The 144,179-nt window shown below is 39.2% G+C and overlaps 5 protein-coding genes and 1 long non-coding RNA gene across 24 annotated transcripts in view; 3 read left to right on the plus strand and 3 right to left on the minus strand.

The window, feature by feature from the left end:
- Positions 1 to 9,614, minus strand: part of LOC131353483 (uncharacterized) — a 25,773-nt gene extending 16,159 nt beyond the window's left edge. The window contains exons 1-3 of the long non-coding RNA XR_009204628.1: positions 9,474 to 9,614; positions 7,322 to 7,473; positions 506 to 669 (exon numbers count right to left, since the gene is read on the minus strand). This is a non-coding gene — a long non-coding RNA (uncharacterized LOC131353483). The remainder of the gene's footprint in view (positions 1 to 505; positions 670 to 7,321; positions 7,474 to 9,473) is intronic.
- On the plus strand, positions 3,073 to 14,037 carry LOC131353435 (myosin-7). Of its 3 annotated transcripts, none has more exons than XM_058390490.1 (38): positions 3,073 to 3,093; positions 3,303 to 3,343; positions 3,459 to 3,669; positions 4,013 to 4,156; positions 4,254 to 4,410; positions 4,562 to 4,589; positions 4,665 to 4,956; positions 5,060 to 5,123; positions 5,221 to 5,319; positions 5,422 to 5,525; positions 5,639 to 5,777; positions 5,898 to 6,016; positions 6,090 to 6,239; positions 6,350 to 6,520; positions 6,613 to 6,922; positions 7,035 to 7,108; positions 7,280 to 7,485; positions 7,706 to 7,829; positions 7,928 to 8,064; positions 8,148 to 8,403; positions 8,500 to 8,742; positions 8,826 to 9,002; positions 9,092 to 9,237; positions 9,326 to 9,416; positions 9,494 to 9,883; positions 10,013 to 10,139; positions 10,212 to 10,330; positions 10,413 to 10,609; positions 10,714 to 10,897; positions 11,328 to 11,493; positions 11,574 to 11,698; positions 11,841 to 12,149; positions 12,280 to 12,483; positions 12,592 to 12,888; positions 12,998 to 13,102; positions 13,342 to 13,437; positions 13,541 to 13,675; positions 13,922 to 14,037. In XM_058390490.1, exons 3-38 carry the CDS (start codon positions 3,469 to 3,471, stop codon positions 13,940 to 13,942), a joined length of 5,907 nt encoding a protein of 1,968 aa, XP_058246473.1. In that variant the 5' UTR covers positions 3,073 to 3,093; positions 3,303 to 3,343; positions 3,459 to 3,468; the 3' UTR covers positions 13,943 to 14,037. The 3 variants fall into 3 exon arrangements, with proteins under 3 accessions (XP_058246473.1, XP_058246464.1, XP_058246482.1); XM_058390499.1 differs by lacking the exon at positions 3,073 to 3,093 and having other exon boundaries at positions 3,165 to 3,343; positions 4,665 to 4,770; positions 4,864 to 4,956; XM_058390481.1 differs by lacking the exon at positions 3,073 to 3,093 and having other exon boundaries at positions 3,163 to 3,343.
- A 6,761-nt stretch (positions 14,038 to 20,798) lies between these two features.
- On the plus strand, positions 20,799 to 30,659 carry LOC131353461 (myosin-7-like). The gene is made up of 36 exons (XM_058390520.1): positions 20,799 to 21,056; positions 21,157 to 21,300; positions 21,386 to 21,542; positions 21,648 to 21,675; positions 21,765 to 21,870; positions 21,955 to 22,047; positions 22,133 to 22,196; positions 22,286 to 22,384; positions 22,587 to 22,690; positions 22,786 to 22,924; positions 23,026 to 23,144; positions 23,231 to 23,380; positions 23,482 to 23,652; positions 23,731 to 24,040; positions 24,343 to 24,419; positions 24,505 to 24,710; positions 24,861 to 24,984; positions 25,073 to 25,209; positions 25,298 to 25,553; positions 25,693 to 25,935; positions 26,049 to 26,225; positions 26,327 to 26,472; positions 26,554 to 26,644; positions 26,726 to 27,115; positions 27,203 to 27,329; positions 27,422 to 27,540; positions 27,624 to 27,820; positions 27,974 to 28,157; positions 28,352 to 28,517; positions 28,589 to 28,713; positions 28,820 to 29,128; positions 29,232 to 29,435; positions 29,544 to 29,840; positions 29,937 to 30,041; positions 30,135 to 30,230; positions 30,316 to 30,659. The coding sequence occupies exons 1-36, from the start codon at positions 20,856 to 20,858 to the stop codon at positions 30,469 to 30,471; spliced, it is 5,817 nt and encodes a 1,938-aa protein (XP_058246503.1). The 5' UTR covers positions 20,799 to 20,855; the 3' UTR covers positions 30,472 to 30,659.
- Positions 30,660 to 33,377: 2,718 nt separating this feature from the next.
- Positions 33,378 to 43,713, plus strand: LOC131353468 (myosin-7-like). The gene is made up of 38 exons (XM_058390534.1): positions 33,378 to 33,487; positions 33,637 to 33,676; positions 33,890 to 34,102; positions 34,189 to 34,332; positions 34,418 to 34,574; positions 34,677 to 34,704; positions 34,794 to 34,899; positions 34,997 to 35,089; positions 35,175 to 35,238; positions 35,348 to 35,446; positions 35,542 to 35,645; positions 35,726 to 35,864; positions 35,971 to 36,089; positions 36,176 to 36,325; positions 36,435 to 36,605; positions 36,684 to 36,993; positions 37,438 to 37,514; positions 37,717 to 37,922; positions 38,021 to 38,144; positions 38,237 to 38,373; positions 38,455 to 38,710; positions 38,850 to 39,092; positions 39,206 to 39,382; positions 39,471 to 39,616; positions 39,698 to 39,788; positions 39,869 to 40,258; positions 40,346 to 40,472; positions 40,565 to 40,683; positions 40,765 to 40,961; positions 41,065 to 41,248; positions 41,451 to 41,616; positions 41,699 to 41,823; positions 41,922 to 42,230; positions 42,346 to 42,549; positions 42,772 to 43,068; positions 43,187 to 43,291; positions 43,377 to 43,472; positions 43,555 to 43,713. Exons 3-38 carry the CDS (start codon positions 33,902 to 33,904, stop codon positions 43,696 to 43,698), a joined length of 5,805 nt encoding a protein of 1,934 aa, XP_058246517.1. The 5' UTR covers positions 33,378 to 33,487; positions 33,637 to 33,676; positions 33,890 to 33,901; the 3' UTR covers positions 43,699 to 43,713.
- Positions 43,714 to 48,321: 4,608 nt separating this feature from the next.
- On the minus strand, positions 48,322 to 114,085 carry LOC131363056 (microtubule-associated protein 4). 14 transcript variants are annotated; one of them, XM_058410351.1, is made up of 18 exons: positions 113,967 to 114,085; positions 94,914 to 95,095; positions 92,675 to 92,734; positions 80,652 to 80,771; positions 80,090 to 80,182; positions 75,503 to 75,658; positions 72,879 to 74,231; positions 62,872 to 63,905; positions 61,911 to 62,153; positions 61,219 to 61,351; positions 60,975 to 61,034; positions 59,534 to 59,832; positions 58,771 to 58,842; positions 56,241 to 56,333; positions 55,482 to 55,563; positions 55,282 to 55,394; positions 52,429 to 52,582; positions 51,342 to 51,481 (listed from the first exon to the last, which is right to left on the minus strand). In XM_058410351.1, the coding sequence occupies exons 2-18, from the start codon at positions 95,086 to 95,088 to the stop codon at positions 51,477 to 51,479; spliced, it is 4,245 nt and encodes a 1,414-aa protein (XP_058266334.1). In that variant the 5' UTR covers positions 95,089 to 95,095; positions 113,967 to 114,085; the 3' UTR covers positions 51,342 to 51,476. The 14 variants fall into 14 exon arrangements, with proteins under 14 accessions (XP_058263325.1, XP_058261731.1, XP_058262565.1 ...); XM_058409496.1 differs by lacking the exon at positions 51,342 to 51,481 and adding an exon at positions 51,488 to 51,632; XM_058407342.1 differs by lacking the exon at positions 52,429 to 52,582 and having other exon boundaries at positions 48,322 to 51,481; positions 92,675 to 92,731.
- Positions 114,086 to 123,896: 9,811 nt separating this feature from the next.
- The window catches only part of kcnh2b (potassium voltage-gated channel, subfamily H (eag-related), member 2b), a 197,450-nt gene continuing 177,167 nt past the window's right edge, over positions 123,897 to 144,179 (minus strand). For 3 of the 4 annotated variants that reach the window (XM_058397116.1, XM_058397098.1, XM_058397108.1), the window contains exons 8-17: positions 139,080 to 139,493; positions 135,116 to 135,506; positions 133,560 to 133,759; positions 131,048 to 131,300; positions 130,456 to 130,649; positions 129,653 to 129,755; positions 129,277 to 129,567; positions 128,569 to 128,758; positions 128,206 to 128,407; positions 123,897 to 127,528 (exon numbers count right to left, since the gene is read on the minus strand). In XM_058397116.1, the coding sequence (XP_058253099.1) occupies positions 127,295 to 127,528; positions 128,206 to 128,407; positions 128,569 to 128,758; positions 129,277 to 129,567; positions 129,653 to 129,755; positions 130,456 to 130,649; positions 131,048 to 131,300; positions 133,560 to 133,759; positions 135,116 to 135,506; positions 139,080 to 139,493 (2,472 nt within the window). In that variant the 3' untranslated portion in view covers positions 123,897 to 127,294. The remainder of the gene's footprint in view (positions 127,529 to 128,205; positions 128,408 to 128,568; positions 128,759 to 129,276; positions 129,568 to 129,652; positions 129,756 to 130,455; positions 130,650 to 131,047; positions 131,301 to 133,559; positions 133,760 to 135,115; positions 135,507 to 139,079; positions 139,494 to 144,179) is intronic. The other variant, XM_058397125.1, reaches the window with a different exon arrangement.

A 144,179-nucleotide genomic window follows, 5' to 3' on the forward strand; every position in this document is an offset into this window, starting at 1 on the left:
AATAGTATTTATTTATTTGTATAAGTATTCTGCTTCAACAGACTAAAGAGAGTGTTGAGGTTAACACAGCTTTATGAATTCCATATAAAACATACTTTTACTTAATGTAGCTTACATAATGTATCTAATTACTGTAGCCTAATTAGAATAGGAAAGGCTGTGTCAAAAATTAGAAAATTTGATCAAATATATAACATCATATATCAAATAATATGGATGGCTTCCTGATTTCATAATGTTTTAAAATTAAACAGCAATTAATAATAAAATAGTGATGAAGATTTCTTGTATATTGTGCACTTCTAATAAAAAGAAAAAAAAGAAGAAAAAGAGAGATGTCTGAAATGCATGTTTAAAGCCACAGAGTAATTAATAAGAAGCGAGCATAACATTCTACTGAGATGTAGAACATGCAGAAATGATTAAACAATACATTAATAGAGTTAAACATACCTTGATTGATTGAAATGTACCTGTGTGATAAACAGAAAGAAGAAGGACCTACCTCCCCAAACATCCAGCCTCTGTGTGTATGCTCTGTTGATGGGTATGCGCCATAAAAGGCATTAGGACATTTTACAGGTGGTCATGGACATGAAGCCATTTTCATCATTAGCTTGTTCTCTGTTCAGAGGTTGCAGTATCCAGATAGATCCCAATCAGTATATACTAGGAAAAAGAATCATGTTTTACTTATGGGAAAACAGCATGCACTTTTTTTTTTTGAAAGTTGTCTCACCTTAAAAAACATAAATTCCCTTCTTTTCTAGCCTGGAAATGGACACGTTTATAAAGTACATGAATTTATATCAGGAGAAACAAGGAGTTGCTGGATCCTCTGCAAGATACAGTATATCTGAGTTGCCTTGGGGTTGCTCAAGGTGATAAGGAAGCCAATAGGATGGTGTTTATTAGAGGAGGAGTCTGCAATGAGCAGCTGAGAATTTGAGGATGGGGTGGCGTACCTTAACATTATTTTCCATGTTGTTTAGGGGAAAAAAAATATTTAGAGAAAGTCATTTAAAATAATGGCCAATAGCCCTATCTGGAATTATTATATTGATATGGATATATTATATTATATGGAATCCATATAATGGGACTAAGCTTCTAAACTTTTGTTAGGGACTGTATTGTTTTCCCTGAATTGGCCATGTAACATAAATAGTCTATAGTCTATAAAGCACAAGGCTGCCAAAATCTATAAGTAGATACTTTTATTTATGTGCTTGGAGACCTTTACAAGTAGAGCATCTGCTCCAGGCATATAGGGCATGCGCTGTCCTTCTCAATCAGCAAAAGGCACTCAGTAGGAATTTCACAGGGTTATCTTTGTACTCAAGGACAATGTGGAAAAAAACAATCCATGTCTACACAATACTGGCCTGTCCTTTGGTCATCTGAAAGATAATAGCTATTCAGTCTTTAAGATATTTTCGCTTAGTAATTAAATTATATATAATGAAGTGAAAATGTAGTTTTGATCACATGAAATCATACAGATTATTAGGTTGTATAAACATACTGTATTGTTTTAGTCATTTTTACCTTGTATGAATCAAAATGTCTGTTTACGAAGACCTAAATGCCCTTCAGCAAAGTGAGTCTGCTGAATGCACTTTATTTCAAAAACTGTTACACAGTCCAAACTGTTAGTTCCAGTGTCTTTATCTAATAAGGGGAAAGGGAATGTGGAAACATAATTCACACTTATTGCTGTTGACTTGCACCTTGTACTAAGCTTCTTCACTTACTCACCCTTTACCCCTCAACTGTCAATGCATAGCATGCTTTGCTGTTAATCTTGAACCCGTTTATCACCTTGTAGTGTTAACGTATGTGACATACTCAAGGGTGTAATTGCACCTCAGATACTGAAAGACATGCGGCATGGTCAAAGATGAGATTCCATAGTAACTTGATTAACAACAAATACCCATGAAAATTGAAGTGTACTTACAAATACCTTTTGCCAATAATCACTCTAACTCAAAAGTGGCTGTTAAGACTTTACAGTTCCAGCAACTCTGCAATTAACAATTAATGCTATCGTAGCTGTCCTTTATTTGAATAATCAGTGTAACTCTAAAGACCTTACAAGACCTTATAATTAACTTAAAACTTCATAGTTAACTGTTCTTTAAACTTCAACAGAATGTTAACTGGATAATGTTTGCAGCACTTTTTTTTGCCGTTATGATCCTCTTTAGTAAAGGGTCACGCAGTCAAAAAAGATAACATAAATCGCTGTGGACATACAGACTGCACATGCTGCTCTTCTCAATCACTGTGAAGCACTTGGCAAGAATTTCACAGGGTTATCTTTGTCCTCAAGTGTAAGGGAAAGGAAACAATGCCATTTCAACACCCATGGGGCTGAGTGAAACATTCATGCCAGCTGGAGAATGACCTTGGTGTGCGTTACCACTCAGAGACAGAGCAGTCTCTGATGTCTCTCGACTAAGGCTAACAAAACACCTGTTACGGCTACACGTAAACGTGGCTAAAGAAACATAAGATATGACACAAACGCAAATTATACGCGTGCTTACATTCCACAATAAGACTTTTTTGTAATAAACTGTTCAAGGCTTCAAGATTTTTTTAATTGATGACGGTCCTTACCTGGGTATCATATTTAATGCCACCTCCATAAGAGGTGAAAGACTGATCTGTGTAATTAAGATAAAATATGACTGTATATACTTTAAATATGCTATGTTCTATTTTGTGTATAGTAAAATGTGTAAAATATGTTAAATGTAAAATTATACTTGAATATTAAAAATATTTGCATAAAACTATCCATGTTTAAATCAGCACAACTATTTCAGCTTAGGCTGGGATGCTGTCACCGTCTGCATTGCTTCCCGGTTATGCATTACATACCTGACATCTATTGTTCTTTATTACTTCTGAAGGGACTATGGATGACAAAATAGACCCCCATCCATGCTATCGGGTCCCTCACCATATTGAGACAGTACAATGCATTATATGGTGCCAGCAGCCATATTTAGAGGAGCCTTCCCATTATAAAAGGGAGTGAGGAGCGAGACACTAAAGGTTTGTTTTGAATTGTGTCATCTAACGGTGAGTCGTCTGAGAAGCCCTGGAATCTCTAAGCATCAAGAGCAAGTCATTTTTAAAGAAAGGCTTTATTTAAAAAGAAAATAACAGGCTAAGAAATTAGAGATAATTTTTAAGAGTCCTTTATCCTTTAGACAGATGCTGATCACAGTGTAAGACCTAGCTGATTCAGATATTACATTAATTTATATTTTCTGATTGTGTCATCTCAGGGCAGTATACCATCAATTCTTGGAGAGGGGATACAGCAAAAGTAAGTGACTTAAAGATTGAGCTTTACTTAAACAGCGCTACAAAATAGATCATTTTCCATGGATGCAGCTGCTGAATAGATTTAACAAAAGAATATATGTTCTTGAACTAATCAGAGGGTGAAAGATGACGGATGCACAGATGGCAGAGTTTGGGGCTGCAGCTTCTTATCTGCGAAAGTCAGACAAGGAGCGACTAGAGGCCCAGACCCGGCCCTTCGACATGAAGAAAGAGTGCTTTGTCCCCGAACCAGAGGAGGAGTACATTAAAGCAACAATCATCAGTCGCGATGGTGACAAAGTCACCTGTGACACCTCTAAGGGAACGGTAAGATTGTTAAATTGTTCAAATGAAGGCAATGAAATTTGAGATCACTGATGTACACATTGCACCTGTAAATGTAAAAAGGAAAATACAAAGTCTTTATTCAGTTTTTTTTTATTTTTAACAACAAATGTAATCCAAAATATTATACAGAATAGCACTGTTTATAAAGGACCTTTATTCTGAATCATACATTTAATTCCAACATAAATGTTGACATTCTATCTAAATAATATTCAAATATTGAAGCAAAAATATGTTTACTAGAAATAATTTCAAATGTTATGATTAAAACCATTCTAAAAAAAATATGGTATATTCTGTACAATTTACTTTTCCCGTGCAGACTGTGACTGTCAAAGAAGCAGACATTCACCCTCAGAACCCGCCAAAGTTCGATAAAATTGAGGACATGGCGATGTTCACCTTCCTGCATGAGCCTGCTGTGCTGTTTAACCTCAAAGAGCGTTATGCAGCCTGGATGATCTACGTGAGTTGTGCATGTGACGTTTCACACACATACTGACTATAATTTTTTTATGTTGTATGGCTCTGAAGAAAGTACACATTGGTTTCTTTCTCTACAGACCTATTCAGGACTCTTCTGTGTAACTGTCAACCCCTATAAGTGGCTGCCAGTGTACAACCAAGAAGTTGTTCTAGCCTACAGAGGCAAGAAGAGGAGTGAAGCTCCTCCTCACATCTTCTCCATTTCTGATAACGCCTACCAGTACATGCTGGCAGGTAATCATAATCTACTCAAAATGTAGACTGTGCTTTTGTAATCAGTAGAAAAGATAGGATCACACATGATTATTACTTCTGAAGGGACTCTGATTTTATCACCTTAACCTGTGAATCTTCGTTCATGAAATCAAAACATTCTTTTTTTCAGACAGGGAAAACCAGTCTATCCTCATCACGTAAGTTCTAATACACGATACAACACAATATAATTATATATTGTCATTTTACTAAAAATGAAATTCTTTTGATAGTGGAGAATCTGGTGCTGGAAAGACTGTGAACACCAAGAGAGTCATCCAGTACTTTGCGAGTATTGCTGCTGGTGGTATTGCCAAGAAGGACACCAGTGATAAGAAGGTAAAAAAAAATATACAACTGACATATATACTGTTGTACGCTGCAGGAAAAATGACTTTTTGTAATAATATTTCTTTTATCTTTTGTTTCCAGGGTACTCTGGAGGATCAGATCATCCAGTGTAACCCTGCTCTGGAAGCCTTTGGTAATGCCAAGACCATCAGAAATGATAACTCCTCTCGTTTTGTGAGTGTCTGTTGTTATTAACTATTTTTATAAGCACTTTCTCCCTTTTTCATGAATTTCAGCATTTTCTATAATATATCATTGAAATATAACTTTCTAATAGGGCAAATTCATCCGAATCCACTTTGGTGCTACTGGCAAGCTTGCCTCTGCTGACATTGAGACTTGTAAGGGGTCTAATCCACAATTTGTATTATTCTTCAACATGTGACTAATATCAGTACTATATGGTCACTGTTTGTCTTGTTCTTCTGGGTGATACAGATCTTCTAGAGAAGTCCCGTGTGACTTTCCAGCTCAAAGCTGAGAGAGACTACCATATCTTCTATCAGATCTTGTCTCAGAGGAAACCTGAGCTGCTCGGTCAGCATGAAATATCAATAGTAATAATGCAAATAGTATGTTTCAGTACAAATTTGTACACATAATTGTTATAAACATCTTTTTCTGTTTCCTCTGTTACAGAAATGCTGCTTATAACTGCTAACCCGTACGATTATGCCTTCATCTCCCAAGGAGAGACCCAAGTAGCCTCTATTAATGATGCTGAAGAGCTTATGGCTACTGATGTACGTGAGAAGACTTTCTACAGTACTGTCTATGCTGATGTATTTTTGAAGAACAGGTAGCTGCTGTAATATTCCTCGTATTTAAGAGAGACACTATAAATCTTGTGCTTTAGGAAGCTTTTGATGTGCTGGGATTTACCCAAGAGGAAAAGAACAGCATCTACAAGCTGACTGGTGCCATCATGCACTACGGCAATATGAAGTTCAAGCAGAAGCAAAGAGAGGAGCAGGCTGAGGCTGACGGCACCGAAGGTCGGTGAAAGCACAACTTTTTATATCAAGTGAATACACCTACAAACACAGTTCAATGAATAGCCAAAGTGTTTTCTAATTTCACATTACTACTGGATTGTTTAATTTTGATAAAACTAGATGCTGACAAATCTGCTTACCTCATGGGCCTGAACTCTGCCGATCTCATCAAGGCTCTGTGTCACCCCAGAGTCAAAGTAGGAAATGAGTGGGTCACCAAAGGACAAAATGTCCAGCAGGTAAAAATTGTTGACGAAAAAATATATATTTCAAGTACAAGATACAGAAAATAAAATCACTTTTCTTTTTTAGGTGTATTATGCTGTTGGTGCGCTGTCAAAGGCAGTGTATGAGAAGATGTTCCTTTGGATGGTTGTGAGAATTAACCAGTCTCTGGACACCAAGCAGCCTCGCCAGTACTTCATTGGTGTGCTGGATATCGCTGGCTTTGAGATCTTTGATGTAATTTTTATTTATCGTCCTTCAACATAGCTCAATGGGGCATTTTTAAAATTTATTTATGTACTTTTTTATAATTTACATATCTTAATGCTACCACATTTCTGCTCCAGTTCAACACCTTTGAGCAGCTGTGTATCAACTTTACTAATGAGAAGTTGCAGCAGTTTTTCAACCACCACATGTTTGTGCTGGAGCAAGAAGAATACAAGAAAGAGGGTATTGAGTGGACATTCATTGACTTTGGCATGGACTTGCAGGCTTGTATTGATCTCATTGAAAAAGTAAGCATAACTGTGAACTTAAAGACATACGTTTATTTTATAAACACAATTTGGTTAGAAAAATTCATGCTTGTTCTTTTTTGTTTCTGTAGCCCATGGGTATCATGTCCATCCTTGAAGAGGAGTGCATGTTCCCCAAAGCCAGTGATACCACATTCAAAGCCAAGCTTTATGACAATCACTTGGGCAAATCTGCTAACTTCCAGAAGCCCAGGATTGTGAAGGGTAAACCAGAGGCTCACTTTTCACTGGTTCACTATGCTGGCACTGTTGACTACAACATTAACAACTGGCTGGTGAAGAACAAGGATCCACTCAATGAAACTGTTGTGGGGCTATACCAGAAGTCCACAATGAAATTGCTTGCTATCCTTTTTCAAAACTATGCTAGCGCTGATTCAGGTACGATGACTCAGATAGCTGAGGATTGTCATACAGAAACAAAGATTTAAGCTTAAGGTTTTATTTTGTTTTTAAGACAGAAGTCATATTGTCATGCATTTTGTTCTCATAGCGGAAACAGGTGGAAAAGGAAAGGAAAAGAAGAAAAAGGGGTCTTCTTTCCAGACTGTGTCTGCCCTTCACAGGGTAAGATTATGAATTTGTATTACAAAGGTATAAATGCATAGGTAGGATTACATAGATGTAAATGCCCTTACATTTGTACTATCTATGTGGTCAGCTTTGGACCAGTGACCCATAATCTACAATATCAATAAAAGTTTCATTGAATATAACATGTGCATATTCCATCTTTAGGAGAATTTAAACAAGCTGATGACCAACCTGAGATCAACTCACCCTCATTTTGTGCGCTGCATCATCCCCAATGAGACCAAGACTCCTGGGGCCATGGAGAATCCTCTAGTAATGCACCAGCTGCGCTGTAACGGTGTGCTGGAGGGCATCAGAATCTGCAGAAAGGGCTTCCCCAACAGGATCCTCTATGGGGACTTCAAACAGAGGTAAATTTAGGTTACTTATTAATTTGATGCTTGAAGCAAATAGAATCCTTTTATCATGATAATTTATTAAACCCCTCTTTTCTAAAATAAGACAAACAACAAATTAATAACTCTGAGGATTTGTTGCATATACTAAATCAGACTTACTCTTTCATATAGGTTTTGTGCCTAAAACTTCTACTAGCAGTGCACTCCAAACTGATCAATTTTATTATTTTAGATACCGTATATTAAATCCTGCTGCTATCCCGGAGGGACAGTTTATTGACAGCAGAAAGGGAGCAGAAAAGCTGCTGGGATCCCTGGACATTGACCACAACCAGTACAAGTTTGGCCATACCAAGGTACCATTTTGTAACAAGTAAAGAAAGTTTCACACACAATGAATTTCATCTCTCTTATTTATTTTATCTAAATCTTTCTTATGACTTCAATCACAAAGGTGTTCTTCAAGGCTGGTCTGCTGGGCCTCCTTGAGGAGATGAGAGATGACCGTCTTGCTCTCATCCTCACTCGTATTCAGGCCCGTGCTCGTGGTCTTCTTTCGAGAATTGAATTCCAGAAAATTGTTGAGCGGCGGTAATTTTATATATATTGTCATATTCTCAATAAAGTAACTGGTTAGTCTTAAATAGCCTAAAATTTGCTGTTTGACCCTATAGGGATGCCTTGCTAGTTATCCAGTGGAATGTCCGTGCTTTCATGGGTGTCAAGAATTGGCCCTGGATGAAGCTCTACTTCAAAATCAAACCACTGTTACGGTCAGCTGAGGCTGAAAAGGAGATGGCCAACATGAAGGAAGAATTCTTGAAGCTTAAAGAAGCCTATGCCAAATCTGAAGCCCGCAGAAAGGAGCTTGAGGAGAAAATGGTCTCACTTCTCCAAGAGAAAAATGACCTGCAACTCCAAGTCCAGGCTGTGAGTTTACAGTTATTATTGTGACATTTGACATTATGATAAAAGTACAGATTTCAAACATAAATTTATACTACATTATAATGAATGCATAAACAGGAGCAAGACAATCTTTGTGATGCTGAGGAGCGATGTGAAGGTCTGATTAAGAACAAGATCCAACTTGAAGCTAAATGCAAAGAGTTGACTGAAAGACTGGAAGATGAAGAGGAAATGAATGCTGAGCTGACAGCTAAGAAGAGAAAGCTGGAGGATGAATGCTCTGAACTCAAGAAAGACATTGATGATCTGGAGCTTACTCTGGCCAAAGTGGAGAAGGAGAAGCATGCCACTGAGAATAAGGTTTAAGCTTACTATAATCAAATTTGAAACAATTTAGAACAATGTCTTTTGAAGATATTCAACAAAGGGGTTTCCTTTTATAGGTTAAAAACCTGACTGAGGAAATGGCTGCTCTTGATGAAATCATCGCCAAGCTGACCAAGGAGAAAAAAGCTCTCCAGGAAGCTCATCAGCAAACACTGGATGATCTGCAGAGTGAGGAGGACAAAGTCAACACTCTGACCAAAGCTAAAGCTAAACTGGAGCAGCAAGTTGATGATGTCAGTATTTATTACACAGTTATAGGTATGAAGTATTGCTCACAACAAATGAGATAATTAATAACAAAACTAAATATTATTTGTTTCAGCTTGAGGGCTCACTGGAACAGGAAAAGAAGCTTCGCATGGACCTTGAGAGAATTAAGAGAAAACTTGAAGGCGACTTAAAATTGACTCAGGAGAATATTATGGACCTGGAAAATGATAAGCAACAGCTGGAGGAAAGGCTGAAAAAGTAAGTTGCTAACAATAACCATGAAATAATAATACCCAACACCAACTACTACTAAACATCTATGTATACATGTTTATCAAAATCACAGGAAAGATTTTGAGATCAACCAACTCAACAGCAAAATTGAGGATGAACAAGCAATGGCATCCCAACTTCAAAAGAAACTTAAGGAGTTGCAGGTAATCTGATAACTCACTGGGATTGCTGACTTTTCTAATTTCACCTGGTTTGCTTACCATAAAATCTTCTACTCTAGGCCCGTATAGAAGAGCTTGAAGAAGAGTTGGAGGCTGAGAGAGCTGCTCGTGCCAAGGTTGAGAAGCAAAGGGCAGATTTGGCTCGAGAACTGGAGGAGATCAGCGAGAGGCTGGAGGAGGCCGGTGGAGCCACAGCTGCCCAGATTGAAATGAACAAGAAGAGAGAGGCTGAGTTCCAGAAACTGCGCAGAGACCTTGAAGAGGCCACCCTGCATCATGAGGCCACTGCTGCAACTTTAAGAAAGAAACATGCTGACAGTGTAGCAGATCTGGGAGAGCAGATTGACAACCTTCAGAGAGTCAAGCAGAAGCTTGAGAAGGAGAAGAGTGAACTGAGACTGGAGCTGGACGATGTGGTCTCCAACATGGAGCAGATTGTTAAATCCAAGGTAACAATGAATAAGTATGTACAGTGTATACAGGCATTTTTATCTTTAATAGGAGCACATTAAAATGTGTTGAATATAAAGTTATGTTCCCTATTTTGTTTTTATAATAATGACTGTGTTCTCTTCCAGACAAACCTTGAAAAGATGTGCCGGACTCTTGAGGACCAGATGACTGAGTATAGGAGTAAATTTGAGGAAGGACAACGCAGCATCAATGACCTCAGCATGCAAAAAGCTAAACTGCAAACTGAGAATGGTAAGGAGTAAGCTAAGGGATGAGAATGTGTTATATAAATTCTCATGTAACTAAACACAATTTGTAATCAAGGTGAACTCACAAGACAACTGGAAGAGAAGGATTCCTTGGTCTCTCAGCTGACCAGAAGCAAGCAGTCCTATACCCAACAGATTGAGGATCTTAAGAGACAACTTGAAGAAGAAGTCAAGGTATTTCTAGAACTCGTGCTTTGAAATCTTTCACACTGTATAATATGAAATAAAAACAAACAATTTAAACACTTTAATCCAGGCCAAGAACGCTCTGGCTCATGCAGTGCAGTCGGCTCGTCATGATTCTGACCTGCTCAGAGAGCAGTATGAAGAGGAGCAGGAGGCTAAGGGTGAGCTACAGCGCAGTCTCTCCAAAGCAAACTCTGAGGTAGCTCAGTGGAGAACCAAGTATGAAACTGATGCCATCCAGAGAACAGAAGAGCTGGAGGATGCAAAGTACGAATACAGAAAACATGAAAATCTTCATTTTTGTATGTAGTGATTTTTAATTTTTCATGTTAAGAAATGGTTAATGTTAAAAATGGTTTCCTGATATGTAGGAAGAAACTTGCTCAGCGTCTGCAAGATGCAGAGGAAGCTGTGGAAGCTGTAAATGCCAAATGTTCCTCTCTGGAGAAGACTAAACACAGACTGCAGAATGAGATTGAAGATCTTATGGTTGATGTGGAAAGGTCCAATGCTGCTGCTGCTGCTCTGGACAAGAAGCAAAGGAACTTTGACAAGGTAACAATAAGATAACCTCCATTTTTAATTAGGTTTCATTTATATAAATAGATATAGGTAATTTATTTATAATACAATATTATTATAGCAAATGATATCAGGCTGCATGGTACTGCATGGTAAAATAACCCATCATGAATGGCATTTTTTTCTTTACAAACCTCCCTGTCTTCAGTCCATCCTGACACAAATACATATATAAATAGCAAAATATAGCGCTTCAGTTAAAATATAGAGAGAACTGTTGTGGTTTGACAATTCATACTTAAAGTGCAGCATGCCTCTAGTTACTATATAGACACATCGACATGCTATCATAAGATATATCTTGACAAAAAAATCAAATGAATTCTTTATCCATCTCTGCAAACTATAAGGTACCTCTGGGCTTAACAGTCCATGTACAATTTAACCTTTTGGTATAAAACAGATCCTGGCTGAGTGGAAGCAGAAATATGAAGAATCGCAGTCTGAGCTGGAGAGCTCCCAAAAAGAGGCCAGATCTCTAAGCACTGAACTCTTCAAACTGAAGAACTCTTACGAGGAGTCCCTTGATCATCTGGAGACCATGAAGAGGGAGAACAAAAACCTCCAAGGTTGTTAAGTTAGTGTCACACATTAAAGGTTATTACATATCCTACAAACACATATTGACAAACTCTATTTTGTTAAACAGAGGAAATTTCTGACCTCACTGAACAAATTGGTGAAAGTGGCAAGAGCATCCATGAACTGGAGAAAATCCGTAAACAGCTGGAGCAAGAAAAGACTGAGATTCAGTCTGCACTGGAGGAGGCTGAGGTACACTGACTATATTGTGAATATATAAAGATATATCTGTCCCTAATATATGCAAGAATTCACTTTACATTGTATTCCCTTGAGATAGAATGTCAGTTGTGGTGATGTAGATGAAGCAGCTAATCTGTATTTTATATATCAGGCGTCCCTTGAGCATGAAGAAGGAAAGATCTTGAGGGCCCAACTGGAATTCAGCCAGGTAAAGGCTGAAATTGAGCGTAAACTGGCAGAAAAGGATGAGGAAATGGAGCAGGCCAAGAGGAATCACCAAAGAGTGGTGGACACCCTGCAAAGCTCTCTAGAATCTGAGACTCGCAGTAGAAATGAGGCCCTGAGGCTGAAGAAGAAGATGGAGGGAGACTTAAATGAGATGGAGATCCAGCTTAGCCAGGCTAACAGGCAGGCTGCAGAGGCCCAGAAACAACTCAAGAGTCTCCATGGACATATGAAGGTATTCCAATAACAAAAAGCTTAAAAGTAATAAGTCATGCTGGATAAGACCACCTGCTTAATAAATGATGTAAATCTATTCCTTAATAAATTAGATATTTTATTTTCGCTTCACTGTGGACTTTTTATAGGATACTCAACTGCACCTGGATGATGCTCTCCGTGCTAACGATGATCTCAAAGAGAACATTGCTATTGTGGAGAGACGCAACAATCTGCTGCAGGCTGAACTGGATGAACTGAGATCCCTGGTAGAGCAGACCGAGAGAGGCCGCAAACTGGCTGAGCAGGAACTGCTGGATGTCAGTGAGAGGGTTCAGCTACTGCACTCTCAGGTATTATACTGACCCATCTTTTTCCCCTCTGTAAAAGGAAACAAAATTATGTAATAGAATAAAAATCTCCAAGTAATATAAACCTTTTCAATTTGTTTACAATGGTAGAACACTAGCTTGCTGAACCAGAAGAAGAAACTAGAGGCAGACACTTCTCAGCTTCAGACTGAGGTAGAGGAGGCTTTACAAGAGTGCAGGAATGCTGAGGAAAAAGCCAAAAAAGCCATCACTGATGCTGCCATGATGGCAGAAGAGCTGAAGAAGGAGCAGGACACCAGTGCTCACCTGGAGCGCATGAAGAAGAACATGGAGCAGACCATTAAAGACCTCCAGCACCGTCTGGATGAAGCTGAGCAAATTGCCATGAAAGGTGGCAAGAAGCAGGTCCAGAAGCTGGAAGCTAGAGTAAGTAATAAAAAAGACAAAAAATAATATTTAATCAATAATAATTAATAAATAAAAACTCTAGATTATTATTATTGTTTTATCTTGGACTTATTTATTCCTATTTTAGGTGAGAGAGCTTGAAAATGAGGTGGAGATAGAACAGAGAAAGGCCAGTGATTCTGTGAAAGGTATTCGTAAATATGAGAGACGAATCAAGGAGCTAACTTACCAGGTTGGTCCCAATTATTATTTTTTTTCACACACACACCATAGAAAAGATTATGTTAAAGTAACCAATAAAGTCAGAGTGAACCTCTATCAAAAGAAGTTTTTAAAGCCTCATGACTTTAGGGGTACCAAAAGTGCATGTCTAAAATATTCCATGAACTCAGAAAATGAAATCTCTGCAAACTCTGGTGGACTAAGCAAGTACTGCAACATGTCATGTCATTTTCTTTTACTCTCTAACAGACTGAAGAAGACCGCAAGAATCTGGCACGTCTTCAGGACCTGGTAGACAAACTGCAGTTGAAAGTCAAGTCCTACAAGAGAACTGCAGAGGAAGCTGTAAGTAATAAGTACCAATAAGTACAATATCTATTGCCTTTTTGTCATATGCAATGGTTTCCTCTGATTCTCTCAATTCAAATATGCACCTTGTATTTCACAGGAGGAGCAGGCCAATTCCAATCTGTCCAAGTTCCGGAAGATACAGCATGAGCTGGATGAGGCAGAGGAAAGGGCTGATATTGCTGAATCCCAGGTGAACAAGCTGAGAGCCAAAAGCCGTGACACTGGCTCCAAGGTGAGTGAAAGAGTTGAATGCAGGGATGCAAAAATATTAGGTAGACACTAAAAATACTAAACGTTTTATCAGGTTTAGACATATTTCTAATTATATCTAACATTGCATAAGAGAAAATAAACAAGAGTATAAATTCACGAAACTACAAAACTATTTGTCATATGTCTAAATCATGGTTTACACAAATCAGCCAAAATACATTGCACCTTTAACATGTATACCTTATTTCATTATTCTGTGTTACAGAAAGGGCATGATGAAGAGTGAAGCTCTCGTGTGAACCTTTCTCATAAGCTTGTCTTCTGTGACCCTCCATGAGTTTGCCTGTAGTTGGATAGAATAAAGTCCATGTGCAAATGAACACTGTGTTGTAATTGTGTATTATATTAATTCAACACAACATCTGATCATAGTTAATCTGACTTTGTATTAATTCTTATGGTATTAGTCTAATGGTTAAATAAATAAATAAATTCACAAGTAAGCATTAAGTCAAACTTACTTAATGCTTACTTGTGAATAATAGCACTGTTAGATTTGATTCCATAATCTATCATTTTTAAAATTATACATGCACAGTATGATCCATAAGATCAATACTTCAATACTAGTCATTACAAATTATATTACTGACAGCAACTTAGTGAAGAGTAGAATCTTTGAAAGTTTCACCTGAATTTCAGAGCTTCTTAGTATTTGGGATGGACGCCACTTGTTTGTGCAAAACCTTATGATCCATTTTAGATCAAATCCATCAGAGCACATGCTTCAACAGATGAAATCAGGCATGAGGAAAATCTGACCTTTTGTACAAAGCAGTCAACATGGTCAATAACACAAACGTGCTTACATTTAAATAAGAACCTAGAAATATTGCAGAATCTTGAATATTAAATATTCAAGATATTGAACATTTACTCAGAATTTTGGACCCCACTGTACATAATAGATAAACTATTAAAATTAAAACCCTTTCTCCAAAAGTACTAAACTGAAAAAAATAACATAGGAGAAAAATATGCATGAAATGAATTACAGACCAAACACTCTTCTATTGCATTTTCCATTTTCATGGAATGTTAGTTTTACAAAATTGCATTATATGGTATACAATTATTTAATAATAATAATAATAATAATAATAATAATAATAATAATACCTCAAGGCTACTCACAAATTTTAACAAGGAGACATTTTGCAACATAGAACAAAACAAACTCTAACAGATACGAAGAAAACGAACAAAAGTGATCGCAGTGATGTAAAAAGAAAAGTAAAGTCCCAAATACAAATTTCTCAGAAGGAGACAAAAGATTAGAGTTAGCATTTACAATGATCTGAAAGCAGGAAAGAAATGATTGGAATGTATCAGAGGCATCAAACAATGCACTTTGTAATTTGCAAAACAAGTGCATGTGTCAGTCAGACCTTTTTCTTTAAACAGACCTTTTTCTTTAATCAGACAAAAATCATTAGTACATGATGCTAATTAAAGTAATCAAAATAGCAGCATTCGATAAAGAATGAGTTGATAAATGTTTAGAATGCTATTCCTATCATTTCTACAATAATATACTGTGTTCAAAACCATATGTTACTTTAAAGGTGTTTTATAGTTTGATACTGTAGTTACTCTGGTATACTAGGAAGACGTTTACATCATTATATCAAGGACACATACTTTAAAGCTAAAGTACAGAATGCGGTAAATACACATATTAAAACAGTGAAATAGTTCACGTTGTTTTTCATTTCGTTGAGAAATTTGCTAAAATACGCAGCTTCTGTAATTTAGGTTATACCTCTTATGTATGCACTTGGCAATAAAATATAACTAAGTAAAATTGTAGTGGAGGTTTTTTTTTTTTTTTACAGTAGTATACTATTAATAATATGTAAGCCTGCAGAAATACAGTCATTTCTTTAAACATTACAATAAGTGTAAATATTAATCATTTACACTGATCACCTGGACGAAGAAGCTCCCAGTTTTTTTAAATGTGCTTGTTGCAAATGCATTTTCATTATGACAAGCTGGTAAAGAACACTTAAGGTAGCACATCAAAATCAAAGCATTATACTGATAACAGTTATAATCCTGCTAAAATAGAAAGTGTAAAATTATAAATTAACACAAGCCTAAAATCTGGTTATTAACAAAACATTTATGGTATACTAATAGCTTTAATAGCTTGATGTGGCCTATTAAAGAAGAAAATTCCTCCATACCCCTTAGAGCAGCGATGTCCTATGAGTAAAATAGAGGAGGGTAAGGCATACTTCAAGTGACCACTGTGACGTGAAAGAAAGCAAAGATCAGCTTTGTGGGTGTGTGTGTGTGAGGGTGGAAATGTTCACTTCAAAGAAGTGGCCTGTTCGAGTCGCCCTTCACCTGCTAGGGTTATATTAAGACCTTCTATACAATGGGAACATACCGTCTCCTCTAGGTCCCCAGGAACTGACTTGATGTATAGGTCTTTGAAGATATTTCAGTCATAAAATCCCACAATTACTGAGACATACAGTTTGACAGCACATTGTTACTAAACCAATGTTATATTGTTTTTTATTTACATCTTGCGTCCTAGAACTCAAAATGCTATTGCGTACATTACCTCCATAACCTTTGTAACTAAAGTAGGCTGTAGGTTTCAAAAAAAGGACGCACAGTTCGTAAGTGACAAGACGCTATGATTAATGTGGCACCTTCAGGGACACACCATCTGCTGACACTCGGATCACACCAGCATAGCTGCCCTTCACAATAAGAGAGAGGCATTCAGGAGGAATTTCACAGGTTTATCTTCGTCCTCAAGGACAAAAGGAAGGAAACAATACGAAGAAAACAAATCACTTTGCCACCAGCTAAACAGACGACAACATATGGAACCAAGATAGTCCTGCATGCCAGTCTTCTTTATATAGGCTCTCAAGTGAGCAGCAGTAAATTTGTTTCATCTTCTTATTTTTAAATATCTCATGAATCAGATTGTCACTTTTTTATTTTCTGTACACTGCCGTTGCACAAGGAATTTGACTTATCAGAGGTTTTCGATCAGTTTAAACAAATGAATTCTTTTATCATCACAAGTCTGATAGAAAATTACTCAGGACACTGTTGGCTGAGATGTTTTTCCAAAGTTTAGATAGTATGAATAAGCACTTGGGGCATCTAAGAGAGCAGAAATGGGGCTGATATCACCATTTACTTTGAAGATATAAACATTTGTGTGGAAAAAAATATTTGAACTTTTCTATGAATATACTGCCCCTAGTAGGCTGAGTAAAAACAGAATAAGATAAATATTGACATAATATCATATGCTGAATGTGAATTAACAAAATACTGCTTTAATAGACCAAGTTTTTGATATACGTAAGAAATTAATCTGGAACAAATTGAGACATCGTGGTATAATTAACATTGTTGACATACGGAAACAAAGTTAATACACAGGCCTAACATCATCACCTAATGAAGAAAAACAATAAAAAAAAACAAAACATTTAAAGCAAAGTTTAAGTAAAGGAATACATTATCGTGCATGTATAAAATCTTAATGGACTGACAGTTTTGAAACTGTATACATTTTAAACACACCGCATTGTCACTTCATAAGCCATTAAACTTTCAGCTTGATATTCATTTTGCAATCTTAAGGAATATGAACTGATAAATGTTATAATACTCCTGCCTGGGGTTTAAGGCGAACCTTTTATTTCTTTCCATGTCTAAAGAATATTTTTTGAATTACTTGCTGCATTTCCTTGATAAATTTCATTTGTACAGTGCTATCACTTCAAATTGCAAAAACTGGAGGCATTTCATGCTAAAAACATGTTCTGCAAATAAACAATAGAACCTAACTGTTAATATCCAAATACCTTGAAATTAGAATATGACAACTGAAATTAGATTATGGCAATAACTAATGGTGTTATATTACTGATTGAAAAGGTGTGAGTTTGAATCCCAGGTCCACCAAGCTGCCACTGCTGGGCCCCTGAGCAAGGCCCTTAACCCTCAATTGCTCACTTGTATAAAATGAGATAAAAATGTGAGTCACTGTGGATAAGGGAGTCTACCAAATGCCTGAAATGTAAATGTTACTAACTGTATACAGATATTGTGTAACAATTCAATTCAATTTTGTGTGTATAATGCTTTTAATAAGGACATTGTCTCAAAGCAGCTTTACAGAAATACAAAAAAAATAAAATAAAATAAAATAAACTATAAATAAAAATAAAATAATAATAATAGAAATAATAAAAAATGTTAAATTTACAAGATTTTTTCATTTCATTTCATTGTCTATACCACTTATCCAATCTATACTCGGGTCACAGGGAGCCTGTGCCTATCTCAGGCATCATTGGGCATCAAGGCAGGATACACCCTGGATGGTGTGCAAACCCATTAAATTAACAGAATTTAAAATTAAATTAATTTGTATCCCTAATGAGCAAGACAGAGACGATATGAGGAAGAAACCCTGACCGGAACCAGACCCAACCTCATTTAGGTGACACAGTATAATGTGATTATTAATAATGTCCCTTCTACAACTGTATATAGTTGAGTGAGTGTGTTGTGTAACCAGGTGAGTGAGTTGTGTAACCAGGTGAGTGAGTTGTGTAACCAGGTGAGTGAGTTGTGTAACCAGGTGAGTGTGTTGTGTAACCAGGTGAATGTGTTGTGTAATCCAGGAGCTTTTAAGCAACTTATAAATCAGCAAAATATTTTAGACAGAAAATTAGAAGAAACCTCAGAACACTTCGGCAGCTACACAACTGCTCCACTTCTTTCTAGTGCTGACGCATGTCACATGTCACTAATGGTATAAAAAGGATTCCTATATAGTTTATGGTTGCCATACCATGTGTTCATGCAAATCAAGTGACATGATGACCTACTGTACAACCAACAATAGCCCACCCATTGTTCAAGAAGTACAAATGGTTGTGTTGGTGGCCTTGCACAGTGGGGGTGCTGACTACTTGAGGGACCCGCACAGCTGAGAATGGATCTCTTGCGTGATACTACCATGTTCAAAATGGAATGTTCCAGGATGTCAGGGGCTGGGGTTAATAGTGTGAGGGTGTTAGTCCTCAACATCTTCAAGAAGTCACAGGTCCTTACAATAGTATGTTAGCACCTGCTAGGGGTTCTCAAAATGTACACTATATCAAACAGCTTTCTTGACCTCTGACATTGAGAAGCATGACTGGATTTGCTAACATACCAGCACACTATTTTCTGCTTCAAAGAAAGCGACATTTTCTCTGTAATAAGTATTTAGCAATTGTAGCTGGGTTTATTCTTTTGTTTATTTCACCCACTATCAACAATGACTTAGTTGTTGCAAAGGAAAGATACACAGTTAATTTAGGAATACAGGTATCTAAATCAACAATGAGATATTTTAACAATAGGATGAGTGATGCCCATAGGTTAATGGCTTGATTGACCATGATTGTAAGCAGGCTCTCCATAATTTTCATGCCTGCAGCTGAATAAATTCAAATTAATGTGCAAATGAATTCTCTGCATTTGAGTCACTTTAGTTGCCTTAGTTACAGTCAGTCCATTACACGGACACGATGGGTCATCAGTCACTGGATTCATTAATCCAAACTTAGAAAAAACAACAAAAAAGCCAACTTACAAGCAAAATACTTCATGGTTACGGTAAATATAATTTCTCATAGCGTAATTCCGATAAAGCCACTGAATAGAAACAGTGTTTGAATATGTTTTTTGCAAGCTTGGGCATTTTAATGACACACTACTCATATAACAATTCACATGCATATCCCATACATAAACTTCTATATGAGTAAATAATTAATATGAATTTTCTCATAACATAAGGTTGTGTCTAAAGGGTAACTAAAAGGCGACCCATCCTATATTTTACTTTCGACTTTCAACTACACCCTGTGCTCTAATAAGTAATAATTCACAATATGTTACAGTTACTATACTGTAAATACCCTGATATGGCTTATTTCATGCCTAAACCAAATCCCTGCAGCAATCACTTCTAAGCTCACTGTACAATAACTTTATTATAGTAATGAATCGCTCCACATATTCCCTATAAAATATTCCAAAATTACTCATAATAGTAAAATGTCAGGTTGTATTAGAAGTATCATGTTGATTAGAAGTCCAAAGTGATGTACTTATGATGGCCTAATATCATACAGGCTGCTGTCTTCTATTATACCATGATGTCCATTGTCACTTTGAGGCAGAAGATGAACTGATCTAAAATAAAATGCTAACAGTATACACACTATGGATATCTTATGAGTTTTAACATCATTAAATTATTAATTACAGAATTGAAACTTGAACAGTTATACAACAGTTCTCTTTAGAGAAAACCTACAAAGAAACAAAGTACTAAGGACAAAATACAAGCAATTTGATGGTGATGATGCTAAAACTGCTACTATTTAAATTATGAGACATAAAAAATAATTAAACAAATAGATATAAAACAGCAAACATTTGAAATAATTGGAATTGAGAAAAATAGCCTACACTGAGAAGACTGGTCAAACTGGACCTCATCCATTAGTGTTGTTCTTGTTAACCTGTTATAACATCGTAAAAGGAGTTCCTTGTGAGCACTGTGTTAATGATGTTTCTATAGAAATCTGAGTTATTTCCTCCTTGAAACCTGTTGTTAACAAACACCATATATGTCAACCTCTTGGAAACCTCCTCCAATCAGTTAGGGGAAGAAGGGGAAGGGGTTCATTTTCAAATTAGCTGGACCATTGTTGGTCATCCATCTATGACCATTTTAGGATGATTGATTCCCTTTAAAAAGGGGGCATGGAGTCTTAGAGGGACACTCCACTCCACTGCCTGAAGGTAAGCGGAGAAGACAAGGTTCTAGCAAGCTTAGCAAGGAGTTAGCTTCTTGTGTGGCATTACAATACCCAAATACTTCTGGTTATTTTATTTAAAGAACATTGGGATATAGAAGATTTACTATGATCTTGTTTATTGGAATGTGATTGTAATTTAATTTCATCATAATCTTGTTAAAGAAGCAAGAACCTAATCAAAGCTGATAAATTCTTTCTTTCACTGTTACATGACAGAGACCAAGGGAGAACTTGAAGGATTGAAAGCAGGTAGGACAGTCTCTAGATTTCAGGATGAGTGACGCTTTAATGGAGGAGTTTGGTGCCGCTGCACCTTTTCTGCGCAAGTCAGAGAAGGAGCGTCTGGAGGCCCAGACTCGTCCATTTGACATAAAACGAGAATGCTTTGTGCCGGATCCTGAAGTCGAGTATGTCAAAGGCACTGTATCCAGCCGAGACGGAGACAAAGTCACTGTTGAGACTGAATTCGGCAAGGTAGAAATCTTGGTTAAAGTGAAACTAAAATTTCAACTGAACTATTGATTAACATTAAGAAAACATCAAAGGTCTAAGCCTCTGTTTCTCTATTTCACAGACTGTGACTGTGAAGGAGTGTGATGTTCACCCTCAGAACCCGCCGAAGTTCGATAAAATTGAGGACATGGCGATGTTCACCTTCCTGCATGAACCTGCTGTGCTGTTTAACCTCAAAGAGCGTTATGCAGCCTGGATGATCTACGTGAGTAAAAAGGATATGACTCCTGTAGTACACAATAATAATACAGATGTCACATGTTAATTTCATCCTAACATTTCTCTTTCAGACCTACTCAGGACTCTTCTGTGTAACTGTCAACCCCTATAAGTGGCTGCCAGTGTACAACCAGGAAGTTGTGGTTGCCTACAGAGGCAAGAAGAGGACTGAAGCTCCTCCTCACATCTTCTCCATTTCTGATAACGCCTACCAGTACATGTTGGCAGGTACATGTCATGTACTGTAATACTGTTCTGATTACAGGTATGTAAAATTGTGTCCATTATCATGCCTAACTTTTTTTTTTTTTTATTTACATTTCTAACATGCAGACAGAGAGAACCAGTCAGTCCTGATCACGTAAGTAGAAAACATCCCTGATCTTTAAAGACACATACAATGCAGTGTATATTTATGATGAATATGTTGTTATCTGTTGTCATCACTAGTGGAGAATCTGGTGCAGGAAAGACTGTCAACACCAAGAGAGTCATCCAGTACTTTGCTAGCATTGCAGCAACATCTGGAAAGAAAGATCCATCTTTGGAGAAAAAGGTAACTGAGTAATGTTATTAAGAAGATGACGTAGGCACAATTGTTCTAAATATAAGACACTGAATGCATACAATACATTTTTAGGGCACCCTGGAGGATCAAATCATCCAGTGTAACCCTGCCCTGGAGGCCTTCGGTAATGCCAAGACCATCAGAAATGACAACTCATCTCGTTTTGTGAGTTTATTTTATATATGTTTATATTTATCTAGTAAGAAAAAATGAAATGTGTTAAAACTTACATAGTCTTATTTACATGCAGGGTAAATTCATTCGTATCCACTTTGGTGTCAGTGGAAAATTGGCCTCTGCTGACATTGAGACTTGTAAGTACAAATGTAATTCATATAAATCTTCAAAATGTCCTAAAAAACGCTTATAAAGTAAACATTTTAATGTACACATTTCTATCTAGATCTTCTGGAAAAGTCTCGTGTGACCTATCAGCTCAAGGCTGAGAGAGACTACCACATCTTCTACCAGATCCTGTCTCAAAAGAAACCAGAATTGCTGGGTGGGTGCAGGATTCTGCCTACACTATAGAGTGCTATATTGGATAAAATGTGGTTAAGGCTCTGGGTTGTTGATCGGAAGATCAGGGTTCAAGCCCCATCACTGCCATGCCGCCACCGTTGGGCCCCTGAGCAAGGACCAGTCTTAATGACTTGCTGACATATGATACCTGGACATGAATTTGATTTCTGTTTATCTTACAGAAATGTTGCTCATCACCAACAACCCTTATGACTACGCTTACATCTCCCAAGGAGAGACACAAGTGGCCTCTATTAATGATGCTGATGAGCTTATAGCTACTGATGTATGTATTCAACTTAAAAACTTCTTTAATGCTAAGCCTTTAATAATATAAATATATGTACATATGTAATACAATACAATGTATTTGGTCAACAGGAAGCTTTTGATGTGCTGGGCTTTACCCAAGAAGAAAAGAATGGTATCTATAAACTGACTGGTGCCATCATGCACTTTGGTAACATGAAGTTCAAGCAAAAGCAGAGAGAGGAGCAGGCTGAGGCTGACGGCACTGAGGGTCAGTGTTATAGCTTGGAAACTTTTACTGGTGTGGGCGTAGCACTAAATATTAAATAATTTGCAGTTCATCAATTCACAGTAACTTCATTATCTAAACAGATGCTGACAAAGTCGCGTATCTGATGGGCCTGAACTCTGCCGATCTGCTTAAGGGTTTGTGTCACCCAAGAGTCAAAGTTGGAAATGAGTGGGTCACCAAGGGGCAGAATGTCCAACAGGTAATAAAACTGAGTTTTTTCTTTTACATAATTTACCTCCCCTAAATTTACCTCGTGGATCATTTTGCTACTTTTGTTATTTTTAGGTGTACTATGCAATTGGTGCTCTTTCAAAATCAGTGTATGAGAAGATGTTCCTTTGGATGGTTGTGAGAATTAACCAGTCTCTGGACACCAAGCAGCCTCGCCAGTACTTCATTGGTGTGCTGGATATCGCTGGCTTTGAGATCTTTGATGTATGTGTTAATCAATACTGCTTTTAGTTTCATGTTGCTAGTACTTTTATGTTTACTTTTTTGGCTTCATCCATGTTGATGGTGCTGTATTTCTGCTCCAGTTCAACACCTTTGAGCAGCTGTGTATCAACTTTACTAATGAGAAGTTGCAGCAGTTTTTCAACCACCACATGTTTGTGCTGGAACAAGAAGAATACAAGAAAGAGGGTATTGAGTGGGAGTTCATTGACTTCGGCATGGACTTGCAGGCTTGTATTGAGCTTATTGAAAAGGTAAGCACACAATGTTCAGCATAGAAAAAAAAATATTTAAAAAAAAATCTCTCTGACCACTTGCTCTTTGAATTTCAGCCAATGGGTATCATGTCCATCCTTGAAGAGGAGTGCATGTTCCCCAAAGCCAGTGATGCCACATTCAAAGCTAAGCTTTATGACAATCACTTGGGCAAATCTAACAACTTCCAGAAGCCCAGGATTGTGAAGGGTAAACCAGAGGCTCACTTTGCCCTGGTTCACTATGCTGGCACTGTTGACTACAACATTAACAACTGGCTGGTGAAGAACAAGGATCCACTCAATGAAACTGTTGTAGGACTTTTCCAAAAGTCCACTGTGAAGTTGTTGTCCACTCTGTTTGCTGGTTATGCTGGAGCTGACTCAGGTAAGGGAATTTAGAAAACTGGATATTAGTAGTGCAAAACTGTTGAATAATGAAATGTTTCTGTCCTGAGACCAAATAAAATATTATATATATAAAATATTAGATGCAGTTAAAAGTAAGCGTGTAGCAAAGTTTAGCTACCAGGTTTAGGTTGACAACAGTGTTTCTCCAGATTGGTATTCTCATTAGAGATTATGTTTGGCTGCAATGGGAAAGGAGGAAATCGAATATATTTGAATGAAAAAGGAAGATACTATACTTGAAACTGCTGATGACACTACAATTGCTTTATTTCAAAAAAGCTTCGGAATCTAAGGGTGGCAAAGGCGGTGGAAAAAAGAAGGGTTCATCATTCCAGACTGTGTCTGCACTCCATCGTGTAAGTTGTTAAACACTTCTTTCCCCATGGTGCAGTAAAATATATGTAGTAATCCAACATAAACTTGCTTTTATTCCATCAACAGGAGAACTTGAACAAGTTGATGACAAATTTGAGGTCCACACACCCACACTTTGTCCGCTGCCTCATTCCCAATGAGACCAAGACTCCTGGTGTAATGGATAATCCTCTAGTAATGCACCAGCTGCGCTGTAATGGTGTGCTGGAAGGCATCAGAATCTGCAGAAAGGGCTTCCCCAACAGGATCTTGTACGGTGACTTCAGACAACGGTGAGTTTTTCTTAATTAAAATTTAAAATTACTTTTAATTTTAACAGAAAAATCATGCATGTATTTTCACTATGTACTGTGTCAGCTACATGAAATGACAATAAAGCTTCTTGAATCCTGAATCCATTTTATTTCCTAACTCCCATTCAGTTACCGCATCCTGAATCCTGCTGCTATTCCTGAGGGGCAGTTTATTGACAACAAGAAAGGTGCAGAGAAACTACTTGGCTCTCTGGACATTGACCACAGCCAGTATAAACTGGGACACACAAAGGTATTAGGGATCTAAAAGTTAAATTTCAAATAAGCAACTTCTCCAGTTCTTCTCTCACACAATCTCTCATGTACTCATCTCTGTGTAGGTGTTCTTCAAGGCTGGTCTTCTGGGTACTCTTGAGGAAATGCGAGATGACCGCCTTGCACTCATCCTTACTGGTATTCAGGCCAGGGCTCGTGGCATACTTTCAAGGATTGAATTCCAGAAGATTGTCGAGAGGAGGTTATATTGGCTTTCAAATATTGTTTTTAACTAATACTTCTTATTTAATCATTCAAATAAAACACTTATTTTAAAATAAATTTTGCAGGGACTCTCTGTTGGTGATCCAGTGGAATGTCCGTGCCTTCATGGGTGTCAAGAATTGGCCCTGGATGAAGCTGTACTTCAAGATCAAACCTTTGCTGAAGTCAGCTGAGGCTGAGAAAGAAATGGCCAATATGAAAGAAGAATTCACAAAGTTGAAGGAGGCCTATGCTAAATCTGAAGCCCGCAAGAAAGAATTGGAAGAGAAAATGGTCACTCTTCTCCAAGAGAAGAATGACCTACAGCTCCAAGTCCAATCTGTAAGTTCTGTAGAAATGATCAAAAAGTGCATTTAATTTTTTTGATATTTTTAGGTACTTTTCATAATGGTATGCTTTTTATTGGCACAAGAATTAAATTTTTTCCCCCAAACTATTGAAAAATGATGTGCATTTGTAGGAACAAGATAACCTTGCTGATGCTGAGGAGCGATGTGAAGGTCTAATTAAGAACAAGATCCAACTTGAAGCTAAAAGCAAAGAGTTGACTGAGAGACTGGAGGATGAAGAGGAAATGAATGCTGAGTTGGTTGCAAAGAAGAGAAAGCTGGAGGATGAATGCTCTGAACTGAAGAAAGACATTGATGATCTGGAGCTTACTCTGGCCAAAGTGGAGAAAGAAAAACATGCTACTGAAAATAAGGTAGGTTCTACTGTCATTGTAATTGTACTGTAACTTACTTTAGTTAAATTCAGTTTGTCTGTGACAAATGCATGCGTTGTTTCAATGTATTTAAGCATTGCTATACATTTTAGGTTAAAAACCTGACTGAGGAAATGGCAGCTCTGGATGAAATCATCGCCAAGCTGACCAAGGAGAAAAAAGCTCTCCAGGAAGCTCATCAGCAAACACTGGATGATCTGCAGAGTGAGGAGGACAAAGTCAACACTCTGACCAAAGCCAAAGCTAAATTAGAGCAGCAAGTTGATGATGTGGGTAACCTAGATGTTGTAAAAAAAAAAAATTAATTTCATAGAGAATTAAACAGGATACAACATTTACTGGACTTTATTTTCCCTCTGACATCCTCTAGCTTGAGGGATCTCTCGAACAAGAAAAGAAAATTCGAATGGACCTTGAGAGAGCCAAGAGAAAGCTTGAGGGTGACTTGAAGTTGACTCAAGAGAATGTCATGGATTTGGAAAATGACAAGCAGCAAATGGAGGAGAGGCTTAAGAAGTAAGAATTCAAACAAATTCCAACAAAAATTCAAAGTATTTATTATGGCACAGAAACTAAAATATCCATTTTATTCTGCAGAAAAGACTTTGAGATCAGCCAGCTTAACAGTAAGATTGAGGATGAACAAGCACTGGGAGCCCAACTTCAGAAGAAACTGAAGGAGCTGCAGGTAATGGAAGTAAACTGAACAAAAGCAAATGTTTGAATTGTTAAAATTTGAAATTTCTAAATACAAATGTTCTGGTAATAGGCTCGTATTGAAGAGCTTGAGGAAGAGTTGGAGGCTGAGAGAGCTGCTCGTGCCAAGGTTGAGAAGCAAAGGGCAGATTTGGCTCGAGAACTGGAGGAGATCAGCGAGAGGCTGGAGGAGGCCGGTGGAGCCACAGCTGCCCAGATTGAAATGAACAAGAAGAGAGAGGCTGAGTTCCAGAAACTGCGCAGAGACCTTGAAGAGGCCACCCTGCATCATGAGGCCACTGCTGCAACTTTAAGAAAGAAACATGCTGACAGTGTAGCAGATCTGGGAGAGCAGATTGACAACCTTCAGAGAGTCAAGCAGAAGCTTGAGAAGGAGAAGAGTGAACTGAGACTGGAGCTGGACGATGTGGTCTCCAACATGGAGCAGATTGTTAAATCCAAGGTAACAATGAATAAGTATGTACAGTGTATACAGGCATGTATATTTTATCTTTAAAATGAACACATCAAAATGCATCAAATTTTCCAGGCAAACCTGGAGAAAATGTGTAGAACCCTGGAAGACCAAATGAGTGAATTCCGTACCAAAGCTGAGGAAGGCCAGCGCACCATCAATGATTTTTCAATGCAGAAGGCAAAGCTTCAGACTGAAAATGGTAAGCCTATCAGCAACCAAACATTAAACCATATGCATATAGTGTAATTCATCTTGATGAACAAATCATGATGATTTGTCTCATCATTTCAGGCGAGCTTTCCAGACAGCTGGAAGAAAAGGATTCACTGGTCTCTCAGCTGACAAGAGGGAAACAGTCCTACACCCAGCAGATTGAGGATCTCAAGAGACAGCTGGAAGAGGAAGTCAAGGTATTTTTAATGCTTAAAAATCAGCAGTTAACACCACCACCAAGAGAAAAAACATGGTAATCATGCTATCAACTGATTTCCAGGCCAAGAACGCTCTGGCTCATGCAGTGCAGTCGGCTCGTCATGATTCTGACCTGCTCAGAGAGCAGTATGAAGAGGAGCAGGAGGCTAAGGCTGAGTTACAGCGCAGTCTCTCCAAAGCAAACACTGAGGTAGCTCAGTGGAGAACCAAGTATGAAACTGATGCCATCCAGAGAACAGAAGAGCTGGAGGATGCAAAGTGAGTGCCTTGTACATAATTACTTACTGTTTATATAATCACAATTCACTTTAATTTGACTTTAATTTCTTAAAAAATAAATTAAAATTTTGTAACAATTGTATTTGTGATAATATTTAATATCAATTTATTTAATACATTTACTTAAATCAGGAAAAAACTTGCTCAGCGTCTGCAAGAAGCAGAGGAAGCTGTGGAAGCTGTAAATGCCAAATGTTCCTCTCTGGAGAAGACTAAACACAGACTGCAGAATGAGATTGAAGATCTTATGGTTGATGTGGAAAGGTCCAATGCTGCTGCTGCTGCTCTGGACAAGAAGCAAAGGAACTTCGACAAGGTGCCAATAAGCACAGTGATATTAGCTGTTAACTGCACTATAGATTTGGGATACTTGTCCAAATCTATTCAGTCACCAATCAATGTAACCTGCAAATAAGAGAACATATTCTTATTTTCTACCTTAGCTTCACTTCAAATCTTGCTGATGTACTGGAAATATATCTGTGCTCAATAGATATGTATGCTCCACAGGTCCTGGCTGAGTGGAAGCAAAAGTATGAAGAGTCCCAGTCTGAGTTGGAAAGTTCTCAGAAAGACGCCAGATCTCTGAGCACTGAGCTCTTCAAACTGAAGAATTCCTATGAGGAGTCTTTGGACCATCTGGAGACCATGAAGAGGGAGAACAAGAACTTGCAAGGTGAACATTGTTCAAAATAATGGTGTTTGCTTTTCAGATGGTGTGTTAATCACTTGTTTTCTATTAAACAGAGGAAATTTCTGATCTCACTGAACAACTTGGTGAAAGTGGAAAGAGTATTCATGAGCTGGAAAAAGTAAGGAAACAGTTGGAGCAGGAGAAGGCTGAGATCCAAGCAGCTCTTGAGGAAGCTGAGGTAAAAATGGTCACATTCCTGTGTTATGAAATTCACTTTTCATCTTCTATACATTTTGAAGAAATGTTCATTCAAAGCTAAATTCTTTGATATTTGTTACTAACAGGGATCTCTTGAGCATGAAGAGGGCAAAATCCTTAGAGCTCAACTGGAGTTCAACCAGGTGAAGGCTGACATTGAGCGTAAACTGGCAGAAAAGGATGAGGAAATGGAGCAGGCCAAGAGAAACCAACAAAGAGTGGTGGACACCCTGCAAAGCTCTCTAGAGTCTGAGACTCGCAGCAGAAATGAAGCCCTCAGAATTAAGAAGAAGATGGAGGGAGACTTAAATGAGATGGAGATCCAGCTTAGTCAGGCTAACAGGCAGGCTGCAGAGGCCCAGAAACAGCTGAAGAGCCTCCATGGACATATGAAGGTATGCCAAAATGATGGTTAGCAAGATTTGGGATTAATGACTGTTTGTTAGCAACACAGTATACAGCGATTTCCTTTAAATTAAACTATTTTGTACTTTACAGGATTCTCAACTGCAGCTGGATGATGCTCTCCGTGCTAACGATGATCTCAAAGAGAACATTGCTATTGTGGAGAGACGCAACAATCTGCTGCAGGCTGAACTGGATGAACTGAGATCCTTGGTAGAGCAGACCGAGAGAGGCCGCAAACTGGCTGAGCAAGAACTGCTGGATGTCAGTGAGAGGGTTCAGCTACTGCACTCTCAGGTAATATACTGACCCATCCTTTTCCCCTCTGTAAAAGGAAACAAAATAACGTAATAGAACGAAAGTCTCCAAGTAATATAAACCTTTTCAATTTGTATACAATGGTAGAACACTAGCTTGCTGAACCAGAAGAAGAAACTAGAGGCAGACACTGCTCAGCTGCAGACTGAGGTAGAGGAAGCTGTCCAAGAGTGCAGGAATGCTGAGGAAAAAGCCAAAAAAGCCATCACTGATGCTGCTATGATGGCAGAAGAGCTGAAGAAGGAGCAGGACACCAGTGCTCACCTGGAGCGCATGAAGAAGAACATGGAGCAGACCATTAAAGACCTCCAGCACCGTCTGGATGAAGCTGAGCAAATCGCAATGAAAGGTGGCAAGAAGCAGGTCCAGAAACTGGAAGCTAGGGTATGTTTATAAATTTATCACCATCGGATTGACACCTGAACTATGAGAGATTTGTTTGTTACATTAATTCTATTTTAATTCAAAAACATTTTTTAGGTCAGAGAGCTGGAAGGTGAAGTGGAAATGGAACAGAGGAAAGCCAGTGAATCAGTTAAGGGCGTTCGTAAATACGAGCGCCGTATTAAGGAGCTGACCTACCAGGTTATTTCCCTTATTAACAAAGTTTAATTTACAATAACATTAAAAAACAAGAATAAAAAAAATTAGTATATCTATTTGTTTTTTATTTTGTAGACTGAAGAGGATCGCAAGAATCTGGCCCGTCTGCAGGACCTTGTGGACAAACTTCAGCTGAAGGTCAAGTCCTACAAGAGGGCTGCTGAGGAGGCTGTAAGTTCACAGTTGAACTAATCTACTATCTTTTGTCTGTTTGCCATGTCTTGTATTTGCCATTCACTGTTTTTTACTTTTTCAGGAGGAGCAAGCTAATGCCAATCTTGGAAAGTTCCGCAAACTGCAGCATGAGCTGGATGAGGCTGAGGAAAGAGCTGATATTGCAGAATCCCAAGTCAACAAGTTGCGAGCTAAGAGCCGTGACACTGGTTCCAAGGCAAGTAATGAAGTTGTTTAAGCCTTAACCAATAGCGCACACAAACACTGACCAGAACAACATAGGCTGGAAAATTAAGCAGGTCTTCTCTATTTGTTACAGAAAGGACACGATGAAGAGTGAACCTTCCTGCAGAAGTATTTGCAGAGCTTTTGAAAATGTTTCACTCAACATCTGATGTAGAATAAATAAGTATTTTAAATTCTAAACATCCTTGACAGCTTGCATTTTTCACTGCACCTACTACAGCTACATTATATAATTTATTGAATTAAATTATAATACAATTTACATTACACTACAGTCTTTCGACAGCCTAAGTACATGTATGTAAAACAAATAAATGATTGAAAAAATGACCATATTTTTCTCATCATAGTGCATAAACAAAAACAGGTGTAGAGCTGCTAGGTAGATTTCAGCATCTGTACACAATAAAAGTCATTTTAAACATGGAAGTTAACTTGCTCTTTCCTCAAAGCCTGTATTTGATGTATTCGAAGTCATCTTCGGTTAACATGTTCTACCTGGCTGCTACCGTTTGTGGTGAATCAAAATCAGCATCAAGTGATCTGTTGACAGCTTTTCCATTTACCAAAGTATCCAAAAACATGCGATCTCAAGAAATCACAAAAAGAGGATCCACACTATCACCTGGAGCATATCACCTATATGAAGGAGAGAGACCACTGCCAAGTTGAGAAGTTTGGGTAATTATTCTAAAACATCAACATACTTGAGTCTGGGCTTGGTCTTACAAGATGGCTTCACTTCCATCTTCATTTCCAACTGAGTCCAGCCAAATTATGTGTCCAAGTTATCTGTTACCAGGCCTGGTAAAAGACACAGTTCCTAGGTTTGGATGCACCTGTATTGGATAAACAGGCCCAGTGTTTCTGAGCTGAAATTCTCTCAACAGGTAAACCGAGTTCATTTGTTCTATTTGCTGAAATTTATTCACTTATCTATCTACAAATGACTAGAGCATACATTAAACACGCATGTAAGAATAGTTGCTTTGCTTATGCTAATCTGCTTGCTTATGGCTAATGTTAGCTGTCCAACATTAATTAATGTGCTTGTTCAGCTAAATAATGTGAGAGCTGAACAATGGACTTTTACAATACTGCATATGAATAAAGTCCTTAAATTTGTTCTAGTAATAACATATGCATGATGCAGGCTCAGGATTCCTTAACAAGTGTTCTTCAAACTTACTTTATATCATAAGAAAAACCTTGGGCTGTTTTAGATGAGTTTTCAGCAAATATTTAATATACGTTGGCCTTTGAAAACAGAGATAAAATGACGCGACTTAGACTTTTGTTACACATTTTATACATTACTTTTTGTTTATTTTCATTAAAAAAGTGCCAATAATTGTCAAAGCTATTTGGCTGTAAACCAAGTTCTTCATTATCTGTGCTTCCTACGTGTCTGTTTGCATGGATGTGTAAAAAAACTGACAGGGAGTCTCTGTCACCTTTTGTTCAGAACAGATGCAAGAACCTCCTAATAATAGTGCAGTGTCTGACAAAGGAAGGCTCAGGTTACAGCTTTCAACAAAGGAGGAGTACCACTGTTTCTTCAGTCCTTGCTCCTGTGTGATGGTAGTCCAGATCAATCAGACAGCTGAGAATGGGACACCAAAAAGAATGTCAAGGGCCTAGAATAGACTGTCCATGCGTTAAGACTAAGTAAGGGACTTGATGAGAGGGAGCATGTCAACTGTAAAACAGGGGTCAGGACAGGCCTGACCTGCTTCAGTACAAAACATTTAACAATGGTGATAATAGTCTAATGCTAGAATAATCTGCTTTACACAATGGTCCTTTTTAGAATAACTATCAGAAGGTTTGATTTTCCAGCGTGATGATGTAAATTTTTATTTTCTATTGTCTTGTTAGGCATCCATTACCACACAGTCCAAAATTAATGTAACATTAAACACGTTATCTTTACCAAGTGTACAAATGGAGAGGTCTATTAAAAGTTGCTAGTATAATGTCATCACCAAACACCTGAATCATGTGTTCTTTTAACCTGCAACTACAGCCCTGGAGACATGACTTATTGCTGAAACCTATTTAGAATTTTAAAAAATGTTATATTTGTACATCATGCATAACAATAAAATTCACTATTAAAATTATGAATGTGTGTGTCTGGCTTATTAACATTAGCCCCTCGCTATGTGGCCATAATCTTACTGACTGGAATGACCTAAATCTTGAAACAGTGACAAAAATGACCTCTTCCAAGCAAACAGTAAACATCACTGAAGGTTATAACAACTGGGTCCCCTTTAGTTATTTGGCCTTTCTGATTTTAGTGTCCAACAAGCACATGAAAATTATGAAAAGGAGAAAAATATTTTATAATTCACTAAAAGCCTGTTTGTGTGCTGTTAAAAAATAAAAAATAAATGCCTAAGAACAGCTGACAAGCAGCATGCAAACAAAAACAACACCTGTCTCCTGTGGCTCAGGCAAATCCAAGGTCATGGAAGTTAGATTCCCATTTTTACCTTTTGTACTGTTCTACAGTATTCTCAGTCTCAAGCTAGCTCTGCATTGTTTCCTTGCTTTTATCCTTGGACACAAAGATAACCTGTGAAATTCCTAGCGGGTGCTGTACTGTGATTGAGAAGGACAGCTTGTGATGGAGGTTCAGATATACATATCCACTATCCACCTTGACACATATCCCCTATCCATGTGAGGAGTAACAGATAAGGAAGTTTAAAAAAAAACCCCAAAAGATTGTATTGCCATATACACTACTGAAGCCTATTCATATTTAGACCCTTTTCATTTTTTTCTGGTAATGCCTTCCAGCTGCTCTGCTGCAGCTTCATTTAAACATACTTTCTGTGTTCCAAAAAGGGCTATGTGCCACACGCACCTAACCAAATAGAGCATGTCAACGTCACCACCATTGGAATTCCTGCCATACTGCTTTTATTCAGTCCCTATATAAAGAGACCCACAGACAGGCTCTAACCACATACATCACTACATCTACATCACACGTCAAGGTAAGTCACGTCTATCATTTTTAACGCTACTGATATACTAATGTCGTGTAATAAAATAAGACTTGGTCACTAACAACAAAATAAGATGAGCTGTTAAATAAAAAATAAAATCTGATAAAACCCACAAATCTTTTCTATTTTTTTCCCAGGTCAAGCACAAATCATTTACCTGTTTGTTTGCCATAAAATGTATGTATTACATTTTTATACATCAACTTAAAATGTACTTGCTTTATGTTTTGAATGTGGACAGATATTACAAATGATGCAAACATTCTGACATTCACACAAAAAATTGTGTTAAAAAATTCAATAACAGAAAATAAGACAAAAAATTGGTTTAAAAAATGTATTTTCCCCTCCTTCTACATTGCATATGTTGATTATTAAATATGTCTTAAGTCCTCTAGAAAGATGGTAGACGCTTTAATGGAGGAATTTGGTCCCGCCGCACCTTTTCTGCGCAAGTCGGAAAGGGAGCGACTAGAAGCCCAGACTCGTCCTTTTGACATGAAACGGGAATGCTTTGTGCCAGATCCTGAAGTCGAGTATGTCAAGGCCTCTGTCACCAGCCGTGATGGAGACAAAGTCACAGTCAATACTGAGTTTGGAAAGGTAGAGCTCTCGGACTTACTGAAACTAATGAACAATCATCTACATAGTTGTTCACTGGTCTAAGCCATTATTTTTCCATTTCACAGACTGTGACTGTGAAGGAGTGTGATGTTCACCCTCAGAACCCGCCGAAGTTCGATAAAATTGAGGACATGGCGATGTTCACCTTCCTGCATGAACCTGCTGTGCTGTTTAACCTCAAAGAGCGTTATGCAGCCTGGATGATCTACGTGAGTAAAAAGGATATGACTCCTGTAGTACACAATAATAATACAGATGTCACATGTTAATTTCATCCTAACATTTCTCTTTCAGACCTACTCAGGACTCTTCTGTGTAACTGTCAACCCCTATAAGTGGCTGCCAGTGTACAACCAGGAAGTTGTGGTTGCCTACAGAGGCAAGAAGAGGACTGAAGCTCCTCCTCACATCTTCTCCATTTCTGATAACGCCTACCAGTACATGTTGGCAGGTACATGTCATGTACTGTAATACTGTTCTGATTACAAGTATGTAAAATTAAGTCTGTTAATCAAAATGAACATTTTTGTGTCTTTACATTTCTAACATGCAGACAGAGAGAACCAATCAATCCTGATCACGTAAGTAGAAAACATCCCTGATCTTTAAAGACACATACAATGCAGTGTATATTTATGATGAATATGTTGTTATCTGTTGTCATCACTAGTGGAGAATCTGGTGCAGGAAAGACTGTCAACACCAAGAGAGTCATCCAGTACTTTGCTAGCATTGCAGCAACATCTGGAAAGAAAGATCCATCTTTGGAGAAAAAGGTAACTGAGTAATGTTATTAAGAAGATGACGTAGGCATCTTCTTAATAGACAGTTGTTCTAAATATAAGACACTGAATGCATACAATACATTTTTAGGGTACCCTGGAGGATCAAATCATCCAGTGTAACCCTGCCCTGGAGGCCTTCGGTAATGCCAAGACCATCAGAAATGACAACTCATCTCGTTTTGTGAGTTTATTTCATATATGTTTATATTTATCTAGTAAGAAAAAATGAAATGTGTTAAAACTTACATAGTCTTATTTACATGCAGGGTAAATTCATTCGTATCCACTTTGGTGTCAGTGGAAAATTGGCCTCTGCTGACATTGAGACTTGTAAGTACAAATGTAATTCATATAAATCTTCAAAATGTCCTAAAAAACGCTTATAAAGTAAACATTTTATAATTTAACATTAATGTTAATGTTTAACATTTCTATCTAGATCTTCTGGAAAAGTCTCGTGTGACCTATCAGCTCAAGGCTGAGAGAGACTACCACATCTTCTACCAGATCCTGTCTCAAAAGAAACCAGAATTGCTGGGTGGGTGCAGGATTCTGCAATTGGCCTGATTTGATGACATATACATATGAAACATGGAAATGAATATGCGAACATGCATTTCATTTATCTTACAGAAATGTTGCTCATCACCAACAACCCCTATGACTATGCCTACATCTCCCAAGGAGAGACACAAGTGGCCTCTATTAATGATGCTGAGGAGCTCTTAGCCACTGATGTATGTATAACTCTTTAATATTATATACATATATGTTCTATCCATGATATATAATACAGTACAATGTATTTGGTCAACAGGAAGCTTTTGATGTGCTGGGCTTTACCCAAGAAGAAAAGAATGGTATCTATAAACTGACTGGTGCCATCATGCACTTTGGTAACATGAGGTTCAAGCAAAAGCAGAGAGAGGAGCAGGCTGAGGCTGACGGCACTGAGGGTCAGTGTTATAGCTTGGAAACTTTTACTGGTGTGGGCGTAGCACTAAATATTAAATAATTTGCAGTTCATCAATTCACGGTAACAACAATTCATTATCTAAACAGATGCTGACAAAGTCGCGTATCTGATGGGCCTGAACTCTGCCGATCTGCTTAAGGGTTTGTGTCACCCAAGAGTCAAAGTTGGAAATGAGTGGGTCACCAAGGGGCAGAATGTCCAACAGGTAATAAAACTGAGTTTTTTCTTTTACATAATTTACCTCCCCTAAATTTACCTCGTGGATCATTTTGCTACTTTTGTTATTTTTAGGTGTACTATGCAATTGGTGCTCTTTCAAAATCAGTGTATGAGAAGATGTTCCTTTGGATGGTTGTGAGAATTAACCAGTCTCTGGACACCAAGCAGCCTCGCCAGTACTTCATTGGTGTGCTGGATATCGCTGGCTTTGAGATCTTTGATGTATGTGTTAATCAATACTGCTTTTAGTTTTTCATTCATGTTGCTGGTATATTTTTATGTTTACTTTTTTGGCTTCATCCATGTTGATGGTGCTGTATTTCTGCTCCAGTTCAACACCTTTGAGCAGCTGTGTATCAACTTTACTAATGAGAAGTTGCAGCAGTTTTTCAACCACCACATGTTTGTGCTGGAACAAGAAGAATACAAGAAAGAGGGTATTGAGTGGGAGTTCATTGACTTCGGCATGGACTTGCAGGCTTGTATTGAGCTTATTGAAAAGGTAAGCACACAATGTTCAGCATAGAAAAAATTTTTTTTTTAAAAAAATCTCTCTGACCACTTGCCCTTTGAATTTCAGCCAATGGGTATCATGTCCATCCTTGAAGAGGAGTGCATGTTCCCCAAAGCCAGTGATGCCACATTCAAAGCTAAGCTTTATGACAATCACTTGGGCAAATCTGCTAACTTCCAGAAGCCCAGGATTGTGAAGGGTAAACCAGAGGCTCACTTTGCCCTGGTTCACTATGCTGGCACTGTTGACTACAACATTAACAACTGGCTGGTGAAGAACAAGGATCCACTTAATGAAACTGTTGTAGGACTTTTCCAAAAGTCCACTATGAAGCTGTTAAACAATCTTTTTGCTGGTTATGCTGGAGCTGACTCAAGTAAGGGAATTTAGAGAATTTTAGACCAATGCCTCAAAAGTTTACTCTCTTAAAAAGCTATTCTGGATGGAGCAGGTATAATCTTTAATGAGAATACATATCTGGTGAAGTGTAATAAATTTGACTAAAGGGATGGGTTAGAACTTAGTAATGAACAAGCTTGCATTTAACTTTCTAAGCCAGACCAACAAATTGTGAGGGTAAATCTCAAACTACAGGAGGGGGCTGACAACAAAAATACATAAAGATATATTCTGAAAAAAAATGTACATATGTATCATGTTAATTATGGGTTCAGAGAATAGATTAATAAATATAATTATTAAATATAGTCTTTAGGCATGTATTCTCATTCAGGACTATGCCTGGCCCCAGAAATGCAAAGGTAAAAAGCGATAATTTTAATTGCTGATGACACTATTATTATTGTTTTATTTTAAACAGCTGCAGAATCCGGAAAGAGTGGGAAAGGTGCAAAAAAGAAGGGTTCTTCATTTCAGACTGTGTCTGCTCTCCATCGTGTGAGTTGTTAACCATTTCTTGGTTATGAATTCAGAATATGGTGTATGGCTAGAATGGACCACTGACCATCACATCCAAGTACAACATGTGTTTGTTGAACGTCCTGTTCAAATCCAAATCAAAGACAAACATACAGGTGTCAAACAGGTGTTAGCATTTGTTCACCATATGGTGTAACACTTGCTTTAATGCTATCTACAGGAGAACCTGAACAAGTTGATGACAAATTTGAGGTCCACACACCCACATTTTGTCCGTTGCATCATTCCCAATGAGACCAAGACTCCTGGGGCCATGGAGAATCCTCTTGTGATGCACCAGCTACGTTGTAATGGTGTGCTGGAAGGCATCAGAATCTGCAGAAAGGGCTTCCCCAACAGGATCCTGTATGGTGACTTCAGACAACGGTGAGTTTTGATAGTAAAATTGATGTTTTATTACTGAATGGAATGTACTGGAACTGGAATGTAATTAAGATTCCGGTTATTTCCTAATTTGTACTCAGTTACCGTATTCTGAATCCTGCTGCTATTCCTGAGGGGCAGTTTATAGACAATAAGAAAGGTGCAGAAAAACTACTTGGCTCTCTGGACATTGACCACAACCAATATAAACTGGGACACACAAAGGTATAAGGCTTGAATTAAATTACATTTCAAATAAGCAACTTCTCCAATGTCCCCTCTTCTCTAACACAATCTTTCATGGAATCACTGTTTAGGTGTTCTTCAAGGCTGGTCTTCTGGGTCAACTTGAGGAGATGCGAGATGACCGCCTTGCACTCATCCTTACTGGTATTCAGGCCAGGGCTCGTGGTCTTCTGTCAAGGGTTGAATTTCAGAAGATTGTTGAGAGGAGGTAGGTTATACATACTGTCAAATCCCATTTTAACAAATTCTAGGAAGAACAGAAAAATCGATAGAAATTTCATCATTGCAGGGACGCCATGTTGGTAATCCAGTGGAATGTCCGTGCCTTCATGGGTGTCAAGAATTGGCCCTGGATGAAGCTGTACTTCAAGATCAAACCTTTGCTGAAGTCAGCTGAGGCTGAGAAAGAAATGGCCAATATGAAAGAAGAATTCACAAAGTTGAAGGAGGCCTATGCTAAATCTGAAGCCCGCAGGAAAGAATTGGAAGAGAAAATGGTCACTCTTCTCCAAGAGAAGAATGACCTACAGCTCCAAGTCCAATCTGTAAGTTCTGTAGAAATGATCAAAAAGTGCATTTAATTTTTTTGATATTTTTAGGTACTTTTCATAATGGTATGCTTTTTATTGGCACAAGAATTAAATTTTTTCCCCCAAACTATTGAAAAATGATGTGCATTTGTAGGAACAAGATAACCTTGCTGATGCTGAGGAGCGATGTGAAGGTCTAATTAAGAACAAGATCCAACTTGAAGCTAAAAGCAAAGAGTTGACTGAGAGACTGGAGGATGAAGAGGAAATGAATGCTGAGTTGGTTGCAAAGAAGAGAAAGCTGGAGGATGAATGCTCTGAACTGAAGAAAGACATTGATGATCTGGAGCTTACTCTGGCCAAAGTGGAGAAAGAAAAACATGCTACTGAAAATAAGGTAGGTTCTACTGTCATTGTAATTGTACTGTAACTTACTTTAGTTAAATTCAGTTTGTCTGTGACAAATGCATGCGTTGTTTCAATGTATTTAAGCATTGCTATACATTTTAGGTTAAAAACCTGACTGAGGAAATGGCAGCTCTGGATGAAATCATCGCCAAGCTGACCAAGGAGAAAAAAGCTCTCCAGGAAGCTCATCAGCAAACACTGGATGATCTGCAGAGTGAGGAGGACAAAGTCAACACTCTGACCAAAGCCAAAGCTAAATTAGAGCAGCAAGTTGATGATGTGGGTAACCTAGATCCCTCTTATTGAAAAAATCCTCTCTTATTGGACTTCACATAAGAATGTTTCTTTACCCTCTGACATCCTCTAGCTTGAGGGATCTCTCGAACAAGAAAAGAAAATTCGAATGGACCTTGAGAGAGCCAAGAGAAAGCTTGAGGGTGACTTGAAGTTGACTCAAGAGAATGTCATGGATTTGGAAAATGACAAGCAGCAAATGGAGGAGAGGCTTAAGAAGTAAGAATTCAAACAAATTCCAACAAAAATTCAAAGCATTTATTATGGCACAGAAACTAAAATATCCATTTTATTCTGCAGAAAAGACTTTGAGATCAGCCAGCTTAACAGTAAGATTGAGGATGAACAAGCTCTGGCAGCCCAACTTCAGAAGAAACTGAAGGAGCTGCAGGTAATTTAAAAAAAACTAAACAAAATTAAATATTTGACTTGTGAACGTGAAATTTCTAAATACAAATGTTCTGGTAATAGGCTCGTATTGAAGAGCTTGAGGAAGAGTTGGAGGCTGAGAGAGCTGCTCGTGCCAAGGTTGAGAAGCAAAGGGCAGATTTGGCTCGAGAACTGGAGGAGATCAGCGAGAGGCTGGAGGAGGCCGGTGGAGCCACAGCTGCCCAGATTGAAATGAACAAGAAGAGAGAGGCTGAGTTCCAGAAACTGCGCAGAGACCTTGAAGAGGCCACCCTGCAACATGAGGCCACTGCTGCAACTTTAAGAAAGAAACATGCTGACAGTGTAGCAGATCTGGGAGAGCAGATTGACAACCTTCAGAGAGTCAAGCAGAAGCTTGAGAAGGAGAAGAGTGAACTGAGACTGGAGCTGGACGATGTGGTCTCCAACATGGAGCAGATTGTTAAATCCAAGGTAACAATGAATAAGTATGTACAGTGTATACAGGCATGTATATTTTATCTTTAAGAGGAAAACATCAAAATGCATCAAATTTTCCAGGCAAACCTGGAGAAAATGTGTAGAACCCTGGAAGACCAAATGAGTGAATTCCGTACCAAAGCTGAGGAAGGCCAGCGCACCATCAATGATTTTTCAATGCAGAAGGCAAAGCTTCAGACTGAAAATGGTAAGCCTATCAGCAACCAAACATTAAACCATATGCATATAGTGTAATTCATCTTGATGAACAAATCATGATGATTTGTCTCATCATTTCAGGCGAGCTTTCCAGACAGCTGGAAGAAAAGGATTCACTGGTCTCTCAGCTGACAAGAGGGAAACAGTCCTACACCCAGCAGATTGAGGATCTCAAGAGACAGCTGGAAGAGGAAGTCAAGGTATTTTTAATGCTCAATAATCAACACATAAAACCACCAAAACCCCACTACTTGATAACCATCCAACCAACTGATTTCCAGGCCAAGAACGCTCTGGCTCATGCAGTGCAGTCGGCTCGTCATGATTCTGACCTGCTCAGAGAGCAGTATGAAGAGGAGCAGGAGGCTAAGGCTGAGCTACAGCGCAGTCTCTCCAAAGCAAACTCTGAGGTAGCTCAGTGGAGAACCAAGTATGAAACTGATGCCATCCAGAGAACAGAAGAGCTGGAGGATGCAAAGTACGAATACAGAAAGCATGAAAATCTTCATTTTTGTATGTAGTGATTTTAATTTTTCATGTTAAGAAATGGTTAATGTTAAAAATGGTTTCCTGATATGTAGGAAGAAACTTGCTCAGCGTCTGCAAGATGCAGAGGAAGCTGTGGAAGCTGTAAATGCCAAATGTTCCTCTCTGGAGAAGACTAAACACAGACTGCAGAATGAGATTGAAGATCTTATGGTTGATGTGGAAAGGTCCAATGCTGCTGCTGCTGCTCTGGACAAGAAGCAAAGGAACTTTGACAAGGTGGGTACAAAAATAAATGCATATACTGATATTTTTTGGTATTTGGATAAGTCTTTCAAACTTAGATTATAAATTCATGTGCCAAATAGTCAACAAGATTTTTTCTAAATCCAATTTAACTGTGTGGTCCTAAAATGGTTGTTCACATGAAATCTTCCTAAACGACTGCCTTCCCAAATACATCTGTGCATAATTTAATCAGGTCCTGGCTGAGTGGAAGCAAAAGTATGAAGAGTCCCAGTCTGAGTTGGAAAGTTCTCAGAAAGACGCCAGATCTCTGAGCACTGAGCTCTTCAAACTGAAGAATTCCTATGAGGAGTCTTTGGACCATCTGGAGACCATGAAGAGGGAGAACAAGAACTTGCAAGGTTGCTATAATGTGAACATTGTTCAAAATAATGGTGTTTGCTTTTCAGATGGTGTGTTAATCACTTGTTTTCTATTAAACAGAGGAAATTTCTGATCTCACTGAACAACTTGGTGAAAGTGGAAAGAGTATTCATGAGCTGGAAAAAGTAAGGAAACAGTTGGAGCAGGAGAAGGCTGAGATTCAGTCCGCTTTAGAAGAAGCTGAGGTAAGAGATTTAAGTTCTTTTGTCCCTTTTAAACATTATCTTCTGTGATTTGGTGTTTTGGGCTTATATCTATCTATTTCATTATTTGTTAATGATAGGGATCTCTTGAGCATGAAGAGGGCAAAATCCTTAGAGCTCAACTGGAGTTCAACCAGGTGAAGGCTGACATTGAGCGTAAACTGGCAGAAAAGGATGAGGAAATGGAGCAGGCCAAGAGAAACCAACAAAGAGTGGTGGACACCCTGCAAAGCTCTCTAGAGTCTGAGACTCGCAGCAGAAATGAAGCCCTCAGAATTAAGAAGAAGATGGAGGGAGACTTAAATGAGATGGAGATCCAGCTTAGTCAGGCTAACAGGCAGGCTGCAGAGGCCCAGAAACAGCTGAAGAGCCTCCATGGACATATGAAGGTATGCACAACTAGTCTTTGCATATTTAATCAAAATATAATCTTTGTTTACGGACAAGTAACCTGATTTATGTGAATTAATTACATGAAATATTTGGAATATCTGTACTTCACAGGATTCTCAAATGCAACTGGATGATGCTCTCCGTGCTAACGATGATCTCAAAGAGAACATTGCTATTGTGGAGAGACGCAACAATCTGCTGCAGGCTGAACTGGATGAACTGAGATCCCTGGTAGAGCAGACCGAGAGAGGCCGCAAACTGGCTGAGCAAGAACTGCTGGATGTCAGTGAGAGGGTTCAGCTACTGCACTCTCAGGTACACAGTCTGAATCCGATTAAGATTATGTCTCAGCGAAAGATTATGTCTCAGCATATCTTGACTCTTTTTTGAGTTTCTAAGAAAACACCATGAATAAAAAGCATGCCATGTAGCTAAGAAAATGATTCTCTAAGTCATACATTTTGTGTGTGCTCACAAATTAGAGCTTGATATTTGGGATCGGGGCTTCAGTATAATAAAAAATATTTCACATTACAGAACACTAGCTTGCTAAATCAGAAAAAGAAGCTGGAGAGTGACCTTTCCCAGATTCAAACTGAGGTAGAGGAAGCTGTCCAAGAGTGCAGGAATGCTGAGGAAAAAGCCAAAAAAGCCATCACTGATGCTGCCATGATGGCAGAAGAGCTGAAGAAGGAGCAGGACACCAGTGCTCACTTGGAGCGCATGAAGAAGAACATGGAGCAGACCATTAAAGACCTCCAGCATCGTCTGGATGAAGCTGAGCAAATTGCCATGAAAGGTGGCAAGAAGCAGGTCCAGAAGCTGGAGGCCAGGGTAAATAATAAATAAATACACAAATGAACAAATATTTAATGTTTTTCATTTAGCATGTCCAATATAAACCATACATGTACCATACTGATTAATTGTTTTTCTTTAAAACATATTTTAGGTCAGAGAGCTTGAAGCTGAAGTGGAGATGGAACAGAGAAAAGCCAGTGATTCTGTTAAGGGTGTCCGTAAATATGAGCGCCGCATTAAGGAGCTGACTTATCAGGTTATATTTCTTTCTAAAGTTACTAATCACAATCCAAACAAGCAAGACCATAAAAATCATTACATTTCTTCCTGTGTTTCTGTAGACTGAAGAGGATCGTAAGAATCTGTCCCGTCTTCAGGACCTAGTAGACAAACTCCAGCTAAAAGTTAAATCCTACAAGAGAACTTCAGAGGAGGCAGTAAGTTAATTACAGAATACATTTTTAAATTTGTATTGGTTTTCATGTTTATTTTCTCCATTAACTATGTTGCTATTTTTAGGAGGAACAAGCCAATGCCAATTTGACCAAATTACGCAAGCTGCAGCATGAGCTGGATGAGGCAGAGGAAAGAGCTGATATTGCAGAGTCTCAGGTTAATAAGATGAGGGCTAAGAGCCGTGACACAGGCACTAAGGCAAGTTAGCAATTTTTTATAGCATACAAATGGAATGTGTATATATATATATATACTGTATATATATGTATATCCTCGGATAATTGGATTATTTACATTGTAACATCTTTTTTCCTTGTTGCAGAAAGGACATGATGAAGAGTGAAACATTCTACAGAAGTCTTTGGAAAGCCATTGTTCATGCCCAGATCTTCTCTTAAATGTAGAAAAAATAAAATAGTTACAATATCAAATGCATATACTGTGCTTTTGCCTCATCCATTACATGTATACCATACACACACTTATGCATGCCAAGCGAGGTCGAAGGCTATGTATCTAAGTAACTTGTGCCTTGGCTACACCAATATCAAAATGTATAATAAGATGAATAATGTTTCATCCTTGAGGTGCTTAAAAAATGGAGAACAGCAAATGTTGATGGAACAAATAGAGGAAACTGAAGCAGTAGCAGAACTCTGTGGTTAATTAGAAGTTAGAAGTCAAGTCAAGAAGCTTTTATTGTCATTTTAACAATATATAGCAGACGTAGTACACTGTACATGAAAAACAGTGTAAATGAAGTAACGTTTCTCCAGGATCATGGTGCTACATAAAACAACATGGAGCTACATAAAACAACACAAAGCTCAGGACTAAAAATAAGTGGTCCTAACCACATAAAGAGCATTGTGTGCAACCTAGTGCAAACAGTGCAAGACAAAAAGACAGTGCAAAGAGACAATGGGAAACACTACAAGACATGTCTTGCAATACTTAAGTAGAGCAATGTCATGAATCCATTTAAGAATTAAGCTTTTATATGTACTGTGTGCTTACCCCATGCTCTATTTGTGGAAAAAATGATCAGAACTGAAGGTTCAACAGAGCCAAGTATTTAGATGGAGTACATTTCAGGTTCAAATGAGAAATCCTCAAATATCTGCATATACTCACTAGGCACTGTATTAGAAACTCATGCACAATTGTCCATTCATGCAATTATCCAATCAGCCATGTGACTATAGATAATGCATAAAATCGGGCAGATATTGGTCAAGAGGTTCGTTTAATTTTTAATGGGGAAAATGTGACCCTATGACCCTTTCACAAATCTGTGCCACTGGAAAGAGCTAGCCAACTTTTTCACATCCTGAGCAGAATCTACTTTGTTCCTGAGTCACAGGTTCATGACAGTGTCCTCTTCAGAAACCTGACACAGACTTTTCCTGGGAGGGTCAAGTGTGCGATTCCTCTATAATTGCAACAAGATTTGTCAGGCAATTGTCAGGTAATGCTTCTGCCCCTGGAAACACTCCTCAGTGCTTTACCTTCTGACAGCACCCCTCTGACAGTCCTTGGAGACTTTAACCAACCCCTCTGACCAGCTTCAGTCTTCTTGGGTTCTGACTCTTCTAAATTCATTCTCCCTGACATTGAACAATTGCCCTCTGACACACAAGGGAGAACACATGATCTGGTCTTTACTCATCCTTCCCCAACTACAGGCATGACCCCACTTCACATCTCTGATCAGCACCTGGTATCCTTAACCACCACTATCTCTATACTACCTAAAACTAAATTCCAGCATCTCTTGCTTAACCTCCACTCTATCTCGCCTTCCTCTGTAGCTTCCTGCGTTCTTTCATCTCTTCCTGACCCTGAATCCTTTTCCTCCCTACCCTTGGACTCACACTTTTCTCTCCTCTCTTTCCTCAATTATGGACCTCCTCTGCCCTCTGTCTACCAAACCCTGGAAGGCTTCTTGTCCTGCTGCTTGGCTGTCAGATGTGCTGTGCAGCAATCTGAGAAAACTACAATCAACAGAGAGAGAGAAATCACAACTTGACGCAGTTCTTGATGCAGAACTTGACAACTTGCCTCTTATCGTGCGCCCCTGTCCAAATTCTCTTCAGACATGACTTCTGCCAAGACTGCCTTCTACAAGGAAAGGCTTGAAGCTTCTGCACAAGACTGTTGCAAACTCCACATCTTCTCTTTACTACTCAACCTTTTGGCTCCACCTGCTCCATCCTCCCTGACTGCTGAAGACTTCACCTCCTTTTACAATGAGAAGATTGCCAGACCTTAATTTCTGCCCTGACTATGCCTACATTACATAGCCAGATCTCCCCTACCCCTTCATTGTTCCATCTCTCAACCACAGCAGCAGCAGATCTTGTAAGACCTCTTGCCTTTCATCACCACAGTCATCAATGTGGTGTCAACCACAGTCAGAGCTCCAGACTCTCAGGAGTCTTGGTATTCATGGAACATGGGAATGGTTTGCTTCCTGCCTGGATAGCCGCTCATATCAGGTAACGTGGAGGGGATTGACATCTGTTCCACGCACTCTCTACTAGTGTCCCACATAGCTCAGTACTTGATCCTCTCCTGTTCTCCCTTTACAACTAACTCTCTTGGCAAAGTTATATCCTCACATGGGTTCTCTTACCACTGCTATGCTGATGACACTCAACTTATCTTCTCCTTCCGGCCCTCAGATACCACAGCTTCTGCTCAGATCTCAGCATGTCTGGTAGACATATCGTGGATGATCTTATCAGCTGAAACTCAACCTAAGCAAAACTGAACTGCTGGTCATCCCTGGTGATTCATCCCCAGGATCTAGTGCTATCCCTGCACAACTTTCTGACCTTCCCTTCAGCCACTACTCACAACCTTGGGGTAACCATGGACAATCAACTAAACTTTTCCTCCCATGTTTCAAATGTGAGGTAGGTATATTTCAAGATTTTTTCTGTTCTGGCACTGAGATGGTGTAATGAACTTCCCCTATTAACTCTTTCCATGCCTTCTCTTTTGTTTTTGCTGCAGTCCTTCATTGCTATGCCTTTCAATTGAATCTGGATAGTCCTCTATAAACATTACTCAGAAGCTCTTCATGACCATGACTGCTTCCCTCACCACTGGTGTCCACCAACATGTTCTGCCTTACCAGGCACAACTTCTTACAGTTAGCCTTAAGCTTACAGACCTGAACACTTTCCATTGAAACTCAATGTCTCTGACCTCACTCAGTACACAGAAGAAATCATTTTTGAGATGGAAGTAAAATTGTCTATTGGTAGAGATTCTTCCAGATGCTGCCACACAACTTTTGAAGGCTCATCTGGGTTTTCCAGGTAAATCTGGCCATCATCCTCTTTGATAACTTCTCTCATACATTCTTTGCCAGCAAACTAACATTGCATATTCCCAATGCCAGTTTCACTTAAAGTGTCTAGTCCATCTAACACATCTGATTACCTGCCGGCCACCTGAGTGACAATCTTGCAGATGAGTGGACCCTTTCTGATCGGATAGTGTGTTGATGGTCATGGAAACAGTCACATCATGGACGAACTTGCTGACGTAGATGGTCACGGATACCACGTATTTCACAGTCTCTTCATCAGTTTCAGTCGCCATGAATATGTGCCAATCAGTGGGCACAACATGAGACACGGCTGCATTTTTGTCAGTATGAAATGAGGTGAGCCCATCTAGCTGAATGGAAGCATCAGGAACTCTGTTGCTAAGCCACATCTCCATGAAAACAAAGACACAGCAGACTCTAAACCCATGCCATGTAGTCTGCTGGAGTGGGATGTAATCCAAGAAATAGACATTAAAGAGCAGGACGGATGGAAGAGCTGGCTGGCTTGCTTTTGTTTTTTAGGCTTGCACAGACTCCCGCCCACTTGCCGTGCTTCTGCATTCTCTCATTACTTTTGACGTTCCAAAGCTGAGGAATGGATACCTGGCCGACACAGCAAGCCATCACACAGCTTCTCCAGCAGATCATCAAGCAGGTTGGCTGTTGCAAGATTACTGCACTGCACAATGCCTTTCTACATTTAAGTGCAATTTGTTATGCCTGCTCTTTCTCTCTTTTTTTAAAAAAAACTATTTTCAACTTGTGCTGCATTCACCTGACTTGTAATTCCCAGCCTCCCAACTAGAAAAAGTATAGTTAAGCTGAATGCAACACCCTTACAATGCAGCAAGGGTGTCCTGTCTTTTTTTTTTATATATATATATATATATATATATAATTTTTATATTATATTTATATAATCCCAACACTGGGATGATAAAGGCCTAAAAGTCCAATTTTTACAGCCGTAAAAGTTTGTGGCCAAGCACTGACTCAGTAATATAACACCACCTGCTGGACAAAAACCTAAATGCACTCTCAAATACAATTAGAGGTTTTTCAAAATTACTGCAAAACTCACCGATATTGTGCATTTTGCACTGTATCAGACGTTTATCTGTTTTTTTGTTTTTTTTGATAAGTGTTAAATATTGTTTTACATGGAAATTCTCACATTTGAAAAATTACTCACAAATGTATTTATATTTATGGACAGACTCTAAAGTGCATCAATATCTTTAAGACAATAATAAAAATAAGTGACCGCTTCAACTGTATTCATGACTAACCTTTGCTTTTTGTTGACCAACACACGTTACTGCATTTTCACCTGAGCCTGCCTCCTTGCCCGGTCCTCTTCCCTTTCTTAGATTCTCTGATCCTTTCCTCAGTTTACATCTACATATTTTTAATTGCATTAACCTAAAAGAACAATGCAGTCAATATTCAGCATCAAGAAAATAAACACACTTCATAATACATGTTTGCAATATTTTTAAACACATTATTTTATTTAATGTTTAATTATCACATCACTAGTTAACAATTGACCACAATTAACACTTCTTTCAAACCAGAAAAAAAAAACTGAATTTCAAAATGAATGGGGGAGAGGGGTGGGGTGGAAGAAAACCTGCAAAAGACATTGTATGCACATGACAATGCTACCATACACATCCCAATTGTTCTTCATGCTCTTAGTATGTTTTATGTTAGTACAATATTTTAGCTGAAGCATGTTTTGGGGCATCTTACTCTTACATACGGGTAATTCGAACCAAAAAAAAAGTTTTTAAGATTGCGGTTGTATGCTGAAGCCTCAATATAACTTGAACGAGGGTAGTATGCTTCAGGTTTGTGGCTCTGTGATAAGTACTCAAGCTGGTACATCCAAATTAAACCAATTTCAATCACTGATCACACTGCCTTATTAGGGCAGCTAGATTCAATAAACCAGTTTAAATCAAAAACCTTTTCTGACATTTTTGATACTCTATGAACATCATACCCACACATGACCTTGTGCTCCTCATATTTTAAGACTAGAACATAACGGGACAAGTACTATGTGAAACTCATCGGCTTCCATAATAACAGTTTGTAAATGTCAGTCTAATATGCAGGAGTAACACACTACCTAAAGCCACAACCAGCATACCAAAGCAATGGCAGTAATTGAGAAATGCAAATACAAAACATTCTTTCATGTCAGCCCTTTTCTCAGAAAAAGGCAGTTAAATAATAATAATAATAATAATAATAATATTAATAATGATAATAATGATAATGAATAAAGATAATGACAAGCGCACTTCTTAACAACACACCAAAGCTTTACTTGACATTCTTTTATAACATGATTAATGTTTCCTTTATTTTCCAACTTTTTCTTCCAGCGCCAATATTGAGTGTATAAATATATATTTACATATAGTGGTGTGCTAGTTAATGAGAAACAATAGCTGTTAAATGAAAAAGCAGACTACACTGCATGTCACAAAAAAAAAGAAAGAAAAAGAATATTGCATACAGGGAAGCGACTTTAAATTGACCACATTTTATTTACCTAGCTGAAGGTTAAAAAATAAAGTCAACGAAACCCATACTCGGAGCATTTAAAAGCTGCACATCATAGTTCAAATACAAATATCTACAAACCTCTCGTTCTTCAAAATCACTATTACATAAATAAGAATTATTGCCCATGAATCAAAATAATCAACCCCCCTCCCACCCCACCCCCGATTTTCTCATCAGTGGCACTTTGATTGATCGATTATTACCGAGATAAAAATCTCAGTGTGGATTTGAATGATCTGTGATTTGATAATAGTGCTCAAAACCTTCAACCGTATGAAGGTAATTTGTGCTAATAAAAGGGTATTTAACTAATATCTGAATTCATTTGATTGTAGTGTTTTGGAGCTCACTTCACTGCTAAAACATAAGGCAAAAATGCACTGCATTTAACACCATGATTTTCCTTGCAAAATTATGTTCCTTTCTCCACTGTAAGGGACCCCAAAAAAAAAAAAAACAACAACTCTGTGACATGTAAGGTTTTCTAAGTGGGACGCATGACTTTGACCACATTAAAAAGGCTATTCAGAGGTGACTAAGATTAAATGCTACAAGAGAAATAAGCTAACATAACTGCTGTCTCCAACATGCTTTCGGAACATACATGGGACTGTCAAATAATTCTTCAGTGACTAATAAATGTTATGCTGGCAAGCTTTGCTTTTACATGCCAAAACCATGTGTAAGTGGAACTGGAACTACATATAAGGACATTTACAGGTCAACTAAATTCCATTAAAGGCAATAACTGATCTAGCCCAACAAAATGCTTTGTGTCAGATTGACATTCTAAGTGCCTCTGTATCTTTCCAAAAGTAATTACTGATTCAGACTCCCTCCTAAAAAATTAGGTCAAGCAGCACAAATGAGCTGCTTTTTTCTCCTCTTTTCATCTCAAACCAATGTCTAGGCACAGCACCAGCATCAAACTGTGGTACATGATCAATAACTTCATTTCAATTGCACTTAATTCACACTTCATGTAACATCCAATAAATTCATACCCATTTCCTTCCTCACATTCATTGTTCTAATAACTCTGCCGGCCTCATCACCCGCTGAGCGGGAACACTTTCTGAGACGTGTAAAGCTATGTTTGAGATTCTAAGCGGTACCTTTTGTGTATGTTTGTTTCAAGACGTAGTTAATGTCCTATACGCAAAGACTGCTGTATTGCTTTACTAAAAGGAAACAGATGACACAATCAAACATCCGAGTATACAGGAAATGAAAAATCAAACATACATACAGCTTGTAGCCACAGTATTTACTCAAAAACATCACGAAACACAATTTTAGAGCAGTTTAGTTCAAACCTACAGGTGAGACCGACTACATATGTTAAATGTGAGTTTCCTTGAAAAACAGTGAAAGCAAGTTGGTTATGAGACTTGAAGATACTGAAGCAGGGTAGTCGATGCTTATTAGGATCACATGACAGCCCCGCATGCTGACATAGAGGCGCAATACGACACTATGGTCCAACGTTTCTAAAGGGAGTTGTGTAAACACAAGAATGCAGGCCATGTATCTTCAGATGACTACATTATGGGAAATCAGATCAATTCTAAGACTGCAGCACTGAATAAGACCAAACTTTCCAGGAAAAAAAACAAAAAAACAAAAAACACACAGGACAGAGCCTACTAGTGAAGATGATGAATAAACTGCGTATGAATACAAGTTAAACAGCTAAGAAAGGGCCGGTGAATAGATTCCACCAAATTCATTTTTCACCTACTAATTGCCAGACTGAATACTCAGACGGAAACAGTATAGCCATGGGGCGAGGTTATGAGAGTTAACAGATGGTGGTGGGGGAAGTCATGTGAGGAGTGTGTTGAGAGAGACAGTGTCACCCTCTTGGTCTTGAGAGGCTGAGAGGAGGGCAGGGGTGGTGGAGGAGCGAGGCAAGCGGGCTGTCACCAACGAGTCGTTGAATGAGACGCTGTTGCGGAGCGGATGGAGGTGGGCAGGGCTGTCACCCACGACGGGCCAGGTGATAATGTCGGCGCCGTGGTCCGTGCGAGAGCGTGCGTTTTCGCGGAAGTTGAGCTTGAAAGATTCAATCTGCAACAAGGAGGATTGGGAGAAAAACAGAAAGAAAAAAAAAAAAAAAAAGAGTTGGATACACAAAGGAGAGGAAGGTAGGAAGAAAAGGTGGACAGGAGGTGTTTGGAAATGAAATGATAAGGCGACAGTAAAAAGCAGAATTAGATGCCTGAAAAATAAGAAATCAAAATGATTTTGTGGTCAGGGAGAGATTATAGAGAGACAATCCTTCTCCCCACCTCCCCCCACAAAAGCAAACAAAACAAAATCAACACAATCATGAAGTATAACAAAATATAAAATGAAAATGAATGTGAATTATTATACTTTGTCTAATTTTCTCCACAATACAATAGAATATATAGAATATAATAGTAATAGAGAATATGTCATGTTTGAAATTGTATTCTAATTCCCAGGTAAAAAACAAACAAACAAACAAATAATTTCTAAGAGTTATAAAATGCAGAAATTTCCTAAAAAAAAAAAAAAAAAAAAAAAAAGTCTGGTGGTATTTTCTTTTCTTCTAGGGTTGTTAATTTTGGGTCTACTTGGGAATGTTAATTTTGAAATATATCTATGACAACTATGAATATTGTAAACTATATCCCAGAGTAAGCAAACCAAGAGTAGCAGAGAGGCAAACACCCTACGATGGATGGACAAGTAGAAAGAACCCAAGGAACAAGACTGAGCATGTGGATCCCGTAGGGTTAATAATAAATAATATAATAAAATAATAATAATCCCTAAAACATGATGATTAGCAATGAGCATAGCAATAAACTCAGTTTCACTTGTCAGCAGTGAAATCATTTCTGAACTCAAAACATTTAAGTCAGGCTTGTAAATACACCTGATTGGAGGATCTTATGGTATTTAAGCCTGATGTATGACGGCTGCTTCCGAGGGAGAGAGGGCTGGAGCAGGCCTTGTGACTAGAGCGGGATGACACACAAACTTACTTGTTTCAGGGATGAGAGAATCCAGGCCCTGGGGGTCCCGGAGTGCCTCGCCCCCACATGCAGTGCCTTCCTTCAGCCCATTCTCCTGGGCTGGGCCGGCTGAGCCACTAGAGGTAGCCCCTGTGCCCTCAACTGTCTCCTGTTGCCCCTCAGCCTAGAAACACACAGCAGCGTGTCAATAGGACAGATGGAGATGTTGTGGATATGGACTTGTGATCCCTTCTGAGAAAGACTAAAGATGTGTTCAGGTATTTGGGATGGTGCATGGATTGGAAGCAAACAAAGTGAAAATAACAGAAAACATTGCCCAAAACAAGGTACTATAAGGAAAAAAAAAAAGAATATTAACAAAATATTAAATTATTAAAAAAGTAAAAAAAAAAATATTTCAACGCAAAATCACATTTGAAAGACTGCAAGCTGATAAAATGTATACTATGAATATAACCTACATTGTACCACAAAATAATAAAGAGACAAGGTCCATGCACATGCAGCCAACCAATTCTGACTGAAATGAAATGCGTGGATCATTATTTGTATAAATGTGGGGAATTATATGATTCACTAAAAATTCTTTAATGATGTATTATATATTGGAAAATAAACCAAAATAAAATCTTGTGCTACATTGTGCAACAATGTTTATAGTAGGGCAGCATGTAATGGTAATGTTATGAAATAATATGCTTATAACTACATTTAATTTTATATTTATACAATATTATCAAAATACACTGTAGGTATATACAGTATACTACAATGTTTAAAAAAAAACATTCTAGTAATAGTTCATAATTTCTGACTGCTGTAATGTCTTAAATAAGGACTGTATATTATGTAAATGATTTTGTGGAGATGAAGATGTATAAATGATGAGTACAGCCATGGAGATTTTCATGCAGACATGGGTGACCATAGGCTGAGGGGTAAGGTGACATCACGACCAATAAATAAGCTGGTTGTTGGTTGGAGGCTTTTATTAACCCACCTTTGTTACTAAAATCCTTGATACTGAAATTCAGTTCTTTAAGAGCGTCGTCTTGCACTGAACTGTTTTCCCTGCCCCATCACACCTGATTCAATTCATTAAGGCCTTTATCACTAGCCCATGAGTCAGGTGGGTTGAAGCAAGCAAAGCACAAAACTGACCATATCAAAGTAACTGAAGTGAGAGCATTTGAAAAGAAGAATACTTAATGACACCCTTCCTTTACCTTCTACAAACAAAAAATACATATATTGATTGTAATTTGTTTCTCAGCTTCTCTGGACCAGACTCTAGAAAGATGCCCATTAGGTTTTAAAGGTAGTGATAATGTATTAAGTTTAAATTATTATTTACTAAACAGACATACCCACCATAATGCACTTACAATGAGTATTGAGCAATGATGTAGTAACACATAAAAACAAAATGGGGGGGGGGAGATATGTTAAAGAATAAATGATATACAATGGACTGTGACTAAAATCTTAAAGGACAGAAGACAGAATAATACATTTTGCACATATTTCTGAGACTACTACTACTAATGATAATAATAAAGTCAAAAAACAGTCACATTTCTATAACTCCTTTCTCATACTCAAATCACCTTTTCACATTCATCTTGCAGCTTTATAGACAACATATCAACAATTTAGGCACTGCTATTTTAGCCTTTTTGAAATCGAAATTGTTAACAAGCTGCTTCTCTTATATATCGGACAAATAATTTACAACCAGTTTACTCAGATGTGTTTCTAGTGACCAGGCCACACACATAACCCAGTCAGGCTCACCACATACAAAATTTGGCATTGGGATTTTGCCCAGTGCCTGTTGAACAGCAGGTATATGACAGGCAGTCTTAGACAAACCAGACCCTAGAAAAGGAAACTGGATTTGGGAATGAGGAATTTTGCTGGTGGTATAAGAAATAGCCTGAGTTAATGTGAGAGATGGAATGGTATGGACAAGACCGAGTTGGCTTTATGTCCGCAAACAGTAAATGCTCTGGTACCAAACTTCTTGATTCTTGGCCTTGCAGTTGTTCCCAGTGGACAAGAAAGTTGCATCCAAGAGATTTCCAATCTCAGGAAAAAAAAAAAAAAAACCTCTGGCTGTTGTCTGTGCTTATGCACCAAAAAGAAGTTCAGAGTATTCAGCGTTCTTGGAGCAGGCACTAATATTATTATTATTATTATTATTGTGCTGGTGGACTCCAGTGGTGACAGAATGAAGTAAAGTTCAAGAAGAAGGCCTTCCATGAAATGCTCACATAGGACTCTAGAAATAACTAGGGTATAGGAAAGTCAGAGGGAGTCGAGCAAAGGCAGTTGCATAAGTTAAATTACACTATGTAACACGAATTTTGTTCCTGGGTAGTGAATGACATTTTTCAATTATTCTTGACGGAAAATGATTAAAAAAATAGCCATTAAGCCCCTTGTAGTTTGGGCTTTTAAGAGAACGAAAACCTCAAAACTTTCATGGCTAAGATGGGTTTTTTCTCTTAACTTAGGTTACAAAGAATGGGGAAATAACACTTATTTCCCAGGAACAAGAAAAAAGTCAAAATTTGTTACATAGTGTTATCAACATGCGAGGAGTTTGGAGAAGTAATTGATAAGGACATTTTTGCAGGTGGCCCCTAAGATGTTCTAGAAAATTGAATTGAATCTGAATCTGTTGCATCCCTGTGTGACTGGAATTAAGTTATTTCATGTGGTGCTTATATTATAATGTTCAGTCAATCCCATGCAGAAATTTTAAACTCTCATCTCACTTCCTGCAGCACAGATGCAAAATGGTAAGATATAGTTCAGCAAACACTACATCACACTAATTTCTCTTGTTCATAAACTTACCTTAATATTCCCCCCTCCAGGTGAATGGCTGACATTGTCCAAGGAGCCCACCTTAGACTGGGCTTTGTCTTTGAAGTTCACTTTGTGAGACTCAATCTTTATATCTCCACCTCCTGCGAGAAACATTAACATCCATGATAACTCAAAATTGCTATTAACGAATGTTTGGATCCAAACCAGAACCAGTTCTAAAGCCTTACCTGGCTTATGCTTGATATTGACCCTTGAACCACACTTTGAAGTCACTTTACTCAGATCAACCTTCCTATTGAGAATCTGGACCTGTAAATACATTAAACTAAGTCCTATATTTGCAGCATATACATGGTTACACTGTTCTGTATTGATAAAGATACCATCAGCCTTCTGTTGCCTTGTTTACAAAGTGCATATTCCACATGCAGTGCAGTTAAATCAACACAGGCTGGCATGCCACTCACTTCAAAATACAAAAGATGTATAAGACATACTAAGAAAAGTAATCATAATTACTAACTATTGGTTTTTTTTTTGTTTTTGTTTTTTTTAAATATGCATGTATCTCTATGCCCACTGACAAGTTCAACATCGTTATAAGAAGCAATAAATCTCAAAGAGCTAAAGGAAAAGAAAGCTGCAGCCAGACAACATGTGAGAAACTTAGCAAAGTATAAAAGAAAGGGAAAAATCATTTACCCCATGATTAACAATACAATAATTTAAAATAAAGGAAGTAACCTTGAGCAGGAAATGCAATTCAACTTCTGCTGTTACTGAGAACTGGCTTAAAAGGTAGCAGTTAAGCAAAAATTCTTTTTAGCATGTGCATGGGAAAAGAAAAGAAAAGAAAGAAAAAAAAAAAAAACGGGATCAGAAAAACGATTACATATTTATCCTCATGTGACTTGTCGATGTTCTATTTGGAAGAGTAGCACTGTTTTGTTGAATTCAGCCTCACCACATGCAGAGACAGTACTTACATTCCCACCACCAGGGACATGCTTGATATTGTCCTTGGAACCCAAGCGAGATGTAACATGGCTGTAGTCCACCTTTTTGGAGACTATCTGAACCTACAACACAGCATGGCGGGCAAAGGGCAGAAGGACATAAGGGGTAACCAGGTAAGAGGAAGACAGGAAAAGAGCGAAAGATGAAGCATCTACAAGCTCAGAAGGATTCAATGCGAAGTGCTACACAAGCTGATGAAGATATTCATCAGGCTAGCAACTACATTTAACTAGAGTGTACATGCCATGCTGTGTTTTAAGTAGCACCACCAGTTAGGACCATGATGGCACCTATACAGTTACAACCGCCACGCCCCCCTTTTATTTTTATACCATAAATAAATGTTGTGGCACAAGAGATTAAACTTATTGCTTGATAATGTCCATATTACAATGTATAGTCAAACAATTCACCTAAAACAAATAAACATCATATAAAACGATATACTTGACCACATGTGGACAAAAGAAAATTAATGTAAAATGATCACCCTCCTCATATCATTTGCCAAAATTTAATTTATACACAGCAGAAAGAAAAAAAATAAGGAAAACGATGTCCTGTGAATGTCCCAATGAGGTGCATACCTCAGTGTTTTCTAACTCCAACTAAATTTCTGCTTCATCCTGTCAGTTTCATACACATTTTCCTGAATACGTTTACAGGATTTTCCATAAATTATAAAGGCTTTAAAATAAATCTTTCAGAAACCATCTTGTGTGGCATAAAATCAATGAAACCTGCTTAAATTATTGATGTTGATTGATAAACAAATCTAGCTATAATCTGGGAAAACTGCTGAAATAAAATGACACTTCAATTCAGTGTTTTTTGTTTAGGGATTTCTTTTCTACATTCTAGAACAATACTGGAGATTTCAAAACTATGAAATAACACACATGGACTTAAGTAATCCATATGTAATGACAACAAAAAACAGTCAGTTGTTATTTTAAGACACGAAGGTCAGGTGTTCTGGAATAGTTCTTGCAAGAACAGTATTGTCAAGTGCATTTGCAAAACCCATCAAGCACCATGATGAAACTGGCTCACATGAAGACCATCCCAGGAAAGCAAGACCAAAACTGACCTCTGCTGCAGAGGAGAAATTCATTTAGAGTGACCAGCCTCAGAAATCACCAATTAACAGCACCTCAGATTAGAGCCGTTATGAAGGCTTTACAGAGCATCAGTAGCAGACATATCTCAATATCAACTGTTCAAACGAGATTATTGTGTATTTCGGCCGCCTTCAGCATTGTTTTACAATGTAGAAAGAAATAAACATCAGGAAAGACCATGGAATTAGAAGGTGTGTCCAAACTTTTGACTGGTAGTGTAGATCAATCAGTGAATATGTTCATCTTTGAGCCGAACACAAAATCAGTTACACCGTTAAATAACCGTTTGTAAAATTCTGTTAACATGGAATAAAGTGGCTCCATGAAACAAAAAGGCTATGTGTACATGTTGGACTGCAGACTTCATATTACCATCAAACACACGGTATATTAACAAAGCTCAATGGAACTTATCGAGGCTGAAGAAACAGGTAGGAAAGTGTGCTTTTCATACTATCAAGAACAACTAATAGCTCAGTACCAGTTCTCAATAAGCAGCAGAACCTGTCACCATGCATATCTTATCTTATAAAAAAAAACAAAAAAAAATAACTACCAGACATGTCGCAGACATTTTTTTTTTTGTATAGGTCACTCCCCTAGGATTCTGGGTAGTATGTAGAATTACAAGAACTTGCTTAGCTTAGCTTCATGCTCTTTACTATTAAATAATTGATTAGTATTTTCAGTAGCATCGATTGGCCACTCAACAAGCATTTATACACACACACACACACAAATCCACAAAAAGGACCACACCACAGTTTGAATGGAAACCTAGTGAGTTTTGTGAGAATTTTGGTTAGTATTCACTCCAGCAAGAGCCAACATCTTCATTTCAGAATCATGTAACATTGGCAACACATTTGTCTTATGTTACATTGGCAACCTGGAAACCTCCTGTCAGACTGGAAAATTTTGACAACTACATACTTTCCTGAATGGAATAATGAAAGGAAATTAAACTTTGTAAAAGCATTTTTTAAAGGCAGATTGACTACTTTTACCGGAATATGATTTCTGAAGAAAGCCTAGATAAGTAAATAAAAACATTTACATATCTGTCTAGATAGATAGATAGACAGACAGATACATAGATAGACAGACAGACAGACAGACAGACAGACAGATCTCAAAGACAAGTGCTATGCCTAATATTTAAATATAAAAGTCTTTCATTAAAAATGTTTTATTCAAAAATAAACAGCCATTTTTATTTATGGGTGAAAGAAGAGAGAAGTATATGGAGTAATGATGAGGTATCATGACTAGATCAAGCTTGGACACCATAAAAGAACAAAGACTCCTGGAGAAACAAAGCAGAACAAAAAAATAAAAAGTAACAGCAGGTGGGGTATGGAAGATGGGGTGAACTCACTTTGCCCTGGCTGGTCTCTTTGGAGAGGGAGCCCTGAGCCAGAGCATCCGTCTTGCTTTGAGAAACTGTGACCTGGGGAAACAACCCCAAATCCCCTAGAGGTAAGTTACTCACACCACAACAATTAGCCCTGTTGATTCTGGTCTTTTGAACAATAAATCACAGAACAGTGCAAAACAAAAACCTTAACTACATGATTAAAAAAAAAAAAAGTGAAGACCAAGAAAGGGAAATGTGATAGATACTTCATGCCTTTGTTGTTTAACTCAACATACTGTGAAGTGAAATTTCATGATTTTTTCACAAATTTTACAGTATTGTTGATATTACAATGAATTGTGCATCATAGTTACACTACCGGTGACAGACGTTGCATGCTTAGCAAGTATTACAGGGTACAGTGACAAGCATTGTTTCATGAAGTCCAAGGAGAAACCTCAGCCAGGAAAAGTATTAATAGGATGAAAGCTAAGAAAAGGAAATGTCATTACAGATGGAGAAAACAGAATAAATGAATTTTTGATTAGTTTGAAGATGTAACTATGCTTGCAGTGAAAAAGAGTAAACAAGAACAATTAGCACTGTAACAAAGAGATGCTGGATACTGGATAATGCTTTCAAGGTGAAGACACAGAACATGCAGCAAAGGATAAACCCAAGTATGCTATTAAAAGTGGAGCAAACTGAATAAAAGAAACCAGGCTTAAAGCAAAACTCTGTGTGGTATAAAATTAAGGTGTGTATTTTAGTCCTATCTCCTCACCTTGCCTCCTCCGGGCTGGTGTTTCATGTTGTCTGTGGAGCCAATCTTGGAGCGGACATTTTTAACATCGGGGGCTGGAGCTGTTGCTGGGCGGGTACTGGTTCTGGTGGTGGTACTAGCTGTAGTTGAAGTGGTAGTGGAGCTGGCTCTAGGGGCACGGGGTACAGGAGGCTTTCTTTCTGGCACTGTGCTGGTTGTGTTGTTAGTGGTTGTGGTAGGTTTAGTGGTACGGGTGCGGGCTGTGGTACTACTGGTAATGGTGGATGGTCTGGCAGTTGCAGATTTGGGTTTGCTGGGGTCTGTGGTTGTGAACAAACAGGAAGCAATATTAGGAATAAGGGAGCAACAGACAAGAGGGTTAAGGGTGTAAGCAAAAAACACTGTAACTCACTATATAGGATATACTTAAATATATATATATTATCTTAACAAGTGCAAATATCTTGAATAGGGGTACAATTATTGAACATTTCTGATACTTTTACCCAGTGAACATGCATTAAATGTCAATAACTTTGCTTCTTTTTAGAAATAAACTTTATTAAACTTTTATTAAACCATTTTAAGCTTCAAATGACTTAATAATCATATATTTGGTGTAATTTAATCTTATAAGAGGAAATACTAAATTAATTGGAGTACATTCAGATACACTTTATATAGCCAAAGGTTTGTGGACACCTGCTCATCACACCCATATTTGCTTCTTGAATAATCTATTTCAGACAAATGGGAAGTATATTTAGTTCCCATTTGCTAACAGTCTCTTCTGGGATGGCTTTCCACTAGCTTTTGAAATGATGCTGTGGCCATTCAGCCACATGAGATTGGCGAGGCACTGATGTTTTCTACGAGAAGACCTGGCATTTAGTCTCCGTTTCAATTCAGTGTTTAGCGGGGTTGAGGTCAGTCTATGTGATCAGTTGAGTTCTTCCACTCCAACCTTGCTAAACCATTGGTCCTTATGGACTGCGCTTTGTGCACAGAAGCATTGTTATGCGGTAACATATCCCAGCCCAAACATTCCAGTGAAAGGAAATCTTAATGCTATAGTATGCTTCCAGCTTTGTAGCAACACTTTGAGGAAGAACCACTTATAGCTGTATGTTCAGGTGCTCATAGATTTCTGACCATGAAGTGAATATGCAAACCACTTCTCAAATGCTTTTCAAAATAGGTTTTGCAAATGAGCAATGCACTCAATTCTGCTACTGCTACAATTCTGCTACTGCATAAAAAATCCAGACCAGATTAAGGTCAAAAGTGTTCTATTATGATGATATATAAGTGTCCTGAACCTTGCAACTCAATGCAGGTTACAATCACTAATAGAAACTACATATCTGAGAAAATCTTTAATTTATGTAAATATCCTTGACATTCATGCCTGCCTCTGCCTGCTGGAGTTACAACACTGTAATTAAAATGCATGATTCTGTACCTGTGGTCTTCAGAGTGCTTGGTTTCTTCTCCTCCCCTGTTTTGTTCTCAGTCTTTGTAGCTGCATATAACAAATTCATGCCATGTGTCAATCATTTCGTTTTGGATGATCAAAACGAACGATTCTTAGTGTCCTTATACTTAGCAAACTGCCATGATAAACTTTCAGTGCATTCTGGAAATAATCAGAAAGAGACTTGTTTTATTTCTGAACTCCACTACTTCAGCATGTGTGGTAGACTCACCCAGAGAGCGCCGTGCTGTGGCGGCACTGGATGTGGTGGTTTTGCTCATTGCTGTGGTAGCTGTACCATTCTTGGAGGCTGCGGACCGGGATGGAGCAGCATGGGACTTTGGCACTGATGACTCTGTGGCTGTCTGAAAAAGAAGCAAAAACACTGCAGCTAAGCTAGAGTTTGACACTTATTTAGAATGATATGGGGTTTCTGTAGGAGTATACAACCCAGGAGCTGCATTTATTAGTACTTTATAAGAACCTTGCTCTACAGGGAATGACTACACAAGGTTAAATTTCAAAATATCTACTTCCTTTATAAAGGTCTTTAGTAGTCACTATGAGTGAGGTTCCTTACTTAAAAGACTATTGCAAAAAAAATCCCCATTATACTGTACATTTACTTCTAGCAGCATGTAACCTACATATTTAGATTTTTTTTTATAATTACAAGAGTACTCATAAGGAACAGGAACCAAACTTGGGGACACTGCAGGTGCTGTATATTATGACATGTATGTACTGTATTATAAGCATAAACAATATGACAGTCATTTTAGCAGATGTGTAATGGATGAACATTGCAAATGAACCACAAACACATCAACCATGCAAGCAGAAGGGTCATGAGTTCTGGAAGTAGGGTAGAAGTCTTCAAAAGTGTAATTTTGTAACTCTCTAAGATAAAACTCAGGGACTTACCTTAGGCTTGACCTCACTGGGGACTGTGGATGTGGTAGGGAGACGACTGGCAGCCGAAGCAGGGCGCTTGGTGCCAGCCGTGGGTGTGGGTGCCTTGGGCACGGGTGCTTTTTTGCTGAGGGTAGCAGAGGTGGTAGTTGTGGAGGTAGGGGCTGGGGTTGAGCGCTTAGGAGCGGTCGCAGCACTGGACACACTGCTTGGCCGGGTTTTGGCCATGCTCGGTTTGGTTGTCGTGGTAGCAGGCTGCATGGATGGACAGCAAACCCAAAAAATGGAAAGCAAAGGAGTAACAAAAGCATAAAAGGACAAATAATGGCAGCAGGACACAAGCAGCTGGAGGAGTGTACGGCACGTGATGGATCCTGTAGTGTAACTTATTATGTTAAATTGTTTGGATTTTAATAACTAGGGTTATTTGCTTACATTTAGACTGGAGCTTTATTGTTTTTGGAAAAGCACAGATTAATATTTTTTCTTGCTGAATAATAACCAGCTTGACCTGATCAGCCACTAAAAGAACAAGCCAATGGTGATGACACAAAAATGGGAATCGGAACTATTACCAATGAAACATAGTAGAAAAGTTGTTTCAAGAAAAAACTAAACAGCTGATCAATTTAGTCATATAATAAGGAAGCCGGAAAATAACAGCTGGCAAAGCCACCAGTTTGATCAGCTCTGAGTAGCAGCTGTTATTTTGTCAGAACAAAAAAAATGAATAATGAATGCCCAAATGAATAATACGTGTTTCAAATTTTCTCCTTCTCCATTTTATACAAATTTTGAGCAAACATTGGAACCCTGAAAGATATTATTGATCTTGCTTTGGCACCTTATTTGATTTGATTGTGTATGTGTGCCTGTAAATGTTAAAAAACTCAAACAAAAATTAGCATTAGCAGCAGCAACAGCAGCATGACCAATGGACAAACTGGGATGACTGGAAAAAGATGCGACTCACCTTGGTTTTCTTCTCTGGACTAGGCAGGTCTTTTCCTGGTGCAGTTCTTGCACCATTAGTTGCCACAGGCTTAGGTGCTGCTTTTTTGGCCTTTTCGGTTTTCTCTTCTTTCTCCACTTTGGCAGATGGCTCTTTTTTCCCAGCGGTTGCAGCTTTTTCTGTTTTCTCCTGTTTTTCCAGGTTCTCAGGCAGCTTTGTCTCTTCCACAGCGTCGGTTTTTGGGGCTACGTCTTTGCCTGACACGACAATTTCATTTTCAGCTTTGTCTTTTTCTTGCTTCTGATCAAGCTTCTCTTCCTCAGCTTTGCCCTCTTCAGTTTTTTCATGAGGCTTCTGAATGAGCTGGACTTTTTCAGCATTATCCTTCTCTGACTTCTCATCTAGCTTAGGATCAAGCTTTTCTTTCTCACTTTTGTCTTCTACTGTTTTATCATCAACTTTGGTAGTTTCTGCTTTCAACTCTACCTTTTCCACTTTCACCTCCTTGTTTTTCTCTGGAGACATATCCATCTTACCTTCACTAGCCTTTATATCAGGGATTTTTTCAACTTGCTCTAAATTTTCAGCCTTTTTACTTGCATCTGCTTTTTCAGGTTCATGAATCTTTTCTGATTTGTCAGGCTGCTCAGTTTTGTCTGGTTTATCTGCCTTATTGTCTACAGTTGTCTCTTTGACTTTTTCCACCTTGTTAAGTGTATCTTGCTTTTCACTACTATCCTTGTTCTCCTTTTTGTCTTTTACATCTGTCTCTTCGACTTTGGCCACCTTATTAAATGTATCTTGCTTGTCACTACTATCTTTGCTTTCCTTCTTGCCTTTTACATCGGTCTCTTCGACTTTGGCCACCTGATTAAATGCATCTTGCTTGTCACTACTATCTTTGCTTTCCTTCTTGCCTTTTACATCGGTCTCTTCGACTTTGGCCACCTGGTCAGGCTTGTCAGTCTTCTCAACCTTGTCCACTTTGCTGAACATATCGGACTTATCCAGGCTCTCTATTTTCTTCACATCTGGCTGGATTTTCTCCGTTTTGACTGTATAAAAAAGTTGAACATATTAAATGTGTTATTATTTTAAAGTGTGCAGAATAGGCATCAAAGACATTCACAGCTCTATCTTAACTTAATGACATATAACCTTAATGTACAAGTTTAAAATAAATCCATCTCCCTATTAATGAATAATCATTTATTATAAAAATTACTACTTGCATAATGTGTTATTTTTTATTTGAGACACTTCAGACATAAATACACAGGATTAATTGGTAACAAAACTGCTTTGTTGCCCCTAGTGTTGTGTATGCTATGTTTAATTCTGCTTAATAATGAATAAAAACAAAATCAAGACAATCTACTTAAGCACGTGTTTAGGAAAGATAGAGTACTTGGATACAGACAACCAGTGATGTTTTAGGTACAATTCCCAAGCCCTGCTGCTGTTCAGCTATTGAGGCCTTCAGTGTAAACAATGACTCTGCATTTTCCAAAAACTGGAAACAAAATCATTCACCAAAAAAAATGTAGAGACAAACAGAAAGAGAAAACAGAACACAAAACACTTTATGATAAAATTATAATAATAAATAAAAATCATCTGATTGTATACAGACAGAAACCTACCACACATACGCACATGCAGAGAGAGAGAGAGAGATGGACAGACGGACAGACAGACAGACAGACTATCTAATATTTGCAAGGTAAATGAGTCATCCGATTTCCAATAAGAAAATGACATTTACTTATGGTGCTGTGACGCAAATAATTTCGAACAAAAATACAAGCCATATTCTATGCTTTACGATGAGACAGACATTGAATGCTATTCTAAAGGCTGCATGCAAAGAAATTATGAAAAGAAATAATTGTTAACCTTTTGACCTTCAAATATCTAACAGTTTAGATATAAATATCTATCCTGGCTCAACAGCCATCACTACTGGCATCAATAAAGGCAAAACGAAGCAGGTCAATGCAAACCCCCTTATTATTATAAACCATGCTGGGGATAGTGAATAGAGGTGGACATTAAACAGTTAAATCCTTACTTGTGGAATAAAACAATTTTCCATGAACAGGACAGTAAATGATTAGATTTAGTGCTTGTTTGAAACAATATTTTCAAGGGAAATACACTGTGTGTGCATTTTGAAGAAATGCACCTAAAAACAAACTTCGAGGAGTCTCCATCTCTCTCTTTTTCTCTCTTCTCTCATGCAGATGTGATTGACAATGATGCCATATCACTGTGAACCAACAGAAAATACCTAGACCCAGACTGGCTGTTTCATGATTCGCTAAGCTCCAGACTGCAAAACTACTGCTGTAAAATCAGTCTTGTAAGCCATGTCTGTATTTTCCACACAAATTGTGGAAAAGCCACTTGACTGACATGCAGAATGACCGGCGACAGGCACAGGATCATCAGAACAGACCCACATGACAAAAATGGTATGTAATAGGTCTATGTCCACTGGCTGCTATAGCTTGCTCCAGCAACTTGCTTATTGATTATACCTTGCTCAGAAACCCCCCAACAACCTGCTTGCTACTGGCATTTAGACAAATGCTTAGATAATGCTGCAATAATAGAACCTCTGCTTATCAGTGCATACACAAAGTAGACATTCACGAAGTATAATTACAATAGCAGTTCATTCCAGATACAACACAATTCAAACTGTGTAACTTTGACAGTAGTCTCAGCATCAGCTCTACCTACAGAGTGACCTACTATCCCAGACTAGACGTTTAATGCCCTTTACTTTTGGTGATCCAGTATATTTTTGTCTTATAACAAACCCACACAGTAGTCAGTATAAACAAAAATTATTTTTCCCAGTTTCTCTCTGACATACACGCTGTCCATGTGGACCTTAAATCTGGCCTTAAAATGTTCACTTTGACCAACACTACTCACTGTGAGGCTGACAAGACAAAAATGGAACATAATCTTACCAGTTTACTAAAACAATTGCAATAAATATATGTGATAATTACAGCTTTACTACAGGATTTCATCACCTACCCTCAAGTACTGGGAACAGACTGACGTTGCCTTCAGCACCAACAGTGCTGCCATTAAGAGCTCGACTTGTGACGGGCACTGGCAAAAGTACACCCTGGTCCTTGTCTACAATTGAACCCTCCGGAACGTCCTCTATGGGTGAGTGAGGAAAGATTCTGTTACTTTTGAGTGCTGGAAATGGGGTAAGATGGAGTGTTGTCCCAGTTCCGTTCCGAGCTCCAGTAGCACAGAGGGTTGGTGGAGGTGTTGGGGGCTGATCGTCTGCCACAGTGAGTGAGCGTTTCATGCCCCCAGTGTAAGGCCGACGGTGTCCTCCTACTGGCGAGGTCAGCTCATCCAGCATTCCTCCGCCAGGGTACTTGTCTGGCAGCTGAATGCTGGCTGGCACAGACAAATGGGAACACTCTGACATGGCTCTCCTCATAGCCTTCCTCTGTTGCTCAGCTCGACCCATGAAACAAGGCTCAAGAACTTCACCCTCCTCCTCACTCTCATTTGATGATCCCTCAGTCGCCGGTCTTCCACCAACACCTTCATCTCCACCCTCAAGGTAATTATCGTTAACAACTCCTATTACACAGTAGTTAGGGGGTGCTTGAGGAGAGCCCATCTTGGGGCTTGTCTCTGGACTGAGGCCATGAGGTGACTGATTCCATTCCGCTACACTGGCTGGTTTCAGAGATTCAAGAGGGGAAAGGACATCAATGTTCTGTGAAGATGATCCTGAAAGTTGTGAAGGGGGCATCATCCCACTGTTACCTGCAGAATCTAAAGATGCTGAGAATTTCCCAGGAGATGCAGGTGAGGGAGATGAAGACAGAGGACTCTCTAGACTCCCCCCTACGCTGCTTAGTGACATGCTCCCAGGAATTGCACTTCTTCCAGGCACCTGCAGCTCTGACTCCTTGCCCATTGCTGCTGGAGGGTCAAAGAAACACAGCTTATCTTCATCAGTCAGCCCCAGGGCTCGTGGGGTACCAGCAAAGCTCCTAGGAGCCCCAATGTCACCATGCTGCCAATCCCATCCTTGCGTGGCAGGGGGTGTGGACATAGAAGAACCTTTGCATAGCTCACTATACTCCGAGAACGGAGATGCTGGCTGTTGGTTGGAGAGAGAGGACATGCTTTTCCTCCTCTATTGCTACCTAGTCCTTAAATATATATGCCTTTGTCTTCTTTTTAAATTTCCTTCTTTTTCTTCTGTGTTACAATATAATAGTTGAGATTTATCCCTTCTGGCTGTGGTCTAGTTTTCCACGGATTAAAGTGTGAGCCGTTACCTCTCTCTGTATCTACGATCAACAATTCACCAAGAATCTGTGAGAATGAATCAGTGCTCTTTCTCCCTCTCTCAGACAGCCACCCGCCCTCCCCATTTGATGGCCATTTCTCTGGCTCATGTCACATGGTTCTTTGTGTAGCAGCTTATTCGCTGCTGGAAAAAATAAGCTCCCTCCTCTTCTGGATAGCCCATCCTTTTTGCCTCACTCATTTTCTCCACGCTGGCGGCTTCATGCCCATCCGTTCCCCCCCCTGTTCCACTTCCTCTTCTGAATTTTGCAAAAGGTCTAGCTTATAATATAATCTTTGCTTATCTTACCTTATTAAATCTCTTACCATCCCCACAAATGAAGTATGTGCAAGACGTGCGACTTGAACCCTTACAGCCTGAAAATGATCTTAACCAGTTGCAGTCTAGAAATGCATCTAGTCACAGCATTAATCAATACACGGTGATCATAACAGCATCTGTCTCTATTTTAATCACTCCAGATTAACCCATTTCTTTCCACACCCACCTCGATAAGCCCTAATAGTGTTTTAACTCCTCACCTGTGCATTCTCAGGCTACCAGCAGGGGGCTTTGCAAATCAGCAGTCCAAAGTCGTATGCTGTCAGGGTCAGAATCCTAATTTGGTGCCAATTACATCAGTGGCATATCAGTGTACTCTGGTTGTGAAACAATTTCTTTAGGACTAGAATACACTGCAGTCAGAGAGAGAAAGAGCAGTGTGGGGAGGGGGATAAACAAAGATGGATGTACGCCAAATAGCGTGAAAAATCAGTGACCAGGATGAAGGCAAATTGAAGTCTGTTGTCTCTGATTTTGTCACGTATGGAGCCGGCTGCTAGACTACCTGGGGAGGATGAGTCAGACAGTATTGGAAATGCCTATCAGCCATAAAATTCATACCAGCCACAAGACAACAGGAAAACCAATTTAAACAACAGCAAAAAGGACAAATAGACTCAGGAGATATGGTGTTCTAAAACTGAAATCTATTTTAGCCTACTCTTGAAGCAGATCTTTAGAAACAGGCTACCCAGTTCACCGGCAGTATACAGGAACACAAATCTTATATCATATGATAAAATGCCATAAGAAGGCTGTGCAGTTGTACTGCAGAGAGGTCAAAACTTGCAATTCAGAGGTTGCATTAAGTTGGCTGTGTCCATAGTGTGACTGTGACCATCTCGTACAAAAGACTCTCAGACTTGTACAGCGACTATTTGAAAAGGTAGGCAAAAACAATTGTTTACTCAAATAAATAAATCCTCAAAGCTGTTAATGTGACATAATTCATAGTGAATGTAAGAATGCAGGTAGTCAAAGATAGACAAAGAGAGACTGAGAAAGAAGCCACACCAAGAGCCTGAAGGACTTGTACTGGCTGCTAAGGTTCTATGTTTAGCTCCATAACCCACCCACCGTAAACTCTCCAGTGAGCTGCCATTATTTCCTTGGTCGCCCTGTTTCATTAAGTCTCCAAAGCAACCGCCTCCTGTTGCCATGACAACGTGAGTCTTGTCATGGTGGTGGCTGCAAGTAGGGGAGCGAGTGTGTGGAGGGCTGATCTTGTGCTCAGACATATTGATCTCAGGAACACAGACAATGAATAAGGACACTCTTAATGCTGACAACAACAGGAGGCAGCTGACAATGAAAATAAACCTCTGTGTCCGTACTGATTTTGTTGGCTATGTCGCAAACAAATGCCTCCTGTTTTCCTGCTTGTTATCAGACATTACCCTTCTCCTACTGAGTGGCATTCAATCCATCACATGACATCTAAAGTCATTTTCAAGATGACACCACTGACCTAGCCCTTTCATCAAAGACCCTCTTACATAATCTTAAAAAAAATGATGGTGATGCAGCAGGTTGTGCTAGTCCAGAACGGCACTAAAGCCTGGGGTTTGATCCCGAGCACTCCCGACACCCAACAACATACTGGTAAGCAAGCTGGCTACTCTGAAATGCCTCTCTAGCATTAGTGTAGAGAGTTTATGAATAATATTTTTTTCTTATTACTGCATCAAGAAGTAGAGTAAGAGCCGCCTCGTAGTACAGACTGTTCTTCCTTTCTCCTTATACCACCCACGGATTTGGAGCCATCAAGTTCTAGTGCCTATTATAGAAACAAGCCCAAGGCTGGCTGATTTGCATATCTGCATAATTAACACACTGATACTGCTCAATATGGCTATACTTTCCTTTTCATATATACTTGGTTCTTTGTATTTGTTTTCTGCCAAGAGACAAGTGACTGGGACCCCCACCATCACCCAGATGCCAGGACATTAATTTGCAAAGCCGGCTTTGGGGAATGCAAGCAGGGCCAGACAAATAATGGGTGTGATTAAGGTAACACTATTACAAGTAGACTGTAAACGTACAGTTCTATGATATACTACATAATTTCTTGTGTACTGATGTGTTATAACAGTATTAATGAATAGTCTGCATCTCATGCATGTGTTAACTTTACAAGGGCAAACTGAAGCTTAGCTTACCCCAAGCCTAGTTCTTCAGCATCTGTCCCCATTACCAAGGAAACATCAGCTGTTCTTCAGTTACCATAGCAACTAGCTAAGCCACACCTCTTATCCAAGGAAGGCTGCCTGTCGATGAGCAACACAAGGAGCTGACCTTCTCAGCTATTTTCTGCGTCTAATCTTTCTCGTTTAAATAATCTCTATCAGACGTTCAATCAAGCCACTGACGTGCAATGACAAGCCAGTCGTGTAGCTTACATTCACAAATGTCTTCATAATTGAATTTTTATACAGTAATCTAAACATACAGACTGCTATCTGTTTATACTGAAGCATTCTATTTGCGTCAAAAATTGACACAGATGTCTGAGTGATGACTAAAATGCTGGGGAGGGTGCAAGCACATAGCCATTTGGTCTCACATTAAAAATAGTCCTGCTGAACATATCCACACCTGAGAGTCATCACTGCCACAGAGCCAGTATCGCAGATTCCTAAATCCTAATCTTAATCCCATAGCATATTTATTTGCATGTTGGAAGTCTGACACCGAACCCTGGTATCCTGCCTCCTCCTGCAGATAAATAGCACCCCAAGTGACACAGACCCTCCCAGGCAAAGAAAGAGCTGAAAATTACATAGGCAGCAGAGACAGCTGTGTCATACTGCCACACCCCCCTCTCTCTCTCTCTCTCTCTCTCTCTCTCTCTCTTTCACACACACAAAATGCACACCACAGACACATAGAAACATACCTTGTTCACATGTCAACATCTCAAAATATAAACCTCAATGAAAGCACATTCTTAGCATCTATCTAAACATTTGTAAGCATCTTTCATAATTAACAGTGCCACATAATAAATAGGCAAGGTGAAGGAATGAATAAAATCACCTTTCTTTACTTTCTGCAATTGCTAAAGAGACTTAAATATGAATAGACAAAATCAGCATAGTACTTACTTTGCAGTGATTTAATTGATGGCAAAAAATAAATAAATAAATTACCTGCCTTCTAGCATCTAAATAAGGGATGCACTAATACCAATATTTTTGAAATGTGGGGATTTTGGCACTTATCAAAACCATAGTCTTCATCAGTCAAGGATATCAGAGCATTTTATGTAGTTCTGTTTAGTGGCCATGAAAAGCGAACATGTGTGTCCAAGCATTTAGGCTATAAGGTCAATTCTTTATCATGTTAGCTGGTTAATTTCAAATAAAGTGTTTTAGCTAGCTACATTATTTACCCTACCCTTTATTATGCCAGAATCCCTTGTAACAGACTAGGTAAAAGCTGTAATTTTCGCTCATCTTGTCATTTACAGTCATTTATTCTAACCTAGACAGCCTTCTTGTATGTTACAGCACTCATTATTAATCACCAATGTCAATCTCAAAAATAAATCCAAAATCACTCAGCATTACTATATGAGTATTACTATATTTTTTTTTTTTGGGTCAAGTGATAACAGATACCAGTCTCTGTATCGCTGCATCCATACTCATAATATAATCAGTTTGTAGAAAGCATTCGAAATAAAACATCACATTATTTTAAACAATTTAAATGAATTAATCCTGACAAACAAACCAGCTTCCTGCTTAAGTGTCTGCTAACTGAGTGAGATTAGCAGAAAAAAGAAAGAAACCATGACCCAAATGGCTGTGGAAGATAGATAAGCACAGCGAAAGCAGACTGTATCTTCATCTTCCCTGTTCATTAATCATAGATTTGTGCCTACTGGGGCTGTGTTTCGCTAAGCTATTTATAGGAGCCACATGCTAACTCAATATAGCCTAACTGTAAGTATAAATATTTTATCAGCTTAAAGGAAGAGAGGATACCACAAAAATAAAATAAAACAAACATTAAACACCTCTAACTATCCCTCAGAAAGGATGGAATCCTTTTGTACCATATGCCCTACAAAAGTAAATATATTTTATCATATACTGTGGTATTAAGTATTCAACATTTTATTTAATTCTCTTTATGCTTCCTTGATTAAAAAATTCGGATGGGGTTTCATCGGATTTCCCTGTTGTTACGGATGGAGGCTGATGGTTACAAGCATACTGGGTAAAAGCTGTTATTTTCACATAGTTACATTTGTCTGTTCACTACATATAATGCCAATGGCAATAATGTTTATCTAGTTGGTTGCTGCCATGTGCTGCTAGCAAATAACTCCACGTGAGTTTTGTTTAAGATGTTTTATCTGGAAATTTGCTGAATGTCTATAAGAGGTGGTTTCCAAATATTTTTCCAGAGCAGTGTGTGCTTTGCCTTGATTTGTTCGATCAGATTTGCTTCAATTTTCACAATTAATTATTAGATCAATTTCCTATCATCCATTCATTACTCTGGCAGTGTATGCTAAACTTACATGCTTTTCTCATACTCTAATGGCTGGAGCAGAATGAACTCATTACTATAAAAATGTGACATGCCCACCCATTTCAATTCAAAGCATTATTTTCACTTCAATATTAAGAGGCATGTTAAGGTAAACAGAAAGGAAAATAACTAAAAAAAATCACAGAAATAATTTAAAAAAAATAAAATAAAATAACTGACTTACCTGAAGCAATAGATGTCAGTCAATGGAAGGATGGCACGGTTACATGGAGAGAGGAAGGGAAAAAAAATTACTTTTACTTGTCCAAAAATGCAGCTTAATAGGAATAATGTTAGCCTTGTGATAAATGCACAGTCAGTAATCATTCTACACATTCAACAGGTACATGGAAAGAAATGCATAAATAATTAAGGCAAAGTTCAGAAAGGACTATTTTGTTAAGTAGATCCAGTGCAGCCTGGTAGTAAGAAAAGACAGAGTTGCATAGTGATTGGAGTGTGGTGAATGAACAAAGACGTGTTCCTGTAACACTGCAAACCAACTGGCATTAGGTTAGTATTATATATACACCCTTAATCACACGTGGTTAATGGGGACAGTTTTGCCCTACACATACACACAGTGCTTTTCTTTATAGTGAGGCACCCTTCAAACACATAAGCCAAACCAAGCCAACCAACTTGAGTGAACCTGGATAGTGGGACATCCAGTAGGGGGACAGATGTGTTAGTGGCTGGAGGAAAGAGCCTAGTAACCCAAACCCAGTGCAGCCAAGGCAAGGCTTAGGATCCAAGTCATGCAATGAGTGGCTCCAGATTCTACCCTTCAATAACAAACCTTGCAACATGGCAGGCAGGTCTGTCACATGCTCTCGAGGTTCAGCAAAACTAGGGAAGAACGGCGGAGCAGCAGGGTTCAAACCAGAATTCTGTGGAGAGGGCAGCTTTGCTTCAGATGACGTAGGACTCTTTGATGAAGATGAACGAGTCTTCCTGCTTTGCTTTGACTTGCCCTCTTTTGGAGTTTTGCTTTTTGGTGACTGTAAAGGAACTGGCACAGGTGCCTCATAGGTAGTACCCTGCAAGCCTGAGATGTCAAAGACCTCACTCTGGTTGTTCAGGTTTGAGCCATTAAGGGACCAAGCAGTTTGAGAGGGTGAGAATGGAGGAGCTGAGATCAAAGCTTCCATAGATGATCCAAAACCAGCTTTACCAGGAGTGGACATCAAGGGGTCAACCACAGGGGTATTATCCAAAACATGGGTCTCGAGTGCTGGGTCAATGAAGGATGAATCTTGCTTAAATATGGCCTCTTCAAAGGCTCCCCCACTAGGCACAAAACACGGGGGATTCATCACAGACACATGAGGGTCAGCTTTACTCAATGCCACAGAGAGGTTAAAGTCATCTTTAGTACTACTCATGTCGCCACTTTCTGTTTCCATGAGCACATCATGGAAACCAGATGACACAGACAAGTGGCTTGTGGTTGAAAAATCTGGTCCCTCACAGTGGGATGTTGCTGATTGAGCTGCAAGGTTGGCTTCCACTGGTGCCGGGGGAGAACTAGCTGTAAGTGAAAGTAGATCGCTGGCAAGTGATGATGGCATGAGGCCCTCATCAGTATAATCCTCAGTGAGAGAGATTAGGCTTTGTCCAGAAGCTTGAATTTCTCCAGGTACTGGACAAGTTGTTAATTCAGTTCCAAAATCATGAGATATCAGGGATGAAGTAGGGACAAAGGGCTCTGCATGAATTGCCCACTCCTCTGGAATCTTCTTACGGCTTTTGCCTTTCTTGACCCTTCCACCAGCCCAGTTGACATCCTGGTGCTGCCAGCCTTCATCTTGATCACGTTCTTTGTGTGTCAACATATGATGGGATCCCTCAAGCAGATCAGTGTTCCCCCTTTGCATTTCTAGCTTACTCTTACTTTCGCTTTGGTCAAAGACTTCGTCCTTGGGCTTTCTTTTCTTCTTCTTTTTCTCTTTTTTGTGATCAGTACCCTCATTTTCTCTTTCATCCCTGTCTCCCAGACCACTATCTCTGAGGGACCACTGATGGTCAGGGGCATCTTGCTGGCTCTCTGTTAGGTGGCCTGCATGGCGACTGATCACAGTAGAAACACTGGGCGTGAAGGGCAGGTCAGAGGGAATGCCAGCATCATCTGGCCAGTGGTCACCAAAGACACCTCATATGCAAAGAGGGAACAAAAATGATCAGGAAGTACTCTACTTTTTGCTGTCCCTCTCAAATACACAGGCTCAAATTGAATAACACACTCAACCTATGGTGTTGCATTATACACAAACCCACCTGTAGTGCAAATCTGAGATTAACAGAATTTCAAAAAGTTTAGCAAAACTTTACTACATTCCCTATATTAATTAGGCAACATGACACTTGTTTAGGTAGAATACTTGTATATGTTTAGCAGAAAATAATTATAAATTCAATAATTACAATCACCTTCCTTCTGTGCAGTATCTCTACCTGAGCTTCAGACGTTATTCCTTACTATAATGTGAACAGAGTGGATCTGTGTACAGTTTAGTCCATGCTTAGTCTGTTTAACAGTTTTTGTTACTTATTATTACTATTATTATTGTTATTACTACTACTACTACTACTACTATTATTACTAATTAATATTATTATTAAGTAGTAGTTCAGGTATCTTATTGGTCTGGGTTTAGAAACAAATTCCATCTATATGGTCCCTGTTTGAGCTGCAAGCTCCATTTGCTTGGAATGACGCATTTTTAACCAGCACACACCGACTGCCACACAAGCTGTGCATGTATGTGACTCAAACCACCTACTATAATACGACACTCATTGGTACCATTCCGTTATTCACAGATGTTACCATTAAAGACACTGAGAGTTCACCATCAATGGCATATCAGAATCGCTTCTAATAAAGATCCATCTTGTATATAATGTATACTTACTGTCCACTTTATTATGAACACTTGGATGTTAGATGTTAGGTGTAAAAGTATGCCTTATAGATGGTGATTGTATGTAAGAAGCCTAACTGAATCTTGGCTATACTGCATCTTGGCAGCAAGGCCAGGTTACTGAAATTGTGTTTTGATGGATCTAGGGCTTATTGGGACGATAAGCCTCACTGGACATCTCCAGCTATAAGCCCATAATCCTCTATAGACCCCAAACTTCATCAGTAAGGCTGGAGTTCTGGACTGCAATAAGATTAGTAGTTAAATACATCTGCCAAGTATTATTTGGTAGATGAAAGGGCCATAGTATTGACTTATGACATACATTTGTTATGATGTTGCGTTAAACTGAATTAGCAGGAGCTTACACATTTTCCACCCATATACAATATATAGAGATGTCAAATAAAGAGATTTAAGGCTAGCTCAAAATCAGTGCTAATCATTATTGTGTGCTAAGCTGTGCATATCTGTGCATTTGTGCGTCTTTTCCCTCTACCTGCAGGCAAGTCCAAAGGGTTCTTAGATGTTATAGGTGCCTCTGTAGCCAACAGTGGTGGTTGTTGGGTGTCTGCAATGCTTGAGGGTTTTTCTGATTGGAGTGAAACAACTCCACTATCCATGTTTGTTCCCAATCCCACTGGCTGAGAGAAACCTGATGGGGGAAAAAAAAAAGTACATTGTATGCATTATTATACAAATGCATTATTGTACAGCTAAATTTGAGTTATTTTACCAAATAATGTGCTATGACATTAATTCTTCTTCTTTTTTTTTTTTTTAAATAAATTAAGCCCTAAGATTGATATTTCATACATCAATATGCATACATATACACTGAGCAGGCATAACATTATGACCACTGACAGGTGAAGTGAATAACATTGATTATCTCCTCATATATTAGGCAGCAAGTGAACATTCTGTCCTCAAAGTTGTGATAGAAGCAGGAAAATGGGCAAGCGTAAGGATTTGACCGAGTCTGACAAGGGCCAAGTGGTCCAAGAAAGGATTAGTGGTGAACCGGTGACAGGGTCATGGGCGGCCAAGGCTCACTGATGCATGTGGGGAGCGAAGGCTGGCCCGTGTGGTCTGATCTAACAGACTAGCTACTGTTGCTCAAATTGCTGAAGAAGTTAATGCTGGTTCTGATAGAAAGATGTCAGAATACACAGTGCATCACAGTTTGTTGCATAGCCGCAGACAAGTCAGGGTGCCCATGCTGATCCCTGTGCACCACAGAAAGCGCCAATAATGGGCACGTGGGCATCAGAACTGGAGCACGGAGCAATGGAAGAAGGTGGCCTGGTCTGATGAATCACGTTTTCTTTTACATCACATGGATGCCCTGGTGTGTGTGCATCTCTTACCAGAAGAACACGTGGCACTAGGATGCACTATGGGAAGAAGGCAAGTCTGCGGAGGCAGTATCTTCCTTTTGCAATGTTCTGCTGTGAAACCTTTGGTTCTACCACCCAGTGGATGCTACTTTGACATTTACCACCTACCTAAGCATTACTGCAGAGCACGTACATGAAAACGCTATTCCCTGATGGCTGTGGCCCGTTTCAGCAGCATAATGCGCCGTGCCACAAAGTAAAAATGGTTCAGGAATGGTCTGATTAGCACAATGGGTTTGAGATCTCCAGATTCCCCAAATCTCAATCCAGTCGAGCATCTGGGGGATGTGCTGAACAAACAAGTCTGATCCGTGGAGGCCCTACCTCACACCTTAAAGGACTTAAAGATTCTGCTGCTAACATCTTGGTGCCAGATACCACAGCACACCTTCAGGGATCTAGTGGAGTCCATGCCTCCATGGTTTGGGCAGCAAAAAAAGAGACCAACATAATATTAGGCAGGTGGTCATAATGTTATGCCCGATCGGTGTACATGTATATTTCTATTGACAATTCCTTACAGCAGAGGTACCAAAAAGCTCTTTCAATAAAAAAAAGAGAGCAAAAGCAATAATAATAATAATGATAAATGAAATAATAAAGCAGATATGAGAGATAAGGCCAAGTACTAACACTCAGATAAAGCAACAACAGATGGAATAGCTTAGGCATTACACCTGATGTGAATGTTGAGTTAGGAATGACTCATCACCTCAGCAAAGTGAGACATTTTCAGTCTATTCTCTCTGCTGTGTCTCAGAAGGAACATTTTACCGAGATTTGCTAATAGGCACTTGAAAGAGCAACATGTGGCGATATGGTGCCATTTGATTTGGTTAATTAAGGTACATCCATTAAAAGAGGTTGTTAGAGTTCTAAAAGAAACAGTATCATTAATTTGAGAGAAAAGTGTACTTTTCTAAATGTCATCACAGAAATGGGAACACAAAAGCAACAAGCTGTCTCTGTCCAAGCGCACAGTGACATCTTTCAGATAAGAAAATAGCTTCCAGGCTCCCAACAAGCATGCTGACAATACATCTCCCCCTTATCCTCATCACCTATTGCACATATTATACACTGGGCTACATATCAAAAGTCTTTACACAACTGTATACAAGGGTTGGACAATGAAACTGAAACACTGGCCAATTTAGTGTTGGAGGTTTCATGGCTAAATTTGGCCAGCCTGGTGGCCAATCTTCATTGATTGCACATTCCACCAGTAAGAGCAGAGTGTGAAGGTTTAATTAGCAGAGTAACAGCACAGTTTTGCTTAAAATACTGCAATGCACACAACATTATGGGTGACAGATCAGAGTTCAAAAGAGGACAAATTGTTGGTGCACGTCTCGCTGGCGCATGTGACTAAGACAGCAAGTCTTTGTGATGTATCAAGAGCCACGGTATCCAGGGTAATGTCAGCATACCACCAAGAAGGACGAACCACATCCAAAAGGAGTAACTGTGGACGCAAGAGGAAGCTGTCTGAAAGGCATGTCCGGGTGCTAACCCGGATTGTATCCAAAAAACATAAAACCACAGCTGCCCATCTCACTGCAGAATTAAATGTGCACCTCAACTCTCCTGTTTCCACCAAAACTGTCTGTCGGGAGCTCCACAGGGTCAGTGTACATGGCCGGACTGCTATAGCCAAACCTTTGGTCACTCGTGCCAATGCCAAACGTCGGTTTCAATGGTGCCAGCAGCGAAAATCTTGGGCTGTGGACAATGTGAAACATGTATTGTTCTCTGATGAGTCCACCTTCACTGTCTTTCCCACATCCGGGAGAGTTACGGTGTGGAGAAGCCCCAAAGAAGCGTACCACCCAGACTGTTGCATGCCCAGAGTGAAGCATGGGGGTGGATCAGTGATGGTTTGGGCTGCAATATCATGGCATTCCCTAGGCCCAATACTTGTGCTAGATGGGCGCATCACTGCCAAGGACTACCGAACCGTTCTGGAGGACCATGTGCACCCAGTGGTTCAAACATTGTATCCTGAAGGCGGTGCCGTGTATCAGGATGATAATGCACCAATACACACAGCAAGACTGGTGACAGAGTGGTTTGATGAACATGAAAGTGAAGTTGAACATCTCCCATGGCCTGCACAGTCACCAGATCTAAATATTATTGAGCCACTTTGGGGTGTTTTGGAGGAGCGAGTCAGGAAACGTTTTCCTCCACCAGCATCACGTAGTGACCTGGCCACTATTCTGCAAGAAAAATGGCTCAAAATCCCTCTGGCCACTGTGCAGGACTTGTATCTGTCATTCCCAAGACGAATTGATGCTGTATTGGCCGCAAAAGGAGGCCCTACACCATACTAATGAATTATTGTGGTCTAAAACCAGGCATTTCAGTTTCATTGTCCAACCCCTGTATATATACAATCATTTTCTACAATATACTTTCACCATCCACTTTATTAGGAATACATCTAATTAGTCAACCATGTGGCAGCAGTGCAATTCAAAATATATGCATATACAGGTTAAGATCTACAGATACTGTACAGATAGTGGGGAAAAACATCATAATGGTGAAAACATGTGATCTCAGTGACTTTATCCATGGTATGGATGTGGGTGCCACATTGGCTAGTTTGAGTATTTCAGAAACTGATGATCTCCTGGGAATTTCACACATAAGGGTCACTTTCTGGCACAGAATGGTGTTACAGAAACTGGATAACTCAAGACTGGAAAAGAATATGCCAGGTGATATTTTTTAGGTCATCTGTGCCAAAGATAGCCTTGGATTCATGGTCTTGGCTGATTGGAGTGAAACTCAAATGTGGCCTTGTGTTGTTATAGCCCGTCCACCTCAAGGTTTGATGTTTTGTGCATGCGGACATGTTTTTTGTGCTTGTCACAGTTGTAAAGATTAAATTGAATTACTACATCCTTCCTGGCAGTGGGAATCAAGTGGGCTATTTTTTTTCTGACCTCTCCCATTAACAAGACATTTCCACCCATAGAAACGCTGATCACTGGATGTTTTTTTTGCACCGTTCTGCATAAACTCTAAAGATTGTGAGTGAAATTCCCAGTAGACCAAAAATATTTAAACCAGCTCATCTGGTACTATAATCCAAGTCACAGAAATCACACTTTTTCTTCATTCTGATGTAAACATTAACTGCAGCTTGTGACCTGTATCTGCAGTATTTTTTTTTCCTTTGTGCTGCTGCCATGCTGATAACACACTGCATGAATGTGCAGGTGTACAGGCGTTTCTAATAAAGTGGACAATGAACATGTGCTAGCATTGTTGTAATACATCTATAATGTGATTTGGACTGTAAATACATTTCCAGAGCCTTGTTTGCATTTGCTGTGTTATATGAGAATGTTTGCAGTTAAATTATGGAAATGCTTCATGTACACTTACACGAATTAGAGAAGAACTGGAGTGAAGACATAAGTGTGTAATATGTATATATAAAATGCAAATGGCAAATAAATGCATCATATCTTAAGTCCTATTTTAGTATTACCAATCTAGTTAAACTAATTTCTTTTGTATTTTACCCATTTCTACTACATTAATCCAACACTATGATCACACACAAAAAAAAATACATTTATCATAACAAGGACAATAGCACTGTAACTAAAACATTGCTAACAGTTGTAAGACACTGGCAAGAAAAGTGGCAACAGTAGAATATAGACATTAACCTGAGAAAGTTCCCATCAAGCTAGTGTCAATGAACTGGGAGGGGTGAGACTGAGCACTCCAGTGATCAGGAAAACCAGCCACAGCCTCACAGTCTGTGAGAAAGAAAGGAGAAAGGTTGTAAAGACAATAAAGAGCTGCTAAAGATTTTGTTTGTGCTTCAGTAGAAAGATAAAAGTTTGAGGGGGGAGAAACACAGAGACCAAGAAAAAGCCACAAGCCACAACCACTCAGATATCACTGAAAGATGAATGGGGTACTTGTGCAATCTTTTCCTTTTGAAAGGGCCCAATTATTACCACTGAATTATTTTATTTTATTTTTATTCCTGAAATCTGTTGTTAATAAAAACACATTTCAATTGAAGACTCTGATACTATAGAATTGGACAGTTTACTGATTCTGAGTTCATGTCATGCTTTTTGGCTTGAGTTATGCTTATTCATATATTCTGATCAATTTTGCTCAGGGTCTAAAATACATATCACTGCAATGTCACAAATTCTGTGACATTTACTGTATCGCATGCAGTCTGCCAGCATTATTACAAACATCAGTTCTCACCTGGCGCAAAGTCCGACAACAAGGCCTGATGATCTATTAGAGGTGGCTGGACTTCCTTCTGCAGCTCCTGGTGCAACACTGAACTCTGTCCCTCTGGTGTCCCTGACAGACCTACAATGCCTGTAACAAAGACACAAAAACAGATCCCACCTTTTGTCAGACATGTGAAAAGAACACACATGAACTATTTTGCTTGCATACACGCCTAACCTCAAAACATTATAGAAACCGTTATATAAACTCACCTTCATCCAAACCACAGTCTAATCCATTGTATCCATTAGGTAAACAAATACAGTTTGATATGCATCAATAGGACAGTGTTAGCTATAGAGCCTGGTCAGATTGTGTGCAGTGGCCTGAGAGGCATGTGCGTGTGTGTGTGTGTGTGTGTGTGTGTGTGACTGGCACAGTGTGAGCCTGTGGTCCCGTCTCGACCGGGAACCTCCTGACTCTTTGCAGGCCTGCCGCCTGATCTGAAGTGTTTGTTCTGACCACAGCAGGGGTAAAGCACCCTCCCTCGCCCTGTCCCTCCCTCGCCGCCTCATTGCTCTCTCCCATAGTGGCCTGGTGGCTTTTCAAGGTTGACAGTGAGAAGACTTGACAGAACAAAACCCACAGTGACTAGAACACCACAGGTCCTGAAAATCCAAACGGACCTCTTGGGGCTTTCGCTTAGGCCTCCTACTGTTTATTAAATCAAGCTTCATGCTGTCATTAGATAGCCTGCCTGGTGCTATGTCAGGGAAGTTGGAAAAGGTAACGCAACTAAATAAAATCTGTTATTGCGGCAAAACAACTTATTTGGTTGAAATTCAAGTTTGCAGAAGTACAAGAGCACTCCTGTAAATCAGCTCCCATGCTGCATGCTCTCTGAAAAGCCCACAACCCACTGTCACTTTGAGTTTTGCTGACTTGACCTCCTCTGTTCTACCCTTCCAGCTCTGTCTGCTGTCACAGCTGAATGAGCCAGAAACACAGTATGCTAAAATCAATCTTAGATTTCCATAAAGAGAATGCTCTCCTGACTTTTAGGTGTCCTCTAAAATATTCCCAAAATTTGAGAGAGCTTTTTTTTGTTCATCATATATTCATTTATTGGTAATTCATCCTTTCCTTTTCAGCAGGGAACAAATTCCAGGGAACAATTATGCAAATCCTGGTTGTCTATTATAGGGCTCCATACACAGACGGGACGGGACTGGAGAACCCAGAGGAAACCTGACACTCGACTTCTGTCACTCAAAACTTATTCGACCATGTCTTCTTGGAGCTCACTTTGTGTTTAAGGGCACTGTTATGCTGGAACAGGTCTGGGCCTCTTAGCTTCAGTAAAAGAGAAATTGTACTGTTATACAGTGGAACCTCATCAACGGAGGCGAAATTTTAAGGCGAAAATTTGTATTGCAGAACAGGAAATAATATAAACGCAGATAATCCTTTCCAGCCACCCAAAAATTTTAGCAATATTACCAATATGAAGTGTATGTAAACTGTATGGCTGCTTACAAAGAACTGACCCAAGCCATGCATTCCATGTCAAGGGTCCTCACAGGAAGTCATGCCACCAAGTTTGAGTTAAAAATAGAACAGACCACCCATGCCACCAATCTGTCAACAACAAAAAAAAAAAAAAACAACGTGTGAAAATCATATTGCTTTTTTTTTAACACTTGCCGAAAGCAATGTTGGCATCATGGGTTGACTCTTTCAAAACAGCTTTCACTGGTTGGCTTTCCACTGACAAGATTTGTAGCTCAAAGTGGTGTTAAGGCTTTGGGTCACTGACCAAAAGATTGTGGTTGGAGCCCCAGCACCGCCAAGCTGCCACTGTTAGGCCCTTGAGCAATGCCCCCAGCCCACCCTGCTCCAGGAGCATTGCATCATGGTTGACCCTGCGCTCTAACCCCAACCCCCAAGAATGGGATATGCGAAGAAAGAATTTCACTGTGCAGTACTGTATATGTGATATTCCACTGTATTTTGAATGCTTCTAGGCATACTGATCAGCTCTATAAAAAGAAACATCTATCCGTTGACTATCTGAGTGGATTTGATCATTTCACTGGCACTAACTAGTTATCTGAAATGCTCTTACAAGTTCAGTTTAACTCCGTCATATAAAAGTCATACAAGTGCGTTGGCTAGGTCTTGTGAATGAGACGAGGATTCTGAGTGAGGGGAAACGTTAGAGATGTGAATGAGTAGCAGACGTGAATAAAGATGTTGAACAGAACTGACCCAAGGTCAAGAAGAGATAAGAAGCACTCTAAGCTCCTATTATATATATATATATATATATATATAGCTATTTGCAGAGCTTGGAGCTAAAATGAAGCCTGAGCAACAGATGGAGAATGTATAAGACTATTTCATGCAGCTTTATAAAAAGCATAAAAAGCATGTGGTTATCCCTGAGTGAACTTTACCCAGAGAGCCTCTGTGCCCTCCTGGAGTTCGGTCAACCAACAAATTCATGACAAATAAGCTAATATTTCCAACTGAGTGCACTCTTATTTGTTGGGGGCTCTCTCTCTCTCCGTATTTAAAAAAGAAAAGAAAAGAGGGAAGGTCTGTAGAAAGGCTGGGTGTTGTGAAGCGTTGGCAAGCATGAATGACGAGAGGGCACTAGAGTTTGGCAGAGCGAGATGACTGAACATCATGATGCCGTTATCTAGAGTTTGAGCAATGAGCTTTTCTTCTTCAGTCTCTTTCCCTCTCCATCTTGCACTTCAAGTGCTTGGTTTTGCCTGACCCAGTTTATTACTGCGGCTGTTGTACTTTTTGTCAACAGCGATTCTCTGAAACCCCCTGGGATTTAGACTCTGACTATTTTTACCATCGACACTCAGTGGTTGAGGACATGCAGCAGTCTGCAAAGCTGCCCTGCCAAACTGTCCGTGCCTGATGACATATTTGAGCCGTGAGCAGCCGGGATGCAGACAATCAGTCTAGGAGCTGACCTTCAAGCTTCTGCGTTCAACTGCTTTATTATATAATTAATACTTTCGCAACTACTACAGAACTAGATGGTGTACACAGTACTGCTTTACACCACTAACAGCCAGTAGTGCAATAAACTCTGAAAGCGACCGTGATGGAGGGCTGAATAAATCACAGCTGAAAGTCGAGGGGGAGAGGAGAGAGGAGGAAGAGGATATGTCCTCTGTCTGACCCGCATCCACTCGTTCTCCAGCCGACACTCTGAGGCAGACCAACTTCAAACTAGGCCATTCGTATCACAGACTTGACTCTCGATGTACTCTGCTTCACTGAGCTTTTAACATTAAACTAAACGCACTACAGGATAAACATCACCGCTGTGTCAATTCAGTTTCACTCTGAAAGACAGAATGTACCCACAATGCAATGTTTTTGCAAGGTGCTACATAACAAATAGATATTTCAAACAAATCTTTTTCTCATTTTATACGAATTGTACAACCCCAGTCTCTCCAACACGTTTGGCAACTTTGCAAAATGAAATAAATGAATAACAGAACAGACAACCTTGACAGTGCAATGCAACAATTTTTGTACTATTTGTAAATAAAACTTTGCAGTTTCTCAAAAATGTGGACTACATTCTATTCCATCCTAAGATATTACTGAATTAACAGAATGCTTCTTTTGTAGCAAACCACAAACATATTACAAAATCAACACTTTCTGGAAAACAGACGTATTGTTTTGGTTCACTCTTTCTCTCGCCGGCTGCTTGAACTCTCGGAACAAAACTTTATTTGTTCGCAACTGAATGGAAATGTGCGTTTTGCATATTGTGCCCACACAAACACACACTCACACACACAAACAGAGAATAATCCCAGTAGGAGTTCAAAATCCACCTCCTGCTCATTGAATGACTATTTGTACTTATCATCTCTCACACACACAAACACACACAAAAAACATCAGGTGCTTAAACAATGTTAACAGTATAACAAAAATTCCTTGGAACTCCTGATATCAGTTTATTTTTACTCTTTCCCAAACGAAATGAAACCAGAGGTTTAAAAATCTCCTGCGTGACAGAGCTGCCGGAGAGAAAAGCCGCATTTGTTGGAAATGTCATCTTCGTGGCATACCGAATGATTTCTCATTTCTGCTCGTCATGTCGTAGAGGACGTCGAGTATTAAGCCGAGTAGGCAGACGAAAGCTGGCAGCATCTCATGCTCAATGCAGAGGAAAATATAATTGGTATTAACAAATGCTTATTACATTTTTTGCTCTTTTCACAATTCTCATAGATCATAATAGTTCTTGACAAAATAAAGTAAATACAATTGTGCAATTGTATTTACTTTAGAGCGTCTATAAACATTTCTTTTGGTCAATCACTAAACACACTGTAAAAACAACAGTTCTATAAAAACATCAGTTCTTGAAGAAAGTTCATGTTTATTGAACAGAAATGAAATGAAATAGCCTTTGTGTCACATATACATTACAGCACAGTGAAATTCTTACTTCGCATATCCCATCTTTGGAAGTTGGGGTCAGAGCACAGGGTCAGCCATGATACAGTGCCCCTGGAGCAGAGAGGGTTAAGGGCCTTGCCCAATTGGCCCAACAGTGGCAACTTGGCGGTGCTGGGGCTTGAACCCCCGATCTTCCACTCAACGACCCAGAGCCTTAACCACTTGAGCCACCACCACCCCAAAATGTTAGCAATGGCTAAATGCTTAATTCAAATCTCACTGACAAGCAAATGATGCAGAAATGTGTCTTTCTGCAGTGCCTATACACTTATCAGCCACTTTGTTAGGAACACCTGTACGTCTGTGCAGTTATCAGATCAGCCAATCACATGGCTGCAATCTTGCAGATACATTTACATTTGGCAGATACCCTTATCCAGAGCAACTTACATTTTTTAAACATTTATAACGCAACGGAGCAATTATGGGATAAAGGACTTCCTCAGGAGCCCAGCAGGGGCAGCTTGGTGGACTTGGGACTTGAAATCACAATTTTCTGATCAGTAGCCAACACACCTTAGCCAATAAGCTACCACATCCCCATGATACAGGAGATACAGGTCAAGAGCCTCAGTTAATGTTTAAATAAAACATCAGAATGGTCAGCTCAGTAACATGTGAGCACAGCAGTCAGCAGATCCTCATATGATCACCTAGTTCTTTCATTTTATTCACAAACTGAAGTATAAAGTTCATCATTTTGTCAATGAATAATAATTACCAGTTCAATTATTTTGTACACAAACCGCAAGTACCAGCTCACTCCGAATCATTAGGTCCACTCTTGTTCAGACTCGGTGTAAGGGGCGTATTTATAAAATACATTCAAACAATGATGTACTCCTTTATAGCCCACACTCTACTGCAGTCTTTAGAAAGCAGGAAACATGCAGGACTTAACTGAATGCAAGATATGATTCAGTATACGGAAGTGAACAAAAACAATTAAGGTTCAGCCTTCAGAAATCAGTCTGGCCATTTTCCTCCGACTTCTCTGACTTTTTGCCCATAAGAGTGCCACTGACTGGCTGTTATTTTGTTATTTTTAATTTCCAGGAGATCTGCAGTTTCTGTTATACTCAAACCATGTTCGAGTGTCAAAGTCACTCAGACCACATTTTACCACATGATATTTCAGTGAACATTAACTAAAGTTTACTCTATCATGATCATGAAGATCTTTTCCTGTATCTGTATTATTTAATGCACTGTGCAGCTGCCACGGACACCAGGGTTGCAGATGAAGAACATCTGCTGCAGGACTGTCCGGCATGTGCTTAAAGTAGAATAAAAGTAGGAGAGGCTGACCCACTTGCAGCTCCCCCGTGAGACAAAACTGCACCACCTCACTTTCCTGCCTGCTTCCTTACTGGAGCAGCTACATTCACGCCATCAGCGTAAGGAGGAGGAGAAAACGTAGGGTAGGTCATGAGTCAGAAATTTAAAAGTGAGAACACTCACAAGTGAAAGAGTTTGCAAATGTCACGAGAATCAGTGTCAAGAATGAAAATGTGTCTCTAATTAGTTTTTAAGACACGCAACTGCTTTAACGAAGCAGTGAAATTAGAGAGATTTCTCATGAGCACGGTGGATTGGGATCAGCCAAATATCAAGCCGAGGGGAACAACAGCACATAAATCAAGAGAGCGAGAAATCATTAGATGTGCTAATTGTCACAACAGCAACGCCGCCCATCTTTAAAGGTGCAAACAATAACTGCAAGCAATTTCTTTTTCAGATCTGCGGCAAACAGCAGTTAAACGCAGCAAGGTAAAAGTTCAGTGTACCTGAGTTAAGCAGCTCCTCAATTTTTTTTATTTTTTTTTTACAGACCGAAGAGATCATAGTCCTCACCACTTGCATTATACTGGCTCGAGACCAAGGATAATGACCATCACAGGTCAATGTTCACCTACATAAAGTTGGTGCAATGTGAAAGTAACTGCTATCCAAAGTAAATAAGCCTTAATCACATCCCTGTGTCTTTCCCGCTTCAGTGAATTTTCTGCTGGCGAGTTTTATTTGTATTTTTGCTGCTTAAAAAGCAGAAAAAGTTGCATCTCATTTACTGCAAGTTGGCACCTCTGTGTTTGTGACCTTTTTCTAGCTGCATATTGAAAATCTAAAAGATAACAGCCAGTTTCATGAACTAACTGAAGTGAGTCTTGGAGGATTTCAGAAAGAAGCTGAATAACAGCAGGAAGAAAAGCTTACTGAGGCTTACGCTGCAACAACAACACTGGTGAGCCTGCAGAAAAGCTGAAACGTGTATGCAAGAGTTTCGAAAGAACGTTGACTGTGTTAATCCTTGAGCCGTTTCCAAATTCGGCACAAGCTGTTATGGAGATATCCAAAAAGCTCACCTTCAAAAGAAGAGATGAAAGTGCAGCGTTTCAAATAACGGTTTTGGGATATGTTAAAGGCTTCATGCTTTCAGGAAGACGCCACAGAAAGTCAGAGAGCAACAGCCATATGTTTAGCCTTGTTCTTTCACTAAAATAAAGGCCACTTAAACATAAAATTGCCGGTTTAAGATTTTATTGGTCACAGTGATCAGCAAATAAGTCTTGTTAAAAAGAAGCTTAGACACTAAAAGAGCACGAAAAACTAAGCTTTAAATAAAGCTTTGGAGCTTTACTTCAGTGCTTACAGAAACCAGCTGTCTTTCTATGTCAAATGGGGTAAAAATAAATGAATAAAATAAAATAAACATTTTTTAAATATACTAATAAAATAAAGAACTAATAATGCACACATATTGAAGAAGCAAAGTTTGACATATTGTTCAAAGCATTTTCTCTCAGGAAGCATCATCAGTGGAACAAATATAGTTCTAGTTTGTTTTTGGGACTAAAACACAGCTGTCATATCGATTAAAGCAGGAAAAGCATAAAATTATAGTGTAGGGACGTCTAAAACAACAAGCGGAAAAGAGTGGCTTAAACTTGAGATATACCGCTACCATTTATTACCTGTTTTTTGGGGGGGGTATTTGTTGATACCGGTGCTGAAACGGAGTAATCTACTTACTCTGAAGCATTCAGGGCATCATGAAACATTTACATTTCTGGCATTTGGCAGACTTACAATTTTTCTCATTTTTAAAAAAAAAAAAAAAAACCGAGCAACTAAAGGTTAAGGGCCTCGATCAGGGACCCAGCAGTGGCAGTTTGGTGGTACAGGGGTTCGAACTGACAACCTTCCAATCCAACACCTTAAGCACTAAGCTTCCACATCCCCCATTTCATTAAGCTCTCTCAAGCTACATTAGTTACCTTGGATGGAGTAGGTGTGCACTGAAGAACAGATGGGTTTACATCAAAAAACCACTTCTGTACAGCTGAATGTTGTCTTCATTCACCGTCACAAAATATCACACGGTTTAGATGATGTGATGTTGCCATCAGAGCATTTATTACGAGTACAAGGGTATCAGATGCGTACCATCCCTGAAATAAAGCTACTTTAAAAAGGTAATTGTGACCAAAAATTACAAAGATGGTGTCAAGCTGGATGCTGTAGAAAAGCACAAGAGTTGCATCACACAAGTGCAAAAATGTACATGGAGGTAAAGGCAATCAAGAACCAAGCTTCTAAAACCGGAGCAACAGCCGGAAAGTCAGAGAACTGAAATAGAAAACAGCATATTGAACCTAAAGGCATGAGACTGCAGTGTTAGACGAGCAGCCGTTTATGGAAAAGCTGCAGAGACGGGATGCCGACCGAGGCAGGGATAACAGTGGTGTTACAGTCGAGTGTGTGTTTCAACAAAGGGGTTGCAGTTATACAGTTATATGGAGATTAGAAAGAAGAGAGCAAAGCCAGAGAGATATACAGAGAGGTGTATTAACAATCACACACTCATTTGTTCTGATTCCTATCTGATTTATATCAATATTGTAATGATGTACACTTGGCTTTGTAGATTATGAATGGGAAGAACATGGGAGGCAAAGGAAAATGATGTCTTTTGCTACATCTTTGCAGTATATGAAAGTAAAGTGTGTAGAAATATGAGTGTATAAATATGTAACTAAATGGGAGGAAGCAGAATGCGTACTAGACTGCACTCGACCAATAACATATCGATAAGTAGTGAGGCTGAGGAGCATCCTGCTGGCTGGACAAAGGAGGACACAAACGACAACAGGTGTGTGTGTGTGTGTGTGTGTGTGTGTGAGAAAGAGACAGTAGTCTGTCACTGCCAGACATGTCAGATTTTACCCTCAGCTACAACGCCCTAGAAAAATCCTATTCCACATGACTTGCCCAGTATTCTGTCTATCCTAAAGACACACAACAGTAAAGGCCACTGTGGTCACTACTGGCTTTTTTTTTTTATTTTTATTTGGACTTGGCTTTGCTTTGTTCATTTAGGTTGAGTACTATGAAGGGTACAATTGTCAAGTCAAGTCAAGACATTGTGGTCATAAGTTTAGATACAGCTTGTGAAATTATAAATTAAATAAATTTTTTTTTTTGCTTTTCCAGTAGCTTGTGCATGTTTGAGCCCTTTCCAACAGATTCTAAGATCCATCTTTGACAGGGAGGACAACTGACCAACATTCATTGATGCTCAAGAAGGCAACAAACCACATTAAGCACCAGGAGGATGTAAATTTTTGAAGAGGATGATCGATGTCATAAAGGAGTCAAATATACAGAAAATGCTGGAAAACCAAAAGAATGGTACCTGCTCAGGACAAACAAGGCACTCGTGAGCAACTTTATGATCCCTCGGATATTTTTAATACTATTAACATTCATTCTTCAAGGCGTATGGAAACTTATGACCCCAACTCTATAGGCTAGGGAACCAAAGTAATCGGGGAAGACTGTCTGAAGATTGTCCCACATTTTGGCCCTTATTTACCAATCTTAGTAAAGTTGTGTGTAAAAATAAAACTGACAGAACTGAAATGGCAAAAATAAAGAGTAAACAGTGAAACAGTGCCCCTTAAATGTGTCACTAAATCTTTCAATAATGGAGCTCAGACTCGGACACTGTAGCTACCACACACACACACACACCACCTGGTGCCATTTCTTTTCTCTGAATATAGTCTAATTCTCTTAAATGATGGCTCAGAAGCCATTAACACGAGGAAAACTAAGCTTGTATGCGCAGTTAATAAGTGACTGTATATAAAACTGCAGGTCAGTTACAGGATTTTAAGTCAATCAATAAAGATCCACCTTCACGAGTCTCTTTACACATACATCTTCCTGAAAATAGGAGCTCTTCTACGATACAAATTTGTATCCTGAACTTTTGCCTTAGTTTTATTAATACCACCTTACATAAATTCATTCAGCTTGACAAATGAGGTCCACTGCGTACAAGTTTGTATGTGTGTGTATGTATGTATGTGTGTGTGTGTGTGTGTGTGTGTGTGGTTTGACGTCTGATCTCCTTATGGTAACATCCTGTGACTTGGCTCTTCAAGTCCATCATGGGAGCCTAGTAAGTGGGGAGGGAGAAGTCGTGGTAATCCCACAGGCTTCCTAAAAGTCGTCTCTCTGCTGCACTTGCTGCATGGTGAGTTGGCTGAGTGTGGTGAAGACAGGAAAGGAGGCGCTGGGCTGGGAGGTGGAGGCAGAGGCAGGTCTAAGCCATTGACAGCAGCAGCAGCAGCAGCAAAGCTAATCCTCTGGAGCACATGATGAGGGGTGGAGGAAGGCAGAGAAGTGGCGATGGGGACAAGAATGGAGCAGAAAGCGTTCCAAGACGACAGTCACAAATGAGCAACCAAGGCAAGTGTGTAGAGATGAACAAATGTTAAAAGAAATAAAGGAAGAAAAAAATGGGCAGAAGGAGTTTAATGAAGAGAGGCAATGGGAAGAGAATAAAAAGTGCTGGTTAGTAATTGATCACACTGATCAGATGTCAATCAATCCAAACTATCTTGCTTCACCCTTCAGTTCCCCATGCATCTTCTAATGCAGCATGCATAGCCATGCAGAACCTCCTCACTTACAAGGAAAAACATGCAGAGCACAGCCGAAACCGCTCAGAAGCACTGATCACGCACGAGCCGCTTACACCAAATTCTCTGTCCTAGATACTGCAAGCCTGGAAAAAGACTCATAAATCATGGTTTTACAAAAAAGTATCCTGTGATGGTGTGGTGAAAAGTAAAAGGCACAACAGTGCCACCGCTAGGAGTTAAAACATGAAGCATAATATGAACTTCACTGCATTTTCTTTAAGCTTGACATCTGAACGGGTCGAATTAGCAGCGATCCTGACACCTGTGCTCTCAGTGCTGCCTGATTTATAAACTGACCTCAGCATACAGGCAGGACAGATCAGAGCAGACAAGTGGGGGGTCTCGTCCTGATAACGTGCTGTGGCATGGGCAAACGTGCTGGCACAGCGGGCCACGTCATGCAGTGCTGCTCTTCTGACTCGCCCTGTCTAAAACTTTTCACTCCCGTGTGCCAGATTGGATTTGGGTTTAGAGGGCAGCTGGGTTATTCCTGTACGTGTCACAAGGTGGAATAGCTGCATTTGATTACAAAAAAATGCCAGGCCTGGCTCAGCAAAAATGTCTCGACAGGGCAAGTGCAGGAGCTGGCAGTGAGCTTGCAACAGGCACACTACAGACCAAAAGTTTGGAATCAACACTAAGCTTGTAAAATGACACCTGAATTGTTATGGTGGTGGAAAGTCATGTTTATGATTAACTTTATTTGTTGTAGCCTATCTGGCATGTCACTTGAATTTAAACTGAATTGAGTTGAGTCAAAACTCAAAAGCAATCAGCTTCATTTCAAGTCACTGAGCAGATATCTTACCAACATGGCGTTTTCTTGACTAAGTGGTTAGGACGAGCGGTGACTAATGGACTATAGTAATATATTGACCTTGACTTTGACTGATCAATACCCATCATGCTTCTGCTGTATTAGTGGTTGGTTACATAGTTTTGGCCTGCAGTGTGCAACAATTCCTGTTACAAAAAAAGAAAAGAAAAGGATGATCATAAACACTATAAATTTGAATTACATTTCAGTAAGATGATACTAAAAAGACTTCTTGATCTTGAAGATGAAATAAATGTTATTAGACGGAGTCTAAAAAAAAAGGGAGGAAAGAGAGCAGCCCCAGTTAGAGAACATATCAAAAATAAAATAAAATAAAATAAAATAAAATAAAATAAAATAAAATAAAATAAAATAAAATAAAATAAAATAAACAGCAGGTCTGATTTGAAATCTAGATAAATCAATCAGGTTTCACATAAGAATGAAAGGGATATACTTTGCGAGCAGAAAAGACATGGAAAGACACTAAACCCATTACGACGGAGACGACCGTTACAAGAAATACAACAGAGTAAGACGAGATAAACCACATGGCACTGTGCACGCATGCAACTACTGTTTATTATTGCTGTCAGTTATTAATATTAACTGCAGCAAAATATGAAAGGAACAAAGGACATGACGCAGGATGTGACGCAACGAAGAAAAAAATACAACTAAAAAGAAAGGGCAAGTGTATCTAGGGATATTAGGGGATATAGGATGCCTCTTACCGGGCTTGGCTGCCCCTTGGGCATTCTGTTCTCCATTCTCCACCACTGCACCTGTTTCTGCTTACACACACATACACACACAGGAGTGCATCACTACAGGACTCAACACTATAGAGCCCTCAAAAGCCACGAAAATGAAAATACTCAATCCCACTCATCTGACACACACCCTTGCTTATTGCTGCAGCTTCAGACTGGACAATGACGTAGCTAAAGAATCATGAGTCTAGATATAGCTCTGAGATCAGAACAGAAACGCTCAGAGACTCATTTTTTCACAGAGATCAACAAAATGTCTGTTATGAAGCATCGCTGCTCTGCTCATTACTATTATTAACAGGAAACTTAATACAGCTAACACGGCTCATTTCTGGACACAAACCTATCGGAGTATGGTGGGGTAAAGCTCCAGCAGACATCAGCAATGTTTTGGAGGATACATGATGGATCATGTGGAAAGGAAAGTAAATATCACTTTGCTTTGTGTCGCTAAAAACAAGTTCAGCTGTCCACAGTGAAATGCACTGCGAGTTGAAGCTTAGCTCTGTGTGCTAACAGAATGGAGGACTACTAACTGGATCTTTTCTTGTGTTTCCATTTTGCACTGCACTGGTCTCAATGTTCAGCTGGATGGTGTGGGTGAGCATGACTCGTACCGCCATTCTGATTGGCCACCATCTGGTGATGGTCACTTCTTATTTGCATCAGAAGTCGTGAAATCCTGAATTGCTTCCATCATCTGCTTTGCAACCACTCAAACTATTTTTTAGGGGGAGTTTTTTGCCTCCAATGAGAATGAATAAAATGCAGAGTTTTCCTACAATGCACCACAGTGGTTATGCTGAGCAATACCGAAGACTTTACAGAGAAATTTGCATCAGAGAAAAGAAAAATAATTTGAACACGCAACTGAGGGTGGGGCTGTGTATAGAATGAACAACTTGCATTTAATTATGCAATATTTGGTGTACACATTTCTGATTGTTATTCACTTAATTTTTATATATTATAAATGTCATAAATGTCTTTTGAGAGTGGAAAAAGTTCTTTTTTATCCACTGTTTCCACAAAGGTGAATTGTATTGAATACCACTGTATGCTCTAACATTACAAATTCCCCTTCACTGGAACTTAGAGACCCGAACACGTTTCAGCATGACGAAACCTTGAGTGTCCTGCACAGTGCCCTGACCTCAACACCTCTGGGATGACCTGGAATGCTGACGGCATGCCAAGCCTCCACACCCAGCACTGTCTGACCTCGCGTATAAATCACCACAGCCACGCTCCAAAATCTATCAGAAAGTCTTCCCAAAAGAGTGGAGAATATTACAACAGTAAAGGAATCTGGAGTAGTATGTTCAGAAAGCACATGTGACTGTGATGGTCAGGTGTCAGGTGTTGTATATGTGCATCTTCTGAATGGTTTATATCGTTCCAACTAAAAAATATTTTCAGGTATGTGTAGATCACTGGCAAAAGTTCAAATGTTAAAAACAGACCATCTCTGAAGAGGTCAGGATAGGTCTTTAGTCCATAATACTTAAACGACTTTATTAAGCTATTGTGTGTTATCTTTTTTTAAAAAGTTACCTGGATTCGTTTCATCATGTGAAGAAGCTCAGTAACATTAATCTGTCTGCATCATTTCAGTGATAGAATATCTACACCATGCACCAAGACATTACTGTGACACAGTTCCTCCAAAACGCTGTCAATTACTATAGGTGTTGAAAATCACGTGCTAATCCAGGATATTTATGGTCATTTGGACACTTTGACAATTTGGATAAATTTCACACTTTATCCGGTCGGATTCGCCCAGTGCAATCCAACTGCCAAAGCTTCTCAGGCAAATCTAATCCATCTAAAATTATGCTTTATCCGCAGTAAAAACAGTGTTTTCCCGAGCTCATTCAAACTTCCTGTTCACCTGCCAAGTCCTCACATAAACCCAAACCACAGGGCAAAGTGTCACACAGCGATGTGATGAATAAACTCCTTCACATCCAGATGCTAAGGAAGATTCCAGTTTCATAAGCACATTATTAATACACATTTATTTACAAAACATATCAGACACATCTGCTATGGCAAAAATGATATGGGATATGATCAAGCACTTTTAGGTATTTCAACCAAATCTCATATCATCACTGATCATGTAGAGTGCAGCATAAAAGGTATGTATATTTCCTACAAGAATACTTTAAATGGATAGTTTGTGTCTGTAACTCACCCTTCTCGTCATCATCTAGTAATGGGATGTAGTCTGTCTTGCCCACCGTTTCCCCGACCTTGTCCTCAAAGTGCTCCGCCTCCAGGGAGGCAATGAAGTCCTTCTGCACTATGTTCTCCTCACCAGACGGGGACACGCTGTCAGTCAGAGCATCGCTCAGCGTCAGGTCTGCCATCCTTCTGCTGGAGAACACAGTGTGGGTTACGATAAAGGAGTAAAATGCATGTATCACCACATTTATATGCCCCATGCACTCGTGACTGAAGAAATCCATATACACCTACAATACATATTAATATAATAATGCTTTTCTTCCTTAATTCGACATTCCCGATGTTCTCTTTGGAGCAACAGGCACAGCCTTTGACATTCGGTGCATCATTCCAGCGCTCAAACAAAGAAAACAAACAAACAAGCAGCCATTTTTCAAAGTTGAAGCCACTAGAGGGCAGTATTGGCGGGTTAAAAGAAGAATTTCTCAAACATCATGAATTCCTTCGTGTTACACTGACCTGGGTGGAAAACTGTAAACAAATTCAGGATTCAAGAGTTTATTTTCATGTGCAGGAAAGTTACGCAATGCAATGAAATTCTTACTCTGCGACTTTTCCAGCAACCTCTGGCATTACTTAAACAGGACAAACAGAAGATACGGACACAGAGAAAACATAACAGTGCAAGACGGAGGGAGTGGGAATAGAGGAGGAAGGGTATGAAAATCCAATCATTCCTCAATCTAAAATTAACGTGTACCAGTAGAGGAGCATCACAGAGAGGATTAAGGATGACAAGAGATGCCATGCAGGCTCACAGAAGTCTAGCTTTATTAATCTCACACAATCTACACAACTCTCTCTCTCTCTCCTGAGCAGAAATAAGAAATGTAGCCAACATGAAAACGGATTAAAAACAGAACTTGTTACAGAAAACTGAAAGTCCTCTTAACAGAATCAGTTTCCTCTGCAGGCAAATAGGATGTCTAAACATTTTATTTAGCCCCAGCATTACCACACCACATCTAAACTCAAAACTCCATGACCTCAGTAAACATAAATACTACTAAGCAACGCTAAACCATGTTTAAACCAACCAACACAGACGAAGCTAAGCAGTCAGAAGACCTGCGTTTCCCTCAGAACCTGCTATTACACACCTAAGAGAGTCACCCTACCCAAAAACATGGCATAGGTTCACTCTAGTAAAACACAATGCATGAGCTAACACAAAAGGTATTAGGTTAATCTACTACAAGCAACTGGGAATGGAAGTTCATGGAAACAAAAAAACACAGGTGCAGATGGGTGAGAGAAGATAAAAAACGTTGACTTGAGTCTACTTGTCCTCTCAGAGGCAAGAGACACTGCATATCAAGACACAAGAGTGGTCTCTTCCGGGGTGACCACACTCACATCTACAGTGTATGTCTGAATGGTTTAATGGGAATGAAAATTGGATCGATCGTGCTAACGGTTATCAGCGGCTTCGTTCGTTAACCATGTGTATTCATAGTTCTGTGTGCAAATAAGTTTTCACTGGATACTGAATAGGAGTCAAGGAGTTATGCTTAAGCACGAGGATGTGCATATACTTCTGCACCCTCTATATCATACACATACAAGAACCGCTAGAGGTAGACAATATCATGTATTTTCTACTGAATGCACATTATTGAGAGAGCAATTACTGATATCATTGCTCACAATATGCAAAGAGATGATGCTGATAGATCAGAAAATAAAAAAAAATACACACAAGTGGCATGTAAATATTAATTGGGTTTATCCCTTGTTTAACAATTTAGCTCATACAGTGTTATGGAGGCATGTCCTTTTAACTAAACTGGAAATTGAGAGTGTGGAGTGAATCTTTGCCCAGTACAGGTTTAGTTGACCTCTATTCTAGGGCTTTTAGCTACAAGTTTACTTCAGAGGGAAACATTTTTTAATTAACTACAAGATGAGCAATGACAATGTCTTACCTTTGTTCACTTCTGGGTTTGGAAATGTACTGTTTTACAAGGTGAGTGATATGAATAGACAGTAAAACTGCTGAATTTTCACACCATCACATAAAAAAACATAGATATGTGAGGATGTGGTTAAGGTGTTGGACTACTGATCAGAAGGGTGCGAGTGTGAATCCCAGGTCCAACAAGCTGCCACTGCTGGGCTCCTGAGCAAGGCCCTTAAGCCTCAATTGCTCAGTTGTATAAAATGAGATAAAAATGTAAGTCACTCTGGATAAGGGTGTCTGCCAAATGGCAGAATTTTGAATTGCATTTATTTATGTATGAGACAAGCTATTTGTAAACATGGCAAACAAATCATTATTGATTCACTCGACCATTCTTAGACGTTTTGGCATTCCCTATGTCGTCTAATACAAGCAGCACCATGAGCAGGCTACTGCGCTTTTTACAGGGAAATTGCTTACCATATATGGTGATTGGAGGGTGTTTCTTTATGCAAATGAGCCTGGCCATGCACAAGCAAATCGATAGAACGTGTGGGATTTCTCAATGGCCACTGTCTACAGCTGTGTACGCTCACATTTTCTTGTGCGTATGGGTGCTCTAAAGTTCTTGTTTTACACAGCCTCCGCAGTATTAAACACCTCTGGGAGATTTAGAGAGACATGTTAGACAGCACCCTAAATCACCAACTGAGGGAAACTCTTTGGGGAAAACCTTTGGCATTGCAGTTCCAATCGGTGTCAAGGTGCATTGAAATGGTTCTTGTGGCTCGTGCTTACAAAACAAACATTTCCTTTAATGTGTCACCCATCTGCACGTTCACTAAATAGTCAGTCACTGAATATAATCTATGTGCAATCGAGTTACACAAGATATTAAACAATGAATAAATTTTAAACACTAGTGTGGTGAACTCTGATTCCATAACGTTCACGATACTATATAAGCGAATCGGACACTGCATGCTGTCTAAAGGCAAAACAAACTGTGCGTGCTAACTGGACTCAAATGGCCGAGATTGCTACTAACTTCAGTGGACAGTGCACAGAAAAAGAAAGATCAAAGTAAGACTCTTTCTTTTCTTTTTCCTACTGAGCTAGACTGGAAATCAGGCACAACAAATCCAGTATGCAAAAGCTGTTGTAAATCCCTCAACTGCAAAACAGCCAACATTAGCAACTTGGTGAAGAGTTTAATTGGGTTAATACGATTAACGGCTTTAACCTGGGTTATGCACTATTTTAGTCTGTGTGTGTTTTTCGCAACTGATATTCATGATGATTTTGGTTGAGATTTTGGTGAATGAGAGTGCAGATGCATACGAGTTAGATCATTTCCATGCTAAACAAATCAGCCAACAACTCTCCTACAAGCACGTTAGCTTGTCAAGAGAGAATCCACTAGCCAGACTTGAGTAAAATCTTTTTTTATGTGCAACATTATAGCAGAAACATTAGCTAAAGACCTGCTGACGTTATGCCGAGAAGACAAACATGAGGTGCTACACAAGAAACATAACCTTCTGGAGGTCTCCTCCACTGCTAAGTTGGCTTATACAACTCTGTACCTGACACAGAAACTAGAGTCCCAAACTAAATTATTGATATACAAGTAATTAGATCTCTCTAAGATTATAACGAGGTCTATCTTAATTGCAAAAGCTTTATTTACGAAGATACCAATGTTAAGTGAAAGTGAAACATGGACAGCTAACAATATTGAAGCCATAAGTCATAACTGCTTCTGTAGTTAACAATTCACTAACATTTTGATGTACCATTCAAGTGCTGGATAAATACAACTATACACCGATCAGGCATAACATTATGACCACTGACAGGTGACGTGAATAACACTGATGATCTCCTCATCATGGAACCTGTTAGTGGGTGGGACATATATGAGGCAGCAAGTGAACATTTTGTCCTCAAAGTTGATGTGTTAGAAGCAGGAAAAATGGGCAAGCGTAAGGATTTGAGCGAATTTGACAAGGACCAAATTGTAATGGCTAGACGACTGGATCATCTCCAAAACTGCGGCTCTAGTGGGGTGTTCCCGGTCTGTAGTGGTCAGTATCTATCAAAAGTGGTCCAAAGAAGGAACAGAGGTGAACCGGTGACAGGGTCATGGGCGGAGCGAAGGCTCATTGATGCACGTGGGTAGCAAAGGCTCGCCCCAGACGAGCTAGTAGAAGTTAATGCTAGTTCTGATAGAAAGGTATCAGAATACACAGTGCATGATGGGGCAGGGCTGTTTTGGCAGCAAAAGGAGGACCAACACAATATTAGGCAAGTTGTCATACTGTTATGCCTGTTCGGTGTACATGGCTAACAATTCAAAATAAAAATATTAGAAATATTTTGTAAGGCAATGTATCTAAGAGTTTAGCTCACGTAATAATGCTATGTTTAAGATGTTATAATAATTCATTTGTTTTGAAAAAAAAAAAAAAAAGATTTACATAGTATATACCTAGGGGACGGGACCAAGTTGCTTTAAAATAAACCATTACTGGGGAAAAAAAAAAATCCCTGTTGGTCATACATCATATATTAGTCAGGTGTCACACTAGTATGAATGTGCTGCCCAGTATGTTGATGCCTAAAAACTGACAAGGCTAAAAATGTTAAGTAATGTAATAACATATTGCAACCTAGTTAGCTTTAATACAGACTTGGGGAAACAAACGATTAAACGATAACAGGTTATGTTTCTTGTGTAGAACCTCATGTTTGTGTTCTTGACAAAACATCAGCAGGTCTTTGGCCAATGTTTCTGCTATGACAGTACACATAAAAGACATTACTATAGTCTGGATAGTGTATTTACTCTTGACAAGGTAGGAGAGGTATATGACATCTTAGCTCTAGACTTAATCTTGCACAGTTTTGCCATTTTCAATATCTACAGCTAAGTCAACATGATCATGGATGTAACTGTAGGCTAGGATTTAGCCTGTTTTCTTTACCCATATAGAGAATTCATTAAAACTTGGTCTGGCATCTAGGAAGTCATTGTGTTTCAGCGAAGGAAGAACGGCTTTTCACTGCAGTGTTTGTTTTGTAATCTTTGGAGGTAATAGTTTTGTGGTTGGCATTAGTCATCGTATGTGTTCTTTGACCATGACAAGTCCACTGACTGAGCTAAAGCCTTTTCAAACTGCGGCATTACAATCGTGTACCCATGTGTGTAAACAGAAAAACAAGCCAATACACATTACATCAGTTTTATTATAATCATTAGTACAAAAGCTGCTCCAGAACTTCGAAGATGCCACAAGCTACAGATTGTTGAATGGAGTGAATGTCAATAAACTAACAGACAAAGTAGTGTGTCATTCTATAAATCTATATGTATCTCATTCTTCTATGATAATACCTTCTACATAGCTGAAAAGTTTGACAAATGAAAGGAAAACAGCTACAAAATAATGTTAGTATAGAGGTATTTGGCCACCACGAGCTTCATAAGCATCAGATCAGCTCGTCTTGGTATTAATTCTAGATCTAAAACCTAAAACATAAACGCCATTCTTCCAAATATTGGTGTTTTGATGATACTTGAGGACTGCACTATCCAATGCATCACCCTCAGATCTCTCACAGGTGTTCGGTCAGGTTCAATTCTGGTGACAGATTCTTCATGAAACCGTTCATGAGCCATCGTGCACTGTAGATGTGGGTGGAGACATCGTGGATGAGACCAATCCCATCAGGATAAAAAGGCCTCATCATAGGATAAAACTGATCAGTTAGAGTAACGGCGTGTCGATTGGCAAAGACTTTTGCCTCCAAATGGTCAAACGGCGCAAAGTCTGACATTTCCTGGGAACTTTTCCCATGATGCAGTAGCCTGTAACAATACACCATCAAGTGTTTAGAGTGCAATTTAGAGTGCACATTCTTCCATAATTCAGCAGGCTGATGCTAGCTCCAGCTTCCAAAACAAGCTGACATAGTGAATGACTGATTAAACTGAGCAGTAGATGTACAGCATGGCACAATGCATTTAGCTCAGTTTCTTATATTCACTCCTTCATAAATGACCTTACTGGTGTCCTCTGAGGAAATCTGCACAGTTGGTTTTTCTTTATAGCATTTATTTCAGAACAGGAACCCTATAATTTAGTGTGGGCAACTTTTGAGCAACAGCGCCCCATAATATCCAATGACAGCATCAGCAGTGTCGGGATATGGGCTGAGGATGGCAAGTGAAGACAGCTTTATGGCTGCAAGAGTGCCATCTTTGGAAGTCCTTGTACTGGAACAGCATGAAGTTATTCCAGCTGCTCAAATGACATTTGATTAGAAGTTAAGTAAATATGCTAATAGGACAAGCACCCAAGCACAGTGGTATTAATTAAAAGTAAGTCCAGTTAGTTCACAATCACATGAGAGTTCCTAAGAATCACAAATGTGAACCTCGGTATATATTTCCAATTGTATATATCTGGCTGGAAATTGCGACTGGTTTATGATATATAGTCACTTTTTTTTTTTTTTTTTTAAAAACAGCACGCACAAAATTTTGTAGAACACATTTTGGAAGATTTAGCGCACTAGGCGTCATCATTTTGTTTTTCTCAGCTCACTGTGAGCTTTATCTTTTATGGAATTTTGCACCGTCATTAAATGCAAATCAGCACTTCAGTGAACATTTGCATTTGCGCGAGTACGAAGAAACGGAAAGACTGATAAATAAGGCCCAATACCATTATCCACTTTTCCTCATCTCAGCTTACTACTACAACTTTGCGCTCTACAAAGACAACTGGCCCATTTTTCTCTGCTTCCTTATTCTCTTTTTCACTTCTGTTTACACATGCCCGAATAGCTGACGCAAGCGTGTGCTCATGCAGACTTTCTTCTCATCCAGTAAGTTGTTTTTCATTTTACTCTCGTCTGACTTCAAATCCCAGCTCACCCATGACTCAGTATATGAAAATTACAGGCAGGTGCTTTCCACTGGAGTGCGGCCAAGAACAGAAAGATCGTTACCAAATGAGAATGAAGAAAAGAGGACGAGCTTTTAAGTCGGTAAAATACTTCACTGTGAAAGAACTTCACCTCTAAATCACTGCAGAGCTTTTTCCAGAGTAGCTCCGTACTAAGCCGTGTACGTTTAAGGGCTTCGGCTTTTATTATTAACTTTGTGTGTGTGTGTGTGTGTGTGTGTGTGCACGAGGCCGTGTCCGAGATGCCTGGGATTGTGTGGGGTTCCAGGTTTAGAGTAATGACTCAGACATGACTCACTGTCACACTACCACAAAGAGCTGCACTGGATTACTCTTTACTCTCACTGCAGATATTTCAGAGCCTCAATAAACAGCCATCACTGCTCACAGAAAGGTGTGACTATTGTAATCTTCTCTTATGATTTGTTAATGGATCTGGAGGAACAAATGGCGAGGTTTAACGTTAATGAAAGGCTCAACACAGCTTTGACTATTCTCTCATACACTTACGGCCTGTAACGTGAAGAGAACTCGTAGAAGGTGCCCGGGGCGTTAGCTGTCAGAGCTGCCTTTACAGTGAAGTATCATTACAGGATTTAACTTCGAAAGGTGACTGAGAACGCGTTAGGAGAATGACACCATAATCTGAAAGGAGTGTACAGTAAATCCACACCCTCTTCTGTAAATCACCTCCACATCAACACCAGCCTCTCCTGTCACGCCTCTACATAACTACATCAGGAAGTGTTTAAGAGCGCCAGATACTGTATCTGTCACGCATTTTGCACAACAATATGTATCATAATGATGTTACACTAATACCATAATAACATTGACAATTATTACACGAACACTACAATGTTCATGGCAGAGGACGACGCATTTTATTTTCAATGATGGTGAACCTGTAGTGTTTACAATATTAAATCTTGAGTTATTTAGCTTTATCCAGCACACTACTTTGCATTGTTTCTGATAATTGTTTTCTCCATTTATATTTTGTTCAAAATTTCTTCGAAAATAATAAAAAAAAAATCCTGAATCACCAATCAAATCAATTTATGACAAGAGTATACAATCACACCCCTAAAACAGAAGCAGGAATTATGTAAATAAAGTCAAATCAATGCCTCCTTTATCTAAGGTAGAAAAGCTGGTTTAGACCCTGGCACAATGTTGATAATACTACAAAAATTGAAAGTAGGCTTGTGTGATGAGAAACAATGAAAGTGGTTAAACCAGAGGAACTCTGAAACTCTACGCCAAGGGATCTGATGTCAGTTGAGGTACATGCGATGATGATGTAATAAAAGACACCAACATGTAAATCAAAATCAGTCGAGTATCTGCTGTAAGCAACAGAAATCCAATCAACCTTTTATGAACCCATCATAAAAGATCCAAAAAAACAGGAAGAAGCTTTGGAAGTGGTGTTTTACCAAAAATATCCAAAACACTGAAAAGCTTTACTGGGAAAAAAGCTTAATTTATGTTGAACTGTCTTCATGTATTTTTACAGCTCTGAAGACACAAACCAGAGCTGCTGAGCTGTTCAACATATGGGGACACTTGCAAACCTCAAAAGTTTGAGACAAAGATTGCAGTGTCGCTCTTCCTCGTAGATCAAATGTCGGTGAAAACAATGAAGGCTGCTCACAAACAAATCCAACATAATAGTATCGTGCCGAAGACCTACTTCCTGTTCTGTTGTGGAGTGTGTGAGCGATAAAGCCTGGTTAAAGCTTCCAAAAAGCATGTGAAATGTACAGTAGGAGGGATTACAGCTGTCTATCAAACAAGGCATATGTAAAGGTATGTTGGAAAAGAGAACAAGAAAAATGGATGTATGATTCGACTGAGATGATGATGATGATGCAGCCATTTCCCCCTATTCCTGGTCCAGGAGTACTCCCTGTCCAGCATAATTTAGAGATTTCACAGGTCTAACACACACGATTTGACACATCATTGTACGGCTATTTAGCTTGATTTTCTTTTCATTTTTTTTTTCTTGACCATCTTCAGCTACAATTTTTTCAGTAGCATCCCTTAGAAATATAGATATTTGTTGAAGTTAACAATGTTAGCTAAGCGGAACAACTGTGGATAGATTTTCATATTTATGAACCAAATCATCACCCCTTGACTGATAACAAGACCAGATTCTTGAAGCGAGAAATTCGAAATAATTGCAGTGGCCAAGATGAAATAGGAGGAAGTGGTGGGGCTTCCTGGTGTGTGTCAGTTAATATCAGACAGGTCAAAACACATACACAACTGACTCGTTGACTGACTCGTCTATCATTTAAGGGAAAACTAAACAAAACTCATTTTATCTTCATTATTTGCATGAAAACCTGTAATACACACCAATATTAAAATCCTATGAAAAATACACAAAACTTCTGTACAAACTGCTCATCTGTACAAACACAACTCATACTCAACTACTAGCTAACTGGGAAAGGCAGTTAAATTCTCTATGAATTACTCGAAACTGCGTGGTCAAGCCCGATTCATACATGCTGATAGCTAGACATACAACATTGCTGCCATTTTTAATTTCACTGCAAATTGCATACACATATACACTATATAGCCAAAAGTTTTGGGACGTCTGCCTTTACATGCACATGAATGTAATATGAAGTTGTCCCACCCTTTGCAGCTATAACAGCTTCAACTCTCCTGGGCTTTCAACAAGGTTTAGGAGTGTGTTTATGGACATTTCTGACCATTGCTCTAGAAGAGTATTTGTGAGGTCAGGCAGTGATGTTTGACGAGAAGGTCTGGCTCACAGTCTCCGCTCCAATTCATCCCAAAGGTGTTCTGTTGGGTTGAGATGCAGGCCAGTCAAGTTCCTCCACACCAAACTCACTCATCCATGTCTTTATGGACCTTGCTTTGTGCACTGGTGTGCAGTCATGTTGGAACAGGAAGGGGTCATCCCCAAACTGTTCCCACAAAGTTGGGAGCATGAAACTGTCCAAAATGTCTTGGTATGCTGAAGCATTAAGAGTTCCTTTCTTCGGGCCAAGCCCAACCCCTGAAGTCAATGATTTTGGGAGTGTCCCAAAATTTTTGGCAATATAGTGTAATTATGTATGTGAAAAATAAAAATCTTGACTCTCATGTTTCGCATGTAGCTTGTGCATGTTCTCAGAAATGAACATGACTCTTCCATGTGGAGCAACACCAATGATCATGTGATAGTCTGCTACTGAGTAAAGGAATCACGTCTCAAATCACTCAGCAATCAATATTCACCTGCTATTTTAGACCACTATGGAGTACCAGCAACTGCTGTTCCTATTCCAGTAAGTGTATGAAGTTTACATACAAAGATCTGCTTTAAGTAGCAGTCTCCTGGATCTTCGAGATCATTTTTTTGTAATGTACAGTAAGGGTCTATCGATTTGCGATGCAGATCATGACAACAATCAACCTGATAGAAGGGAAACAAAGCTCTTTAGTGTTTTTAAAGCCGTTGTGCATGAAATCGCTAAACATTTACAGTCTGACTTGATCAGATGGACAGGGATGTTTTGGCTCGGATGTGCCATCTAGCGAATGTCCCCTTTCAATCAACAGGATGTACATAAGATTTACACACAGAGCTATATAGCCAGTTTCCAACCTCCATTCCACCCCCAGTGTCTTTATTAGCCAATCAGTGCAGAGGTGGGCGGGGACTGACATTCCCAGTCATGCTCTAGTTCATCAGTCTGTTTTGAGGAAAGCATAAATCAGACCAGAGAGACAGGTTTACTGTCCTCTACTCTCTGTCCGATAGCTCATTCTGCACGTCATGCTGCTACAGATCGTCTGCATGGAGCCACAGGCTGTGAAGTGAGACACAGTGATCTGACTGTGCAGAAACACAGCTGATTATGACAGGTTATTACTCCTGAGTCATTCTGTGTGTGTGCCAGCGTCCTCTGCAGAATAAAACAAGCGAGACAGTGCCCACTCTAGTGAAAACCTATTCATCAAGCTCTCATGTTAATGGAGTTCTCCATTTAATTCTTCCATCCAATCCAGACTGAGGTCGTAGGCTGACTTGCTAGGACGCAGGACACTGCATTCACGTGTGATTAAATGAACACACGTTTCACACAAATTGTGGCCTTGCTTTTGCTTATTATGCGGCGCTATAGAGGTCTCCAAGTATCCGCTCATCATAATTCCTTCTCCTGCACAAAAAAAAGGAAAAGATTTACACAGGTGTCACTCCGGCTTGTTCATCAGGTCTGTCGGGTATTAGAAAAAGGAAAGTTTTAAAAAAAGGATCTGAATTGCAAAGAGCCTCCCAATGCATTCCACAAACATGAACACCATGACTCAATAAACACACACATTCCTCACTGGCACACCGAGCACTTTGTTAGCATTCATAGCGATAAAGTTTGACTGCCAGCTCGGTAAACTGGACTTCATTGTTGCAACATACGGCTTAACACATCGCTCTGGAACGTGCAAAGAATGACCTGATCGACGGATCCCACAACTATCAGTACCATAAATTGAAGCCAAACATGTCACTCGGTCAACTGGAAGCTTAAACTAAGGGTGATTTCTCAACTACTTCTGCCTAGTTCTAACCAGTGTAAACGTGATATCTATTTTTTTTTTTGGTGCACACATTTTATGCTAAAAGTTTCACTTCCATTAACTGATCAGAAAGACAAAGAAAAATGAAAGTTGCTGGTTATTAAACCATAAAACCAAAAAATAGTAAAACATCAGTATTGTTTCAACTGTATGGTTTTTTACTTGGGTAACTGGGTTACTGTAGAATGCATTGTACTTCTACAGCTTTCCTCCAGTGCACACGTTCCACGTGTTTTGCATGTCTAGGAGTGGGTCGTATTTCTGGTCTGTTTCCTAGAGTTAGGTCAAGTCAGGGTTAAAGGTAGCTCTCTCTAATGAAATGACACGGTTTAAAAGCAGGCAGAAACCATCTCACACTGGTCATTATAGTCAGCAGCAGAGATGAGCGCTGTGTGCATACCTGACCAACACATGGGGGTTTTTATCAAATTCACCTAATACTAAAATTTCTGTCTGTAATAAATCGATCAGCAATCGAAAGCTAACTAATGGAATCAATCTCAGAAGTATAGAGAGATAAGAATCCCGACAATCCACAGGCCAAGAGGGCAAAACTGGACATGCGTCCTGAGTAGGAAAGATGTGTGTATGAGTAGGAAAGAAGGGCTCGTGTGTGGAAGAGGGCAGATGGCTCTTTCCTCAGAGGTTGTTCTGCCACCATGTCAGCAGCAGCTCCAAAAAGTTGCGGTCAGCTGGCTTCACGTGTCTCACAGGAAGATGGTGTTACCCTTCACCCTCCCAAGACGATAAGGAATTGCATAGCCATGATGTGTCTAAACATATCGTGATTTTGTTTTTAATAAAAATAAAAAAAAAAAGAAGTAATTGGCTAAAATGTTAAGTATTATGTGTGTTATATACAGCATGTATCAGATTGTCTAAAAGCAGTGGAAAGCTGTGTCTGGTAGTACTTTTTACAGCAATTTTCTTCTTTTTTTACTTCATTGTCTTTACATACAGTATGTCAGGCCATCAAATTGCAAATGAAAGATTTACTTGATTTTGATTTTTCTTTCTGTTAGCAGAATCCTATTTTAATATCCTGTCTACAATTCATAAAAATAAGACAAGACAGTTAACAAACAGCTGGAGAATACTTGCTGAAACCGTGACTTTTCAGTAAACTACAGTCAATACATCAGATTTCTCTGACTAGAAATGAAAATAGGAAGCCTGACAGAAAGCTTAAGACGTTCATTCAATCAGTTCTAGATGCATTTTCCTTGGTGCGTCATTTTCAGTGCTATCTGCTGCAACTGCACCACAAAATCCTTACCATTTCCTAACTGACCCCACCCTTCTTGTCGAGACTGCACAGACCTCACGTGTTGCCTTCCCCCTGTGTTCAGACCTGCAGCAATCCATCACTCAAACTGCTCTACCCTACTCGCTAATGGGTGTTCCTATCTTTAGTGAACTGGTGGTTGGCATGGTTTCACAAAACCCTGCTATCAGCACAACTGAAATGTCTCACTAAAAATACAAACTCACTTCTGCTTCTGTTTAAAATGAATGAGTCAGAATGAGCATAAAAAACGAGGTTACTCTTAATGAGGAAAACTCCAGCAACCACTTTAAGCCCCACGAGTGTCAACGACCAGTTCAGGAGCTGCAGGCAAGAACAAATTCTGCATAAGAAACCAAAACATGGTCACTCTCTATCCCTCACTCTCGCTACTATTTGCCAAATCACTTCACTTCACATTTGCATACATTTAAAAGACAGCTTTTAGACCTATACCTGAGAGACAGGATGTTGGAGCATTTCAGCCAACTTCTCTAAAAATGACACCTCAGGCACCGCCATGGAGCTCACTATGTTTCGGATGATCATTTCTCTAGTTCAGAGACTTTGTTATTCAATCGGTGAAGCTTTAGGATAACCGCACGTCAGAGCCCGGCTACAGTGGCTGACCTTGGGTGCGCTCACCTGAGCCAACCCTTATAGCACTTATGGACCAGTACTCAGCAGCAGCTGCTACTACTACTACTAGTGCTAGCTTGATGTTGTCAATGTATACAGTCAATCAATATGCATATACAATTCTAAGCAGTGTGTACACTGCCAGCTAGCAATGCACAAGAGCACTGTTTATGGTTCCTCTTTTTGAATGCTATATTGGTAAAATCATGATGTGTGTTTCATCATGATTTTACCAATGGAGAACAGAACAACTCGATTTTTCACTTGCCCTGCCCACATTGCATACTGTCAAATAATGACAACTTCCTGCTACTTTGCAGGAAAATGCAACTAGTGAGATCCAATGCAGATTAATTCTGCAAATCTGCTTTTGTTTCCTGTTTATTAAAAGTAAAGTTCTAGAAAAATGTTATAAACCCTTTTGTTTGATATGCTATTGGCAGGGGAGATATTTTCAGTAAAATCCCTGCATCATTCCCACAGAGAAGGTTTTGCTGATAAACTGGCTGTCTGTATTACCAGCATCATCACACTGCTTCGGGTAAAAGCCTGTGGCAAGACTAAATCAGAATATTGATTAAGTTAGCTTACTTACGCTTTGCACAGCCAAAGACTTGGTTCTGCCTAGAAATATTTGGCACAAGCTACAGGCTACACTCAGACATTTGTGGATTGACCTTGTTCTGGTGCCTGGCTGGTGAGAAGGCCCCCTCTTGGATGCCGAAGCCCAACCACAGGGTGTATTTTTGGAGAAAGTTCAGGCCTTCAAGGAGAAAATGCAAGCAGCTGGGGAGGAGGCTGTTCATTTAAGAGAGACGCTGCCTTGCCAGCTTAGCTGTGTCTAACAAAAAGTTGTGTTTTTCCTTTTTTTCCCTTTATACCTATATTTAAAAAACATCTTTGAATCTTTAAGATAATACTTTTTCCTAATGTATTTCAAAAGTACTCTATCAATGTACAGATATCGGGTCTTCCTACATATAATCCTTCTGACCTTTCTATGACGAAAGCCTCCACATTGATAATGTTCATTATTATTTGAAATCAATCATTTATATCTTTAATTAAAATATTTCTATAAATCTGCTTTATGTATATTGTTAAAATTGCTATACAAAAAAAAAAAAAAAAACCTGAACTTTGTACATGAAGATATTGTTCACTTATGCATCTGTTTAGCCCACACCGCTTTAGCTCATTAAAGTCACTACAGATATTGTACACAAATATTAAAAAAGGCAGCCTTACAATCCGGTAATAGTATCTTTCCCGATGAATTGCAGGAATAAGAAGAAGAACTGATAAAGGGTGGTGGTGGGGGGGAAAAAAATCAATACAGCCACAGTGTGATGAGTCACACAGCAGAAGACACAGACAAGACACTGTGCCTCTTCCTGAAGTGTAAATCAGCAAAGATCTGAATACATATTGCTTTCCCAATAAAGCGCTCACAGAGCAGAATAAGCTGTTCGCAGCTTTCCGATCTGAGACGGAGGCTGTGTAATTGCATTCCAGATAATCAATCCTAACCAGCAGACAGACATGCAGACAGACAGGAACGACTGACTCTCTCCCCCCACCCGTTCTGGTGCTCATGAGAGAAATGGCTTCACCATGAGTCAGCAGTACAGGCTCACGGACTACAGAAGCATGCTTTGCATCTCTGCTATGCAACACATCTGACATTTCAGACCAATAAAAAGACTATCATGCAGAACTAAAATAATATCATTCATCTTCAGTGATTACTTGGATTGGAAGTATTGCAGGGCATCATGCAATTCACACATAGGAGATATTTAGCATAGCCAAACCAGCTCTGGGCTTGTTTTTGAGAAGTTGGGGGAAACCCATGAGCACATGTGGAGAAAATAGAAAACTCCAAACGGTAACCAGAGGTCAGAATCAAAAGCCCAAGAGGTGGAGTCAGACCTGATCCTGCTCTTGTGTGTTTGGAGGCTAATCACGAGCTAACTCAAAGCTAGGATTAAAGGAGAAGATGGATTTGGTTCTGCAGCGAGGTTTTCAGTCCCTGGAGTCTTGAGCAAGTTTGATTGACTGATTTTTTACAGATCGATTTTCATTCTCTGATACCAGCCTGCAAACAAGACTTAAGCTAAACTAATGACCACTACAATCCGAGCAGGACAGTATAACACATTTCTGTAAGAGCTATGAGGAGATCAGATTCACAACTATAAAGTCTACTGCTAAGATTATTAGCTTAAATACCGTATTGTTATTCAGCTATTAGAAAATACCTCTGTCTTTATCCAAAATATGAACTATTTTCAAAAATAAAATGTCATACTACAATTCGTTCAGAAGTAAGATAAAATTGTTGAAGCGGTACATTGTGTTTGTCTCGCTGGTTCATCTTTCACATTTGCAAAGATTTGAAAAGGTTTGGATAAATAAATGGTGCAATGTTTCGTTGTTTGCTCCAAGCGTGTGGGAAGTAGGCGTGGAGGCATCATAAAAATGCAAAAAACATTGTTTTTCATAGTCACTAATGAAGCGGTCTTTATTCACGTTAGAGTGGTTTAGTAAACGTCACATTTTTATTTGCTTCAGTTACTTACATTGCAAAATAACACCAAGAACCGAATAGTTTGGTTCTATTAATCTGATCAATAATCAGCTGTAAAGAAAATTTTATTCAATAAATATTGTCCTTGTAATGTACTGATGTCCGGTATAAAAGAATAATGGCATGATAAGTGAGCTGTAATATGACAATGTGATGTTTTGGTGATAGTAATACCTCTTCCAGTGCTATTCCTTATTCTTGTACTGCGCTGAGTTTCCTGCAATAACAATATATTTGTCCCCAAGGGTTCAATAATGCACGTATATCTTTTTGTGCAAATTTCTTTTCCTGGAGTGAATGAGGTAAGAGGTCTGAGCTATATAACCCCACCCATGTACACACACACACACACACACACACGTACGCACAGACACCAAAAAGCAGAGGCTGTGTCCACAACAAAACAAAGCCACACTCCTTCCAATGTCAAAGCTATAGCTTAGTATGTATTATCTAGTATATTTAACACTGCTGCTGCGCCAGGCTTTACACCGTTTCAGATCAGACCGAGGTAATCTGAGGTTAAATTCAAACATAGAAAGTGGATACATATAGTTTATAAGCCATCTTAGTTCTGTTTAATCAGTTTCCAGTGTGATTAAACTGGTGTGCCAGCTGCTGGGGAGACAAATAAAAAAAAACATGTACAAGCACTGATCAGACCTCAGATCACTCATATATTAATCTCCATCACTGATTTATCTGGCTACTCCTCAAGGAATTTACTGGCACATCTGTCCTTTATGTTAGTGGCCTGATACAGACAGACAGACAGACAGACAGACAATCTTAAGGACTTACAGACATTTAGTTCAGCAAAACAAATAATAAAGTAGTCCAAAACCTTTAAATGTATAACTGCGAGGCTGAAAATATAAAAAAGCTTCTATAATCATTTATATTCTTTCTTCAGGAGCATAAAACATTTATTGCATTATGAGACTTTTTTTTGTCCTCGGCACTGCTCTAAATGTACTCTTCACACCTCTCATGGTGAAATTTGCTTCTTGCCCTTTAGGCCACGGATTGTTGGCTCTAGTCCTGAGTGCTGAAACTGAAGGTGTGTTTTGTACTAATTGCGCTGAAGCTGCAATTTTGCTGTAGTAAAATCATCCAGATTTCAGTTGCTACTTGTTTTTCAGTCAAAAATAATTAATTTACCAAATTAAAGCTTCGTGAATGAACAAGTTCAACTTCTGTTGTTTTATGTAGCACCATGGTCCTGAAGAAACGTCGTTTCATTTCAGTATGTACTGCATCAGCTATATACATGGCTGAAATGACAAATAACTTCTTGACTCTTGACTAAACTCTCATACACACTATATTGCCAAATCATTGAATTTGGGTGTTGTTTTTCAGGGGTTGGGCTCGGCCCCTTAGTTTCAGTGAAAGGAACTCTTAATGCTTCAGCATACCAAAACATTTTGGACAATTTCATGCTCCCAACTTTGTGGGAACAGTTTGGGGATGACCCCTTCCTGTTCCAACAGGACTGCACACCAGTGCACAAAGCAAGGTCCATAAAGACATGGATGAGAGAGTTTGGTGTGGAGGAACTCCACAGAGTCCTGACCTCAAGCCAATAGAACACATTTAGGATGAATTACAGCGGAGATTGCGAGCCAGACCTTCTCGTCCAACATCAGTGCCTGACCTCACAAATGAGCTTCTAGAGGAACAGTAAAAAATTCCCATAAACACACTCCTAAACCTTGTGGAAAGCCTTCCCGGAAGAGTTGAAGCTGTTATAGCTGCAAAGGGCGGGCCACCTCCGTATTACATTCATGTGCATGTAAAGGCAGATGCCCCAGTTTTGACCAGTCTCCACTCTAATTCATCTTAAAAGGTGTTGAGGTCAGGACTCTGTGAAGTTCCTCCACACCAAACTCACTCATCCATGTCTTTATGGACCTTGCTTTGTGCACTGGTGTGCAGTCATGTTGGAACAGGAAGGGAATGAAATTAAATTGAAATGAATTTGTCCAAAATGTCTTGGTATGCTGAAACATTAAGTGTTCCTTTCAACTGGAACTAAGGGGCCGAGCCCAACCCCTGAATTCAATGATTTGGAGGGGTGTCCCAAAACTTTTGGCAATAGCGTATATAGATAGATAGATAGATAGATAGATAGATAGATAGATAGATAGATATCTGTGGAACAACCCCATCTGAACTATTAATCGATCAAACCCTCATTTATCCCTTAATGCCCAAATATAAGCAGCCTGAGAGACTGCAGACGGTCTGATCTCTAATCCCGCTGGACAGAAACGAGATTGGTCTGATGTAACGCAATCAAAGTGAACCAACATCTGCGATTTGGAAAAACTGTTGGCAAAGAAGTGCAATCAGATCAGGGCCCTTCGGAACACATGTCCAGAAACGAGCAGGCACTCCTTTCACATGCCAGTGAGAGTTGTCGTGTTTGAGAAGTTTAGCCAGGCGCAGCCAGCCATGTTTCTGTTATCGCGATGATTCAAATCGCGTTCACTTCATCATCAACTTTTATACGTGAAAAAAAAAATCCTCCAAGTTGTTGCCAGGGCGCAGGTTCGCTACAGCCGGACACTGCTATTACACTAAATATATATATATATATATATATATATATATATATATATATATATATATATATATATATATATATATATATATATATAACCTAAAGGCGTGAAATCACGCAGGAGAATATTATCGCCGTGGCACTAAAATCACAGCAAGGCAAAGCTCGCTTGCATAACTCTACAGCCAGACAGACAGCCATATCTTGTGGGCCGTGTCACTCATTGAGAAGTGTGCTAGCTTTAGCTGCAGCGCCTCTACATTCTGTACACACACACACACACACACACACACACACACACACACACACACACACACGTCCCATCCAAAGTCAAAAGCAAACACATTTAAACAAACACCAAACTAGCACGAAACGCATTAACCCCGTCTAATAACCCATATCGTTAGTGACACAGTGTGTTAAATGTTAAACTCACCGCTTTGTACACTGTTTTTTGTCTCCTTTTGACAGTTCCTCGGGCGTCTGTAGTGTCGCTAGCGTCGCGATGATCCGCCCTCCGCCTCAGCAGCACTACTCTCTCTCCCTGCCCAAAACTCCAACTTATCCCGCCCCTTACACTGGCTCAACCAACCACATTCTTAGATTTCGGACTGACGCGTCGATTGTCCAATCGCAATTAGAAAGCGGTGACTTTGACAGTCTCCAACGCCTATAGCGTTCAAAGCAGTAAAAAAAGGTATTGCCCTTCTGTGTGTCCCGCTGAAGTAACCATATGCAAACTGCTTTTATTTGCTTTTTTTCTTTTGTTATTTATATATTTATACGCCTGATTTGCATGAAACGAATTAAAGATTCAAAAATACACTCAAGCCCCCGTGTTTACCAGGACCATGTTTTATTTATATAGGTCTAAATAACAATTGTGTGCTCCTCACCAACGTCCATAAACAAGCAAGTGTTGTTGGTGAGAGCACCATGGATATTTGTCTGTGTTGTTGGTAACAACACATCAGTAACAACAACAGATTTCAATCTATAGTCCCCGTAAATCATGTAGGTACACCTTTCTGACTTCCACAGTCATCTACGGAGTCATTTGCAGCCAGGTGTTACTAACAAAATGCACAGGAGTAGTTCATCATCAGGAACTCAGATGTGTGTCTACGTTACGCCGAGAAGAAAAGACATCATGCCATGACCTCGGAGAAGCAATTGTTACTGCTCGTCAATCCGTGAAGGGTTATAAAGCCATCTCCACGAAATTTGAAATCCCCTATGCTATAGTTTAATGGATTGTTTACAAATGGAGAGTCTTCAAGACAAATGGCAAACGTCCCAGGAGTCCCAGCACATTGAGTCTAGGTTCGGACCATTTAATGCTCAGACGTAAAGAAAATAGCCAGTTTTTGTGACCTACGAGCCTCAAAAACACAAAGTGAATGCACTGATGTGCTGATGTGAACTTGGTGCAGTCAGGCACATCCTGTAAAGTACACACTGCAGCACTTTATACATTCAGTGTGTGAATCAGTATGAGGGAATGATGGAAGGGGAAGTAGTAGAGGGTGGCTGTTGTTTGTGTGTGAGTCTGAATGTGGCCTGGCTGTGATGAGCGTGAAGAGCAAATAGGAATGATGATGCCACTGCTATACTATCTGTAGACTCCCCTGGGGTAAATATCCTGCAATGAGGAGAAATTTGTCCCTGTGACACAGCATTACCTTTTCACAAGTGAATTTTTTACATTTTACAACATTATGTTATTCAGTAGCTGTTTGTTTTAAACTAATGAATATATGAATTATGGCAAACTGCATAGCTAGGAGAACAGAGGAACTGACTATCCAGGCCGGGGTGTGGGCCAGAAATTTGCATTTTAAAGACATTGGAAGTGAGCCTACAAAGACCGCACCTGCACCGAGTCTAGAAATACATGGAATACATCTTTGTTTCAATATAAGCAATAAAAATGTCTACCTGCACTACATTTTGCTTATCCTTGTGAGACCCCACTCTCCTCATATACATCACATTTTCTCCCAAATGCTGTGTATATCTTTTTACATTTAGCTGAACAGTTGAGGCTCAAAAGCCCTGTAGTAGCAGCTTGGCACTTCTGAGGTTTGAACTCACAACCTTTTGTGAAAAGGCCAACAGCTTAACCACTGCCCAACAGACTGATCATTGTCCATACTGTCCAGCAACCAAACGGACACAGTCAGGAAAGGTATGCAGCTTTATAGTTTGTGTTGATTGTACATTTGGACCAGAATTGCCTTTTTATTCTTCATGAAAATGAAAGTTTCAGTTTGTGTTACATAAGTACTGATAATGAGCTTATAAATTACATACAAGCTTTCTATTTATCTTGGCTTTAATATAGAATGTTCATGAAGTGATTACTCACTGTCATGTCTCACAGGTACAGATCCAACTAAACTTGAAATAGATGACACTGGGCTGATAAACCACACTATTTAGCTAAAATGTAATTCATTATGGTTTTTAGTTAGGCAGGTTTTAAAACATGACTGAATGTGACAGCAATGTGGTGTCTAAGAAATATGTAGAAATCTTATGTTACTGGTGACACCTTCCCCTTAATTCCCCTTAATGTGAGCATTTTGTTCCTTTACTCTTTCATATAAACAATCTACAAGGAAGTGCACAATCATCGACCACTATGTGACTGTACTTGTACTGAATAGCACTTGTTTACCCAAAATCAAATTGAACAATGACCAGGTCAGAATGGCCACTGGAGTGATAATATTTCAGTAATATATTTTAGGCTCCGCCCTCTATATGGACCATTCCATTATCACTATCCTAGTGTACTTCTGGTAGCTCCTCTTGTGTCTACTTCCCCAAAACATTTCACAGAATGTAGAAGCTAATCATAAGCTAATCATAATATGGAGCTTTTTATAAAGTTCTAAAATTAGATCATTTAAAAAAATGAGTTTTTTGACACTGCAGCAAATTTGCAAATATCTAAAGTAATGATAACTAAAATATTAAATATTAATATAAAAAATATTTTAAGGAAGGGAGCTGGGTTTTAAAAAAAGCTATTGTATTTGTAATGTTTAAATATTTAAAGGTTTTAAATTATAGGCTACAGAGAATCGACCATCTGTCAATGAAGGATGTATGATTGTTAAAAATAATTTTCTAATATACATTACAGTAAAGTGAAATTTGTTTCTTCTCCTATGTGAGCATGTTAGAAAGCCAATAGCATAGGGTCAGCATGATATGGTACCCATGGAGCAAAGTGGCTTATGGGCTTTGCTCAAGGGCCCAACTGCAGCAGCTTGTCACTGCTGGGGGCTTGAAACCTGACAGGGGCAATACTGCATAATAAAGGTTAAGGTTCATTTACAAGGGCCCAACAGTGGCAGGCCTGAGATTTGTACTCACATCCTTCCGAGTACTGACTCAATACTTTCCACTGAGCTAACACTGTACACCTCACCCGCTCTTGAAAGTGTAAGCTCATCAATCCTGCTGAGGAACCTCATTTCTGCCAGACCACAAATGAGTGTGACAAAATTAGCTTCCTAAAGATCCTTAACATCATCAGATATTTGAATCCTGAGATGTGTAGCGCTATGATTAGAAAGTGGATTGTTACATAAGTAATCACATGCTGCTTAATGTAAATGAATGATCTCACTGCATTAAAATTCAGTGGGATGTGAAATAAATTAATCAGGTGTGGCAATAGCAGCTGGAACAGATGTTGGGAGATTACAAACATATAAGTATGCAGAACATACACTATGTTATCAAAAGTTTTGGGACATCTGCCTTTACATGCACATGAATGTAATATGGAGTTGGCCTGCCCTTTGCAGCTATAACAGCTTCAACTCTTCTGGGAAGGCTTTCCCTAAGGTTTAGGAATGTGTTTATGACCATTCTTCTAGAAGCATATTTGTGAGGTTAGGCACTGATGTTGGACGAGAAGGCCTGCCTTGCAGTCTCCACTCTAATTCATCCCAAAGGTGTTCTATCGGCTTGAGGTCAGGACTCTGTGCAGGCCAGTCAAGTTCCTCCACACCAAACTCACTCATCCATGTCTTTATGGACCTTGCTTTGTGCACTGGTGTACAGTCATGTTGGAACAGGAAGGGGTCATCCCCAAACTGTTCCCACAAAGTTGGGAGCATGAAATTGTCCAAAATGTCTTGGTATGCTGAACCATTAAGAGTTCCTTTCACTGGAACTAAGGGGCCGAGCCCAACCCCTGAAAAACAACACCTGAATTCAATGATTTGGAGGGGTGTCCCAAACTTTTGGCAATACAATGTATAAGCATAAGAGTTAATCAGTCAACAAACTGAAAATTAATATCTTTCTGGCTTACTGGAAGATTCACATATGACTTTATTGATCAACCTAGACTAATGGTTTTCAAAATCAAGGCTGCTGATAGCCACCTAATTGATATTATTTACTTACGATTAATACAGGTGAAATTAAAATATATTGTATCAGAGAACAATTGTAAAATAAGACTGACTGTATAAGATATGATCCTATACCTAACGAAGGAAATAGTGTGGATTTGTATCATTATTAATTGAATAGCGCCATCTGGTGGCTACCCGCTGCCTTCATGCTGATTATAATACAACGATCATCAAATGGTGGTCCCTGGCCCCAGTGCATAAACTAAAACAAAATTTTCTAGTTAAATTAAAATGATGCAGAATCAGTAGAGAGGGGAAAGTACTAAATAATACCCTACCACCCAAATCCAATGATATTCATAATCATTAATCAATCTGTTAATTTGATTGGCTGAGAATTGTTCCAGTAGTGCTTATATATAGTGACATACATTTCACTTGTCTGGGTCCAGCATATGATATAAATTCTGACTTAAATTCCTCAGATGAAGAAAGATGAAAGGGATGAAAGGAAGAAGGGAAGTTAATTTCACTAGGTAGAGATACAAATCAGTGTGAGCTAGCTCACCAGGTAGCCAGCATGCAACCAATTATTCTGGCGTCTTCAGGGTGTATTTTCAATAGCAAAAATAAATATTTTTGGCCACATTTTGCATATTACTTGATATTAATTTCCTATTTACAAAACTGTTGTATAAAAGCAATACCGCATGTTAGCATATACTGAATATTGGCATGGCTGTCTGTGATTGCTGGCCCAAATCATAACCCTGTGGCTGAAGTGACTTTTTCCTGCAATCTCTTTACTAGTAGCGTCAATATTAGATTTTTATTAAGCCTTATTTTATTGCTAATTATAAACTAAGAAAATTGATTTACCCGTGCAATCATACCCATGGACAGGCAGTGCCGGGACATGTTTCAAAATGGCTATATCATCATTGAAAGCGATACTATGCAGCTTGCTTCCCCATCAGGTTCATTGTGTAACATAAGTTATACTTGAAGACCATGTCACCAGAGCACAAATCGTTCCTATTTTATGTTTAAAATATTCCTTTTACCCCTAATGATATTGAAAAAAAAACCAAGCATGACTAGCCATATTCCCTTGCCACTAAATGAAATGTAAATGAATTGGGGAACTGTAACAGAGAGATACTGAGAACTTTCTGGCTGGCTTCTGCTTTGAAACCGAGAGCCAACAGTTGAATTTGTATGTTAATGAAAGAATAGCAGCAATGAGTTCAAACTATGAAAGTAAAATTCTGTAAGAGATGTGTGTATGAGAGATGACAGTGCTTTTACCCAGGTGAACACACTTGAAGAGACAGAGGAAAGGAAGCTGAGGATCAGCATGGGATTACAACTCCTTTGGTTGTGGGTCATATACACTATATTGCCAAAAGTATTCGCTCACCCATCCAAATAATCAGAATCAGGTGTTCCAATCACTTCCATGGCCACAGGTGTATAAAATCAAGCACCTAGGCATGCAGACTGTTTTTACAAACATTTGTGAAAGAATGGGTCGCTCTCAGGAGCTCAGTGAATTCCAGCGTGGAACTGTGATAGGATGCCACCTGTGCAACAAATCCAGTCGTGAAATTTCCTCACTCCTAAATATTCCACAGTCAACTGTCAGCTGTATTATAAGAACGTGGAAGTGTTTGGGAACGACAGCAACTCAGCCACGAAGTGGTAGGCCACGTAAACTGACGGAGCGGGGTCAGCGGATGCTGAGGCTCATAGTGCGAAGAGGTCGCCAACTTTTTGCAGAGTCAATCGCTACAGACCTCCAAACTTCATGTGGCCTTCAGATTAGCTCAAGAACAGTGCGCAGAGAGCTTCATGGAATGGGTTTCCATGGCCGAGCAGCTGCATCCAAGCCATACATCACCAAGTGCAATGCAAAGCGTCGGATGCAGTGGTGTAAAGCACGCCGCCACTGGACTCTAGAGCAGTGGAGACGCGTTCTCTGGAGTGACGAATCGCGCTTCTCCATCTGGCAATCTGATGGACGAGTCTGGGTTTGACGGTTGCCAGGAGAACGGTACTTGTCTGACTGCATTGTGCCAAGTGTAAAGTTTGGTGGAGGGGGGATTATGGTGTGGGGTTGTTTTTCAGGAGCTGGGCTTGGCCCCTTAGTTCCAGTGAAAGGAACTCTGAATGCTTCAGCATACCAAGACATTTTGGACAATTCCATGCTCCCAACTTTGTGGGAACAGTTTGGAGCTGGCCCCTTCCTCTTCCAACATGACTGTGCACCAGTGCACAAAGCAAGGTCCATAAAGACATGGATGACAGAGTCTGGTGTGGATGAACTTGACTGGCCTGCACAGAGTCCTGACCTCAACCCGATAGAACACCTTTGGGATGAATTAGAGCAGAGACTGAGAGCCAGGCCTTCTCGTCCAACATCAGTGTGTGACCTCACAAATGCGCTTCTGGAAGAATGGTCAAAAATTCCCATAAACACACTCCTAAACCTTGTGGACAGCCTTCCCAGAAGAGTTGAAGGTGTTATAGCTGCAAAGGGTGGACCGACGTCATATTGAACCCTATGGATTAGGAATGGGATGTCGCTTAAGTTCATATGCGAGTCAAGGCAGGTGAGCGAATACTTTTGGCAATATAGTGTATATACACTACTCACAAAAAGTTAAGGATATTCGGCTTCCGGGTGAAATTTCAGGATGCACCTAAAATGCACTATAACCTTTACAGGTGAACTTAATTTGACCTTCTCTACACTTTTGAATGCACATGTCCAACTGTTCAGTGTTTCAGTACTTTTTGCATAACTTGCTGTTCTCTAACAAGGTGCTTAACGGCAAAATTCACAACTGGAGTTTTATCCATGAATCGACCAATAAATTTTCTGGTTCAATTAGAATTGGTATTTAAACAGTCCTCTTCATCATGCTATTCACATTTTGACATCATGAGACCAAGACAACACCTAACAATTGATCAACAGTACCTCACCATTGAGAGGCTTCAAACAGGATGTTCTCAGAGGGAGGTGTCCACTGAGCTTAGAGTGTCACAGAGTGTCATCAACAGGCTGCGACTGAGATACAGAGAGACTGGAAGAATCACAGACAGGCATAGAAGTGGACGTCTTTTGGCCACATCCCACGTTGATGACCGCTTCATTGTGAACAGTGCCCTGCGGAACCGGATGATGAATGCCACTCAGCTAGACGACCTGCAAGGGTACCTGACCACACCACCAGGCACAGGCGTCGGGGCCAGGGAGCATTTACGCTGGAGGAGGGACCAGTGGGCCTCAGTGCTGTTCACTGATGAAAGTCAATTCACGTAGAGCACTATGCATCAGCCACTGTTGTGGTGGTGTTACAGTCTGGGCAGGTGTGTCTACTTAATACAGAACTGCCCTACATCTTGTGAATGGTACAGTGACAAGCCAATACTATCTGAATAACATCATTAATCCAGTCATTGTGCCCCTGCATGAACAACACAGGCCTAATTTCATCTTCACGGACGACAATGCTCCAGCTCATCGAGGACATTAGGGAACGGCTGCTGGAGGCTGGGGTACCTCAAATGGAGTGGCCTGCACTTTCTCCAGACCTGAATCCCATAGAAAACCTATGGGATCAGCTGAGTCGCCGTGTAGAGGATCGTAACCCTGCACCCCAAACCTCAATGACCTGAGGGCCGCCCTTCAACAAGAGTGGAATGCCATGCCTCAGCAGACAATAAGTCAACTGGTGAACAGCGTGAGACATCGTTGTCAAGCTGTAATTGATGGTCAATGGCACATGACAAATTATTATATTTGTTGTGGTATACCCACCACTGTTGTTGGCTTTTGTTTCAATAAATTGTTTGAGATGAGGAAATTACCATTGCATGCTTCTACTTAAATGCCCTACATTCATGATATAATATCACTGTAGTGTGAACTTTTTACATTTTCCATAAATTTCACCCAAAATCCAAATATCCTTAACTTTTTGTGAGTAGTGTACACTACTAGTCAAAAGTTTGGACACACCTTTTAATTCAGTGTTTTTTGTTTAGGGATTTATTTTCTACATTCTAGAACAATACTGGAGATTTCAAAACTATGAAATAACACACATGGACTTAAGTAATCCATATGTAACGACAACAAAAAACAGTCAGTTGTTATTTTAAGACACGAAGGTCAGGTGTTCTGGAATAGTTCTTGCAAGAACAGTATTGTCAAGTGCATTTGCAAAACCCATCAAGCACCATGATGAAACTGGCTCACATGAAGACCATCCCAGTAAAGCAAGACCAACACTTACCTCTGCTGCAGAGGAGAAGTTCATTTAGAGTGACCAGCCTCAGAAATCACCAATTAACAGCACCTCAGATTAGAGCCGTTATGAAGGCTTTACAGAGCATCAGTAGCAGACATATCTCAATATCAACTGTTCAAAGAACATTATTGTTTATTTCGGCCGCCTTCAGCATTGTTTTACAATGTAGAAGGAAATAAACATCAGGAAAGACCATGGAATTAGAAGATGTGTCCAAACTTTTGACTGGTAGTGTATATGAAGTAAAAGTGATTATACTGAATAAACTGGAAGGCCTCAAAAGAACGAAGTTCAAAACTTTAGGTAGATTCATACAGGACACTTGCCAAAAACGAGCTCATGATCCCATCATCTGTTTTTTTTTTTTGTTTTTAAATGAGTTAGCGAGAGCTGCACCAGCATTAAATAATAGTAATGGAAAGTGCCTAATGGTCAGGAGATAATGGTGGCGCATTAGCATAAGGCTTATGCAACGTGTTGAAGAAGGTAATAAAAAGGATGTACACTGACTGTGTTTTTGGGTACTTCCATAGAACTGCCTAGCATTGTTTCTCTTTAATAAAGACTTCTTTTGACATCAAAACCTTGGACTTCAAGATTAGCTTATTTCTTTTGCTCAACATTTTAACATCTGTATTGAATTTATTACTTTGGCTCATAATTAGCCACCAGAGCAGTTGAAGATTAAGATGGTGGCTAGATGGTGGAGTAGGTTCAATAATGAGGAAAGGCTATAGGATGAGTGCCTATAGGGATGTGTGAGAAATAAGTTCGGATGATTAGGGGGAGAGATTGGTTGAATGACTGAGGAGATTCAGATTAGTGTAATGGGACAGTGATAAGTAAGGGAGTGGGTTGGGATGAATCAAGGAAGAGGATTGGGATAGATAAAGAAGGATGGGAAGTGTAAAGGAGTGGCTAGGATACATACAGAGAAATAAATAAATAAAGATTTTTGGATGAATGGGGAGAGGGTTGAAATGAAATAGATGACAGATGAGGGTGGGGAGGGGATGTATAGGTGAAGGGTTTAATAAATTTGAGAGGGGACTTTGGTAAAAGTGAGGGGAACTGAGATGAGTGTAACAGGAAGGGAACATAATAGAACAGGGATGAATACATGGAAATGGTAAGAGGCAAGGTTTAGAAAAAGGGTCTGTGATCCTAGAGAATGCTAGATCAAGGGCCTTGGTCCTAGGGGCCCAGTGATTTGTGTCATGACTAATTGAGAGGAATTCCCTTTTTCTTTACATTTACTTTGACAGTCTTGACTATAAAACCTTGAAAAGCACATGTATTACACATTCATTGTGAGTATTTGATTAGCCTTAGTTCGATGAAGAAGGCAGGGTGAAGATCTATCAAAAGGCAGACCTTTAAGCTCAGAATCAATAGCCAGGAATCAACAGACAGCAGTGACAGCATGTTAGCCCTCTTGGGCTAAAAAGCTTGTTTAAAAGTCGTTTTCTTTATACCCTTCAATCTGTGCAATGAAAAAGCAAGCAATTATGCTATATGGTCAGTGCATTTTAATGCTATGAAAGTACAGAATCCTTTAACAAAAGCATATTTCTTGGTTTGAAAAGAGCTTACATGTCAAATAAAACCAATTCCTTTTGATCTGTCGTCAATCATTTTTGGTCTGTCCATTTGGGACACCACATGTTGTCCTTATAAATTGTCTTTAATGATTCTCTATAGTAATTGCTCTGTTGTTTATTGTGTCAGTCATCTATGTCTTATTAAAAAAACTCTATATTGCACAGAGAACAGCATTAGCTGCAGCATCTTCTTGGTCTGGTGAGACTGAGATGCTAATTTTTTTACTTTATTGCAGCAGTTAACTCCAATTGTGGTAGCAAAGTTGATTGGGAAACACTATATAACAAGCCTCTGTGCACTGCTGTTACAGCTCACTATTTCCCTGTTTCCAACACAATCCATTTAAGTAAAATTTCAATAAAAACCATTGAATATGATATATCATTATATCACCAACAACAGAAGATGAACAACAGTCTTCCATTTCAATTTCATTTGGTTTATTGAAAGAAATATGTTGATTTTTATTTTTTTATTATTATTTTTTTTTTTATAAATTCAACCATTTATGCTTCACACAATCAGGACCTGTAGCTTAGCTTTCTGGAGTGATCTGATATGGACTAAGAGACTATATGGATGCCCCCCCCAGTATTCTTTGTCTGTAATTCTGTGATTTCTAATGTCAAAATCTTCCTACTTATATTGTTACAGTAGTTATCAATTCCACAATGTCCATTCTTCCATGAGCTGGAAGTTAATGAAATCACTCTGGCAAGTGACCTGGAAGTACAGTGCATCTGTCTACACATTCAAAATTCAACAGCGAGTCAGCTGCCTTTGCGCCTCGATCCTTTTGAGTGCAGCATGCAAATAAAATGTGCACAAAGGTATTTGTCTTGTATTATAGAATCACCATCAGTGTCATTTTCATTATCATTATCATTATTATTATTATTATTATTAACATTCTTAACATAGTTATTTATGTTAAAAAAAAAAATCAATCGTATATATATTTCATCTACAGTTTTTTTCTTCTGCATTTCAAAGCATGCCAAGGAAATGACAGATTCTGCATAGTGCCGGCTATATGAGTGCCAAGAATTGATTCCTTTACAAGACTCTCCTATGTACAGTACATAAGAAGGAGAAAAAGAGCAATCCAGTGTAAATACATTACCAAAATAAATTAAAGCCAAGACTAAAAAATATATACATACCTAACAGTTGTTGGAGAAGTAGATATGTGAAAAAAAAACAACTCTCTAATTATTTACATCTTGCAAGGTAGGGGGATCTGTAAAGTGCACAGCAGTACACTAAACAAATAACAAAACACAAGGATTGTGGATACATAATAGAGGAGACCACAAGCTTACACTAGAACACAGGATGGTGCCACACACAGTTGAAGGTTATGTCAGTATTAAGGTGATAAATGCTTTCCCATTGTGAATATATCGAATTCCAGGGATGTATATGCTGCATTGTCTGTATATCCAAACATTGTTAAAGAGCTTGCGTTACCCGGAGAAAAATCCGATGAAGGCTAGAAAACCATTTCTTGCCAAGAAAGCAAGCTATCTGAAGTTTTTCTAACAGCACTCACCGTTTAAAATACATTCAGAATCTGACACAAACTTTCACACAACATCAAGCCACATTGTTGGAGAGAAAAATCTGTGCCGACAGTCGATGCTTTGGTTGTTCTCTAAAGTGCAGCGTTCAGAAACATGAAGATCCGGTCGCACTGGAGTGGTTGCACTAATCACATGGAGGCCAGCTATAGTTAAATACCGAAGGGAGCAGTATTCATAAAAAAAACCCCAAACATTTCATGCACGTACAAGATTAATGATTTGTACCTGTTTATAGCCAATGAGCAGAAATTAGTCTTGCTGCACTTGTACCACTGTCGGTTTCATTAATATCTGTGTGCTGATTGAAAGAGAATGTGCTCCAACATATTATATATTAGAAAAGGGTGTAGAAGATTGTTGGTGTCACTCAGCAAATTTGATTTTGCCTCCATTTGTCAGAAAAATAATCTCTCGGAAAATCATGGCGTTGTTTGGTACCTATAAAATCCAAATATATTAGAATTCAAACAGTAATAATAATACCCACTCACCATAGTGCCTTTTTTTGTCAGCTAGTGTTACTGTATACGGATGCTTGCCAGTAGCATGCAGCACGATATTTCCCAGAGCAAAATGTTTCCACTACCTGAAGAATCATATGCAGCAATCTTCATCTGGATGGAGCTGATAAGCTTATTTTAAATGTGCATGTCATTTGCTGTACTGTATGCAATTCGATTCATTTTTAACTTCACTGCATATCTCACACACATACACACATATACATAGGTTTGGGTAAAGCAACTGATTTTTTTTTCTTTTTCTGCAGTCTTATCCCAAAAGAAAAATATATTAACGTGAGGTTGTGGGTTCTAGGGTTAAGTATTGCTAATAAACCAGGACGTCCCTAATAAATATAAGTATAAAACCTCATTTTGTTGAAACTTTTATCCGAAGCAAACTTTGGACAAATATTTGAACATCACCTGACATCATGCAGGGTTTAACACGGACACATATTATGCTTGCTTTAGCATTTAAGCCACACTATATCCTGCAATGCGCAAAAAGTTGATATGTTTAGTTATGACATGGCTTTAGACACATCCACTTCCACCCTAATGCAATCCAGCTGATCCGGTATGTGCTCGCTTTCCTATATGCCTTTAACCACAGAAATGAAGGGAGAAAGAAGAGAAACGACAGGACAGGACAGACAGATCACACAAGGTGTTTCTGTTAGGCCAGCTAACACTAAAAAGTTTAGGAAGTCTTTTAGTATTTTTTTTCCTTTTTTCCTTTTTTTTTTTTTTTTTTAACTTTGGAAGCACTGCGGACATGATATAGATAAAGATTCTGCAAAATTTCAGTGCAAGACATGATGGCTACTTAGATTATTATTTTCATTATTATTCATATATATTAATCCAATACTGGATAACAGTAGTAAAGGGACAATTTGAACATGGATGCCTTCCTTTGGGTGGATTCTGCTTTTAAATCAAAAGCCAAAAAAGTTTGAACGACGTTCGACACACCTTCCTCACCCGCACCGCTCCTCATGCTTATTTTAATGTCAGCTTGCTAATGTTTTCACCAGTCTTGAGGACATTTACAGCACAGATTTTAAAAAGGGCCTCCATCCTCATGTTGTACTCAGTGGATTATGGTCTTTAGGTCCGGTAGATTCTGGTCCCGGGACTCTGGCATACACGTGTCTCATCTCATCCCTCCATTCATACCCCGAACTCAGTGCAAAAACAGGAATGAAGGGAAGAGACCCCCCCTACCCCACTCAGCCCCATGTGATTCGTGAGGAAGAGAAAGAGAGATTGAACAAATAATGAGAGAGGCTGGAAAACGAGGAGCTTCGTCCCATCTGTGTTTGCTCTCTCCACTCTCTCCACATTGTTTCCTCGTCCTCCCTCTTCTCCTCCCTCCCTAGCTCCCGGGGTCAGAGCTGTGTCTCTGCGGTGTCCTTGAGTCCAGAGGTGTTTGCGGTTCTTGGAGGGAGAAGCGCCGCTGTGTGTTGGAGTCTGGAGGCTCAGCATTGTGGTCCAGGCTGGACAGAGCCTGTGTGGGGGCAGCTTCTGGGCTAAGTAAGGGCTCCTTCATGAACTGGAGAGACTCGCATGACTTGCCAGGGAATTCCTCAAAGTCCTGAGGGTCCAGAATCTGACAGAGAGAAGAGATGAAAAACAGGAATAAGCAATTTAAAGCTGATTATAAAGCAAGTCTAAATTGATTGTCATTCCAGTCATATTGATATAGTGGCCACTTTATTAGTTACAGCTGTTTTCTTCCAATATTCATTGCCCGTTTTAGTAAAACTTCCATAGACACATTATAGGTGTACAATTCCTCACCGCAGCCCATTTTTTAGACCCTCCATCAATGGAAACAAACCGCCACAAGACCTCTCTTAACCAGATATTATTCGGTATCGAGTTAAAAAATCTCATGCTCTTTTCATACCCAATAATGCCAATGAAAACCATATGTTTTTTTGTTTATTATTTTGTATTCTTTTTTTCAGCGTTACACATCTTTTGTTGCTCCTCTCTTAGCTGTTTTTGAAGTGAACATATATTTCTCAAAAAACTCCCCAAAAAAACCCAGTAAAATGTCTCCCTTTCAACATTTGATATAATGTAATGATTTTCAAATAAATACAGGGTTTAAATGATGTGCAAATCTTTGCATTCTGCTTTTATTATTCTTTTTTGGAAACAGGGTTATAAAAAGCATGTCTTCCTTCTAGAATATGGCTTGGATAGGATTCCTGCTCCACAAATACACATGTATGATACGCTAAATTATATCTTAGTTTTTGTATCTTGTTAGATATACACCTGTGAGAGTGAGGATAATCTCTCAGACTCTATAGTTGTGACAGTCTGGATGAGTGACTCTTCAGGACCCGGGCTTGAGCCGAGGTACAGGGATGCCTGGGGAGGTGAGGACACTGTGCTGTAAGCCGGAGGCACAATTGTCATCTGCCTCTGGAGCAATTGCATGATTGCACTAATGTCTGTGGACATACGTGTCTCCAGCCTGAAAAACACACACGCACACGCTTAATTATTTAGTTAATGCCATGCAATATATAAAATGTTTTAATCAGCGATATCAAGTGGTCAAATGTCAGCTGTATTGTGATATTGAGAGGCAATTTCTAGGAGGTGTAGGAGTTTTTGAGGGAGTGCGCCTCTGACCTGTTGAGTTGTGTCTGCAGCATGTCCAGCCTGTTCTCCAGCTGGCTCCGCTGCTGTCTTGAGATGCTATGTAACGGGGTGTTGTGCTGTGGTGGTGGTGATGGGAGATTACAGCGGGGCAGCTCCTGATACTGACGGCCCCGACTTTCACCCCAGAAACTAAAAATGTTGGACACACCTGAGAGTGCACCTAGGGTAGTGAACATTATGTAAAGTCAACTTCAGTAAAATGTGTATAAAATATAAAAAGCAATTCAAAAACCTCCTTTTCACCGTCATGCACAAATAGACTGAATGTACTTCTGTACTTGTTACTGTAATCTTATAGAAAAAATAGTGAATCAACAAAATACAAATAGAGTTATGCATGTAGCTATATCTTACTGATATTTCCATATCTAAGTGCATGACAAACTCTTAGATGAGGCTATCACAGTGAGAATATTGCACAGGAAATGCTTTCATCTCCCTCAGTAAAGGCAATCTCAGTAGGGAAGATATGTTTATTTTTCTTCTATTTCTGCAAGAGTGTAGGGTTGTTTTCTCTAACGTCCCGATAATGTTTTTTATATTCTAATTCAGAACAGAATATATTCATAGAAAAAAATGAGGAGTATATGACTTGGCAGGAAAGGCGAATGCAACTTAAAGACTATAGATACTGGTTTCATTTATTTTTTTTCCCCTGCCTCTTTTTTTTGATCGTACCTGAAAGAGCGTTACAAGTGTTGCCCGTTTTAGGATCTGCTTCCCCCTCAGGGTTGTCATTAAAGTTTGCAGAAGTGCCTTGGGCTTGAGAGAGCTCCAGTAATGTTGTTGGCAGAGTGGAGCGTGTGTGAACAAGATCCTCCCCTTCATCACCACTGGAGTGGGAAGAGATTGAACTCCGAGGCCCCTCGAAGTCCGGTTTTAGTCCCTCATTCTGATTACTCCTGGCATGTTTCCTGTTACGTCGAATTGGCTTCTGGTTTTTCTTGATCTCTCCTGCATCGGCATCATCTTACAAAAGACAGAAGCAATACCATATAAAAACTTGCAGTACATTATTCTCGGAAATATGCAGTACATTATTCTCGGAAAGTACCTTTTTCTGTTCGCCGTCGGAAGGAAAGCTTTCTTTTGCGGAGTTTGTTAAAGCCGGTACAGTCCGAGTCGTCGCTGCTTGGAGACCCAGGAATCATGTTGGTCTGCAGTAATAAGGTTCATGTCATCATAGTGACAGTTTAGCAAGATATGGAACTACTCACAAAATTCACTAGAGAAAATGATTATCATTAAAAAAAAAAAGAAGATTTTTGCTTTTTCCAACTTCCTCACAATCTACATTCACCCTGTCACCCATGCTGGTTGTGATCTACAGATGGACTGTGTGATGATGTAAGCATCAACTGACCATCGCAGCCATATGCACCTATTAAACATTCTATTCAAGATTTAGTCCTCATTTGCCACTTGGATTTCAGAGCATGGCTGTGGGGATTTGTAATTATTCAGCCACAGAGCATTAGTGAGATCAAATACTGATGTTGGGTGAGGAGGTCTGGAGTGCAATCATTGTTCCAGTTCATCCCAAATGTGTTTAATGAGGTTGAGGTCAGGACACTCAAGTTCCACTTCTACTCCAACCTTCAAAAACCATGTCTTTATGGACCTCCCTTTGTGCACAGGGGCATTGTCATGATATATCATACTCGAACCTCTAAGTTTCAGTGAAGAGAAATTGTAAATCTACAGCAAACAAAGTCATGTATTGTGTCAGAATTGATGGTGAGTGTGATGGTGAGATGTCCACATATTTTTGACCATATAGTGTATGCATTATCATGAGAGAGAGAGAGAGAGATGTTGAAAAATAGTTATGTGACTATATAAATATCAATAACGTACATCTCTCAGGTTAAAGGTGATCTCCAGGTTGCTCCAGAAATAATCTGAGAACTCTGGATACATGTCCAGAACCTCCAGAACATCCTCTCTGTGGATCTTGTGCAAGTCGCAGTAGGTAAGAGCCCTGACATCAGCGTTGGACTTGCCTGGTCGAGCATACAGGTTGATGGGCTCGCCAAATATATCATTCTTTCCTGTGGAAAATAAAGAATATAATATTAAGATAGGAAAAAAAATGTTAGATGTAATAAATAGTAAAAGATTTTTTCTTTGTTATTTTCTGTACAAAAAGAATATCTGGTCGTTTAGAAGTTGGATAGGTACATATTTAGTGAAGCAAAGTTACTGATTTTTACAGTAATTTTAGGGGGGGGATCTGATATAGCTGGTACTTTCATTTATTTTCCAGCTGATGGCAGTAAAACCTTCAGAATCATACACAAATAAGGAAAAATACCTAAAGATACAGCTGCGTACTGCTCTACACCGAGTGAGGCTTTTACAAATCATCTAACAAATACTCTTTTTCAAAATAGTTACCATGTAATACCATTTGGTTACACTCTACCCAAGTAAATGTATTGGTATCTACCTAAAATGGCTACCACCACATCTCCACGTAGTATTTCAATGGATCCTCTGGAAATGAAGTAAAGGGCTGAAAGCACATCACCCGCATGGACCAGAGTGTCACCCGGTGGGGCGTGAGTGGTCTTGAATTTCATGGCCAGGGCTCGCAGGCAACCCTTACTGGATCCTTTAAAAGCTTTGCAGTTCTGCAGGAGAGTACGGTTCAGGTGCAGGCAAATATCTGCCTGAAGACACTCAGGGAAGCCTTTCAGTACCTGGAGAGGTAGACAGAAAAAGTGTGAGGGAGAGAATGAGACTTAAAATGAACAAGAAAAAAAATGGAAAAATGGAAATGATTAAATACCATAACTAAGAAATCAACAACTATATGCAAAGTTGAGAGCACAGTCAGCAGAGATAATACTAACATAAGAAAACATTTAATGTATACATTAACTTTATAGTGAAGTCATAAACATTTCAGGCACTGTAAATATTTCCTTATTTGATACGGTTTAAAGTTTTAAGGTAAAAAGGACACGAGGGAAAAGTGATAGGATCTGAATCCACTGCTGGGGCTTTTCATGACACTCAAACTGAGATGAAGTACATCCTCTTTCTATTAATCAATCTTTGATCTTCAGTGACTGCTTTATGTCTGTCAGGGTCCTGTCAGATCTGGAGCTAATTCTGGTCACACTGGGTACAAAGCAGTAGAATTTATCCTGGAAAGGACACCAGTCTGTGCAGGGCACTGTGCGCACACACACACACACACACACACACAGATATCCATGGGCAATTCAGCATCTGTCTATACAGGTATTTTTGGACAGTGGGACGAAAATAGAGAACCAAAGAGCAACTCATAAGAAAATGGGGAGGACAAACGGAAACACATAGAAAGCAACTCATACTTAAGATCTAATCAGGGACCCTGGAGCTATGAGACGGCAATGCTACCAACTGAAGAACCATGTCACCTTGACTACAGTGACAGAATTCAGTTGATTGGACATGATTGCAAATGATGCAGCTATATTCATATAAAGCTGATGAAAGCATGTCTATGTAAAAACAAGGTGAAAAGAATTTTCCATTGACCCATAAAGGCCTCATATCTATAAAAGGCATATGATAACTTATTTGGAAGACACTCACGCCTTGGTTTGATGGATCTAAGACTGAACTATTTAAACAGAAGTTCAAGTCTTACATCTGGAGGAATCCAATGACCTTGCAAATTCCATTGATCTTGTGAAGCAAGGTAGTCGCAGTATGACTGAGATGCTTTTCAACAACAGGTAATATATGGATATATTGGGAGTTTTGTCAGAATTGAGGGAAAGATGAATGGATCATAGTACAACTATTTCTCTAAGGGTATCCAGCTTAAGAACTCACAGGATAGCCATTTGGGGTAAAGATTCACCTTATAACAGTGAACAATGATCCAATAACTGAACTACAACAACACAGAAATGGCTTTAGGAAAAATCTGTGAATGTCTTTGAGTGGTTTAACAAAATTCTGGACTGCTCAAGGGCACTTCTAACCTCCAAAATGGGAAAGGTTCACCTTTCAACACAACACTGACTCAAAACTAAAACAGAATAAAAGTTGCTTCAGGATAAACCTATGAATATCTTTAGCTGGCCCATCTAAAGCCTGGACATTAGCATCTCTGAAACCTGAAAAGAGTGGTCCAACAAAGTTCTCAATCCATCCTCCCAGCGCTTGAGAGGTTCTCCAGAGAAGGATTTTCAAATGTGCTAAACCTGTAGCATCACTCCCAAGAAGAGTTATGGCTGTAATCACTGCCAATGGTGCTTCAATAAAGTGCTAAATAAAAGGTCTGAGTGCTCTTCAAATGCACTGCACATACACAGCCTTTGTGGCCTGACACAGTTCAGTGACTCCTGCAGCAACCTATAACCCATTCTCAGATGATCAGTCAAATTCGGTCACACCATGCTATTTCTATCTAATGTCGTCCATCTCATCAGCCTCTACCTCATCATGAAGTGTCTCTCTGTTCCTGGAATATCAGAGTTTGCCATATTTCCTCATTATTAGTAATGAGACACGGAATAAAGTGGGTGGAGGACAGGACCCAATTTCACTCAGACCCATTCCGCTCGTCACAGTGATCACTTTCCATCACACAAAGCTCTTTACCAAAACATAATGAAGAATATAATAAGTGAATGTAATGGAACAGTGCATATACTGGCTTTACCATTTACTTTTTATTTAGGAAATAGCAAAACCATTACAATGAAAGGACAGTAATCACAGCACGCAGATCCAATCTTGCTTTATGCATGTTCGATATGGAAAAAAATAACGGTCGTAAAACTGTTTTATTAAATGAAACACAGAATGGAAGCTATAAGAGGAGAGGAAAGATATTCCTGAGTCATCCATCAGTCATCATCCTAACATACAAAGCAAATTATAGTAATATTAGCAAGCATTTATCTGATTATCATGCCAAACACTTAATAGGACATATTTGATTGTGTGTGACTTACCGCATTCATATCAATTCCGTTAGTGTAGGACCAGGCATGCTGGAAATACTCCTCCAGTCTTTGTCTAAGTGGGTTGGGGATTTGGTGGAAACGAATAAATTCTCTGACCCGGAGCATCTGAGTGTGGTAGCGTGCCGTACCTGAGTACAGCCGCTGAATGATGGCTGACACATTCCCAAAGATACTGGCATACATGAGGGCTAGAAAGGTAGAATTGAATAATTAAGCATAGCTCATATAAATATCATGGCAGACAGGTTATCCATGCTTCATTCTTCTTACTTTTAGTACACTAATTCATATGATATAATACCTTAAGAGGCTGGTTGTTTAAAATAGACAGAGAGGCTCCAACAGTAAAGAGGATATGAATAGACAGCATTTGTCTAATCATAGTCATTCAGGCTCATACAAATGTATTGTGAGAATATGTGTCAGTCTATGCTGCAATATGAGAAAGTAGCACCAACACAGGAAAAAATGTTACCACCAATAATTAGGAATTTAATAAAAACAATGCAGTACTTTTAAGCTAGTAAACTTTATATGCTGTGTTATAAACCACTGAGAAGATCCGTAAACACAGGAAACATTGCAGCATATAAAAGGAAAAACAATAAAATGTTACTCCCCAATGACATGCAAAGTAAAACAAATTTAGTAATCTCTGATTTCAGAGGTATGAGCTCCCTTTTTGAGGGATCTCAATGCTGCGTCATGCCTTGATGCAATGGGAACGCCCTCAAGGACTCTGTCTGAACACACCCCAGTTCATTGTTTGAAAGTGGGCAGGTGAACGTTTGCAAGATCATAAAAGGTCATCTATGTGACATATCCCCAGCTTCTTTGTCTTCAGGAAGCTGTTGGTCGAACAATACAATCAATGCAAAACAATATGTCGCATGTTGCCCATGGTGATACAAACTGATTATATCCCATTCTTGCAGCAGAACTTTTTCTCTCTCTTCGACAAAGGGGCCAAAGAACATGTTCCCCTCTCCGAAAGAGTGTCAGGCTTTTACAGATCGTACTTTTTAGTACCCAGGAGGGTCAGAGGTCCGTGTTCGAGTCCGATTTTAGATCTGCCACCTTGAATCATACTCTGAGGATGTATAGGTTCAAGATGCTGACCCTTAAACTCATCGTGTCACAAATCACATCCGAGGACTGGTTTGCCAAGGATGCATATGTACACATCGAGATTCAGCCAGAACATGAGAAGTTTCTCAGGTTTGCTTTTGGGGGCAAAGCCTACAAATACTGCATTTCTCCTTTTGGTTCAGCTCTGTCTTAACACACCTTCATGAATGCGACTCCAGGGCATCCATAAACTCAATAATATAGACAACTGGCTCATTTTAGCCCCTTTGAAAGAGCTGACAGTGAGCTGTCATGCTTGCATATATATAGAGGACTAATTTTCTTAACCATCTCTAATCTAGAGACACCATATAATAGCTGACTCTGCCCTCTGACTCTAGCTTCTAAAATGCTATGTAATTAACACATTGGTATATATATAACAGACAGAATTAATGTATATCACTAATACTCACATCCGATAAGCATGACACAGATAGAGAAGATCTTCTCTGAGTTAGTGTTGGGTGAGACATTGCCGAATCCCACACTGGTCAAGCTGCTGAAGGTGAAATAAAGGGCAGTCACATATTTGTCATTAATGGTGGGTCCTGAGTTGGGCATGGAGTGATTGTAGGGTTTCCCAAGCTGATCCCCTAAAGTGTGCAGCCAGCCAATGCCACCGCTGTGTTCAACATTTCCAATGGCATACCAGATGCAGGCCAACCAGTGAGCAATGAGTGCAAAAGTACACATGAGTAGGAAGAGCACAGCTGCACCATATTCTGAGTAGCGGTCCAACTTCCGGGCCACTCGAACAAGCCTCAAGAGCCTCGCCGTCTTTAGGAGGCCGATTAGGGTGGTTGTCTTGAAGAGGAGAAAAAAGAAGAAGAGATTCAGACTTAATATGAAGTCATGGATGAAAAACAACTCAATTTAAACGCTATTCAAACAAACATATAACTAGTTTAGGCGCTTGACTGACGTAATTGCATATTTGCTACAAAACAGATATGGAAAGGGTGAGTAGGCTGTCAAAAAAAAAAAGTTTGCATTGTCATTATGGTTTAGATAGCTAGTTTATAAGCACCAGTTACATGGCTATGTCTACCACTGCCTTAATAACAGATATCCTGTTTAATAAATTATATGGGATTCAGGCTCATTTATTTTCCAAGCAAAGTGGCTGAATATTTGATAAGGCTTGTTGACCAAAGCTGTCATTTTAGAGCATGGGGTTGTCAATATTTCTGTTCTGCTTACACATAAAGCACAAAACGGAACCCTAAAGTCTATTTTTATGCTAAATTACAGTTCTGCACGTGTGCAATCTATTAACATTGTACAATAAGGTGCTGCTGTGGATGTTTTGTCAGAGAAGCTTGCTTAATAAATTTGTAAATTGATGCATTATTATGTATTGTAATTAAATATATACAGTTATCAGATACAGTTAGTTATTAGTACAGAGATAATCTGGGAGGTTTATCTATATATACTGTACAACTCTTTTTCTTTTTCTTTTTTTTTTTTTTTTACAATATTGCTATCGCTAGTTCTCATTTGTGATTCTCATGATTTACCATGTGTACCTTTATTGCAAATGCTTACAATTTTATTTTATTTCTTGGGCAACACATCAGGATTTTCACTGCTTAATAGTTACATTTTTTGCTATGGAACATCCACAAGACAGGCTAGTTCCTGCAATCACTTATATAAGAGCAGCTATAAACAACTGCTTCATCCTCATGTTACTGAGAAACTGGAAAGCACAACATCCTCTATCCTGGAGACCTTTACAAAGTACTGACAACTGGTACACTGTCCACAAATGTTACATAATTGTCTCCTAACAGAAAACTTCACCATATTAACAATTATAGATATCCTTGTTAAATAGCATGTGTTTTAAATTGTGTTTATTGCTAGTCTTTGATTGTGTAGATAATTTACCATCCTAGTACCTGTGAATTAGCTGTTACTATTAGAATGATAATGTATAAGAAGAAGAAGAAGAACTGAGGGCACAAAGCCTTTATTATCACCACACATACATTACAGCACAGTGGAATTCTTTTCTTCGCATATCCCAGCTGAGGAAGTTGGGGGTCAGATTGCAAGGGGCAGCAATGACACAGTGCCCCTGGAGCAGGGGTGGGGGGAATTGGTGGGTGGTTAAGGGCTTTGCTCAATTGCCCAGCAGTGGAGCTTGGTGGTACTGGGGCTTGAACCCCAATTAACAACCCAGAGCCTTAACCACTTGAGCCATCACTGACCTATTAGAATGAATGCATCCCATTCTTTTTTCCCCCCAAGCATTTTTTCTAGTACTTTATTTCCATATACTGAGTACTTTCCAACTCCTGATCTTTGCCTCTGTTCTTACATTGTGATTGTGCCTTTGCCACAGTTAAAACTGTCTGGTTGTGTTTTAACCACACGCTGTGGACTATGAGTTTGATTGTTAGAATGCCTCTAATAAAATACATGCTGAGTATACACATTTGCTTCCTGATTACAAGCACCACACATTACAAATGTAGATCCATTCAACATGTTTATGAGGCTATGGAAATAATTTATATTCTAAAAAATGTTAGTAGAAATAAATTAACTTAACAAGAAACCCACCGAATGAACACACACACACTCACACACACGCACAGAGAGAGAGAGAGAGAGAGAGAGAGAGAGAGAGAGAGAGACAGGAAAAGTTATGCCCTTTGTGACTGTTGCATGTTAGATGATATACTATGAGACATAAATATTCTCCTGAGTACTACATGTGGTGACACAGAGCTATGTTCATTCCTAGTCATTACACATATCACAAAGGTCATTATATCAATAAAACAAATAAATCTCAAAGAGATTACACTTTTGGCATGTAGCCTAGTTTTCCTCCTCAGGGCACAACTACACATAGAGTTGGAGCTAAAAGCTGAAATTCTTCCCTCACAACAGTCCAGTCAATTTAGCCATCAGGATCATAGATAAGGAAAGCATCCAAGAAGAAAACTTGACAGTGCTGTATTCAGTCATGGTCTAATTCATTCGTTCACCCTTTAAAGTATTGGCTTTACTTCTAGTTATTAAACATAAAGTATATTATTACATAATAGGGATGAACACGTTCAGGTTCATATTTAATAAAATTCAATGAAAGAAAAGAGAAATGACAGAAAGAGAAGGGAAAAAACTCACTCTGGGAGGAAATGGGAGGTTAATAAAAGTTCTCTAGTTACAAGAGCGAGGAACCATGAATCTGCTTGTGGGTATTCGTAGTTTAAGTGTATATATTCTATGTCCTTTTTTTTTTTTTTTACCAGAACACTGGTGTTCCGGCAGAATGGAAATCGACTTTTACAACCAGTATAAACAAATCAGTTATTTTATTGCTGCAAGTCTGATATAAAATGGGTCAGGACTCTGTTGGATTTCAGTGTGAGATGTTTTTTTTCCTCTGTTGGATAACCTTACACAGAATTCTAGTGGTTGAAAATAACACGTTCAAATTTTAGCTGCTTTTGAACAAACACTTGGGGCATCTCACAGATCAGAAATGGGTTTGAAATCACCATGTACTTTGGAGATATATATATATATATATATATATATATATATATATATATATATATATATTATCCCTAGTAGGCTACAGAATAACAAAGTATTTTAATTATTCAAATTTATTGTCGTTATTAAAGCATATTATTTTGTAACTAGCAATGGAAGGTACTAAAGAATTAGACAACTGCAGTATTTCAGACTGCCTAGTGATTGTTTTAGCTACAGGAATCAATACTAGTCTAACCTGGCACTGGCAAAGGAAACAGACTTAATAGTAGAAAATTAACTAAACTTAATTCAACATGCTATTTCAACTTGCAGATCTCATGCCTTCTAAGAAGATGCCTCGATTTACAAGAAGCTTTGCTTACTGCAGTATATTCAAACATTTTACTGAGGAAGGGCAAGCGGCACTCATCCTCAAGTTCAGCACTGCAGTTTGGTGGATTATTTATTTAGAATTAGAGAAGGTCACTGAGAATGATAAATGAGGACAATTCTTGACAGATTTATTATACAATAAATGCTTAATTACTGAACTGAATGCTAAACGGAGCCCATTCAATTGAGGTACAGCATACAGTCATTGCCTGGATGGGGAAGAAGAGAACTTTAAATGTTTAACTAAAAATTTAAAGAAGTTAAGAATGTAAACAAAGGTAGAACAGTAAAACTGACAAGAATTCAATTTTGATAATACTCATAATACTCTCTATACAAATACACAAAATAATACTTAAGTATTGAAATAAAGTACAATTACTCAATTATTTTCCAATCCAACTTTAATTAATATTATTATTCAGTAATTAGAATGAAACATGTAGCTATAAGAGCGAGGAACATAACCCTGCAACATTGACTCACCTCCTCGCCATTGTCATAGATGAGCAGGTCGAAGGGGATGGCAGCCACCATGTCAATGAGAAACCAGCCTTTGAAGTAATGCACAGCGATGCGCAGTGGGTGGCTCACCACCTCATCGTTGGCATTGACATAAGTGGTGCGGAAATTAATGAGGATGTCGATGATGAACATGATGTCGACAACAAGGTCCACGTTGTTAAGTGGCTTGCAGTATGTGCAGGTATTGTTCTCCTTCTCCGAGCCAAGCAGGAAGGCAGCGCTGTATGGTGTTACAATGGCAGTGTAGATCACCAGCAGCAAAATCAGCCAGTCCCACACAGCCTTGAATGGGCTGTAGTGCAGCACGGTCCACTTGTGGATGCGTGGTGCCTGAAGCTTGTATTCAGGAAGGACATCAGCGCCTAGTGACAGCACCTGATGAAAAAAACAAGTTGCTTATCATTATTGAAATAAATGCAATTGTCTTAGAAATCTGTTTAGTATTTATAATAACTTTGGGCAATGCTGCTGAAAGCAGTTTTCAAAGTTTTGTTTGATAACTTCGCCAAACCACTACATATGAGTCCTGACTAGTAAACAGCTCCCTCAATACTAACTAGTGAATGTACTACTAGATAACTAGTAGTAGAGTCCTTACATAACTAGTCGTTTTGCTCTATCTATCTATCTATCTATCTATCTATCTATCTATCTATCTATCTATCTATCTATCTATCTATCTATCTATCTATCTATCTATCTATCTATCTATCTATCTATCTATCTAGTCTTTGCATCCCATACCACATACACGGTATTGGAGTATATAGTGTTCATTTAAAAAATCTGTGTGTACAATTTATTCCAAATCTCAAAAAACAAGTCAGTTTATAACCAGTTAGACCTAGTGTGTTCTGTCACTGATAAGACAAATTATTTGTTGTACATATTAGACAAATATGTAGACAAAATATTATTGTACATAATTAAATAATGTTCATGGAAGATTAATTCCACTCTTAAACAACAGAGGTTACATCTCCTGAATTCTAGACATTGGCATATTTCATATCTATCTATCTATCTATCTATCTATCTATCTATCTATCTATCTATCTATCTATCTATCTATCTATCTATCTATCTATCTATCTATCTATCTATCTATCTATCTATCTATCTATCTAAAGTCTTGCCATTTCCATGAGTTGTAAATGTTCTATATTTGCCTGTTAGCCTCATCCATGCCTTCAGTATTTTGTTACACCTTGTTCAACAACGCTCTTGAATCCTGATTATGATTCAATAAAACCTATTTTACAGTTAAAAGGGTCCATGGCTGCAAAACATTTAAGAACCTTTATTGGAAAAATCCTGACTCATAACTTTGTAGTGCTTTAGAAATATACCACTTTTCCCTCTGATATGTTTCACTGCACAAGCCATTTATTTGTCTTTCTCTCTCTCTATATATATTGTAATGAAAGAACTTTCCCAGAAACAAATATTGGACAAAGACTTTCTAATTCATTAATGCCCGCCGGATTACTTGATCCAAACAATAATTTACAGAATAGCACAAAATGAATAGAAAATGGTTTCTCTGCAAAGAAATAACTGAATCATGCATACAGTATAACTCTTGATAACAAATTCAGCTTAGGACATTCATTCCTGATTGTGTATGTTGTGTATGGCATGAATAAGTTAATATGTTATTATTTGATTTGCTTACGGAGTTATTGGTATTACATACTCCAACCCAAACCATACCCCCGATATCCATGATGTCAATGTGTTCTCCTGTGCTTCGTATAAGCTGTATCTTTCTGATGATCATCCCTCTAGCACTCAACAGCATCATTCTCTCAACACTTACTCCCATCATTGATCAACAACTCAACTAGAAAACCCTTTTTCATCTGCAGGCTGCTTTTCTCTCTAGGCTGATGGTCTTAAAGTGTAGCCAGATTTTGGTGACAGCAAAAAATGTCACACATAAACCCCACTCCCCTACATGGGCTACATTCAGAGTCTGCAACTTAAATCCAAAAATATTTAAATATTTACAATTAAAAAATTACATATATTCAGAGTTTGTTAATACAGAAGTTTAAGTTTAAAATTTCCTGGGCTCCCCATTCAGACTATCCAAATCAACTGCAGATATAGTTTTCAAAACAGAGTGGAAAAATGAACAGCAAATTAGTCATTTCTATAGCAAAGTGTAAGAAGATGAGCAGGAGCATGACTGCCTGTAGGTTATGAGTGTTATGAGTGCTGTGTCATCGAGACACACTCTCAATTTAAACCTGTTTATTTTTTTGGATGCGCTTTTCTGAAAATATGGATGTAGGACTACACTCATCAGCATATCAACACTCTCTGTCTCACTGCTATATTTGCATTGCCATACAGTCTTTTAGCCCAGTGTCACTGTTATTAATAATGAATAATTCTGTGAAATGATTAAGAGTTGAAAACTGAGATGCTTGTTGTCACATCAGTCTCTGTAAGAGATTTGAAGACTTATTAAAGGAAGTAAATAGGCTCAAGCAGTGTGAGTGACAGTTTAAATATTCTAATAAGGTATTAGAATGGGAAGTATGTGTGAAATGTCTAGCCTAGCCCTGCCACCAACAGGCTTGTTCAGTATGTCTGAATTAAATTACCAGGGCGGTGGTAGCTCAAGTGGTTAAGACTCTGGGTCGTTAACCGGAAGATCAGGGGTTCAAGCCCCAGCACTGCCAAGCTGCCACTGTTGGGGCCCTTGAGCAAGGCCTTTAACCCACCTTGCTCCAGGGGCTCCTATCATGTCTGACCCTCTGATTTCACTGTGCAGTAATGTATATATGACAAATAAAGGCAACTTAAACTGTTATGATTTATGATACCTCCATTATCCTGGCCATGAAACCACATATGGATGCACAACCTTTTTTTTAAAATGGGTACAATCTTTGCAGTTTCGCAGTGGCACAGATAAAACAAGTGCAAGTTCTTCAAGCGGTCACCAGGTGTTTTACTCATGCTGACTCACATCATTGTAAAGCAAGTGCAGGTTTTATAAACAGTTATTTTGCAAGCCTCACTGAGCCAAAAAAAAGAGTATATGATCTTTATATAAATGTGACTCATGGAGACAGAAATGTCCCCCAGTCCATAGCTTTTGACTTTTCTGTGTTTCCACACAGCAGCTGTGATGACAGGTGCTGGATTACACATGAAAAGGCCAAACAGGTGCCACGAGCAACACACACCGCCTGCACTTTTACTCTTACAATGACTGAATGTGGCCCGAAATAATAAAAAGGTGCTTTAACTACACAAAAAGCGTCTTCTATAATACAGCATCATGGGGCAGTGAAAAGCTCTAGAAACCGACCTATAAATTATGCCTCATGTCCGAGTTGATCGATATAGCGCCTTGGAGTCATACGCAACCTGTGTTATGTTAAACAAACTGAGTTTTCCTCTCAATGGCAAACAAAAAGCAAATAACCCAACCACAGAAGTCAAATTCGTCCTACATACAAAAATGATTTCTAAAACAATGTTGACGGTGTTATATTATTAAAATGCAATTGTTCTAATATATTTCATATGTACATACCATTGGATGCTGGCCAATAGCCATAAATTGGGGAATGATAAAAAGAACAAAAAATTAAATTGTAACACAATATATAAACAATATACATTATGATAGAAAATTACAACACAAATAGTTTGGGTTATAAAATTTGATTGGCTGAGCTCCTGAGTTGTAAAATCCTCAATATATGTTCAAAAGTAACCGAATTACGTATTCAATAGGTTTTACACATAAGCCATTGTTCTCGCCATATGTTGCTTAGCAACCAACCAGACTACATTACATTAACAGACAACATTGCATCCCAGAGGAATCGTTTATTTTGAAAAAATGATAAATGATGAATTACACTGCCCGGAATACTGGATTTTATTATGTAGCTTTTGTTTCACTGTTTTATGAAAATAATTGCATTGCACCTAAGAAGACACTTACCTGTGATACTCAGATATCTCTCACACCCTCTCACAGCAGATCAGCTCTCTGCCTATTCTCATCCACCCACCAATTACCCAAAATCACACAACAGCTAGGAAGGGTAAAGCGTAACACATGCTGAATAGGGCAACAGGTATCTGCCCTCTTTCTCATACATGAGCTCAGAGACACCCACAATTAGCTAGTGTCACTGTGATTGACAGGGAAGAGACAGCATGACTGGCATGGCAAATTTTCCTCCTCTGACCTGTGACTCCATCTCATGATTTCTGGCAAACACTGTACTGTTAGCTTTGATATTTACATATATATAATTGTGATGAGGCAATGCATTTCTATGAACATAAGAACACATTTTTCCTCCATGGAGAAATCTACAACACAAGTTTTCTTGGTTTCCTTTCAGGATTCTAACCATTGAAAACAAGCACAATTTAGCATCTTAATAGCACGTAAGAAACCCTTTTGTCTAAAAGTGTTACCTGACATATTGATTCAAATATCATAAAAATACTAAAATGGATTTTTATGATAATGCAATCCCAAAGTAGTGCTTAAAAATTATATCATTTTATAACATCTGATGTATTTGATTCCATTTTCCCTACAAAGCAAAAAAGGTGTTGAGGTCAAGCATGGTCAAGTGTGACAATGAAATCGTGGCCTCTCTGACACATTTAGCTAATGGGCTGCTGGAGCATGATGTAGGGGAGGAACTGAGCGCTAACCCCAGGACTAAAATTCCCTCTGACTCACTGCTTCACTGCTGGCTTTTTCTCAACACAGCTGCACTGTTAAATGCCACACCACAAACACACACTGGCTTTCATTGTAATGCAGCCCACCTTCTAAACTGTGAGTGAAAATGCCTTACTTTTTGATGGATTGATATAGATTTCTTTCGATACAAGATTTTTTATATTAAATAAATGTCAAATTAATGTACATTGAAATTAGCCCAACTAAATCCTGTTTACTTGTAATAGTATTTGTGAGCTTATCCAGTTATCGTGAAAGACCTCAGCTTGTTCATATTTCTCTAAATAGTCCATGTAGAGCAGGTTAAATAGAAAGGAGGTTTTTTTTAA

The sequence above is a fragment of the Hemibagrus wyckioides genome, linkage group LG01, assembly GCF_019097595.1.
Source record: "Hemibagrus wyckioides isolate EC202008001 linkage group LG01, SWU_Hwy_1.0, whole genome shotgun sequence".
NCBI lineage: Eukaryota > Metazoa > Chordata > Actinopteri > Siluriformes > Bagridae > Hemibagrus > Hemibagrus wyckioides.

Coding starts and splice junctions, on each gene's coding strand:
- LOC131353435 (XM_058390490.1), top strand. CDS start 3,469: ATGACGGATGCACAGATGGCAGAGTTTGGGGCTGCAGCTTCTTATCTG. Junction 5,778..5,897: donor TGAGGCTGACGGCACCGAAG/GTCGGTGAAAGC, acceptor TGATAAAACTAG/ATGCTGACAAATCTGCTTAC. Junction 6,521..6,612: donor GTATTGATCTCATTGAAAAA/GTAAGCATAACT, acceptor TTGTTTCTGTAG/CCCATGGGTATCATGTCCAT.
- LOC131353461 (XM_058390520.1), top strand. CDS start 20,856: ATGAGTGACGCTTTAATGGAGGAGTTTGGTGCCGCTGCACCTTTTCTG. Junction 21,676..21,764: donor AACCAGTCAGTCCTGATCAC/GTAAGTAGAAAA, acceptor TGTCATCACTAG/TGGAGAATCTGGTGCAGGAA. Junction 24,711..24,860: donor TACGGTGACTTCAGACAACG/GTGAGTTTTTCT, acceptor ACTCCCATTCAG/TTACCGCATCCTGAATCCTG.
- LOC131353468 (XM_058390534.1), top strand. CDS start 33,902: ATGGTAGACGCTTTAATGGAGGAATTTGGTCCCGCCGCACCTTTTCTG. Junction 40,259..40,345: donor AGCAGATTGTTAAATCCAAG/GTAACAATGAAT, acceptor CAAATTTTCCAG/GCAAACCTGGAGAAAATGTG. Junction 40,684..40,764: donor AGCTGGAAGAGGAAGTCAAG/GTATTTTTAATG, acceptor ACTGATTTCCAG/GCCAAGAACGCTCTGGCTCA.
- LOC131363056 (XM_058405748.1), bottom strand. CDS start 95,088: ATGGCAGACCTGACGCTGAGCGATGCTCTGACTGACAGCGTGTCCCCG. Junction 80,183..80,651: donor GTTGTCGGACTTTGCGCCAG/GTGAGAACTGAT, acceptor TCTTTCTCACAG/ACTGTGAGGCTGTGGCTGGT. Junction 59,833..60,974: donor AAGCACTCTGAAGACCACAG/GTACAGAATCAT, acceptor TCACAACCACAG/ACCCCAGCAAACCCAAATCT.